This window comes from Danaus plexippus, chromosome 10 (assembly GCF_018135715.1).
Source record: "Danaus plexippus chromosome 10, MEX_DaPlex, whole genome shotgun sequence".
Taxonomy (NCBI): Eukaryota; Metazoa; Arthropoda; class Insecta; order Lepidoptera; family Nymphalidae; genus Danaus; species Danaus plexippus.
Window position 1 is genome coordinate 935960 of NC_083543.1, and position 144179 is coordinate 1080138.

The 144179-nt window shown below is 31.2% G+C and overlaps 1 protein-coding gene and 2 non-coding genes across 4 annotated transcripts; 2 read left to right on the forward strand and 1 right to left on the reverse strand.

Annotated features, from left to right (window-relative positions):
• The first annotated feature begins 1412 nt into the window (after positions 1-1412).
• On the forward strand, positions 1413-114723 carry LOC116766679 (centaurin-gamma-1A). 2 transcript variants are annotated; one of them, XM_032656709.2, is made up of 15 exons: positions 1413-1841; positions 94364-94510; positions 94770-94855; positions 106578-106719; positions 106965-107099; positions 107763-107887; positions 108914-109438; positions 109568-109733; positions 109943-110122; positions 110579-110772; positions 110888-110999; positions 111145-111262; positions 111619-111738; positions 111943-112168; positions 112373-114723. In XM_032656709.2, the coding sequence occupies exons 1-15, from the start codon at positions 1646-1648 to the stop codon at positions 112763-112765; spliced, it is 2865 nt and encodes a 954-aa protein (XP_032512600.1). In that variant the 5' UTR covers positions 1413-1645; the 3' UTR covers positions 112766-114723. The 2 variants fall into 2 exon arrangements, with proteins under 2 accessions (XP_032512600.1, XP_032512601.1); XM_032656710.2 differs by lacking the exon at positions 1413-1841 and adding an exon at positions 78079-78493.
• On the forward strand, positions 13227-13299 carry Trnaa-agc (transfer RNA alanine (anticodon AGC)). The gene has a single exon. It is a non-coding gene; the product is annotated as a tRNA-Ala (tRNA).
• Positions 65229-65300, reverse strand: Trnah-gug (transfer RNA histidin (anticodon GUG)). The gene has a single exon. It is a non-coding gene; the product is annotated as a tRNA-His (tRNA).
• Positions 114724-144179: the final 29456 nt, after the last annotated feature.

The window sequence follows — 144179 nt, forward strand, 5'->3', positions numbered from 1 at the left end:
AAGGCCCCTTATCACTTGAACTGTAAAAGAAACCATATCAGTCAATTTTTTATTAATTAAAAGGAAATATTAAGTGGTTTTTTATGAAGATAATGCTGTCAAAGAAGTTGAGGAATTAATTTTCTTAAACCATAAGAAATATAGCGATATCTTCAAGTAATATTATTTACAATATGTATTTCAAATTTTCAATTATTAAAGTACACAAATCTTTTAAGAGCACAATGTGTTTGGTTTGCACAAAATCAAACACATATATATATATATATTTAAAGATACTACATGTTTCACACTTATATGCATTTATTCTTATTTCTAAATGGAATTCATGTAGTGGTAGAGGATTTAGGATCCATTGCCGCTCTTGTGTTTGTCGGAGTGCTCTTGCTTTGCAAGGGAACCAGCATTGTAACTATCAAGGAATAGGGAATTCCACAACCAGTCCGTGTATTTCAATACAACAACTGAAGCAATAGCTGTAACAATAGAGTCGCTCGGGTAGACCGTTTTTGTATATAAAAGACGCGAGTGAATAACGTGACCTTGAATAATTGTGAGAAATTTATCAAAAATACAAATGAAGATCATAATACGGTTTTGAAATTCTCATATTAGTACAACAGCCTATTAAATCCTTATAGATTTGAGAACTTATTCAAATTTGATTGATTTTATTTTTAATGAAATAGGAATAACGCCTTATTATTTCACACTCCACAAAATACAGATATAATATTATGCGAAACTCTAAAGGCATTTTATATTTAAAATAGTTTTACATATCTGTATGCAAATAATGACTGTAATAGTTTATGAGAACGAGGATTAAATTACCCATGTTTTAAAAAAGGGCGCTCGTGACAATTGTTATTTACATTTTGTCGCTCTATAGATAATAATAACAGAGGGCGTATTTTATTTTCAATAGTTTTGTTATTTTCAATAGCTTATGTCACACTCCTGGTTGACCGAATAATGATACAAGCAGATATTAATTTCAATAGATTTCAAATACTTTTGCACAAATTTTATTTGTTGCCAAGTATTATAATAATTTGGAACCGTCTTTTAATCTATAATAATATTGTGTATATTAAAGATGAAATGTTTTAGCTAACTATAATTTTTTATGCAAGTAAACTTTACTCATAATCTCTTTAATATTTTACCTCCGACAGATACAGTTATAAAATTAAATAGTTGTCGGATGTAATCAAATATCAATATTAAAAAAAGGTAGCTCCAAAATAATTTGTTGTAATATTTGTGAATAGCGTCCTCTTCTATTTTAATCCTAAACCATCATGTGTCACCTAAATGTATTAAGTTAAACTATTACACGGCAGATGGCGCTGTACCTATTACTTGTCAGATCACTCGGGACGCGTTAGGAATGTCACAGTTCGGTAATGGCCGCCGCCGGGGTGGTCTATTTAGGTTGTCGTGTGTGCGTCGTGTGTTGATTGGTTGTTTACATTATTTACATCAACATTCTTATCATAACAAAAGTTTCAGAATCTTATTCCTCTGGTTTTTGTTCCATTTAAAAAGAATTCTATAAAAGTGTTTTTAATCGTGACCGTGCGTATACTTATTGAAATGGGAAAGCATCATATTGTGTAGTGTTGTGTTTGAAGTTAGCCAAATGTTGGGCTACAGAAGCAATATGTGCACCCGGCAGCACACCCAGGCGTGCTTGAACACATCCTTGTCCATACGACAGGAGATACAGCGGTTTGAAAGTGTACATCCATCGATATACGCTTTATACGACCTCGTGGAGCTCGTGCCTGACCCGTTATTGGCCCAGCAGATCCGAGATCACGTCGTCGCTATAGAAGGTTTGTCATCTCTACCTTATTTACCCAGCCAACCCCATGCGTCGTGTTTACGTCGTTTATATCTCCCGTTTCTAAGGAGACGCCGTGTTTTGTATTGATAAGGCAAGCCGATAACCTATGTATGTATCGATTAGAATACGCAGTTTAAACATAATATTAATTTCAAGGATAATCTTTAAACATTGTATCAATTAAATCAATAAAATAAAATCTTATCTCATAAAAATAATGAACGTGGTATGAAGTTGTAATCTTTATATAACAATAAATAAGTGGTATCGCAATACATATACCGACAACTGTTGATTGATGGCACAAGATCACGTTATTTAAACCGCGAAACGAGTAACAATTAATAAGTAACGTTATGATATTTTGTTATAATACAGCGTTATATTCAATTATCCTTGACAAGAGAAAGATCTGTATCGATTACAATAAGTTGTTGAACGTATAGCAGCTTCCTATAATACCAGGTTACCGTCGTGTTTTGAATTAACAGTCACAAATCTTAGAGCAGAATAACATTATTTTTTAAATATTCATTTGTATTCTTACCATTTACGCTGGCATCAAATTATTGTATTCTAGACTTGTGTTCTAATTATAATATCATGCTATTAGCTCGACAGATGTTCCGGAAATACTATACTAAAAAGTTATTAGGGCACAATGATATTATCAATTTACTTCGTGACGAATACTTTTGTATATAGTATATATACGTTATGGTATCAAAAGTTTCTCCTTGTTAGTATCCGTGATAAGAATTGTGAATTACAACTATACTTTCATATAATATATAATAAATAACTCCATACAAATCACGAACTTGACATTAAATTCTCTCTGGGTTCATTGTCTTGCTGCCGAATGGACCGTCAATTGTTGGTTATAAAAACTATTATTGTGCTGTATAGTTCCTTTCTTTCTATGCCTTTTTTATTTTAGATTGCTCTGGAAAGTTTTACAAGCTGTTCCATCACTCGAATATTCAATACTATTTATTTAGAATTTATAAGAACGAATGCTATTGAAGTCATAATTTTGAAATTATTATTGATAACTTGTTTTAAATTTCTTAAGCCTTTAAGTTATCATACGTGTACGCATAATGTTAGAGCTAAATCAGTCAAGCTTTGATGGGATAATTAATACCACAAACATACATTATATTAACCTATTACACGAAAGAATTTAATTTTTTAAACAATGTTATTCAGTTTTAAATCTAAATTTATAAGTGTTATACTTATATCGATCTATTTACAATGCCTTAAAAGCCTCACCGACGTGTACAAAGCCAGGCTGTGTGCCAGTTATACAATATGACGGTACAGCCTCAAAGGGATCTCCGTGGCGTCCTGCTTGTGTTGTGATATTTAAAGTAATTCCTAGTAGTAAACGCAGCACACGTTTAACATTATTACTGCTTAACGAAACAGTCGGCTCCGTTTAATGATCCCTGCTATTTAAGATGTTTTAAAATTACACTATGTCGTGGTGTTGTATTCAAGAGCATTTACTTATACATTCTAAAACCATGTTATCACTTTCTGGATCATTTCGCTCTTTAGAATGTTGTTTTTCGCCTGTAGTTTAGGGATATGGGGGAAAGGTTATTTTTAAGTCAGATATTCACTTATGTAAGTTTATTTAATTTATTTGTTTTGCCATAAATGCTTATATCCGAAACAGAATTCCGTTTGAGACATAGTTTAATTAATTTTTACTCCCAACACGCTTCAACATTACCTAAACAAAATAAAATTGTGTTATGTCTCAGCGTAATATATTTAGAACATTAAAAAAATATATGTTATCTTAAATAAAATATAAAGAGATAAACGGAAAGTTTTCATGATATTTTATTTACTATAATAAAAATTTGAACCAACTGGGCTGTGATCACGCTGAAGTTTGTCGGACTGCATCTTCATAAAAGTTTTTATCCTCAACGTTATTAGGCATGCAATGTTCCTGAAATATATATTTAACTGATGTAATAAACGGATTAAATTTCAAAGGTAATATCTATACGTGAATTTACAACTGAAACTGTTAGCTGTTTGTATTTACGTATTGTGACTATAATTAAAGGACTTAATCAACGTAATTAAATCGTTAAATAATGATGGTCGGTATGTTTGTCTGTTTATGCTTCTTGTTTGCGAATATCAGGAACGGCTAAACCGATTTAAGTGTGGTTTTCACATTCTAATTTGGTGTATTATACGGTTTAAACTAATTGAAAGTAGTAGCAAGTTAAATAACGAGTTATAATATCGAACGAAACGTGTACGAAGTCACGGAACAAGCTAGTCAATAACATTTCTGAATAATTCATATACAGCTCGAAATTATTCCACCACCTACAATAACATTAACCATTAAAATATAATATATACATTGTATGCATAAGATTCGTTGTTTCTGTTTGTTTATGTTGGGAATAAATTTTTCTAAAATTATCACCATAGACCAACTAAGTAAGAAGCTTTTAATTTATATTCAATTATCTTTTAGACCGCCGTTCACTGTTTGTGTTAAACTAACCTCTATATTGGTTAACTGGAAAATCTGATACGCGATATTAATATCTTTGTTAATTAACATTAAATGTTTGACAATAATTTTAACGTAACATTTATAGTATATTATTGTTTATGTTCAATAAGTTCTGATCGCCACAAATTAAACGTAATAACGAAAATTTCCGTACTAAAATATACATTGGTATATTTTTTTGTCATTATGATTTATATTTCCACGAGACGACATTGATAGCTCATGAGAGAATATTTTATAACACGTGGATGTGGGAGTATTACTCATTTGCTACAACAAATGGACGAACCTCTGCATTTCTCGAGGCCCTTGTCATACGAAACTGACACTTATTTCTGTATCATTAAAGGGCGTTTAATTATTAAGCAACCACCAAGGGAGCTGATTACGCCAGTACAGGTTCTGCCCACGTGTATGAAAAACAAGTTTTATTCTGTTTTATGAGTTTATATTATGAAATTTTGTGTTTGAATGCAAAATATAGATATCAGGAAAGTTGTTATATGTACCTATGTTAAACTTGTACTACGCTTTATTTAAAAATATTATTGATTGTACATTCAGGCTTAGAATTCGTATCCTCATGGTTTCTTAGAAAATAAAGCGTTTGTATAAGTCCAATAACAGATCCACTTTGTTACTAGTACATATACCGTGACTTTATCTGGTGTGATGGTATCTTTATCCAATGGTGTACGTCACTAGCGGGCTCTGCTGGAGTGATGGTCACCGTTACCAACGGTACAAAACGATTTCACACTTGGTGGACTATGTAGGTGGCTCTGTAACGTACCTCCACACGTATAGAATATAAATATTAGCCTAATAGTTTTAATAACAATGTTCGTAGACGTATTCCGTGTATAATTTTATAGTACAAATATTTTGTTACTATTATTATAAATAAAACTTATTCTTTGTTGAGTCAAATCTTGTTCATAGTTTCTATTGTCTTGGAATTAAAATTTTCTCCGAACGTTGCTAGAATGCAATTGTATTAAATTATTTTACGTAAAACTTTTGGCAATTGACCACGTTTTAGGGTTCAGCGTAAAATTATATGAAATCCGATGTAATTGAAATGTTACTTGTAGGAACAAATTATTACCATGTTAGAAACCCTGTTCATATCAGCATTAACAGTTAACTTCTACTTTACTTTAATGAGAATATTACTTAGGAGTTTTTATCGTAAAAAACTTTTTAAAATGTAAAACGTGTAGACATATAAAAATTTTGCGTAGCCAGGAAACATTATTTATTTAGACATTTCAATAAAAAAATACCTTTAGCTGAGAAAAAAAATACTTAGTTTTATCAAATTAATGAACCTTTCACATGCCTTTAATATATTTTTTATTTATACGGAACACTGCGCACTGGTGGGTCGAAGAAAATCGTTTTAGTGACTGACCCAATTTCCATTAACGTGAGAACAAAATCACAGCTCGATTGTTAAAAATTAAAACACGTATTGTCTTAATTGGTTAAAACTATAAAAACAATGGGATTATTGTGGAACATTACGAGAATCACGATTTAACTTTTTACATTGAACTTTCCATTATATTATTTTCACTTTACTTTAGTAAGTAGATTGTATTTTTCAGTCATTCCTCCTCTCGTAGGTCGCTCTGAAGAATAGGTATTTTGTTGTATACTAGATACATAGCTATTAAACAATTGCATGTGAAAATTATCTGATTAATGTGAAAGTATTGTATTTTTTTTTTATTTTATATAAATGTTAAAAAGATAGATAAAAAAATGAAATTTTTGCTCTTTTATCTGTATTTTTGTCTTATGAATATAAATATTCTTAATCCGTTATAAATAAAATAACTTTAATGATAAATGAAAATGCAAACTTCGAAATATACTTTTCAAAATTAAAAAAAATCTTTAGAGTTTTCCCCCTTTTTTTAACCACAAAGAAATTGTGTCATGATAAAATTTCGTAAATTCAGTTCGCCAAATTTACTTTCATTCGCATATTTGAATTTTGTAACCGCGGAATGTTAGTACGTTTAACCCCAACGACCAACATTTATTTCAAAAAGAAGAAAATACTCGTTTTATCATCAAATTTAACTTTATATGTTTTTGATTTTTTTATAATCACTCTGAAGAATACTATTACAAAAAATAATATGCAAAACCCCTTGTAAACTGAGCTTCATCTAAATTACTTTTTCCAACGGATACTCATAATTAAAATTTTTAATTTATTATAGTTTTCCTTATAAAGACGTGTAATATATTACCAATAAAGTGATAGTAAAAACGACGCCAAACGTGTACAACGTTTGAACGACGACTAATAGCTTAGCCAATTACGACGTCGTTAATAAACAACTAGCATTCGTAAGAGATAAAACCAATGTACAAGTTAACGGCTCATAACTATGAAATTTAACATAAAATACATATATATAGTGTTTCTAAAAGTTTACCGATTTTAAATTAGGATCTTCCCTATATTGTTCTCCATAAACCGTTTTATACTAAATATAATCTAATATTTTATATCATTAAATTTACATCGAATCTTAATAGTATACAATTTAACTGAAAAAATATTCAAACAATCCTTTTTTTTTATTTCAATTCATTAAGAGAAGAGGAACGAAAAATAAAAGATCCCGCTGGAAACAATGGCACAGCAAAAAACGCTGTCACTTGCCAAATAAAGACGAATGTCGTCTAAATAACACTCATTGTTCCAGAGAATAGATATGACATCATTCGACGCTTAACCCGAAATATTGGTGCTTCAATTACAGGATAATGTACAATGTCAAGTGCTGTTCAACGTTGGAATTTACAATTCGTCTACCCGCGAGCGTAGATTAATAAGGAATTATGAATAGCTGATGCTGTATCTGTAGTGAGACGGATTTAAGTGGATGGTTAAATTTAAATGCAACTAAGCTTTTCGGATCCTACACTTTTTTATACTGTGAAACATCAACTTTCATCTCGTACGCCCGTGAACACGTTTGTTGTAAAGGAACGTAAACGTCGGGATTATTTAGTTATGAAATAATAAAAGACGCGTAGTATCCGAGAAACTTAGTTTCATTTATTTAAATGTGTCCACGCGGAAATCTTAGTTATCATTATAGACGGTTTAATATTTTTGCTTCCATCATTCTAGTATATTATAGTTTTTGGAGTCCGTGAACATTTATTTCTGACAGATAAAATTTTTGGTCCGTAATGTATCATTCGCGTGGACAGCGCTGTCTGAGGATTATTGACGTAAAATTTTAAAATACTCTTGGCACGATATCTTCAAAAGGTATTCACTGAATCGATTTTAATGATTTCTATAACCAAGTACAATAGTAACAATTGTATGTACATTTTCACTTTATACCTTTGATGTCCTTTTGTTTGAAAACATGTACTTCTCATGATATGACATCACATTCGTAATAATATGATAATGTATTGTTTTTGATGTTTTTGTGTTCCACTTTTTATAACCAAAAATAAAACCAGAAAAAGCAAATAAGGGTCTTGTAAAAACGAGCAGTTTACAATGTTGTATATAAAAAAATAGGTTATAAATTAAATGAACAAACCTTTGTATTAAAAGATAGTATACAGTGAATAAAGTATTTGCTATTAGTTTGATCTAGACATATACACACATAGATTTGCGTTTATTTTGGGAAAAAGGATATTGCTAGAATAAAAGAATTACTATAAAATAGTTTTACTATAAAAAAAGATTTTTTTTGTTATTCACACTCTTCAAAATGTATTGAATATTATAAACTACGTTTCTCTAATAAAATCATTATTGCTTGTTACTAAACTTTCTATCAATGACCTATTAAGAATGTTAGATACTTAGCGTGTTGATAAAAATCCATCTTCTACAAATGAATTTAATTTTCAAGTACAAAGTGTAACATCGTAAGGCTAATAGTGATGAACTGGTGTTATCAGTGAAGTGGCTCAAACAGCTCGTTTCATTCTAACAGCTGAGATAGAAGTCTTATCATTTGACGGTTTAACGTTAGGAATTGTTGCAATTAAAAGTTTCAAACGGATCTTCTGTTTCAGTGGCAACATTTTTAACGATCAACTCTTACGTACTGACTTTCCGTTTGTTTTTTTGCGCCGGAATTTATTGACGATATATAGGTTTACATATGGCTTCTTCTGTGAACATGTTGTCGGATGCGGTTTTGCTTGTGTATTATATATTTATATGGGCTACGAGTTCTTCCAAATTATTTATTTCTATATATATTTTTTCTCAGCTGCAGTTTTTTTTAAATCATAGCTTATATATTTTTATATGTAATCCTATCTTGTATCATCCAATGCTAAATGAAAAGATTTCTCGACATTGCGTCTCATTTTGAGGTCAACATTATAGTATACAAGGAAATAAAAAAACTTAACAAATTATATACTAAAACCTTCCTCAAGAATCACGCTATAGAGTGGTGATAACTGTTTGATAATCGGTGCAGAAGATTTTCCGTTTATCGCGAACAGACAGATAGACAGAGGCGGCGAAGGACTTTGTTTTATAATATGTATATATATATTGATTGAGAAGCTCAGTGTTAATTGAAATATTTCTTTTGTTGTAAAACGTTTATATCTGATTATGTGCAGTTAATAATTTAAATAAACAATATTTAAAAAATACTTTTTTTATATCTCAATGTGTTAAAAAGCCTTGCTGATACCAAGTAGGTACTGTAAAATGATTTATATATACAGAAAGAATATGAATAGCAGTAGAGTTGATCTCCGCTCATAAAATGGAGTTCTATAAAACCGAAAGATCGTAGACAATGAGAAATCAAAATATATTTATGTTGTTTTTACTTCAAATAGCAATACAATATTATTTACAACGCTCCGTACGCAAGAGAGTGGTAGAGTATATACTAATGTATCATTTTCTGGTCTGTACGTGGTCACAGCAACACCTGCATCACGGGAACCGTTGATATCGAGAATTCTAAAATACATTCACCTCTCAACACCGTCCTGATACAAAATAACCACTAAAAAATTGAAGCTCTGTAGTCGCACGCTGCGAGTTGCCGTGTAATTTAGAAAAAAAAAATCACTATAGACCTGCCTTTAGAAACGGAATACACTGTTGACTTTAGAATTTCGAATCACTTGTTACTATTGAAACGTATTTATATTTTATGTATATAATAATTATAAACATAAGGCTTTAGGCAATCGTGTATACATAAAGGAAATAAAGACATATTCTAAACCTAATAGCAATATAAAAACTACATTTTATATGAAGTTATCATTAAATGTGTTTTATCCGCGTGGTGATAGCAATGCGAGCTTAATATCCTGTCTGAATAAAAATAAATATTTTATATAGATAACAAGATTCCGTGTTACATTTTCTTATATGAGCTTATTTAGGTTTTGCTATAAGTTATTACTTATTGTATCAATGTACCGTTTTTGCGATGTTACTGTGATAATTTTGGTATTATTTAAGACAGCTAAAGATTTTATGGCAGATTTCAAGTTATAAAGACAGAATATGAAACTGCTCCCGAGTTTAGGCAACACGTTAAAGTAATGTTGGTTAGTTTGTACCTTCAACTGGAATCTCCCAGTATATGCAAGATGTGTTTTATATAAGCCAGGAATATAAATTTGTCATACACTAACCGAATATAAAATTTATAACAATAGGACATAATTCTTTCATATTCTAACCCATGTTACCAAGGCTTAAATCATTCAAACACATTATAAAATTAAGAAAAATAAAATATTCAAATAAAGAACAGTTACACATAGTTTTATTCGATTATGAATGTACCTACCGATATAAAATATATTATAAGACTGCTGCCGAAGACATCAATAACAGTATCGTTTAAAAAGGGCAGTACAAACACATCGATGCTAGTTTTGAGTTAAAAACTCCCGTGAGCAATTCAATTTAGCTGAAATAACATGTATGAAAGGGTTGAAATAATTACAACTGGGAACGGAATGACAAAATTTAATTAAATTTCATATGAAACTGTGGCGTTTTTTTTCTGCTGGAGTATGCGGTTTTAATTCTTGTACTTCAAATATAGACCGGACCTCAAAGAATATTAATATATTAAATTCTTCTGAGCTTTTTCAAGAATTAATTCAACGTTCTTCTAACTATATGAGTTGTGATATCTTATTCATGCTATAAATATTATTAAAACAGAATTATAGGATATTTACGTAAGTAAATAAAAAATTTAAAAGTTGTTGTAAATACATATTAACGTATCTGTGTAGTTTTCTCGTCTATTAGCTTAGATATATCCCCTTTGCAATTTCCGTATCTAAACCCTCCTCTCCACATTGTCCTTGGAGCCGGATGTAAGAAAAGGGAACTCATTACAAAGTACATCACTAACGTATGTTTTCATTGAGCTTGTGTTATCATCAGCTTATACAGACGATTAAATTATTACGTAAATTTGTATGACTAAAAATAAATTTACTTAAGGAAGTCATCTATAATAAATGTTAAATTTCATCGGGTTAAAAATATATATAAGTTTTATGAAATTATTTGAAGAACTCTACTAAATGTAGCTTGTAAGTCTAGCCAGCTAGATCATAAGATATAGATTAACCATGTTCCGTGAAATCTGGAAAGTCAGGTAGCGTTTTGTATAGACTAATATTTTTGGTACATTACAACCCCACAGAGACCTTTGTGGTAAAATGGAAGCGGCTAACTAGAAAATAACTAAGGATTAAAAGCGTCTAGAGGCGACTACCTGATTCCCTTTTAGTCCTCCCTTCGTAAACACAGAGAGGTAATTAGGTTGTTTTATAATGGAACAGTATTAAGAATTACGTTGGAATTATACTACGGAATGTTCAGGCTTCGGGTGAATTGTACCTATTTTATTTATATAAAATTTGCTCTCTTGTTTCTGTCAGGCCTGTTAAATATTAACGGATTTCACTCAGACATAACTTGGACACTATTAATACCCACACATCCATAGCAACACAACACGCACACACGGACATAAATACATACATGCACAGTAAGTCGTATGTGTTTGTAATAACTAATAAACGATTGTTGAATATATGTGTGAGTTTCGAACAAATTATCAATACATAACTAAGGTAAAATTAATTCCTTTGTTCGACTAATTGCATGTTCTAAATCTAGCACATCTGTTACCTACTACGTGATTAGGAACTTAATCTGCATCGAAATGTTACACTCCTTATACTCGTATACTGTTGTATATATGAGACGGGACTCACGTAGGGAAGTAGTAATATGTGCCTTAAATATTATAATTGGTACATATTTGTGTACTGCGTAATCTTAAAACGGTAGTTTATAAGACGATACGTCGCTCCTACATACATAAATCATTGTACTTAACTGTACTGAATAAGATTTATGATTGGGAGTGTTCAAACTGTCATTGTCTAGGTTAGCGCTTGGAGATTGCGAAACTTGTTAGAGGCAGAAAATGAAACTATCGTATTTTAATGTTATATATATAAAAAGCCTAACGATTGAACTTCCTTTACTTATAGGTTATATATATTTAATGATTCTGTTGTAGTAAAATTGTCTGTGGCCGAATATTTCAGGGTTGCTAGATTTATGTAAACCAGGTGTATTTTCAACAATACAAACTATTAAAATCTTGTTTTATTCTCCACTGTACAGATTATGCATTTAAGGATAAGTGTGTAATATTTTCTAGTCTATCACTAAACGCAACACCCTCGCCGAGTGGGTAGATCGTGTGTGAATGACTAACTCAAACACACGTTCATTCATTTGTATGTAATATTCGTTACCTTTATAAAATATTCCATAAATACATTTTCAATAACAAAATGAACAAGCACATTAAGAAAGCCAACAAATTAACTGTAATCTAATCTCGGCGGAGGAGCTGTGATAACTGAAGTATTTTTTCTTCCTTAATAAGCCAGCGCCGGTTGCTGGAACGACGTTTACTTTCCATTTCAATTTACATCACAAGTCTGTTATAAATTATAAGGCAGTAGCATTCGATTTCCTCGGTGGGATGCGCCAGGGGAAGTGTTCCCTGTGAGATTTCTCTAATTCGCTCGAGGGGCGTTCTGTTAATCTTTGAGTTAGCTTCATTCTGTTTGACTGCTACCCATTTATTCCTGTCCGATGTCGATTGAAAGCTTAACTCATTTAATTTGTATTCGAACTAACACTTTACATTTGTAATGTTTTCTTACTATTAACAAGGTATCACTTATGGACAATAATATTTATTTTTCTCTTAAAAATTATCACCTCTAAAATTGTTTTAAAACATATTTACAATATTTTCGACGGTTTCGCAGTACGTTTAAGTATAAAGTGGATGGAATTGAATATATCAGTGCATCCAATGTGTCAGATTTTGTAAAATATTCTGTGAATAAAAGATAAGGACGAAGTAAACGCTTAGGAATATTCTACACTCATGAATAATTCTAGTTTGCTGCTAGAGTATTGTGCATCTAGTGTAAAGAATATCCAATTTATTGTCCTCTGTGTTCAATGTAAGAAATGTTCAGCTTTATACGCTATGCTCGACGCACTGCAGGAGCCGTTACAAAAGGTCATATAGTTTTGATGTTATCTGTAACTCCGTTATACACTATACATAATTATAAAATTGACAGAAAAAAAAATAACAGTATCTAAAGTTCATCTCGGACATATTATAATTCAGACATTTTTAATCATGTATCTGTTTGCATTGACTCAAGTGGAATATAATATACATATATTTCAATATTATTGTCGTAGGGGGCGTAGCTCAGATGGTAGAGCGCTCGCTTAGCATGCGAGAGGTACCGGGATCGATACCCGGCGCCTCCAGGAATTTTTTTTTTGTCATAGATTCTTTTTGCACTATGGAGGGCTATTTAATAGTCTTTTTGTTTAATTTTAAAGTAAATTTGGTTCATATAAAATTTTATTTTTTTATAAAGAAAATTATCCAATATATGATTTTTTTTAATATAAAGTTGATGTATTATTTGTATATACATTAACAAGAAGATGTTTAAAAGCCATTAAAAGTATAAAGTGTATAAATAACCACTAGCACAATTTATACATTTAAGATCATCATGACCCTAAGCTTAGGTACTTTGAAACTCCCCAGAACAAAACTTGCAATTCAGAGACGTTAAGTGAGGAATTGTGAACTATTTGTTGGGGTCCCATCTGAATTAAACAAATTTACCTAGAGATATATTTATAAACTAAACAAGGTTGGACACACGCATACACACACACACACACACACACACACACACACACACACACACACACACACACACACACACACACACACACACACACACACACACACACGCGTAATGAATACTGCGATGTTAGGAAGATCTCGCTAACATAAATTTAAAATTTATTTTTAATTACTACATGTATTTTTTCTTAGCACTATGTTGACTAACATGTTTAAACTTAACCGAAATAATAACCAGAGGCGTTCTTTTAAAGGATTCTCTTTATTATTAACATGTAAATAAAATATAACATGTCCCGGATAACTTCAAAATCTTTCGTCTCTCTTCCGACCAATAATGTTTTGTAAGCTTTTGTAAGGATTATTAAAATACCTAGAAAACTATTCTCGTTTCTAAATTAGTTATCTATTTTAGTACAAAAATTTACGAAGAAATATGAATGGATAACTGAAAACGCTCCGTATAAAGTGGGATTATTCACACTTAAAGTAAGACCTGTACATTGATATGTGCGTACAAAATATAGTAATTTATTTTTAATTTGCTTTACCCATTGATGTTAGAACATTACTAAAAAATCTATTTATTGAACTCATATTTTATTCAAGATATTCCGTGTATATTCGGCTTTAAAAACAATTCCAGTCTTTTCTAGCCTCGACCGAGCTCAATCAAATTGCTTTGTTTTACAAAAACGGTTGCAGATCAGTTATGAAATTGTTACTTACTAACCCTTTTTTCTCTTAAAATATTTTCTATTTGAAATTTATATATATATATTTATTTAATAACGTTTATCTATAACAGCAATTTAAAGAATTCTCTAAATGGTAGAGATTTACATAAAATGAGATAATCGTTTAAAATCTAATTAGAAAAAAATAAAAAATAAAATGTTTACAAATAATATCTAAATTCTAAACCAATATTTAAACATCAAACACGAATAATATTAATTCAAACTTGTATTAAACGGGATAATTTTTCAAGATGCCGCTACCGGTCCATGCAAAAAGGTAGTGAAGTTGACGGAGGTCTCAAAGGTTTTGTACAAAGGTTTATTACGGAAGTTGCTTTTGAATAAACAATATGCGGTTATAATACCTACTCCTCAACTTGGACTAGAGTTTAGTATCCCAAGACACAATAAATCACAAATCAACTATTTACAACGCATACAAACAGCCTGCTATGAAAATCTTTTAATGATTTATATTAAAATATAGATGGCGCTTATATTAAATAATCTTCAACTAGTATTTGTAAAGGCATTTTTCGTCTGCTGTAGTGAAAGTAAAACAAAGCGGAGTTGTCTTATTAAAAATGTAATCAAAACAGGACGGCCGCTCTTCGTTATAACTCGGAAGCTAGATATTTAATATAATAAATTCCTTTGTAAAAAGCTTTTAGATTTTAACAGTGAAAAATAAAACGTGATGAATTTCATATCACATCACGTGGACCAACACTGATAATATTCCGTACGGAATGCTTCCATGTCGTGTCATATCTCGTAGTAATTTTACTGATTTTCAAATGGCAATGTTTGGATTAAATAACTCTAAGGTGAGATATGCAATTATGCTGCAAGCGTAAACTTCGAGCTGCCCCAGCCATAGAGTAAACATCCCGAGGCTAAGCTTAAAACTTAACGTATCGGTTCAACGAGATAAAACAATTGTTAATACAGCCTGGATACACACACTAACATAGAGTCTCTATATGTGTGTGTGCTTATTATGTAACAAAGAGATTCGTAAAGAAATAGAAAGTTAAAGAAAGGCAACATTATGGATAATAGTATAAATAATATTAAATATTATCGCTTGTATATATATATAACTTATGGATACGCCTAAATTAATGAAATCAAAATGAGCAAATTCATGTCTCGTAGTTTATTAACTTTTGCATTTATTGAAAAAACTGTATAATAAGCATGTTTGATGTATTTAAATAATAATAACTAGAAAGAAATAATAAAACTGAGTAAGTATTGTTTCTAAAAGGAAAATTCTCAGACAGCCAAAGGCTTTGTGCCTCCAAAGGTATGCTGTATTAACAGATAACAGAATAAAGATTGTTACATTTATTTAGAAAATATATTCTACTAGACAAAAGGTTGTTTTGGTCCGGTGTAGCGATAGAGAAGCTCTTCTATTTATCTGTACTTTAATTTGAAATTTAAGAAACGTTTCTATTAAAATTATCTATTTTTTTGGAAGGAATTAATTATTAATCTATTAATATTTTAAGTTATGCAATTCGGAAGAAAAGCTAAATTTAATTTAACTTTGATTCGAAGTTTTTACTCAAGATGTTTGCTTCATATGTTTACGGATTATTCGAGCAACAACTTATCAGTCATAATAAAAATCAGTTCTATAACCAACATAAATTTTGTCATCTATATAAGTGTCTGTGCTGAAGTAAAAAAAAATTTTTACTTTCATTACTATCCATACATATTAATACGTATGATATAGCGATAAATTTACAATAACAATTCGATCTCTGCCATGTATTAGACAAAGCAGGTCGGATAGCGAATGCAGATCTAATGGCTATCGATCTAATTCTCGTGGAATTGAAGCAAAACATACAGTAATGGTTTCACATATCTACATATATATACCTATATCATGGTTCCCTCTTGTATGCAAATCGTATCTAAAATTACTTGGTGTTTTAAAATACGATTTCAAAAAATATCTATTTAATTAGAACGTTTTTGCTTTATTTTGAAATTACGTATGTAGTATGTTCATAGCTTTAGACGTGTTCTCCCCGCATTTCAACTCTGTCATCATCCATCTTCGTTTATCCATATTAAAAAAAAAAAAACGACGGAAAAATAGATTTTAAATAGCTATATCTTTGTGATTGATTTGATAAGAAAAATATTTATATGAATTAGCCGTAATGTCTTATAATTTATATCTAAACAAATTATGTTTATTTAATACGCTTATTCAGAACCTATAGCAAAAAAATATTTCTACTCCGCCTTGATATACAATAGATTACTAATTCTTTCTATTGGTATCCCCACTAAGCCTTTATACTGTAAGCCTTACTACAACTTCATATTTGGTTTTGTTTGTGTGAAACGTAAATTATAACGAGATCCGACCGTAATGGTCTTGTGATGGTATAAAAATACTCCTTAGCATAAAAATACCACAACAGTAATTAAACATTTATGTTCCTAACCAATAACTGCTAAACTAAACTCATAAACCTAATGAATAGGCAGATCGTCGTTAAAAAGTTTTTCCATATATTTTATCAACTTTCAGACTGTTTTGTGATAAGAATCTTCCGTAGGTATGCACTTCCTTGAAGTTTGTACAGAATGGAAATTAAACTAAGGCTTTCGGATATTACTATGCGTTTTTATTATTATTTTACAGCTATGTAGTTGTAAAATAACAGGTATACTACGCTTAGAAACCAAAAAGGTTAGTTTCATTATAATGAATATACGCGAAATTCTCAGATATCATTATTTGTAAAATAAAATAGTAATTATTCTATTGTTCACTTTATAAACTATATACCAGTTAATAACTGATTCACAACATTTATTAAGTAAAAGGACTGTATTGATCTTAAAAATGTTTCTAAGTATGAGTGTATATATATATATATATATTTGATCTGTGATTAATGACGAAGTCTTATAGTAAAATAAATATGTTAAGAGCAGTAAAGAGATTCTCGTGAGCAATAACATGGTAAAGAATATTAATCTCTTTGGGTCATGTATGATTAAAATTTTATACATCACCAGTGTCTGTTGCTTGAGGCGAGAGTCACAGGATATTTCAAAGCTATGTTAAATAGCTAGTAAACTGTCAACATAACTATATTGATTGCCCTGAACGAAATATTTATTGAGTACATTTTTTGAGTTCTTGTGATGAACCGTGTTTTTAAGTATGGAATACTATAATTAAATAATTTCTTTAAACATTCGAAAGTAGCTATATTAGACTGTTGTTGAGACTGATGATATGTCTCAGGAGAAAACAGTTCAGCTGTAGTATGATGAACTGAAGATTGAATTAATGGTTGTAATAATTAAAATATCTAAAAAATGTTATTATAGTTTCTGTCAGGCACCAAGCACTCAATCGATTGAATGCAGTCATAAAATACATCATATAAATTTGCTGCGTAACACTCTTGCACTGCTTGATGGATATTAACAAGTTATAACTAAAAACTACCGCAAGAAAACTGACTTTCGTGTGAACAAAAACATCATCGGATTCGGTACATCCGTTTGAAAGCTACGATGTCACAGATATACATAATATTCAACTCAACGTCAAACGTATAACATCTTTCTTTTAGCGTCGGTTGTCAAAAACTGAACTCGATGTCCCTATTTATTACATCATTTAGGTTTTCTGCATGTTTTAACCTCAATATTCATACATAGATTTAATGTGTCACAATATGAATTTTATGAACATTGATTTTAATGTTAAAGAGATCTCATTATAAAGCCCTCATACATCCACAACATAAGCCATTGTCTATATCTCATATTGAATAATTTAAATCCGTCACTCACAAACCACTGAAAACTCAATTGTAATTATAATAATGTCATAACAACACATCTATACAACATTATATTTTAACAATAACTATTTTATAACTGACTAACTAACATCTAGAGTGAATTGTGTCAACAGTTTGTATGTGAGGCTATAATGATATGAAACAGATTGCGAGTGCACCGGAAGTCGCCATATTCGACTGTCGTTTACCGATTGCGGCCATGAATATGAAATACCCAATAGCCATACAGTATTCCATTTTGCGGTTCCATTGAAAATGTATTGTTTTTAAGCGGTTTTGGAAGCGACTGTTTGTTTTTTTTATTGAAATAAATTATTCAGATAATGCAAATGTATGAGGAAAACTAGCTTGGTACAAAACAACGAAATACCTTTTAGTTATTATGTATTATATCTAGGCTATATTTTTCTTGGTTATTTTTAAAACACGTCTGAAAAATAGAAATCAATATAAAATAAATGAAGCAAGCAAAATATCACAAAGTTAAGTTTATTGAAAACTACAGTTATTTGCAACAGTAACACACATTATCTCAGCGGATAATAAAAATACATAGAGATTTTCTACGACTAAGTAGTCAAAGAGACTACTCCCACAATCCCTAAATCAGTTTTAATAGCATCTACGTAAATAAACAGTTATAGGACTCACTATATTTATTACGTATCAAGAAAATCAATGATTGTGTTGAAATCACTATAGAAGTCCTTCATACATAAATATAATTTTTATTACAAACATTTGGCTCTTGTCAAATTGGCTGCCATATTTTCATTTTATTTTACAAGCATTACATTACCGATAATGTGTCCTTTTATTAATGTAACCTTCAAAAACTCTGTCGCCATACCAAGACAACGCAGACAAAGCCGCGGTTATCAGCTAATACATATAATGCTTAATGTCATAATTATTAAGACAAAGTCAAATCATTGAACAATTCAATATCAAATTTGTTTATATATATGTATACTCGTATTATGGAATTGTATATTTATTTGTTTTGCTATACAACCTTTTTGTTATATGACTTGCGCTGAATAAAAAAAATATTAATATATTATGAAAACCCGGGCACCATTTGGTGAATTGAAAATTGAACTTATCTGATAGTCCACCATCTTTACGAAGAGAGTTAAATTTATTGAGTGGATATAATTATATTATTACATATGTTAATGTGACATATATCTCTAATCTTATAAAGATTATTATGTTTCCCTATATACCTAATAAAAATAAAATCCTTTGATCTCTCCATTAAAGGAATACAAAGCGAATTTCCTTGAATACTATGTAGGTATACCAACCGTCATAAATAATGAAAATATAAGTAATAACCGTACCTAAGTAAATTAGATAGAAGCCTATATAATATGCATTAAGTATAAAAAATTTCCTGCATTTGTGTGTCATATGGAACAGAGATTGCTAAGTGGCAATTTCAAATCTCATCTTCATCTCATGCCCGTATGCGTCGCACGTTTCCGGATCCAAAGAAAAGCTCCTGACCGCGTCTTTCTGATTCCTTCTTATCCCCTACAGCATGACTCCATCTCTTGAATCGTCTGTTCACGTTCTAGGAATATCTGCCACAAGATAGATGATGATAACTTAGAAGTAATGAAGCCCGTTGATGAATAAAATCCGTTATTTTTTTTATGTACACCTCATTAACTACATAAATAAGTTCATCATTTAAAATCTGCTTACTATCATTCCATTAATAAGTCCTGTTATTTACCAAAACATTCGAAATCATAAATATCTAAGGTAAATGAGAACGGGGCGCTCTGCAATTTATGAAGCGAAGTTTCAGCCGCTGTTGCCGATATGATTTATAGACGACAAATGCACAACTACAACTTTAATTAATCCGTTAACATTTCTTACTCCATATATTAAATTGTAAAGCATTTTTATTTAACTGATAATTGAATTTGTTCTATGAAAAATATAATTATGCAAAATTCTTTATTTCTCTCATCTCGCGTCTGCTTTATTTAAAGTACAAGCATGGAGTTAAATAATACCGAAGTAATAAGGCTTTATATGAAACACGCTAGACTTTTCATTTAAATGGAAATGTTTTTCAATTCGCTTCGGATAATCTTTTGACTCGCGTTCACATATTGGAGTCCAACATCTCATTATAAGTAGCTTTGGAGTTCTTGTGGCGTTCCATTTAAATCTCCATTCTTAACGCTTTTAATCGCATGTTGTATTTATATATTATTCGCATTTCAGTAACTTTAAGTAAATTAACCTTTTAACAAAAAAAAAAACATACATACCTTTGTCGAAGTTTTTACAGAAAGATACTTTTACACACAGAAAAATGAACGTGAGACTTAAATGTAAGCAAAGCAGTTGAACCAACACCGTTCGGCCATTCCATTTGCTAACACAATATTTGCAAGCCTCCGGCTACATTCTTTTAGAGGCGTAATTAAAAAATACAAATTCAGCCTGATGTTCCCCGCCTGGAGTCTGGACACGGAATATCAAGTAACATTTAATATTTTACATGTGATTTGTGAATTCATTCAAACAATAAGATGCTGCTGTTTGTTGTAGCTCGAAGGTGGAATTAAAAGGTTCAAAGTAATATCTTGGATAGCCTTTAAAAGAACTAAAATTTCTATTTACATACGAAAATTCATTGCTTTAATATAATATGTATTTTATAATTGAAATATAACATCGTCTGTGTTATTTTATCTCGTATTATAATTGTAAACTTTGGTCACCAATTTAATATTGTCAAAACAACTTAATGAATTTCGGGACTAAGTTATTTGCTTGGTCTACAATTTAAATTTAATGCTACTAGCAATAAAACTCTACACTTAATGACTTGCGCTCAGATATGAATAAAACATGACACTTACTAAGTATATCTTTATGTTCTGGAATGTCCATAGAATCAATAATATGGAAATGTCAAACCATAATTGATTATATCCTTAATATGTAAGTCTTAAAAAAATATGATAGACGAAAAGGTTCCAGTATTAACATCAAATAAATAAAAGCCATATATATGCGTGACCATCAAAAACTCCATCAAAATGATGAGGCGTTTTATGGCACACAATGTGGGGCCCAATACATGGAAGGCCGTATACTTTAGTTCACAGTTATTAAACCATGCTTTATAAGATATATATTCTTTCGTTTGTAACACTAAACAACTCTATTAAATTTTTCGAACTGTATTAGATTATGGATTTTTTATTAAATATAAAGTAATCTTTAAATTTACCATCAATCTCCTAGACTAGACATTAAAACCACAACGCGATGAAGCCTGTGTAAGTTCCCAGACATCTTTAAAACTTCAATCAAGACGCAACAAATGCAAACAAAACCCGAACAGTTGGATGTCTTCCAAGGAGCTTGCGTGTGTACGAGTAAATACGTTTGTAAACTATTGGACGGAACATGAGAAATGCAAAATCAACAACTCATAAGTAGTGTTTATCTTTTAATGACTAATGTCGACGATCCAAAAACATTCTGTTTGTAATCCTAAACAAAATATTCGTAACTAATAATTACTACTCGTGTTTTATTCTCGCTAGACAGGGCTTTCTGTAGTTCGAATGAAATCACCCGGTCATGGTCAGTTGATTTTCAATATCTTTATTTTCACAAATTTCCGAACTCGAAATTGATCCGGATAAGACCTTACTTTTCCTTTCAAATAAAACGTCAGCTATGATAAAGAATATACTTTATCGTAACAACGATAAAAGATTGTTTCAATTGGTTAAGCAATATTCCTCTACCTCAGTAAACATAGTATCGGGACGCAAACAAATTGAATATTTCTATCTAAATCTCACTCGATAAAAATTCTGAATTCCCACCACGTCGTTTATACAGCCTACCAATGAATACATCATATCCTACTTATGCAATATGTTAAGGTTTGGTTATTTTTCACAATATTTATTGGTACCCTTTCTTACTACTATATATAAAATGACTATCGATAGCTGATAAATAACTACAGAGGAAGTTTTTGGACATTGGTAAATATATGTGTAGACACAAACTTAACTGACATAGTCTGTGTGTAAGGTTAAGCATGTTACATGTGTGTATTAGAATTAATTTGTATACTTTGTGCTTAAAGTATTTAGCTGGCGGAGTGCCAGGAACAATAACTCATTGGTGCATCGCAGCGGTGCTGTGGCGCTGATGTTCATACCTCTGCCAGTTCATAATCCATATGGATTTACTAGATCCCATAGTGTTCTGCGTCTCATACAGGATGTCTTAATTGCATTTGTGATCCATAAATAAGGATAAGGGTAAAGAGTAAGGAATACATACAATGTAAAAAGTATTAAATTATTCCTACTGACTTTAGAAACACGTGTTTTCTAGATCCTGTCTCTTACATGGTAAGGAAACTTAATTATTGTGTTATTTTAGTTACAGTTGTTTATTTAAATTAATATAAATTAATTTCTTCTATCTTTCAAGAGAGATCTCTTTTTTAATAAGCTGATAGCGAGGAAAATACCTCTCAAAGGCAAAAAAAAAGTTTCCATAACATTTATTAAAACAGATTTCTGAGCACATCTAAAAGTAGACAAATTAAGTAAGTAGTATTTTAATGAAATGTCTCAATGTAAGTCGTTCAAAAGATTTGCAGCGTTGAGTTAATTAAACAAATTAAATGTAAATATTCACTTCATTACTTTAAAGTTTGTGGTGTACTTTAACTCATGTGAGAGACTTACTGGTCCATGGTAGGTGATATTCAATGGAATTCAGCTTTTGTCGCTTCGCAATATTGAAATTTAGGAGAGAAAATAAAGAAATAATAAGATGTCGGTAGAGGCAAGCAACGTCCGGTTCACACCTAGCGAGGGAAATAAATATGACTTATACATACATTGATATTTTAATGGAAAGATTAATATTTGATATCTTCAGAAGCCGACACAGCGTGAAAATACATTTCTATGAAAAATAAATGCGCTGTTTGGAAAATCATTAATATTGTTGGTAGGTATATACATTATACATACGTAAGGGTTAATAGCAGCAATTACATTGGAATATTTCAGTTTTATCAAAATATTATTATTTTTTTTTTTTAGTTTATACTTTTTATCTCCCTAATAATGGGGCCAATATTCTAGTCACACGGGTCAGTGACCAAGTGTTTCAGGAGTGTGAAAAAGTCAGTCAGTACAGTCAGTCAACTCATTATCAGATTCCAAAAACTTTCGTACTCTTCCACAGGTATTCAAAATAGCAGCTTTTTGCATGGCGACGTATGAGAGCGGTGGTAAATCCAGAATTATTATTATTTTTGGAATAACATATAAAAGTTATTCCAAAAATGTAACTGAAGACAGTTTGTGTGTATGCATACATTAGGTCATGGATGTGCTTTATATTTCATAAGACACGTATCTTGTGTGATTTATATAAAGTAACCATAAATAGTCTCATAATGTCTGTACGTCTGTACATACATTAGTGTGGCGTCATTATAATATACTCATCCATTATGCGAAATGTTATTCTCTGCTTGCATTTTCAGCTATTTCGCCGTAGTTCTGAGCACACCATTAATTATTTCGGTTTAGTTACCACCTGCTCTTATTTTAAGCTTGTGTGTACTGGAGAATGAAGCAACTGATAACCGTTCATAGCTGTGTCATAGTTAAAACCCAATATCATAACAGCTTCACGGTATGCCTCCTACCTCGCAACCCCCGACAACCTCCCAGTATCTATTTCGGTTGTAACAGATGGTTCAGTTCCAATGTTTTTATGAAGTCCGGCCAGTTCTAAATAACGGCCTATAAATCTCATCGAGGTGCAACATTTTGCATCGACGCATTTCCAATATTAAATATAGACGTCAGTATTGAATGAAGAGTTACAGGTCCAATGTTGAGGATGTTTCTGTACCGGAAATAAATGTTCTTAATGGAATTTGTTTTTTTTTATGAAACTAATATATTTTCGGATATACTACGCGGATTTTATTATTTTAAACTACATAATCCCGACGTTTCGGTTACTTTTCAGCAACCGTGATCACGAGCAGACACGTGGAATTTATTTTGCTAAATGAATGTAAATTTTACAAAATATTCACAATATGATTTGGGAGAGTATCATACAAGCCACAAATATACGCATACAAAAGCTTTACTTATATAGGTATATTATAAGAGCATTACTTGACCCACGCAATATTGGTATCGATAATTATCTCTGTACGGAATACTCATAAGAAAATATCCTTTAAATAAATCTGTGAAACTCTCAGTCAGGCATTTTCCTAACCGCAACAAACGTATAAGATAATATTTAAGTTGGTCATTATAATTCTGTTGTTAAGTCAACATTGGACATAAGCCTTTTGACGCCAACGTATTTATACTGCTACATATCTCGTATTAAATAAATACACTCGACAGCTTGCATGCATGTACTTGCATGTGAAAATCGCATTAGAGACTTCAAAATTAAAACGAATGAAAAGAATTCCCCGTCCTATAAAATGTTTTTATGTACATTTTTACAATATTTCCATATAATTCTCTGGTAATATAAAAAGCAGTAAACGTGTTATTATAGGCCCCGATAATATTAATCTCAGTTATTATAATAATGGAAATGTTTTTTTTCATCAACGCTCGATTGGCTCGATGTTCGTTGCACGAGGTGTTCGTATCCTCCGACTAATAACTGTTCATTATTGAGGATGTGGAATATTTTTTTCTTTTAATTAACTACGACGGTGTGGAAAGCGTGGAAACATTTAGCGGTGTTTGTTACCGCTTATTGTTTTCACCCTAAATATATTTTTATTGTGTACGACAAACAAATGTACATTGTTATGTAAATATTCTAATTATTATTTTAAACACTTCATTGTATGTTCGTTTTATATACTGTTTACTCAATCCAAGTGATTTAATCTATGTATACTCAACGCTAATTATCACTGGGTTGCCAGTATTCGATTTTTGTCACAATATCATATTAATATATTTTTGTTTATAAAATTATTCAACCCTTTACACTTTATAATTCCAGTGTTCCTTGTTCGAAGTGCTTACGTTCTCATTTTACATACATTAATTGGTTTCTGAATGTCAAACCGTTAGTGTTTTAATAATTCCATAATTCTTCTGAATACTCATAAAGTTTTGTTTACTATTTTTATTAAATTGTTGTATATTTATAATAGTGCATTTTAAAAACTTTGAGTGTGTCCACACGTTTTCTTGATCCTTTTGTTCTCAGAGGGTATAAATAGGAGAAATATACAGATGCCTCTTCATAATACACCCTCAAGTCCTACCCCCGAGTGTTGGTTTGGAACACTCAATACTCCGGGTCGCCTAACTTGCAGTCGAGATTTTAGTGATCATACTAACACATTGGCGGATGTTAGGAGTAGGTACTTCTAGATCCTCGAAACCTCCAGTAATATACCTTCAATAAGATTCTCCATCAGCATAATGTGTTTTGATATCTAAAACTATAGTAGTCCAATGGTTCCGTATTCGGCCTATGGAATCGATACAGTCTTTCTACTATTCTTTCCGTGACCTTTTTACTCCAAAAATTATAATTGTTTATTATTTAACCATGAATATATAGTTTATCATTGGTATTCTTCAATACAATATAATCAAATCTAGGAACTTTTTGGTTGTGGCTAGGGCTCAAGTCCGAGACCAGATAGCGTGGAACCTCCAGATTACCGCCTTGAAAAGTATTTCTCGTCATGAGAAGCTCGGTATAGACCCGTGGACCTAGTCGCCACGTGTCCCATGTCGACCCTATATCAAGTGACCCACAAATAAACACCGCTGAGTCTAGCTGGCATTTAGAATAGTTACGGTTTAAATTTTAAATTATAATTAGTCCTTTTAGTACATAAAGGTCAAATTGTTTAACATGAAATAGAACATTGTGAAAACTAGCAGCATCAGGTAACAATATGTTGTCTATTATATTTTCTAATTTAATAATCTTTGGCTAAAACTGGTGTAATGGCGCTAAAGTGGTAAAAGAGAGTGCGTCTGAGAGCCTCTACGTGACCTCGCATACCCGTGCATAGAATTATATCAATAAAATTTTTTACATTGTCTGTGTCAGGCGATTACAGGAACGTGCTTTTGCTACTATGTATTCGGTATTATCGGTGACTTTTTGTCTAAGGGTGAGTTTACACTGGACGTGTGAGATACCAGTATGCCTTTATTTAATTTAAAGGCAAAAATAGTAGTTTGGAACTTCATGAAAAATTCGTAGTTGTTAGTGGATATTGCAACTTCCAAACTAAGTGAACGTTTAATGTATTTTATACTTATTGTTTTTGGTTTTAGAGCTAGTATTTATATTTTATTTTATAAGCCTTTTCAGCAGTGCGACGTGATGGCTGGCGCATATCTCGTGCTCGTGAACAAATAACAACTTGGTTTTTAGTTGAACTCTGAGTTTTAAACTCGAATAGTTTTATGTTCAACAGCTTAATCTTCTGGCATGCTTTATTTATCCAACCCTTTTTATGAGTCTACCTTTAAAGGAGTATGAACCGAGACTAGTGTCGTATTTATTTTATAGGGTTCTGTTGAAAATTATAAATAATTTGATGTAATTATATGTCTTTTTGTAAAAAATGTAATTTTGCTTGTATTGTATTCCAATTGAGAAACTTAATAAATTATGATGTTATGGATAAGAAAATATACTTTTCGCTTTTGGATTCTCGAGAGTATCACGAATAGAAGCTGATACCCGCGGTTTTTTGTTAATAAAAACTTTCTCTTTAAACAAAGCCGACGTATCCGGCGAGGGTGAAACTTGAAGGACATCTCATTTTCCCCTCTTGTTGCCTGAAAAATCGACATTTTATTAAAATAAATCGATATCTTTGGGATCTGGTCCAATGATTACTTCTCAGCTATTTCACCCTTATGTGACAGATGGACTTTTAAAAAACTCTCTTACATAAATATATATTTTTTAAATAGTTTTTTAGAAACCTTTGAGCTTATATAAATCATTTTTTGTGTTCCATTCTTCTCATTTTTGTTTTAACATTAATTTTAATTAATTAAGCTATAATTTTAACACGTTCTCATATTATATTTCTTAGGATAATGTTTATATTAAATAATATTTTAATTAAATGTCATAATTATTATAATTACTATGAATCACACGGTCTTTTATAAGTCTATATTTCTTCAGTTCTCTCCTTTCATTAGTAATACATATTTTATATATAGATTATATAATATATAAATTTCTATTTATTTAATGGTTTAACTCTCACAGTGAGCGTCCGTGTGTATTCCGTTTTCTGTCTCCGTCGCCCGACACCTGGCCCAAATCTTAAATTAATCATCCGTCAAACCGACTTGTTGATTAATTGTTTTTAGCGACAATTACTTTAAAAGCCTCTCAATAAAAATGATTGATAACTTCCAACGTCTTGATTATAATAATATTTTATATGAGACCTGGTTCCGTCTAAAAAGCTTTTCATGTCATTCTTCTATAGAAACGTTCAAATTAACGACCAGTTAAGTGTGCCTTTACAAACAAATTTCATGTTTGTAAAGGTAAGATAAAAGAGTTTTCCTTCAATGTTCAATTCGCACAGAAAATGCTATTTCATAGTATCTTATTAAAACAAGATGTTTGCGTCGTAGGAGCATTTGTTAAAATGACTGATGGTTAATATCTTAATCGTAACATAATAAATTATATCAGAACAGAATTTTAAATGAATTGGGTTAAGTGTGATAGCTTGTCACACGCTAGTGGAATTCGTTTAGTGTAGTGGTTGTTAAATGGAAAACTGACACGCGGTGAACGTGACATTGAGTGTCACTCGTATAACGATATCACGATGTACAGTGACGTGTTACAAAGCAGGAGGCTATAGGTTCACTTGGGGTTAAACCAAACTATCAGACATACGTTTCATATTATATAATAAATTTGCAAGAGTCGTGGTTGTTATATACAGTTGCGAGATTACATTTCAGCAGATTTGAAGAGTGTAGATGGCCATGAATGTAGACTTTTCTACTTTTATTGTTTCATTTGTTGATTCCTTATAATGAAAGGGCTTATAAAATGAAAAATATGAACTTTTACCTAAACTGCCTCGTTTTTTCGCTCAGCTATCGTATGTCGCGTTACAGCTAGTAGTTGAATAGAGATTAAGTGAAGCTCTTGCCAAAAGTGAGCCATACTGGGCTCTGTTCTCATCTACTGAAGGAGTACCATTGAAGCATTTAAATTCTCACTCATGAGCTCCGCCTTAAATAGATAAATGTTATTCTTGGAACAAAACATATTGAGGCTACTACATCTCTTATCAGTATATTTTCATTTGTCATCATCTTTCTTCGTAGTAACTTATAACAGTGACATTCCAACAAGAAGTGATCATTCTCTTTATAGACCTTGAACCACATTTAAACTAATTTTTATCAATTTAATAACTGATTTAATCGTTTCGATGGAGAATTTTAATCAAATTGAGTAAGTAATGTTTGACTTAGATTCATTTCGTTTTAACACAAAATGCAATATTATGTAGTGCAAAAATTTAATAATATCAATGACTCGGTTAACGAAAATGAAAAGGTTTGACAAAACCCGTAAATTCGTCGATTTCACAGCTTTTATCGGAAGACTATTGATGTATGTCAACGTCGTGTGTAAACTCATTTTATAATCTGTCTTTATTATTTTATATATAGATCTCAATATTGTCTGTGATCGTTACTTAACAATAATTTTATTGATTTGTAATTTGATATTTCATACAACGTAGGACTTGTAGAAACTCATGAAACTGCGACGATTAGGTTAATTAAAGTGTAATGTATGTAAAACTATCGATAGATTTGAATAACGGGTAAACTCTGAAATCTCGGACCAGGGAACCATTCGTAAGTGGCCATTTTCAGCTTTAAACAGGATATCAAATTATTTACATGAATTAAGTTTATTTTGTGCTCGTTATTCTGATTCTCGATATAAATGAGGGGAGCGGTAGTTATTTTTGTGGATGTGTCCTCGATTGAAATTTAGATTTTTGTTTGTCATTGAATATGATTCCTTTGTTAATTGAAACAGACCCGAATATATAGTTTGTTAATCTTTGTTTTGATGAGGCATGTCCTCGAGGCGACGGCAAAATTATATGTTAAGATAATAAAAATAAAGAATAAGTAAATGAAATTTAGTTAATAATTATTTTTCCGTTTATTCCTTTTTTAAATTCATTGTTTGTGTTAGAACGTGAACCATGCCGCAGGTACTAAAATGTTATGAACTTTGTTGCAAAAGTTCCTTGAAAATAGTCAATCTCAATTATCCTGTCTGGATTCAGATATAACAGTTTGTGATCGATTTAAAGAATATTTATATGATGGGAATAAAATAATGATATATTTATATAATCTAAAAGACATCACGATATACATTCATTAATTTGGATGTCGACGTTAGTAATGCTCTGTCATCACAAATAACAAAAAAATTATTATGATACAGTCGTAATGATATTCCATACTATTTTTGTATGAAAACGTTAAATTTAAAGAAATGTTTATGTACCACAAACATTTGGAGCTTTGTTTAATATATACTTAGATTGTTTCAGAGGAATAAAATCCATAAAACTAAATACGACGAAATTACAGCAACAGCACAAAGTAATTATTTTCCATATCAACTATTTTAATCAATATATTTATTCCTATTCTTAATTTTAATAACTACTTAATATAATTCGTTTCCATTACGTTTGTAATTTTTCAGTCTCAGGTGTTGTCTGGAATTCTGTATGGATTCCATAATTTTCTCATTTTCCAATTTGTCATTTTCCTTGAAGTATATTTTCCTTCAGTTACGGTAATTTCGCGTCTGATCCAATTTGAATTACGATGTTACTTTACAGTTAAATATGTTCCAGTGTGCTTTATACCTTTTTGGGGAACCGAAATAAATTAGGTTGGGAAAAAGTTTGTTTAGCCTTTTCCGTGTTTTTTATATCACGTATGTTTTTTTGACGAAGAAATTATAAATAAAATTGTATTACAAGTAATCTAATAAGAAACGAATCTCGGAAATTCTTTAAACCATTCTAACATATTTTTATATATATGCTGGTAAAGAATGTCTGTAAATATTGTTTCAATTTGAATATTTTAAAAATTCTAAAGGAACGTCAACCATGTAAATTTGTCTGCGTCCGTCAATACTTTGATAGACAGGCTCAACTATTTTCCATTTACTTTCCGCTCTAACCTGTTCAAAGCATATTTTGAAATATATATTTTAGCAAAATAACCGTCTCCCACGTTTACTACACAACCACGAAGCTGTAGTCCAATTAAAATATCCGATATCTATTTTGGCGCAAGTATTAGTTGAATTAAATTTCAGATTTAGGCCAATCAGTAATCGGCTCGTGTGTTAATAATGACTTACTTTTTATTTCATTAAAACAAACTGATCCGATACTTTATTCGAAAAAAATCGCATTATAGTAAAGTACATACAGCCTTATCGATTGAAGATTTTGCTGAAGGGATATTTTATGCACAACATGAGATTTTTTAAGGTACAAAATAGTCTACTACTTTGTATTATGTTACTATGTTACTACTATTTAAAACTAATAAAGATTCCGCTTCTGATTTCAACATATTCAATAAACATAAAAATGGTTTTGAAATCTTTCTATGCATAACTTATCTCGTATCTTCTAAGACGTGATCTCAAGAGAATTAATAAATTGACTCGAGCGGCTTCAGATTAAATATTAATGGGACGTTGGAAAAGTAATTCCGATAAATTCCTTAACATAAAAAAAACATCTTTGATATTATAATGACTTAAAAATTTATAATTATCAACGCTATGAATATTCAGTACAATACATTTTATTTTTAGTTTCACATTGTCGTCTTAATTGCCGCACTCGTAATCCTCTTTGGAGCTTATAACTTGTACCACAAAGCATCAGACATTTTCCGAACAATAGTGTACATCTATTGTTGCACAGTAAGGTTTCGACTTAACAGACTTTACTCTAACAAATTATTATTGACTGGTTTAATATATGTTATCTATTAATGACTATGGAGTCTACACTTATTTATTATTTATTTGTTTTTTCTATTTGTGCCACGGTCCCAGGGCGTGACCGAATCCGGAAAGTGGCTCACAACAGTCATTGTTGAATAGAATAGATTCCACCGGTCTATTGGATGGCTCTCTAAACTTTAATCTCTCTCTAACTAAAGTTATTTACTTTAGATTTTGGCAAGCGTTATTTTATATAAAGATGTTTATGTTTTGCTGATTTTATTTTGTTGGTGTCTTCAAATAAATGCACATTTATTTATAAATTTCTTTTTATACAAGTTATTGAGATATAAAAAGATTGAAATATTGAATACTATATTAGAAAACTAATTTTTTTCTTTTACATTTTATATAATTCAGTTTCAACTGTACTTTACTCACGGAAATCGACGAAACCCTAAATGACTGTATACAATTTTAAAATAATCCATCTTAGTAAGAGGTATTTTATTACGACCTAAGTTATAAAAGAGTATAAAAGAAAGTATTTTATTTATGCACAGTGAGTTAACGTACGTTCCTTTACAGAAACGAATCGCAGTAAAGTGTACGCAGCTACTGCGTCTGCATGATTGATAGTATGAAATTGAGACTAGGTCGAGTGTAAAGTCGTTTTGTATATACACAGAGCTGCTAGATGAAATTGCCCATTATTTTAAATGTGACATAGAATTCAAAGCAACTGTTGTTGTATCAGTAATACTTTGTTTTATTGCTGGCCCATTTATTACAAAATGTAACATAAAAAGAAATGTTCTTTAATAAAGTTATATAATTAGTACAAATGTTCTTATTAAACGTCTAATTTATCATCCCGAAGAATAGACAGAGGATTAAGGAGTCAAGAATACAGTGGCGCCATCTTCCTAACACTTCATATAAAAACAGTGTTTTTTAAAACTCTATATACATCTCAAACCTAATAACTTTGAGGATTTTGGGTATGAGCCATTTATTTTATTCACTATGTATGGAGCTTCAGTGAAGCCTCGGAATAGTGAAGAGAATAAACAGAGACAAAAATAGTGAAAAGAATAGTTTGGTATTGTTCTTGTTCAATGAATCTTGAATTTTTAATTTCGTGTCAGATATTATTTCGGATTGTACGATTGAGTTATTTTACGAGACGAGCCATTGAGAGCGAGGTTAATTTAAAGCTTGTGTGTGAGCGAGTACAAATGTTATCTACAAATAGTTAAACCAGTTAATAGGTTTACTTATTTGAGTTGAAGACATAAACAAAGACGCAGGATAAAAATATACATCATGTCTGTAAAAGAATACACTCTTTATAGCGTTACTTCTTTAATTCTAATTATCTGGTTGTACGATTAAATTATACCTACTACTAAGTTTCTTATGTCTAAATAATGTTTCTTTTATATGTCTATACCCTGGCTACAATGCTTGTTTATATTTATTAAGTAACGTGCTGCCCTCGTCCACCGGGGATCAGCTCTGGTGTTAAGCAGGTAACAATCTATTTCATTAGTTAGCCAATCAGAGTTGCGGCACCATCGGCAGGTCCCAAAGCAATCTGTGAAATGGCTCCATACATACAGAGCAATGTATCGTCATCAATTATTAATACAACGAACAATAACGCGCCTCGATGTAATCAGGCCTGGATTGTATACGAGTTGTTTTTATGACGTACCATCCCATTACTTAAAACACTTCTTTAATTTATTTTAACGTAAATTTCTATGTGATTATTACATTTTGATAACACTATTGTTTTATGCCTTTCAGTTGAAATGTTTTATGGTGTTATTGAATCATACTATAACAGAGAAGAGAGATGCTTTTGATACGGAATAAAATCCTGTTTTAAAGTACACAGAGTCCCGGACAGAACTTAGTTTACACAGCCACCTCAACATGAATGTAAAGAATGAATTGTTTGTAATGAACTTCCTAATGAAATTTCAAACTTTTCAATTTTTTTTTTTTATTCTATTTAAGAATAGAAAAACAAATTCGGGCTTTACCATTCTCACAATTAACTATACAAGTTCATTAAATGTTTTAGTCCATACATATGTATTAGTTGATAGACGTACGTGTTTAAAACATTATATGTATTGATTTTAATAAAAAAATAGATATAATTTAAACAAATCTAAATATTTTAGCAGCACCTAAAGAAGCAGTAGTATACACGTACGTATGATTAATTCTCTTAAGCGATATTTTAAATATTTAGTTTAGCCGTCTAGAGTTAGCGCATAAAGGTTCAGGTTTCAGATCTCTGCCTGTATTATTGATGTTCTCCCGAGGGTCAAAAGTTCTCATCCTTTCACTTTAACTGAACAAGAAGGAATTTTAAAACCATCTGAATATAATATATCACCAATTTACAAACATAATACAATTACTGTAATATTTTTTTTTGTTAAAAAAAATCTTCTGAAACCAGTAAATAAGTAGTATAAGGAGTTTGTTACCTTCTTATATATTGTACTTAAATAAATATAAATTGCAAGAAAACCTGATTGATAACAGAAAAAGTTCTACCTATTATCAAAATTTAACTCTTAATTAAATGAGTACATCTAAAACATTATAAATCTCTACTTCAACTTCATTGTCTTAATATAACGTGATATATGTCTAGAGTTCTCCTCCGATTAAGTCAGCAGAACTTTAAGAATCGAGCATTCTTATTATTGGCTCTTATTTAAACTTGAATGTTATGTGGTTCAATTACAATACATAGCTTACGGATTTTACGACTAAAGTTAGCCGACCGGTCGTCATAATTTTATAGGATACTTCGCTGAGACACCGTAAACCCAGTCTCAATATAGACATCCCGGTTATTGTATGGGATTTAAAGAAAATACGAAAAAAATAATATTATTCATTTACATTCATAATATACACTGTGATCGACAAAACCGAATTAGTTTATGTATATAGTTTTAAAATGTTTAAGATCTATTTATTATATGTATATGGGAATCGTTTGGACCACATCACGTCAGGAATATTATTACTTCTTCTTTTATATAAAATCATTTATGTATATGGATTAAGTAAATTGAAGGTGATTGAAATTTTTCACACATTTGAAATTTATTTAACTGAAATCACTTAAACCTATGATCATTTAAATATATATTTATTATATTACAAAGTTAATATTACAAAGAACATTTATTTTTTTCAAACATAAGTCAAATACATTGTTGTGTAACTATTCATTTATAATTCTCTCCGACGTTTAGCAATTTGCTTGTAATTGTGAAAATATTTGGCATACCAACAACCATGAAAAGTTATATAAAAAGCCCGACAGACTGCGCTCACTATAGTTGGCAACCTTTAAGGGCTCACACATACATACGAAGCCCCTTTATGTGCAGCTATTAGAGATAAGGCGGGTCTACATGAAAATGACTCAAATCTTCGTCAAGGGCCGCCTTTACGAGCTTAGCGGAACAAAGGGTGGATGTGTTTTATGTTTTTAAAAGGTAAGCGGCTAATTTTGATATCTGTGGCAGGGTTATTAAAGCTTCTGAATGGACGAATGTCCTCTTATGATACGTCATTCAGGCGTTCAAAAATCTATTCAGTAATATATTACCAAAAAATGTTGTGGGAATAACATTGTATATAAAACCTTATAACAGTGAGGGCGCGGGACTCGAGTTGAATTATTTCATTTCTGTACCAAAATAAGAATCCGATCGCCGTACAGATGTGTTCGTCTCACTGATATTGAATAAGTGAGTGGTTTGTAGGGAAACCAATTAGATTTGTAGATAACAGTTACATTATCATATAAAAATTTATAAAGATATCTATACTAAGAGCGACCTAAAAGGCTACAATTTGTTTTACTCGGTTCAACTAGAATAAGTACACTATTGTACCTTTTAATTTATATCACGATATTTGCAAATGAATATGGTTTACCTTCAGCCTCAGTATATGCAATTATGTTCTTTATTGTTGCTACGCTAATGGTGTGTTTGCGGTAACAGGGGAAATCCGGTCGTCACGGTTAACCTTTATGAAATGCTTTCAAACTAGGATGTTCTGGTTTTGTATGTCACTTCATATATTTATACATAAACACTTTATAACATTAAAATACCAAACGTGACAACACAGCCAGAGAGACTTTGCATGTGGTTATAGACTGTGGGACTTAAAAAATATTATTTTATAGCAATATGCAGACATTGACGGTCTATTTACATATAAAAATTGCTTCCTTTTCAGTGTACCTGGAAAATGCTTTTATAGAAAATAACATAGCTACTAAGAACAAATCCACATACATTTATATGAACATATATCCAGACATGTACGACTATGTCTTCTTAACCAGCACCTTTTATATTAAATATACACGTGTCAAACAAATTTGTGATTGAAACTTTCATTGAATGTATGTAATACGAAAATAGGAATCAACGATGGGCAAATAAACTTTTGCAATGCCATGCAGTGATAAAGCAAACAGAATTAGATTTACTTCACGTTGGTAGCGAAAGAACGAAATTTTTGCACTGCCGTTCTCACTCACTCTAGTTAATGAATATTCAAAGATTTTTATAAATACTGTATACATATATTTAACATAATTATGATTGGCATTAATTCAATATAGTGCTTTGGTAAGTGATAAAACACCTTACCTTTCTCTGTTGCATGTCCCGTTACCAAAGGTCTATCGTGAGAGATGAATTTAAAAATATATATCAGAAATATTAAATGGAAAATATTGTTCTACATTCGTTATATTAGATGGTATGTGGAACTCGTTGACAGAGACATTGTGGAGCCAGTCTATGTGGAAGTAGCATTTACGAAGACGGCTGGCATAAACATTGGCATATCACACAAAGATCTAAAAGCATAAAATAACAATTTTAATATATTAATCAAACTTTTTATTCTTTATATCGTTCAATGAAAGTATTTTTATTGACATTATAAAATCCTATACAGCCGATGCGATGCTTTACTTTGTAAACTAATTAGTCTGTTACAGGGTCTGTTAAAGTTAATTAAAAACATAATTCCCACAAACGACCAATAAACTGGATAAAAGTAAATAGAATTTTGGAGATAACGGACTTTTTTATATTAAAATATAAAATGGAATAAATTAACGAGACACACAAGCGTTTAATAGTACATATTTACATGTGAAAAACAATATTGTATCTTATATGTATCTAGGTGGTTCCAGCGAATGAGTTTTTGTCAGTTTTAAGCTGTCTATCACGACACATTGTGTATATCATTTTAAATGTATAAAGTGATTGTTGTTTCGTTAATTGAACATGCATGTGTTGTTTGTTTCAGGTACTATATAATCTCGATACGAGCTGGATACGTACGGAACAAAGTAGGAATGTATTATTTTTTATATTAGGCACAAATTAAGTTTCTCATATAATATTAATTTAATAAATTAATAACATTGAGAAGAATTAGAATTATTACAGGTAAGACTCACGTTTATAGTATTCTTATTGATAAATAAGGTTATGAATGTTGTTTTTTTTTTTTAAATCATTTGAAAATAAATAGTCATTTTCGAATAGTAATGAAAATATGAGAACCAGAATGAAGGGATGATTGATTGAACAGATTTTTACCAATCTTGTAATAAGGATTTGGTCATATAAATTTAAGAATTTATTTATATTATGTTTAAGTGGTTATTTAAAAATAGCATGACTTTAATAAATCAGATCATAAAAAATATATTAATATTGTCGTTTAATTAGTGTAAATGCAATGTTTCAATTACTGTAATGTAACATGTGTATGTATATTTGCATGGATAAGCCTCGAAGACTGTTCCGTGAGACTTGTCTCTTATAAATCACAACGACATCTCAGTGAGCATCATACGATACACTACTTCGGAATGTAATTCAACAATAAATATTTAGCAACACGTGTATTCAATCGTAACACTGATACGGTCGGTAACATGCAGTTATAGAATTCCTAAAATATTATTTATATGGGATGTAATAAAATACAATATATACTTAAATTATAATTTTTAAAGGAACATGTTCATATTTTACTATTAATTGGCGGATACGTATTGATTTTATTCTCCCCTTAAGCAACATCTACACGAGTCACTGATTTTCCGTAAATTTTCTTGTTATTATTCACTTTCTTCAATGTGGCTGCAGGGGTTAAGGGATTAGAAGTTGGAGATTTAGGGGCTATTAAACAATTCTGTCTTTTGTTCATGCCCTTTTTAAGAGAAAATCATTCAAAATAAACAATTTGATACGTCTGTTTGAGTGAAATTTAATATTAAATATGGTGTTCATCTATAGATCGTCAATCAATCACAAGCTTTGCTAATCAACACTCCACGGATAGACAATTAGTTATTAACGTAAACGTCACCAGCTCATGCAGTCACATGAAACTGATTCAATACACGCTCGCTGAATATCAGATCATTATTTCAAATCACATGATTAAAGTCCGGCTTTGTTAATGTTTTGTTAATGAGCTTAACAGGATGGTTATGCAAAATTCATTAATTTTGATCGCTCAATGCATGAATATTTTATATTTACATGTTACCAAAATTAAAAATTTCAATGAGTTTTCAATTACTCCGCGTCATCAGTCCCATTTATCGAACGTTTTTAAGCCGCTGACTACTTAATATGTCATTAAAAATTACATATTTTTTGTTTTCATTAATCCGATCAAGCTTCTGTAACATGTGCTACTTTTAACGGCACTTTAACTATACGTTATACCGTTGTCCTACTTGCTTAATACACGCATGCTTTTACACGAACAGATTACGAGAGTAGCTATTTTTTATATGTGAAACTAAGCGAGCCAGCAAATTTTAAATCAAATTAAGCAGGACATTTCTCATTGATTACGTTCGCCACCATTTAGATTAAATAACCAATGCTCGGTGACCAGACTAAACAAAAAAAAGTGATATAAGTAGCTGTTTTAACAAAATAAGAGGACCCTCGCCGCGGGGTGCAACACCTAAATGCAATTTTACGCCTCCCGAAACCATCAGAATTCACAGCGTGCTTTCCACATTGAAACCCTCAGATGGGTTAACATTCTATTTGAATATCACTAAGAAAACTCAACTGAAAGGGAAAACCGGGTTGTGTTTGTTGTTAACTAAAGCGTCAGAAAAAATATATAAGTCTCTTATAAAATTAATGTTTATTCAAAAATTGATTCACTTTTTTTAATTATTTAACAACATATGGAAAGACATAACATTAATTATTATATCAAATATTATCAAGTCATTATACGTTTTTACTCATTGTGTAATGGTTATTTTCAATGTTTTATTTAATCAATCAAGCTTCAGAATACGGAAACAAAAATATATCTATCCAAACATAATAGTTTTAATGCATACTGATACTAATATTAAAACGGTTTATGAACCATATTTGCGTGTACCTGTTAAAAGGACTAACACGGTCAATGAATGGAGTATTTTCCACGATCATCGCCCAGTGGGAACTGTTCAATATTCCCACTGTTCTGTTTCAACTCCGTTCTCCCCTTTGTCTGTATTGTACGGAGCTCGCTGTCTCATCGGACGGCGACATCACATCAAATACTATTTCTAATAAGCCTCTTATACCTATTTATATTTCGTTGTACATCCATACTAGAAATGGTTTGTAAGTCATATTCTTTATTTACTTTTTATATAAATTATATTATCCTGATTTTAGTTTTACTATCATTCAAGACTCACGCTATAATATTTGTATTACGCCAAGCAACAGATGTTGTTTCTAACTATTGAATTCTTTATAATTAACTTTACGAGTAAAATGTACAGTAAATTTATTTTATTTTTCATTTATCCAAAAATATCTTGTGTTATGGAATTTGATTATGTTGAATTCATGTATAACAAATGCCCTTGCAGTTGAGGGAAAAGTTCAAAATTGATCTGTTTGTTCACAGACCGCCGCTAGCGAGATACCAGATAAGATAGCTTCGGCTCGCTCCCTCACAATACAAACTAATTATAAATTTCACTACCTACGATAATTCAATACATAAGAGTCAGAATAATGAAAACAACATCACAAATGTGTCCCGAATTAAAATCATTCCTTTGTTTATTAATATAGGCAATTGACAAATAAATCCCAATTGATAACCAACAAACATTATTTACTAAATAACCAAGCCCTTAATGCCACTTTGGTAAGTTTAAAAGATAAAAGATTCCGGTATCCTTAAGGGTGGTTTGAGGTCACTTGATGTTTCAGCGTTAGGTGAAGGTAATTATTACTTTTTAACAATGCCAAAGGAAAAATCGAGACATTTATATCATGTAAATTTTTATTTACACTTTTTTTTTATCGCTGCAATCTTATTTGTTTTTTTTTTACAAATCAAATAAGTGTGGCAAACGAGCAGACGGCCTACTTGGCGGGCAGTAGTCACCGTCGCCCATGAACATCTGCAACATCTCTGTTACGGATGCGTTGCCAACCTTGGTTGTTTAGGAAGGAGGGGTGGGAATAAGGGAATGAAAGGAAAGGCCGGGAATAGGGAAAGGGCAACCGGCTCTCTCACTCATCGGACGAAACGCAGCCACTAAAGGCTACTTCACGCCGATCTTCTGTGAGAGGGTGGTACTTCCCCGGTCGAGCCAGCCCATGTTCGATCTGTAGTTTCTTGACCACAGCTAGGCTCTACCACATATACACCTATTCAATATTGGTAAAAAGTTGTCGGTTGTAATTAATATTTTTAAAAAGATATTAAACAGAATGATAATCACACGTGCAGAAAAATGTTAATTTTGTTCAACTAAATATATAAAAATTATTTCTATAACTGAATCCTGTTTTAGCTGACTATAATGAAAGGTAAATATCAATTTATTTCTCCCACTTAAGTCCGTACCATGAAATACAGCCCCTTCAAATAATCATATAAATCACAAAATTCCTATCCCTATTATCAGAAAGAAGTGTTATTTGCTTAAGCCTATTAAACGTTTTATTACGGGACAGGGCAGTAATTCAAATTGGATCATCAACGGAGAAATTGCCTTAATTTAAGGAAAATATACACTTGAGGGGAGTCTCACAGAACGGTTTCGTTGTCAAGGGTGTGGATGTTATGGGTTTCGTAATTTATAGGAAAAATTTAGTGCAGCTGCTACTGGATTGAAACTTAGCGATTACAGTCCAGTGGATTGTATCCGATAATGTTTTTTGTAAGCTGACGGAAATCGGTGCCGTGTTAATTTAAAAGTTATTAGGTTCCATACAGTTTGTAATTGGAAGACGTGAAAAGAGCAATATGATTAAAATGTTTGAATTACTACAAGAACTCCCTCGTTTTGAATGGACGTTTAAGCCAAAGATATTGAGTTTTATTTTATTATGTAAAAAATAGTGCAGCGATAGAAAAGTATATATCAAAATTTACATCATATTGTCACCATTTTTCCTTTGGTATTGTTGGAAAGATATCATGACCATCACTTAATGCTAACATCAAGTGAACTCAAAGCACCCTTAACTAACCGCTATCTTTAATCTTTTTTATCTTTTAAGCTTATCACAATGGTACTAACGAGTGTTGTGTAGACGCATCACTAAGTACATATATACATCTAAGATCAAGAAGAAATAGTATAAGAGCTAGAAGATTTTAAACTGTTTTTATTTCAACGAGTGATATACAATTTGAAGGAATTTAAAGTAATTACTGTTATAGCAGTGACGTGTACTATACACGGTCTGACTAAGTGGCTGCAAATATAGAATTGTTAGCTGCATCACATAGAAGCACTAAAGAATTTATTAAAATAAAATATATAGAACTTTTGGTGGAAATAAAAAACTGCATAGAGCGGAAGTAGGTATTTTTCACATATTAGTCGATGTATTGTATATCATATACATACACTGATATGTTCTCGCTAGACTCGTTGCGATGACTGGTCGGGGGCTGGGATAAAATTTAAAATTCAAAGACTTGCCAAGTAATAGCATAAGAGGTCCTTATTTATCTGTTTGTGTTTTTGGATCTACCTACGCACCCACTTTAGGATTAACCTACGCGTGCTTGCGTTTCATTATGTTTTGTTGTAGTTCATGAACATTGGGTGTATTTAAATGTATAGTAATAATTTTCTTATATAACTTATTGAAGCTTGTTATTTTAATGGAGGACGAAATTTGCAGTCATTATGAAAAGTTAACCATACTTTAACCCCACGCCGGAGCGAGCTGCGACCGCCTAGTTTTAAATTGCGCTAATGAAACTACTTTGTAAGTTATAGCTGTCCCGTGATTTCAAGTTTTACGAGATATTATTTAAATTATTAATTATGAAGGTTTGTTAACTCACCTTAAACTGAAGCTAGAAAATATTGTATTCGTACGTTCGTTCGCTACTAATGTATAGTGTTGAAAAATATGAAAGCTTAAGTTATTCCAACTAAATGCACATAAATATAAAAACATCCACCATTTTATTACATATTAATGAAAGCGATAATTCTAAAAGGCATGACAAAAGGACTTCGTTAAAATGTAATACTATTAAGGAGAACAAACGGCAAAAAAAGATGGCTTTGTGAATATTATGTTGTTATGGTTCCGTATCTCTGTTACGGGACCCTCGAAACGGAATACCTCAAACAAATATAAATCTTTTGAATGAATTTATCAATGACATCGTAGATGACAATTAATTAATACGAAAGAATTGTTTATTTAATATCAGGTGTTAGATGTCATCACCAAAAATGTACGGAAGTCTATAGAAAATACGTAAAAGCGATAGTATCCATTTCGTCGTTATGGCGTCTTACTAATCGTCAAGAACTCAAAGGCTTTGTAGAGATAAATCTAGTCGCTTCAAACTTCTAAAGTGGTCATTTATATACTTTAAGTATTGCCACTGGTTCAGCCCACTGATACAAATAAGGAACGGACTTTGAATCTTTCTGCAACGTTTCAATGCGGTTTGGTGGGTTCAATACATAATAAATTTTCCTTGTTGCAAAGCTGCCACGCTTCGCAAACCAGATCCTGTTAGGTAGAAATATTTATCCCATATAACAAATCGAACATCGAACCTAAACCATTGCGGATGCCATTTGCCTAAAGATTTAAAACTTTACAGAACCCTAAGAACAATTTGCGAAGAAACCCGGTGAAACAGAATAAGTAACGAGGACAGAGCGTAGCAATATTTTTAATAAAACCGCCAATTTAATAAGAAATATTCCTTTTATTTATATTGTACAATTCTAATTCCACTTTTCCTTATTTTATTAATCTTTTCTTTTATGGATTTAAACAGTGGACGTTGCAGACGCGACACAGAATATTTTTAAATGAATATTCGCAAATCAGATATAGATGAATTTTTAATATTTTTATTTCAATATATTATTTAGACACTGCTTCGAAGTTGAGTAATTAACTAATAGAAATTTTAAAGTAATTAAAGTTTAGGCAATATTACCATAAGCCACATCGGGTTCAGACTTCCGGGTGGTTCTGGATTAGCGGTGACTCGTTCCTCTGTGACTCGTTAGCCCAACATCACCTTTCAGCTTTGTATTTGGCTAATATAAGCAGTACCTCCTCTATATTAACGGAATGGTGGGGTACGTTCCTCAATATTTCATTTCTATTTATTTGAGATTGTAAACCAAATACGTATAGCGCATTAGTGTTATTTATTATATCAACATTTCCACGATAAAATGTTTTTCCTTTTCCTTTTCATTCCTCTGGGAGCAACAGATTTTTGAACATATGATGGATTATAACATTAGCTAGTCATCTTCAGTAATATTTTAAAAGTGAATTTATTTGTTTGTTACAGTTGTTCCCAGTGTGATTCTAATAAATTTTTTGTCAATAATTTTTCAAGGAACAGAAAATGAGAGCTACGTAGAAACAAATATCATATCAAACGGAACTAAAAACAATTGTAATAGAAATGATAACATTACTTACAAGCTATACTAAACAAGCTGCAGTAAAAATAGTGTTTGAATATAAATGAGGACTTAAATAAAAAGGTCATTACCAAAAGTCCGTTTCAAAAGTAAAGTGCTCCGTGAGCTCTGTGAGATTGATTACTGACTCCTAATAGGATTACTATACTGGTGCCGATATAAGCAGATTATACATCGCTGTGTGATGCAACTCGATAAGAGATTAACACATTACATATATTGATCTAACGCCTTATTAAACTAATGTCATTGGTTTTAATAAAATTGAATTTGTTTCATTGATATCATTATGTATTTCTAATTTAATCTTTCTTCCAAACGGCTTTAAAATTTTGCAAAAAAGCTCTGTCAAACTAAATTAGTGAAACCTTAGTTCAAAAAAAAATATTTAAACGTTTAATGTAATGAATCTGCGAAACAAGTTAAACAATACGCTATTAAATAGAGGTAATGGGTATCTGAAGTGTTGGAAAACTGTACTCAAATGGATATTGCACTTGCCGTTCTGTTAACGAATATGCAAATGACACATAAAAGCCTCCTTGACTTGAAGTTTTGCATAATCGAATCTTTAAAATAAGCTCAGAACTGAAGGCTACGTTGTCGATCCGAGTATTCTATTAATTAAAAAAGTTCCCTTACCTCTATACTGCTATGTTTCTATTGAATTTTCTACTATGCCAAAGTATTTATTGTTAATAGACCATAGTTTTCCCAAAATTAAAGTCCCATTTTATAATAAATGGAATATGAACGCAAACAAAACAAAGGATTGGATGTGTTGAAGGTTGAATTATTCAAGCCGAAGAGTCTCTGAGGGAAGGCAAACAGTAACAAAACTTTCATTGATACGTTGGAAAATAAATTAAACTTTATAATTAAGTAAATAATATAAGGGCTTTATTTGAAAAGAAATTTTGTTGCATATAAAGAATATACAGTGAATTTAAACCGACTGTAAGATATATCTACTGGATTAGGAAAACACTATTAGTTGTTAGTTATTCTAATGTTTAGACATTTCTACGATAATCATAAATGTTTTAGGAATGTGACACAGACGGAGACGTGTTTCAAAAACTAGTCTCTTACCGCATTATCCCTCGTCAATTTCCACTCGACTTCCCTTAATTCAGATAAAACAATACCAACAACATTTTGATATGAATCGTTCGTTATGAATAATTTTTAGAGAGTCACTACTGACAATATAAATGGTAGAACATCAGTATCACTTAAAAAAACTTATGTTATAGCATATTCTGTGTTTAAATAGTAATTATAACAAAATCCTTTGTCGTATTAACTGACCCCTGCCTTGTAGCTCATACATTAATATCCGTTGTATCCTATTCTACCGATAAGCATTTAATCAGTGCCCAAACTGCTCTCTATATATTTTTGAAGCATTGTTTTGTATTGTAATACTATCTATATATTGTATCCATCCTATATTTGGCCTGTGCGTGATGTTTATGGAATATATCAATTGGTTTTCGATAACAGCATTAGTGTGACACATCGTCTTATAAACATTACAAAGATGATAAAATCATTGTTTTCGTAGCACGTGAAGTGTCTTATATGAAATTTAGTACGTTATAATTCGTGAACTTTAGTAAGTCTCTGTTAATAATAATAAGCAGATAAGAAAGATCATTAAGAATAAGTAATTAAATATTAAATATTTTGTTTTGAAAACAAGTGTTAGAAAAATATCTTTGTTGAAATCGTATTGAATCTCATTTTGTGTTCTTATATATTATTATGAGTCGTAAATGAACCTGTTTTTAATGCGAGAAAATGTCGAGTAAAATATCACGAACCGAGCTCCTGATAAGGTATTAGTGAAGTTTAACTAGCTTAATTAACAAGGCACTTTGAAGTTTCTTTATGAGATCATAGCAATCAAAAAGTTGTTGGACTGAAGCGATTAATTCATCTGGATAAAAAAAAAAATGTAATCATATCGAATACGTTCGTGAGTAAATACATAGTTAATTGTAGATTACTATTGCAATGATATTAAATAATGGAAAAAATACTCAAGGATCAAACAATATCACCCGCGATAGAGTTCGTCAATTAATGACTGAATGTCTGATATATACAACGAAGCTATCTAGCTGAAGAATGAAGTTGATTTCAGCTATTGTATGAAGTAATGTATTTATATAATTCTTTCTAAATTTTAAAAGTGGATATATGTTTTTTTCCGTCTTGAGCAAGCGTGGTGATTAATGCTCTAACCTTCTCCATGTGAGAAGAGGCCTTTGCTCAGCAGGGGGCTCCGATAGGCTGATGATGATGATGATGATGATATGTTTTTTTCTACCAATATTTGTTATTTATGTATTAAAATAGATTTTTGCAAAACCAAACGAGTGTTTGCTTAGTAGTTGTACGAAAATAAATTAAATGTTCTATAAATATATTCAAGAGGGAATCTTGTATTCAAACACGTCTAGACAAAGGTCTGTAACAATCAAATATGTCAGAGAAAAGGTCCATTCGAAAAGGTCGCTGAAGAATATTTGTCTCAAGACCTCAGCCCGCGACAAATTAAGATGGATCCGAATGTTTTCATTTATCCCTCTGCTGTTTATTTGTCCGACTTTATTTTGATTCGGTACAATAAACCATAATAACAAGTCCATTTATATGATTTACTGGACATCTTTATTACAATAAAAACGTTACATTATATATATATTAGAACAAATCGCTGAAGCATCTTTTGCTTTATTTCATAAGTTTATATTAAATGTAAATTCAAGCGGTGCTCGTTATGTTAAATTTATTTAAGATAATTAAATAGCTACTCCAAGTGTAACTATGCGAGATCACGTCGCGCATCTCTGAGTTCATCACTACCTGTTCAAAAACATGGGAACATAGCTCTACATTCATTTGTATACACCATCTGTTACTTCATTTTAATCATTTAGCTTCGTAAAACATAATAATTCATTGAAATAATTAACTCACTTATATTTTCAGTGTTCAAAATAGAATTTATTTTTTATACTCCATTCAATTTGCAGAGATAAATAGACTTTGGAAGATACTTTATTCATAACTAGCGTTTTGACTTGACGGCCAAGCATGCATAGGTATGCATTGACATATGCTGGCAAGCACGAGTAAGCATATGTACATATGCAAAATTTCAAGCTTTTAGTATGCATTTAAATTTTTACGTATATTAGTAAACATGGCAAAATATTTCTTCTTATTTCATATTACTGCACTCTATGAGGGTGGAGAGACATACAAAGAGGTGACTGTTACATGCAGTGTGGTTTTATTAACGTCGTTACGGGGTCTCGTGGTAAATAACATGGTAAAAAAATTGTCACATAAGTGGCAGGCTAATGTACCAAGTATACTGTACTGCCGAGCTTTTTACTTTTATCATAAAATACGTTAAATATACGGAAGGCTTGTAACATCCGATTATTTCATTTTAAAAGTTAAGAACAGTATCGTGGTTGAAATATAAACTTTTGTTATAAAAGTTTATTGGCTTTCGCTATCTAACTTCGCAAGGTCTATTCACATAACGACTTATGCTAAGAAAATTACATTAAATCTGCAAAATATCTCGTAGCTACAAGATAATTAACAAAGTTAACAGACGCTCCATCAAAAGGTACATTAGCGGTATGTTAACGAGGGTCGCTCATTATGAAATAGTTCTGCACAAGGTATTCAATTGTAAATGAGCTGAGATGTTACGGGATTGTAGATGACAGTAAGCTCTGTTACAAACGGACTACATTGAGGTTGTCTCTTTATTATTTCTTTTGATATCAATTTAACTTGTGATTTTTCGTTTATATAATGTGTATTTTAAACTGCTGTATTTTCAATAACACCAGATTTGACTGTTTCTATAAAGGATAATCTTTATAAACAATAACTGTTATATTTTTTAGGTTTGATTAGACCACAAATTACAGTTCACAAATAGTGAAACAACACCGTCTGTAGTGTGAAGGCTTCTTATGTACGAATAGATAAATATCATTCCTTGTTTAGATAAAGATGTGGACGTGAACCCAAAATTGTCTTAAACTTACTTACTAAATTAGTCTGACCTTTTTGATATCTTAGAATGATTAAAATAAATACGTTATATAATTTCTTTGGTTGTTGTCATTAAGTCGATGTATATTGTATATTACAGAAACATTAAATTATCTAACAACTTTCAACATTTCCTCTGTGTATTGAGTCCCAAAACTAAACATATTAAATATCATTGAAATAAATGTGTCACAGTTTAACATATGTATACATATTGTTAAGTGAATTAAAAAGTGTATAGTGTATATTTATAATTGTTTAATATAAACCTCACCTCAATATCAATTACGTAAAGGTTCCCTATCTCACGACAAAGTCTGCAAAAAAAAATTATAATCCCGGTAATAGTTATTTTCCTTTAACATAACTGGTGTCCAAACACCAAAACGCTCAAAACATCACAATAGTCATTATGGTTCATAACCACCAGCAATAATTTCTAATCAGTAATTAATTCGCATTCCTAATATCATTGAATTTCTATATTTAGATCGACGCAATTCATTTCTATTGTAGCCGGCAGTCTGAATGAACATTAAGAGTCCTCGTATCGAGTGCAGTGGAAGAGTTATTTAGTTGGCGTCAGGCCAATCTTAATCGTCGTGCGAAGAAAATCAATGGCTTTCAATGCTTTACAGAATCAGTAGCAATCTTAAGAAACGAGTTATATATATATGAACAAACTGTACCTAATTCTTATTCACATATTAATTTAAATGAATATGTTTCCTAAAATAGAAGGAAGTGACTATTAAAGCGTATATATAAATACAAACAACATTTCAAACAATGTGATTATAGTAGGGTATATGTCTGATAGGAATGCATCTTATTTTAATTACAGTGAATGTACGCTTATAATTTAACATATAAGAGATGATGAAGGAAGCTGCGAATAAAAAACAGAAGGATTTGAAAAATATGATCGTCTGACGGACAACACTCGCACAAGAAACTATGAGTGTTTTATGAAAGAAAAATGTTTTAGTTGAATTTTCGCATAGTATTAATATATACTGCAGAAATTCTAGAATAATTCCGTCGACATTATTTACGTTACCAGGAATTTGTGCATGATACAATGGAATTCCTTCACCACAATGTTATATTGACCATATAGCAGCTGTGTTATATATAATGGCCCAAATATCACAGAGCAGTTTTATTTTATCCAACATTTGTTCAGCCATTATAATTTCTATATCCTTAAAAATAAGTTATAATTTTCTATACACTTTCCCATCCGGTAAGTGTGTCAGTCAGGTCATATAGTGAAGGGTTATAAAAGGGGAGGGAAATGTACCGTGTAATGGTCAAAGGACGTTGGTTTTGGATCATTACAAATAGCTGGAGGCTGGTTTCGGTGAAAACAGAAGGAGAATTAAATGTAAAGTAAATGAAGAAAAAAAAATTCAAGAATTGCGTCATTTTTTAAAAATTACGTCTTTTATTTTTGGTAAAATGATTTTTTTTATAAATAAAATCTATAATACGAATTATTTTTTTATCAAGAATAGATATTTTTAAAGCGTATTTCTTTGGTCCTGCTTAGAATGTATTATTATTAATATTTGTTACATCAATATTCTTTTAGAATCTCACTAGGAAATAAAATTATAAAAGAAATTACTTTTCATTTAATATGTACCTATAATTAATAGAAACTAAATTTTATAGGGTATTTAAGTACGTTTAAGGTTTTAAAATATGTTTACTAATCTATTTGCTTGTGTAAGTTAATTTTTTTTTTTTTTATTTTGTCCAATAAGAAATTAATAAAGTGATACCTGTTTTGTCTCAGTATAATCATATGAGCAATAAAAGTTTGGTCTAAAAATAAATATGTTTCGGTGAGATTTTAATAAACGTGTCTCAAAGAACATAAATTAATTTTATCGAGCCCCACGTCGGGTGCCATAAAGGGGTTCATCACGCCGATGGAGCTCCTCATGATAACATATTAAATTGTACAAACATGTTTCTTAACTAAAATCTTCTTGTTATATAATTGCAAATAAATTTTAACTGGAAATACGACAAACAGAATCCGATAAACTTATTTCGAACTGTATTATCGAAATTATTTCGTGTCACGTGACCGCAACAAATATGGCCGTCAGTAGCCATACAATGGAGTTGGGAAATAAAATGTTCATATTCCGCGGCGAGCCGCCGTCCTTACCAGACAGATGGTAGCTTGAGTTTTTTAATTACTTTTATAATGGAATCGTAGCTATCGTCATGTTAGTTTTGTTGCAGGACGTTGGAAATGTGATTGAAAAAGTTGCAAACTTTTCACATTCGTTTTCGTGATAAACATAATTTATAATTTATGTGATATTTTTATAAATTTTACAAAATTCCAACATTCCATCACTCACTGAAATTATTAATTTTGGGTCAAATTGGCGAACGTTATTTTACTTATATAAAATTAAAATGTTTTTAGACATTTTATATAAACTGTCTATTGTAGGTACATGTATACATTAATATTGAAAAGTGTATGTATCTTCGTTGGTTACTCTGTGAGAAGGAATGTGGCGTCCTTTTTACTCCGGGTTAAAATAAAATTTGTTTCATTCCTTCTTAGTTTATCTGCAATACTATTATTGCTTAATCTTGTTGATATCTTACTTTACTTGAAGGTAAATAGAAGATCCCTTACAAATGGCCAAAGCCTATAAGCCCTCTTTAATGTCCAGGATACGACGATCATTATCGTGAGACCAAGAGGCAAGACATTCTTCGACAATAATCTTCATATAAACTTGAACACGTACTAATGTAACGTCCATAACAATCACTCCCAGACGGTCTTAAATCCACCACGTGGGGAGTGGTATTCAAATATTTGGTTTCGGCCAAACGGACAGACAATCTATTCGTGTTATGCGTTAATAGCCCCGCAGGGTATCCCATGCCAGCGAATTTTGTAATATGTGTTTAAATTTTACTAAGATTCGGCTAATGTATGTACGAAATAATTTTCCAGTTTGCTAGTTTCGTAAGTTTAATTAAAATAAGGGTCATTTTAAAACGCTTAAAAAATTATATTTATAAAAATGTTGAGTTTAGAATTTTAATTTAAAATTAAAAGTCTGTTTATCTATGAAAACTATCGAAAGGATGAAAAGTGGAGAATGTAGAAATAACTTTTTAAATGTTTAAAAAAGATAACAGAGTAGAAAATTTAATGGTGATTTATTTTTCAGAGGAATAATGACGTTTAATAGTTGAATTTATTTCATTATAATCGACTTTTTAATCTAAGCTGAATAATGTGAAATTGGGATAATAATTAAAATTAGTAATAGAAGTAATATAGAATAATTTTTAATTTAAATAAAATGAAATCTCTATATATAGATGAATGTGTAAAGTTAATTAATCAAATCACGCCATTACAGTGGGACACTTGAAACTAATATGTGATAATATAAATACTACAATTTCAACTGATACGAGCACTCATAAGGGTCTTGGTCGTTTTGATGTAGACCGTTCGGTTTCCCCCACTCGAGATCCGGCTGTAATGCGACATCCAATAAATGGACGCAAAAATTAAAAGCGATATAATACAAGTTTCATTTTATACACTTTTATTAACATTTGAACATACCTCGCTTGTTAAGTGACAAAGTATATTGAATCGAAAATTTTATAGAAATAATTCATCAAGTGAATTTAGAACAGAATTAATAACCCGAAAAATCGGAGACTGCTATATTTGCTGCTTATTACAGTCGCTTACAATAAATCATATCGGTCACAACAATGTGCTAAAAGTTGCTCCATAAATTGAGGGAAATGTTTTATTATTTACTTCATTTGCTATAAATATGTTTGATAAGTTTGCTCATATAAAAACATGACACATTATTGGTATCTAGTTTATGAAAATAGAGACAAAAGTAAATAAAAATATGTCAATACATTAAAAAAAGCATTTTTACTCCATCTTTCGAGAGCCATTCTTCTTGGATTGAATATTTTTACCACAGACATTTATCGTCTTAAGCTGTCCTTTTCTTTGTGTTAAATAGCCATAATTCATAAAATTTAAAACAGCTCAGAACTCATTGTCATAATTCGCAGACACTGCATAGTATAACATGAATGACTATAAAATTTCTTATGTTTGATATTCTACACAGCAAACATTTAAACATTTGGCGAACGAAGTCTCTTCCTGTGAGGTCATCGGGACACAATGGCTATCTCGGAGATCCTTTTTTGGACTACAAATGGTATATGTAGTTCTAAGGAACAAAGAACCAGACCTTAATATGGAATAAGTGATTCCGATGCATTGTTATCTTTTTCAATTGATTTTATTAGATCGATAGCAACAAGACACAGAGATGCAAGACCATGTAGTGTGTAATATATATATATAATCAATCTTATCATCTCTGTATAGTTTATGCTTAAGTTGTTTTCTTTATTTTTACGTGTTTCTTAAACAGGGGATATCTTTTCTTTAATATCTAGTCTGACAATGTGTTATATAATGACGTTGTTATCGTTGTTGTTTAGCCGGACATTATGTCATTAGAACACATCCGATCGGTAAAGGCGTTATTAACTGTCTGATTGAATTGTAATTGAGTTAACATGCATGCCACATGCAGAACAACGGAACTCGCATGCATTCCGACATTAAATCTAAATATAAACTGTTTGCAGAGTAAGTAGCTAATTTTGATAGATAGGAGGGTGGTGTTATCAATTTGCAAGTATAAATAAAAAAGTATACAGAATTTAATGAAGAAAACATAATTAAACAGTTTTAAAGCAACATTTATTTAAGACTAACAAGACTGTCTCTAATAGTCTCATTTTTCTTTACCATATAAAATTTATACTGAGAACGAATAATTCAAGACTTTTGAATAAACAGATTTAAAAAAGAAACCGTCTCCATGATAAAACTTTAGAATGATGAGTTGAGAAAAATAAATAAATAGGAACTCCGTCCTAAAAATATTCAGTTACTTTTAAATTAATGTTAAATAAATTATCATAACAAATAGCTTTTATCCTGACACCTGATCTTTTGATGGGGGGAGGGGGGGGGGCTGTATCTTACTAAGGATGGCCGTGTTCTAAATGCGATCTTTTATAATTTCTTCCAAAGTAAATATGAATAAACATAATGTGGAATAAACATAACGTATTGAACTCAGTCTTATAAAACTTTAATTGCTTCAGTATAAAAATTCCATTAAAACTCCAAGATAGAAAATAGATAGAAGAGTTTTTTTTTTAATACTATTTTTATCGTATTTTAATGTTCGAATCGTGCTCGACACAACTAACCTATAAAACCTTTAAATGCTTTTTCTTGTTTAATCTAACACTCCATTAATTGCTTTATAAATGCTTATGAACTATGCGGGATTAAGTAATCATACAAAATTTATTTGCGAGGCTCTGTTTTATATCAGCAATAGTAAATGTATGTTAATACCTGTGTACTTATAAATTGTTGATGTAACGATTCACATATATGATACAGGTTCTGAACATCCCTCTCCAAGACGAGTTCTCCGTTATCTGAATATTTCATGACTATTCGTTGAGGCATTGTAACTTCGTACTTTCATTTGATACAGAGCAATTTCATATTGAAATTAAATATTAAAATGCACTGTATTGTTTTAGGTAGCGAGTCCCGTTTGTTTTGTTTTAATACTATAATATGACTTAACAAATTGTTTCCCTTTTCAGGTAACGGTGACTTGTAAAAAGAAAAACTTCAATCAATCAAAGACGTGTTGCGATGTATTGTGTGAGTAGCATTAATAGTATACATAGATATACAAATTGTAAACAGTCGGGCTATCTGATGATATTATAATTTTATAATCAAGTGAAATTCAGTGTCTTCTAGCTTCTAGTTATATACAGTTTCAAATTTTAAGTCTAAGTAATTTCTAAGATACAGCGAAGGAATTCAGTGCTAGCCGTCGTCTTCGTAACCCTGTCCAGATGACAGACCGAACCGGAGACAGGGATAGTTAAATGAGATTAAACATTTCACGTACTTATTGAGTTAAGTAGACAGACACGTTGAACCCCGGGGAGTCACATTAACCCTCATGAAATATTAAAGCAAATAACAGCCGATAAAAGGGATCAAGCGACACGTTCAGACCCACTGACTGTATTATTTGTGAAGATTGGATTACTCCTAAGTGTGTTTTTACTTCACTTTTATACATTTCGTACACATTTTGATAGACGCTGGGTTATAAAAAAATTGTATGAATATTCAGATCCCTTTCCGGATTAACTTAAATGGCCTGACTTGTTTTAAAGGTAAATCGCTATTTAAAATTTATATCCCTCGTTTCCCTCGCCGTGTGTGATACATGAAAATAGATTATGATATTATAGAAGCTACATTATGCGACGAACATCGAATAGGTCAAATATAGACCAGCTGAGGTCACTCGGTCAATATTACATATTGAATTACTCAAAGTTCAATTGACTCTGTGTGTCTTAACCGAATACTAGGATAAAATTATTTAAAGCATAAAGGACTGTTAATAAAATGTGTGCATGACACGAATTGTTGTTTCTCAATTCCATATATTAGTAGAGAAAGATAAAAATTTACAAAACGTGTGGATTCTGGTGTAATTTTTTTCTTACCAGACTATTGATTTTAAGGGTAACGTTTATTTTACGAAAATTTAGAATCTTCTTTTATTAGTGGGTATTCTTTGCTATCGCTTGCGCTAGATGTAACTTTAACAATGACATGACCTCTGCATTCACAGATTAGTTAGAACAATTATCCTCAATAGCCTCTAATCTATGAAACCTTCTCTTTACGTTCCTTTTTCTGAACTTTCCAAAATTATTTTTTTTTTTACTAACGTTAATTTTTGTTTTACAGATCAATGTATGCATACATACATAGTCTATATGTTTTGTTGAACATTAGTTTCTAAATACCAAAAAATATAAGAAAATCTTGCTTTTAAATCTAATCCTTCTTCCGAATGGCGGCGGAGGAATAATTGACTATATCAATTAAATCCACTTCCGAAACTTCCTCGTCCAATAGACATAACGCGATTCCATTACACTGCTTCGCCCAACTCCGCTCATACATTGGTTAAAAGTAATAAACCAAGTTCGCAAACAGAGGAAGACGCAGGTTTAGCCGGGAAGTCTTATTAGTTGCAACTTACAAGTAATGTAATGCATACTTGCATAGATAGCGGGAACTTTCGTCGGGCGCTTATATATTCTTCCTAACTTCATCACACTCCTGGGATAACTGTTGTGTTTTTAGCATTATTTTCATTATTTAGTTTTACTTGCAACCAATCCTGAAGCAACATTTCATATATTTACATATTTAATCTTCATTTACTCTCAATATTTCATATAAAATGGATAAAAAATGTAAGTTTTCTAAGTAACAATGAGACAAACAAAATATTTAGTTATAATTAACAAGCTGTGTTGTGTACGATATCATTTCAAAGCCTCTAATTAGCGTACATGCTGTGGCCATTGAGTCGTGCTAAAGGGTTTGCATCTAGGTCATTAGCTCCACATGGCTAGGACAACTCTCGTCCTACATAATTAGAGGAATTGTTCTAACATCAACACACACTTACAAATGTAATTGGCGTTGCACTTACGCTGCATTATTTTATGTTGTGCACTTGGCATGTGTTTGTTGCTGGGGTTGATTGTTTTGCATAGCAATACCCTTTATCAGGTGTTGTCTAAACATCTCATTACTAATACATTTGTTATCTGGATCCTTAAATAGAACTAAGATTTTTGAATACTACGCGTTTTTTCATTATTATATAAAAATATCTGTTCGTTGGGCTCGTTATTTTTTCAAATGAATACTCGCGAAAATCTTAAAACATTATCTTGATCCTGTTTACTTAATAGGCAGAATTTAATATTCATATGGTGCATTTGATACTTTAAAATCATTTGCATATTTCAATTTCTAAATTAAGAAACTTGGAGACCGTGACACAACCTCGTCGCCTCTGAAGTTAATAAGCGATCGCTTACATGAATAATAAAAAATTTTATACACTGTTTTATAAACACGGAATAAAATGTTTGAATGAAAAATAAACAAAACTAAACGCTACAACACATTTCGAGTGTAATAAAATTTTAAATTTGAACAAAGGGCTCACAATTATAACACGCCCCAAACATATTAACTTATCCTTTTGTTCATACTATGTATATATCTCTTGTAATGAATGAACATTATTAAACTTTTTGATTATTATTACATGAACATGCTTCGCGCCTCGTGATCACTTGACAGCTATATGACAGACAGCTCAAACATGGCGTCGCATGTCAGAAGTTGAAAGCGTTCTTTTAATTCATTTATGTAATAAAATAACATTAATTTTTTTATACGACTTTAATTTATAAAAAATATATAGTAAAATCTAAAAGAGTTTAAATATGGATAATGTTTTGATTTTCCTGCCGTTATGTTTTTTTTAATGTTAAGCTAAAATTTAAATATAGAATTAAAAATTCATCGACACGTGTGGGATTCGAACCTCCGACCTCCGGCATATCGGATTAAGCTAGTAGAACTATGTTTTCTAATTTAAATACTGCTTACTTTATTTAAACCCCTCTATACATATCATTTTATTATGTATGTCTTAGGAAGCCTTGATTCTTCCGTCTTAAGTTCACATAATGTTTGTAAATTAACTTTTCACTTTGGAGACATAAATGTGGCTACAAATACATATAATCTGTAAGGTGCGAGACTCCGTATAGCTGAAAGTTAGCTTTTAAACTTTGGCTGTTTTTATATAAAATACTCTTATTCTTAGGAAAATTTGGTAATCATTTCTTAACTTAAGGAAAACAGGTGTTTTTCTCTTGTTTTTATACTTTATTTTGCTACATACTTCAAAACTTTCACTAAATTGATACCGCAAAATATTTTATTAAGTATCGTCGAACGGTTTTATTATATTTGAACCAGGTTACAATAATTTTACACATTATTTGCTAAAAATAGTCTTAATATTAATTATGCTCTTAATAGAATTAAATTCATATAATTAGTACAATAATATTTGTGTCTATCAAAAGACAGTTCCCAATACATCATCAATATGGTTAAATTCCAAGTTTTACAAATTTAGAAAAATTGTTTGAACACAATTTTCGCTTCCAAAGAAAATCCAACAAAGGCAATTTATGTTCTGTTAGACATTATTGCTTCCATATTTTATCATACGCTAAATGTTCATAAGGTTCCTTGTAAACGAAAACATCTTTATAATGTTAGAGAGGTACAGGAATTCTTTGAAACAAGTAACAAGACATTTACCGACGTAACGTCTTTGAGGCTCAGAGTAAAATATTTAATGATGTTTTTATAAAAACATTCGCGGATTACGTTTGGAATTCCTTGTATATATTTTTTCTGCTTACGTTATGTTAAATTCAAATTTGTCAATGAATTCCGGTTTAGAGGCAAATTTCGTGGTTTGTATATGTACATAGCTTTCATTCACTACAAACCAATCAGATTAATAGCTGGAACATTTTCATCGTGAAATGGCTTATGAATATAATTTTATTGAAAGCCTGAATTAAATTTTAACTATATTTGCCTTTAATTTTGTTACAGCAAATCTATTAAAATGAAATGTCTATATATTTTAAAATTAATAACTCAATCAGTGTTTGATTCCAAATAAATTAATAATACGTTTATTCATTTTGTAGCTCAATTCCTGATCGTCAGTTCAGTGAAGTCATTCTACATAATTTTACTGCATCTTGAGGCAGAGTTTAAGGAAACTCGAGAGGGTAGGTCCACAGTCTGACACCCATCAAATTTACAATGTCGTGAGGATATATGACATAATCCTCTGAACGTGATTCGTAACCATGAAGTATGTCCGACAAAAGTATACTCTATTCTATCACAATAAAGTTCGTTTCAGCTGTATAATAATAGAAAAATGCCCAAACCCTTGAAGAACGGACCCCAACGTCTTCTTAAGCACGCTAATGAGAATACCTACTTGCATTTTCACATATTCTGGGTAATAGCGACATAAGATTTTCGAGACTCCACATTACTCTGCACTATTGACGCAAATTATATTACATCAATTTAAATTAATATGCTCACATCATTAGTTATTATGATTAATGTTTATGTATTAATAACATTATGTATTTAATGCTATTAATACATAATGACACAAAGTTTATAATGTATTTATTGTTAGGTAAACCTGTCCAGTTGTCCACCAACATTTAGTTTGTAAGCTATAGAAATATCACTCAGTTTATACTCTCCTAAGTAATAACTGTCGTACTTGAATCGTTTTAAAATCTTTTAGTCAAAGAAATGTGTTTTATGATATGTAAAAGATTCCTTATCTTACCCATTGTGATCACGTTGTACGTGTTTTACAAAAACACAAGTATAATCTGCGTTTCCAATCGCCTCAATATAGGTATTAAAAATATCCTAAACCATGATCTGCACACCAGAATCTATTTCACACAAACTTTAATAATAACTTAATGATCGTAATTTATGAACACTATTACGTTTATATATATATATGTATATAAATTAACAAATATATATAAAGTTCCAATTTTCTTACTACTATAGTTGGTAAACTGCAAGTCAGTTGCAAGAGTTAGCATCAATCAGTAATTGAACAATTTTAATTAACTGGATAGAATTAGGTCAAACTCCGAACAAATCTCTAATTAGTTTCACAATATCCTTCCGACAATTGTTATAAATTTTTCAATTTAGGTGAGCACCAAATTTCTATCCAACTTTATATGTCTATTTCATATCACCAGTGAAGTATTTTATTAATAAAACGAACAATAAATTTATTATTGACTATGTATAACTTTTAAAATGACTTATCGTTGTGACATAATGACAAGACTGTTACTTCGCAGATTGTTATTTAGACACCTTGTAGGAGAATAGCATAATGAGAAGATTTGAAAACTAAACTTCTATATGACTACGTGACGGAGCCAGATAAGTTGGAATGAAGGACGTCGAATTGAGCAATCACTCGAGTTTCAGAACGGCTTTCGACTAAACGTCTCTCTAAATCGATCGGTTGAACCACACGCTGCTAGTAATTCCAGCTTTAGACCCATTTGCAAATGGAAATTAGGTGACGGGAGTGAACTTTGTGTTTCTGTGTGACTTTATATTATGCATGTATGAGCAAATGGAGATTGGCGTTGGTGTTCCACAAGGATCTATTCCAGGTCCGATGAGTGTAATACGGTGTGAATATCGGCCAAGCTTCAACATACCGACGGACATTGGACTTAACCTTATAGCACTAAGACTTAAATACATTTTTTAAGTTGTACTTGAGGAGGGTCTTTGTTTGAAAATTATTTGATTTTTCATGTGAGAGAACTATTTATCAATTTATTTAAATGAAACTAATATTTTTCGGACGTACTACGCGAGCTTTATTTTTGTAAAATTGTGCTTTTTGGTGCTGAAAAGTAACCGAAACGTCGGGAATATGTAGTTTTTTACAAAAATAAAGCACGCGTAGTATACCCGAAAAATATTAGTTTCATTTAAATGAATAAAACTCGCAAAAGTCTTAGATCTCATTATTTGGCAATTTATTAAAATATTCCATTATAAAATCATTTATTTTCCTTGTTCAAATTTAATCCATGAAGACATCGGCCTATCATCTTTGTTGTCCCGGGAGATCTTCGATAAATTATCTGTTATAGTCTACAGTAACAAGTTACAAAAAGAATAGAAAAAAATATTTCGATTATTTTAAATGATACTATTAATATAATCATCAATGTACTTCACAATGTAGGCGAGAAAGTAACTCTCAAACAGTTAGCATTGTGAAAATTACCAACTTTCTTGTTTTCTTTACGTATACTGTATTTTTAAATTTGAGATTATCTATTGGGTATGTGAGTAAGAAATGTAGGAATCAGTTGAAAGCGTTTTAGAACAGCGATATATTCTCGTTTTGCACACAATTATTCTCCTTCCGAACGGCATGGCTTATGTTTCAATGGTCTTTTTAAGTGCCGGTGGCTGTAACTATATTGCATTGTGCGCCGTTCTGAACAGCTATTGTTACTAATGTTGAAATACGCTTGAATTTTATATAAACTCCCATTTACACGATTCCTTAATTTTTCACTTTAACTAATTGTAAACGGAGCGTTAGAGATAGAAAGGAATTGTTAAAAACTTTTAAGTATAAATGCTTTTTGTATCGATAGAAATGTAATGAATTGTAAATTTTTATGAAGTTTGATGGAAAAAATAACGTTTGGAACATTGCATTACCCTGCATTTCCACGGCACAGGAATGGTTGTCTAAATCCACCGCAAATTGGATTGGACCGAAACAGTGAGATTTTAGGCTTATTCTGGATACATTGCTTCTTTTACATAACATACTTGTGATAGTTATCGTTGCTTCTCGGAAAAGTACATCACATTTTTATTATAATTGAAAACGTCCGTGGTATGATAGCTTTCGTGTCACCTTTGTTTTATAGGTCTTTGAAATAGATACAATACTTCAGTTAAATTATATTCTTTATAAATAAGAATATTTATACTATTTGTTCCATTTAGTAATTCGTTATTTTTGTATTGTATATAAAGAAATAATTCGTAATAGATTTTTTTTGAAAATATGTTTGTCACGAGGTATACGTCCTTTTAATTTCTAAATCTTCATTTACTAGTTTGACTTACTTTATCGTTATTAACGTATAATGTACAGATTTTTATTTAATCCATCCAAAGTAATATTAACTGTATAAATAATACATTTAAATAACCTGGCGAGTGAATTCAGTTTCTGGGGCGTCTCATCGCTAACAAGGTTAGTCCATTTCTATTTCAGCAAATAATAGAAATGGGACGTCTATCTAACGACTAACTGCCTCTATCAATGAAAGCTAATTGTTTTCTTTCGCAACTATTCCTATTATTGAAATAAAATCCAAAAAAAATATAAATTTAAATTTAATTCCCTTTAACATTTAATGTTATACATGAATATTAATATTATTTACGATAAGTCAAATTACGTTTGATAAATCAGGTTGTTATTCGAGCTTAAACAATAAGCTTGTGGTTGAAAGCCACGTAAGTCTTGGAGATTTAAGTTAATTTTGCTTTGAAGTATTCATTACAAGGTTTAATTATTAACGGTTATATATATATCTACCTTAAATTTATTTATATACAATAGTACCTATATATAAGGAAATATAATAGTTACGATTAGTAAACTGAATAATAATATTCTTTATACTAAATATAAAAGTAATTTGTTTCACTTTATGACTGATTTAAACGCGTGTCTAACGTTTAGATCTCGTTGGGTTATGCTTTATGTTAAATTATTTCGTATTTATATAAGTTGAATTAAAATGTTAACTAAACCGTAGTTTCAGTTACAGGTGTATGACGTGATCAAACATTGGTACGTCTGATGTTATTTGTTCATAATATATAATAAACGTATCCTGTTGTTTGTTTCTCTCGGAGCCCGCGGCTGCTGTGTTAATAAGTAAATTGTTTTATGCATTTCATTATTTTAAAATGTATTGTCGAGTTACATTTGTTTTATTATATAGGAAATTTTAATTTTCATACATTGATATGTTCCTCTGCGGTTTAATCTATTATGCGTATATTGCTAATGATTTTTTGTAAACCGTTATCCGACAGCTTTTAATGAATTCAGAAAAGTTAGATTTACACGTACTGCACTTAAATAGTAGAGCTTTAAATAATAAAATGTAGAATGCTTTAAAGCGATGGAAATGTCTTTAAAAGATTGTGAGAACAGAATGATCTGAGTCACGGCAGCTGTATTACAAATAGATATATTAACTTTCATTTCATGTCTCTGTACTATTACACGTAAGTGTCGAGTTAATACAAATACTTTGATTATTCCAGAATATTAAATGTTGTGTACATACGTAATGCTATATATATGTACATTTACAAAAACACACGCACTTACACCTACACACTATTTTGGTTATCAAAGAAATAAAAATATTTTAAAGGTATAATTAAAAAAACATATGATTATATTTTAAAATACGAATATAATTTTTATATTAGCAGTCGACAGCGCCATTACCTGTCTGTGTCAAAATCCAATGGGTAAAGTATGTTCGTGAAAAATTTCGTTCAAATCCATCTTGCAGTTTATACGTGAAAGAGTAACACACGTACACACATACATCCATGATCTCTTTTATAAATCAGTGATATTAATATTAACATTTACAATACAAAGCCTACGTTCTCTGTCGTCTTCTCTGATAGGTCTCGACGGCCCGTCAGTCGTCTGTCGAACCTTCAGACGTCGCGGAGGCCGGAGCGTTCCACGAACTTTGTATTTTGAATGTTAAGAAATTCGTCTGAGACAAAGGAAGCGTGACTCTGCGTAGTTTCCCAATTCAATTTTATAGTTGATCGACGCTCTATCGAAATACGTTTAGATTTGTTGGAAACAAATTTACAGTGAACACGATTGCTTGCACGCGTCGGTTGGCATTCGTTTGGAAATAAAAAAAGGAGCAACAACTTAGATAAAGCGCGATGATCGAAAATATTAGACATTATATGTATTGTCCAAATATATGTTTGAATGTTACGATATAGTATATAGTATAGTGCGTAGAAAAGTCTTAAACGGTTTTATGGAGTAATAGGATTACAATAAATATATATATACACTTCATAAAGATGTTCACACTATTTGATATATGTTTTGATGGAATCAAACATAAAGACCAAATTAATCATTAAGCCTCTATTAGACGTCTCATACAGACGTAACCTCCTATATTTAATATATTTTTTACAAACGGAAGGTTAACTAATAGTATTATGTTGAAACAGACAACAAATTGTTATCGAAGTATCTGTAATCCCCATTGAGCAGTTAGTTATGGCTGAATTAGGTTAAATGGGGCTTAGAATTTAGTATAAAGACCTTAACATAGTAATAGGATACAAGTTACTATCTAGAGAGATGTATTTATAATATTTGCATATATTTATTAGTTTGAAATCAAACAATTATAGTCAATTGCCAAATTTTTTTGTCAATCTGTCAAACGATCCATTCATCTTTATAAATTTTAATATATGAGACGAAACCTTATCATTCAATGTATACACCGTGCGGGTGCCGGGCCCATCACGTTGCAGGGAGAGGAGCTTCAGCAGTGCCTTGGACTTGCGACCAAGCTGTAGGTTTAAGGCGCCCCTATCTAACGCGCATTAAACGTTCACCTCCACTGTCCAAACTCCTCTCCCTACCTAACCAAATTTGAAACGAACCTACTAGGGCTGCCTTCGAAGTACATTCCAAGAATGAATTGATATTAGTTCTGGACAGGCCCAAGTCTTTTAGTAGGTTGTAGAGAGATTTAGCCGTTATACCTCTCGCTCCCACTTCTACCGCTTACGAATCCACGACGAACCTATTTCGAGTGAGTTAATAGTTAAGTTAATGGTTTTATTATTAACAAGTTATCGATAAACAGAACTGTTATATATTTTCTCTCGAAAATTTGTAAAAGTATATAAGTTTACTATTTGAATTTTACATTAAAACCAACGTTGTGAGCTTTTTCAAACGTAAACGTGAAATATTAACGTTCGTGTAATTCTCGTAAAGAGGATACAAAGTTCTAGAGGTTTGTATTTACAAGCAGGTTATTTGATAATTTGAATTTTCTTAAGATATTTTTTTATTTATCCGGGTATATTTTTGTATGGGTCAATCCCAATGTTTGCTAGAGGCTCCCGGTGTGGGGGATCGTGGCGCCAACATGAGGATGGTGCTAATATTTTGCGAAGCTGTTTTATTTTACATACGAGCCGAGTTTAAAGTGTCTTTGTTTGTCATCCCTGGGGACACATTCAGCCAACTATGACTCATTTATCAGGGGCTCGGTTCTAAACTGAAAATGTTTTATTTGCATCGCCTTTTTCGATTCCATCAACTAGATATATAATTAAAACGTAGATAGTTTGAAGTCTCAAACATTATTTAATTCCGTTCCTCGACATCCTGTTTTTAAGTCAGCGTTGAGATGATATCATTAAACCGTGAAAGACTCTCTGATTAAAGAAATGCGGCTTGTAAAAAGTTGTAAATAAAAATATTCTTGATGATCGATGTGTGTGTTGTTTTGTCACGACTTTTCTTTTTCTATAAGCTGACCGTCGTCCAAGCGCTGGTCGGACCAATAGCTGTCGGGACGGGTTCTGGAGCAATTACATGACGCTGCATAACTTGGTTCACACCAGCTCGCCATCCGAAAGAAATTGTCAATGACATGTCGAAGGGTCTAAGATTTATTTAACATTTAGGCATAGAAAAATGTTAGGATATCGTTCTTTTAGCTTCGTGCAGCTCTTTTAAGGTATCATTCCAAAAAAAATATATAATACATTTAAAAAAAACTAAGAATATCGTATAATTATATGCCATTAGTTTTTTCAATTTTAAATCATCAGTATGAAAGTATATTAGTATGTTGTTTTTTAATTAATGCTATTATATGGCTTCATTCTCACTGGCATCGTGGAATATTTTGTCAGTGTCAACGTTTTAATTTATTGGACGAATTATAATCTTGAGTACTGTATGGAGATAGTATGTTGAAATTAATAGTATGTGTCTTATAATTTGTTTATTTTTTACGTCAAGTGTCATTGTTTGACCCCTTATATGACATTATAAAGAAAGATCAGAACAAGTAAACATTACGTTACGAGTCGATACAATTGATTTTACTATGGAAATAGCACTCGATACTATAGAAGCTTCTAGAAATAAATACTTTTATTGTAAATGTTCGCGTCAGTTCTATCACACATTATAACATAAATATAAAGTTTAAGAATAAATAAATGTGCAATAACTTGGTAATGAGTTCCCTGCCTGATAGCTATATTTTATTGGTTATAATAAACTTCACACATTTCTCCTAGTACTTAATAAACAAGACTTCCACGTTCATAAATTGCAATAAATGATAGTACTGTAATCAGTTTTTATTAATTTTCGTTTTATTTCATCTGACCTATGCGTTCGTGATTGTTTTATTTACTTATTTATAAGTAAAAGTTTTGTTTGTAAATTATTCCAGCAGTTACTTTTTGAAAGGTGTTGGTGGCGTCATCTATCGCTAGATTTATTCTTATTACGATGCCATCTATTGGTAATTTCGAAATTATCAGCGCCATCTAGTGGTCAGTAGTAGTAAATTGATGTTTGACATTTTGGCTAGATGGCGCCTTACTCATTTGATTATAATTAAAATAACGTTTTGCTATTAACTTTATTGATCTAATAATGAAGCCTTATTAGAATAGAAAATTAATTTTAAATTCCTCGAGTAAAGCTAAATAACTAGTAAACATTTCTGTGTATAATTTTTTAATGTAACAAATTTTTCTAAATAAAAACTGCAACATAAAAGATTAATCTATTAAAATCTAACAGAACATCAATAATAAACTTATCAAAAAAAAATTGTAAGAATTATATAATAATCAAAAAATATGCTCCGCCATGACAGTGCTTATACACTGCCGTGACCAGGATTCGAACCTGGGTTACTACGGCCACAACGTAGGGTCCTAACCACTAGACGATCACGGCTATCGGAGCTACAATACGGCGCGTGAAATAACGGTACCGATAATGCATTAAATATTAGTTACAAAATAGAAAATATAGCAATATTTATATGAATTTAAGCAAATAATACCAAAATATAAATGTCAAATATTATAAACAGATATACATATTTCTTTTTTATTTAATAATGACTCGAATTACCTGACCTGCTTTATAAAATGTTTTTGAAAATGTTATTAGATTTACAGCCAACATGCTCATTGTGTGAATCCAATAAGATTTATTCGATAACACTTCTAAGAACGCAATCAAATGCTTGGTAACACGCCTCTCAATTCAGAGTACAATGTACGTGTTACCGCGACCCTCGCGAACCGTCCGTCGTCCGAGGATTACATGTACCGGTTCTAGGAGCTCCGAGAAAAATGGTGGCACTGACATTGACATTGACACATCGTGCAGATAATATTATAGAGATTATATTTCTAAGTAGAATTAACGTAATAACAATTGGAATTATAATCTAATAAGTAGTTTTAGATGCTGTAAGTAATATGCTATCGTTTTGAATTTTGTTATGGTACTGAACAAGTTTATTAAGAAAATATAGTTTTAATGTTTCAGTAAAATGTGTTCATGTAGATACTGGTTAAATAAATGTCACATACACAGTTCTGTGAGACAGGTCGTTACATCTGTAGCGTGTAACCCCATGTAGTTTATTTCACGCTCTAATCAAATTTCTCATTGAGGTTCTTCAAATGTTCCGTCACGACACAGCCCCTTGTGCTCTTTGTATCATAACATGCGTGCCATCGTCTCATTGTACCTCGCTATTCAAATTAATGTTTGTCTTGTTGTTGGCAGACAACATTTTTATAAATTTAATAATGTAACATCATTCTGGATGGTATTTATCTCGTCCAGAGTGAGTAAATACTTGAAGGGAATATCATTCGACCATTTATTTGTTTCTTATTCACATGTGATGTATTTTTTTATGTAATCGGAAGTCCACGTGAGTATGTGAGTTTGTTTCGTCTTTACTATAAAGGTTAAGGTTTCATTGATTCTATATGTAATAATACAATGGACTTGATCTGACCTTGTCCTTCACGGAAGCTCCCTCTCACAATGGTTACCGCTGTGCAAAAGTCTTTTATGCGTCAAATACGAACGCCTGAAGCTAAATTCAAAAACCTACAGCTATTCGTAATCCCCTTTGTGTGTTACGTAAACAATATATTCTCAAAGCTCTGTATTGTTGATTCATAATTTGTAGAGCCATCTCAGTCGCTGCCGGCTGAATGTAACTCATGTCTACTATAACATATCAAACTAGTCTACAAATCTTAGACTTGAAGTATCGGTTGAATTTGTTGAAGTAATCGTTTAATGAAAACTTCTCGTCTCATTGTGTTAGGACAAGTTAACGCGAACTAAAAAGCATGATCTTCATTGAAGCCAAGCTCCTTGTTGTGACATTTTTTGTCTTTAAAAAATCAGTCTCAAAAAATATACGACCGTACATCGTACAATACAAGAATGGAACTTAACGAATTCGTTCCTTAGTTTTTATTTGTAATTTTCTCGCCATTACTGATTGTAGTAATAAAAGAGTTATCTCTCGCTGGTAGAGATATCATTGTTTGTACTTATACAACTAAAGTCTCATCTCGTTTTAACCTAAAATTTACTTTCTCACATATGTACGCTGCCATAAAAAATTGTAGATATTTTTAAAATATTAATCACTGAACGTAATTTATTATATTTAAACTGTTTGAAAATGTTTTCTATTGTATATAAAATATTTATACGCGAAAGGGATTACATACCTATTTGGCTTTCCTCGTTGACTGAATGATTCCGCGGTTACTACATCCCTTAATCTGTTATAAAAAAAATAATCTATTTCTTACACAATAGATATTTATTTGTCCGATGAGCATTCATCATTTTTTTATATCTCTATGAGCTTTTTATTCCGCGAACAGTTTTATGTGAGATGACAATATTATTTTATGTTTCTACTTACCTTACATGCAACATTTCTATAAACAAAGGGTGTGAAGGTTGAGGAATAATGTCCTTATATGTCCTAAAGGTTTTACCTTAACTTTGAAGAATCTCGAGGGTCTAAGACTTTCGCGAGTTTTATACATTTAAATGAAACTAATATATTTCGGTTACGTTTCAGCAACCGCGATCACGGTTTATGTAGTTTTAACGGGATTATGTAGTTTTAAAATAATAAAAATTCGCGTAGTATATCCGAAATATATTAGTTTCATATAAATGAATCTCGAGGCTCATCGATCGGCCTTCACTCGATCGTGATTCGAGCGGTTCCTATCAGATATCTTTCTGAATTATCAGATACATAATGCTTTATACAATTTATTACCTTCACTAACTGCCGAGGCGAGTCTATAGATCCCAGTGCTAGTGACGTCCCCGTTTCGTGATTCTCTTTACGTGTTTCTCTTACGGACAATAGAAAAAATATATTATATATAATCCATTGTAAAGTGACGGCTACATATTTATATCATATTAGAAGTGCATTTGCAAGTCGGACGTGCGTCAAGATCACAATGAGAATTGTTATCATGACATCTTGAAAGGGTTGCAGCCCTGTGATGCGTTTATTAAAACATTTATCTAATGCATTTGTGCCTTAACTGTATTGTATTAATTGCTTGTATGAGATTAGCGCATCTGATTATATTTAATCTTATTAATAGTTGTACATTGATATTATTTTTCTATAATTTTAAATATCTAGAGGGTTATGATAGACACTAATCACAACTGAACTAGTTGACTCATTTATATATTTTTAGAATAATTTAAATGAAACTAATATTTTTCGGATTATACACGCGTAGCACCTATTATCGGAAACATTTAAATGAAAATATTCATTTAAATGAATACTCGCGAAAGTCTTAGATCTCATTATTTTTAGAATCATTTTCATTCGTGTCAGACAATGTTTCGTAAACATAATGTTCGTTCTTGTTTTATGATGTATATTTTTCAGTTTAATGCTTCCTCGTTAGCAGAAGTCATCCGGAATTCACATTAAGCGATTGTTCGGTAAGAATTAAACAACATTCTAGCAAAATAAAAAACTTCCCAAATATCACAAAAAAGCGAAAAGAAGTAACTTCTCACATAAATTTTGAAAGCACGTTTCTTGTGCAGTTAACAAGGTGGTCATTGTTGGTTACTTTTAAACCGGTTCCAACGCGGAAGATACACGACTCTCACAATTCCAGTTTTCTTAAAAACGTAACAAATGTTTTCAAACATCTGTCAGAGCTGTTATCACTATTACGACGCGATGTATCTCCGCGTCACAGACCCTGCGGAATGATAACTGTCCGTTGCCATGCCTCGGCGGTGTTTGTTTTAGTAATTAACTTATATATTTAATATCATAGATATATACTTTAATGTATATCGATCTCATCCTTTGAGACGTTTTCACTTTTTTGTTATCATCATTTGAATTGCAATTTTTGTGTTGGTCTAAAGATGTACATATATGTACATCTTTAGACTAACAACCGGCTAGCCTCTAATTGTTTACATTCAAATGCAATACAATTAAAATTTGAAACTCTGTATCTTACGAGTAATGATAATATTTAACTTATAGTTATTTCGCCGCACAATTTCCTTGTAATAATTTTCATAATTTCAATCCCATTGTCTCTTTAAGGTTTCAAATCAATCTATATACGCACGTTACACGTAACTCTCGTTGTTTTTTTCTGTTTTGTACGCACGTCTGTTCCAGTTTTCTCAAACGACGCGACCATTGTTAACATGTCAAAATTATATTCTTGATACAGTCTATCCCGAGGGTTGTTTTGTTACTGTTGCCGAAAGTGAGATGTTGGCTGACGAAATAAGAATACGTTAATATTAAATATTATTTTTATATAAAAAAATCTATACATAATTTTGTTTTACATTCACTATAAAATCCAGTATAAAATTGTAACTAAATTATGTTTCACATATTTAAATAAGATTCGTTAGTATGTAGAAGATATGTACAGACATTAAAAGCTAAAAAATGATGTCAAATAAAATTAACTTTATTTAGAGTGAGTTATATAAGTTGATAAGCGATTATGACTAAATAAAAACTATATAGCATGTTTACGGCATTGTACTTGATATTTCTTTAAACCGTCAACGAGACGTAATTTTAAATATCTGTATGACTATGTTTAAGGAGTCTTATTACGACAGTGTATATTTATTTAATTATTTTTATAAACAAAACCGAAAGTATAAGTTTATTAAACCGTAAATTTTAAATTGTTTCCAACATTCTCAAGACTATCTCTACGAGGGTCTCGGAGTTGTAATATATCGTGAATAATTTTAAATAATTTTTAACTTCATTGTGACGGAAAAACACATTCACTTTGTGAAAGTGAACTCGTTTATAACAATTTCCTTGTTATTGTAAAGTTTTTATAATCTGTGTTATTGACATTGCTTTTTTTGTAAATAGACATAGACTTTGTAGATTTAAGACGCGTCTTCTCTTAATTCGATGAGAGTTTTATCTAATTTCGTTCGAAAGGGAGAAAACGTTTTGAATTTCCGTATCTTAATTAAAGACTTTGCCCTTGTTAGAAACTAATTATAGAGTCATTGTTATAGAACTTGTCTTTTTCAGAAAAAACATAATAACAACGTATAAAAAATATACATTAATTCCACTAAGTATTTTGAAGACTGGACAAAAGATTGTTTGACCTGCAATTAAATCATACTTGAAAGATTGAGATGATTACAGTTACAGCTAGGTGTTAGTAACTAGCTTTGGGTTCGGTTTTACGGCACGCGTGAATTAAATTTCGCTTTCAAAGTATGAGGTAATTAACATTTTCCTGTGTACCAAATAACAATAAAATTCGTTCAACAGTTTAGCCGTGAAAGAAGAATAATAGAATGATAGATAAGGAACAGAATCACGTTAAGTAAGTTTGGCATGCTCATGTGAAATGGGACATAGTGTATGCACTGGGAAAATGTGAACGTGGCTCATCGATCGATTGGCAAGAGTCTTAAATATTAAGAGCTGTGTTCGCTGAAACTTCTATTCAAGTATACATATATACATCAGTGTAACCCATCAGGGCTATGGAGTATAATTTGTTTATTTATTTTTTTTAATAAGACATGTATAATGTGAACACAACTACATCTAAGATGACGCCCTTTCAAAATTGGGTGTCACCCTTTGCAATTTTGTCCAATGGCAGTTTAAATCGCAACCTTATCCGCGACCCATGGTTCCCTTCAAGAAACCCATAAAAAATTGAACATCCGAGGGTCGCTTGCCCTTTAATAATTCCTACTGAATTTCTGATTACGTTCCCAAACCCAGTAGAATTGGTTGTGGCATTTTTATTTTTTGCTTTTTGCGGATTTGGGTCGTGTTATTTTGTTGAAATTGCATTTAAATAACAAATACTCTTCGACGTCCCAAATACTATAAGAGATAATAATCTCGTAAAAAATTTACCCTGTTTGGATATTTTATTTATAAATACTGAAATGAAAATATTAACTTCATATCATTCAATGATTTTAGAATTACTGATACGAAGAAATTTAACTTCCTGGAAAACTGTTTTAAATTTATAACATTTTGAATTCGGTAATAAGACTTGTATCATTTTCGTAATTTAAACTTCCCATACATTTCTATTCACAAGTCTAACAAATTGCTCGCCTTGTTTGATCCTGTTCGTTACATTATAAAGGGAGCCGTCAATTTCAGTTAACAAACTTGTGACGGTGAATATCTTGAGGCCTGTCATATTGTTGTACTTACCTCGCGTAACGTTTGGATTATCATACATTATTGCTAATAGATACGATCGTCTGCCCATTTTCTTAAATTATCACGCTCTGACACTTCCAATGCATTGTTCTTTTCTATTCTTTCATCTTAAGAACCGTTTTGAAACGGATTTGCATAGTATTAATGTAACTTTGTTTGCTCTAACTATTAGCTTCGAATATTTTTAAAGGACCTTTTAATTGGACCCCCCCTAGATGTTGTATAAGTTTTTGTCGAAGTTAAACTTGTGGTGTTCGGGTCTCCCATAGTAAATTGGTTAAGACGTTGTTGTTAAAAAAAATATATTCTGATAGTAATATTTTGTCGAATCTCTCTGTTGCGTGCGAATGCTACAAATATCTTTTCGTATTATGGCAGTACTTCGTGTTAACTTTTCAGTAACTTTTAAATATATTAAATATTAACATACAGCAGGTATGAAAGTGTAAATAGTAAAATGTAATTGACAGAAAACGGTTTTTTAAAACCATTATGGCAAGCCTGATGAAACTAAACTATGGCAATGATATGATTTTTGTTATATTTTGATATTTCCTATAACAATGATGCATTCATACGGCAAGCAATACGTCACTCTGAGTATCATTAATCAATATTTCGCGTTTCATAGTAAATAGTAAATAGAGTGACGTAAATGGAGTAAAAATATCTAATGGAGTGTAAAGTGACTACAGACTCGGCGACGGAACATCATTAGTTTAGCTTTCACAATTTTTGGTTATCTTAAGTTTTTGTAAGGATTTTTCTAAAGGATCTTGCTAGGAACAGAAACATTTATTATACACGCTCGGTGGATTCCCGAAGGAGTCATCAAAAAAGTTTATTTGCACGACAATTACAGCGTTTTTTTATTCAACTGATCTTAAACGTTTTCTTGCTATATGTTGCTGTGTACTCCACATGTGACTTTAGAGTAATCTGATATTTACTTTACACATACAATTTTCCCTCTGCTGATCAAAGTCTACACTACTTGAATTACTGTTTCATCTCGTGTCGCACTCCGTCTCTCCCCATCAGAACCAGCCACGTGGTATTTCACACACCGATTATTTTTCCAGGGTCCATCGATTTTTTTCTCCCCTCGTGTGTGTAAATTAAACATATAGTTTGAATCGGCTTCGTTATGTTTTTTTTTTTGTAGTCTTGAGTTGATTTTTTTCTTCATTAGAAATTTAATTACGTCTTTTATGATACTAATCGAAGTATATGTTAGAAGTCATGCTATTTCGACTAAACATGTTTTTATTTTAATTTTTTTTATTTATTAGAATATGGGCAGTACTAAAATTAAGGTAATATTTTGTCGTATAATGTCAATTACAATTAATTATGGAAAAGACTCTTTATTTTTATACGATAAATATTCGTTTAATATATAATAAAATAATCCTGAGATCCATCATATCAGATGACATCAAATTTCCAACTAACGAGGCAAGTCCAATATCGAAATTGAATTGTGATTTTTCTCCCTAGACTTATTCCTAGGGCGTCACGTGCGGAGGGCAATCTATTTTCTTAACTATCTGGGGTCTGTAGTCAGGGTGCATGTAATGATTCCATTAAAATTCTATACATACAGCTTACACAGCCAACTTGGATATTATATCAATTTCTAATTAATATAATGTGATTCTGTTAAAAAAAAAAAAACAATAATTTAACTTTAAAGTGTAGGCCATTAGCATTGAAAAGTAAATAAAATGAATGTAATAAAACCGTTCATATCGATCGATTATAATTTTACATTGAGTTAACTTTTTGTTTGGTCACCGAATAGCGTACATATTTTCACAGTCCAATGCGCCGTATGTCGCACGAACACTGGGTGACTGTTTTATCAAATGAAATAGTCCTTACACATAAATACTATAAGGAATACATTTTAATAGTATAATTTTTTTTTATTTTATTTTGTAGCCAGATGTAGAATTCCGTTTCGGACAAGTAATTCGCTTTGTAACCCCCTTTTCTAGATCTGGAATAATTTTCAGTGTCATTAAATATCGCCCGAGTTCTTTTTGTAAATGCTCTGTTTTTATATTTTGTTTCAAAACTTTTGTTTTAAATAATTACAGACATCTATATTTAAAAAAAATATCAAAGATTATTTCTGGGTTCTCAAAATAAATAAATGTAACTTTTAGATATAACCGAATTTAAGTGATATAAAGCAAATGAATTGTGTTATTTTTATAATGAATGCAGTCGAAAGCTTTTAGCGACTCATACAGTATAATAGCCTCGCTAAAACAATACAACATCATGAAGACAACTTCGTTTCTAGAGCTTAATTTCTCTCTTCACTGGCTCGTTACTAATCATTCAAATGGTACTTCGCTGTCTGACAAAAGTACGGATTTGAGAAAGTTCCTGTCGTAATTGCTTCGCTGATGGAGAGTTTTCATACTGAACCTTCTAGGCTGCAACCTCAGTTCAACCAGTCAACATATTGTGGGACTAAAGTTCAGTGGAACCCAACTAAGTGTAACATGGGTAACGTGTCTCAATAATTATATAAACATTACAGCCTTAATATACTCGTATTATAATTGTTCGTCTGTGATAATAATCATGAATAATCTAAATCATGTCAGTTACTGTTGTTTTGTGAGGCTTGAAGGAAATTAAAAAACATTCAAATGTCTATAGTATAGTATATATAATAGTTTAATTTAACTATTCCATGATTACGAATAAGATGTTCTGATATATTATATTTTTTTGGTTAATCGTGTGGCTATATATTTCCTATCGAAAATAAGCCTTACTCTAAACGTGAGAAGTAAGACCCCATCAACGTTAATAGAATTACAGATCAATAATCGATATAACGCCCGAGCGATTTCTACTACTCATAAATTAAATACAACAGTGTGAAGCGTTCGCTCGTGACTAATACAGCGAAGATGGGTGAAAGATCCTAAATCGGTTTTGGGTCATAAAGAAATCGGGCCCAACAATTGTGTCAAGACTTACGACTGAGTATTTATGGCTGCCGTATTCTGAGCGATAGCCACAATTGCGACTCGTGAGTTTTTTTTTTGCACAGAAAGTATTTTGAATAGCCTAGTTATTTATGACGACGTCTAAAATAACTTATAAAAATTGGGCTTAATTTATTAACGATAAAGGAATTAGTCCAAATTACACACCTACGAACGGAAATATTTTAAAATAATGTCTTGTTTTTTTGGCACATGGAAACAATTACGTATCAAAAATATCTCGCTATTAATTCACTTCACACTATTCCTATTTGCGTTACATCCAAAATAAATTGCGTGAGTGTTGAACTGTTAAATCGCGAGGCCGAAATAGGTCACAGTCTTTAAGCCAAGGTGATTATATATAAACTTTAGTCATTATCACAACGACAACGGCCATTCATAATATCTGAGAAATATGTAATAAATATTAAAAAAAAAATCAATAAAAATATTATGTCTATATTAACATATGTCACACTTTTCACAGGATGTTAAGTGACGTGAAAAAAAGTTGAAATCGTAATACCGGTACTGATATTACAGAAAATGTTTACGATAAAATACGGCTAAGTTTTAAATTAAATTATCGTTTGAAATTTAAATAAACATTACTTTTTATCTCTTGATTTTTATTATTACCTGGTATTCATTTAATCATTTGTCACCTGTAACCGGGTGCATATCGTTAATTTCTTTAAAGAAGCAGACTAATTATTTTAATTATCATAATTAGTACAAAATTCCACTAGTTACTACTGCATAATTGTTGCGTAAAACCTAATTTACATAAACAAAGCTACATTTAATGAAAGAACAATAATATACGTCAATATTAACTTGATGGTTATGACGTGTCAACTGTTTTTTTGGAGCAACAGTTAGACTTGATATATGTAGACGTCATTTAAACAAGTCTATACTCATGTTGGTGACATGTCGTAAAATCTTTCATTGGTCCAACCAGCTATTAGAAGCGGTCTTTTGTGCGAAACGTATCAACTGGCGTTGAGTAATACACTTTGATGAGTCCTCGTACTATTTCTAACTTCTTTTGTCCAGACAGCACTTAACTCATCATTAGTTTACAATTTGTTTAATTACTTTTTATAAGCTACCCCTTTTCTTTGGTATCATTAAGCTTTTATTATTAAAATGTTGTTATCACTGACGCCATAGACGTTTTAGTCTGTTACTTTTCTTTAAAATTAAAACTTTTTAAGTGATGCGATAGTCTGTAATCTGTTAGAACATAAGCTCCGTTGCTCGTAATCCCTAAGTGAGTTTGAAGTGAGCGTTAAGCTTGGAATGATACAAATAAATATGTATATAATCCACCTTCTCGCCCACAGTCCACCCAACTATCAAGTTTAAAGCATTTTAGAAAATAATTTATATAATTGAAACATGTCAGTAAATCCAGCACACAAACAACGTGGTCCGCCCACGAGGCATCCCACAAGGTTGTACTCTAGTTCCTATACTTTAATGTCTATATGTTATTGGCCGAATATAAAAGGGACCATAATAAAATTTAATTTGTCAGTTCCCAGCAGGTAGACTACCTCTAAATGTAGTTATGAATTCAGATAGACAGATTGTGTGTTAATCCAGGTCATGTAGATGTTTGAATTATATACTAAGTGTATCATATTTATATAGATTATACACTCTAATGTTATAACAGGTTAAATTATTTGTACTATGGAATCTACTGCCATATCAATAAATATTGTGGACTGTTATACAATCAGAGGCGGAAAATTGCTATCGCTGACTATTGAAAGGAAGGTTATCACGAGCCACAGCTCATGGTGATATGGTAACCGGTTCGATTCCTTATCCGGATGTGGGAGGACGACATTCTCAAAATCGGGATAAATAATTAGTACCATATTCGTAGAAACCGGCTTAATAAAAATTCTTTGTAGATAATAATGAACTTTCGTATGAACATCTTCAATTTAAGACTGCGATGGTTAGCCGTCGGCAGCGTAATTAATATTTGTTTTTTTAATGTAAAGGAAGTTCGAGAGGTATGTAAATGTACGTACAATTATAATGTTGCATGCAACATTCTGTACCAATTATTTTGTAAGAACAACACGTACTGGACTGCACGAAACTCACGTCTGAAACACATTTAGACAAATCTGCTTCAACAACAATTGCAACACTGTTGAAACAATAGCAGTTTAAATAGCAAATGTGGAAAAGACTTTACTTGGCGAACTCAAAAACTGGAACTAAAGAATATCATATTAAATTAAAGTTACTGGAATGCAGAAGTTTAAAAAGTAGAATCCAAAAAATATATGAAACCTTATATGTATAAAATATAAACAAAAATTACGGTCTAAAAGAAAAGAAATTTTCTTTAACTAAGACTCCATACTATATTCTTCTGAAAAAGACATTGAGAAGTAATAAAAGCAAATTAAATTAACAATAATATCGCTATATATATACATAGCTGATGTTCAGCTTAACCTCAATGTGGGGCTAGCTATGGAAGCGATAAGAATTTGCACGATTCCTCGCTAAGCACCGACATGAGATATATAAATGGCTAGCAAACGCTAGTGCCTCTGACGTATTGACTCTATTATTGATGAGAAAACCGTAATATAATAATCATATTGTTATTAAAAAGGTTCTATAGTTGTATATGCATCGTTTCCAATTCCTGGCAATATTTATATTTTAGCAAAAAAAAAAGTTTGGAAGGTATTTTATGTTAAATAGACTACTTTGTTCTTGTTGCTTTTAATTAAATATTATTATATCTTCTATTAAAAAAAAAACATAAAAACTGTCTAGACGGATTTATGGTTGGACGAAACACATAAAAAATCTAATTTAAACTATTTTAAAAACAAATTTCAGTAAATATTTCAGAGCTGTTTTCTTATAAAATATAACATTTCTATACACTAGACAAGTAAAATGCAAGGAAGCGCAAACGAGCTACATAATTCATGATCCAGGAAGTAGAAAGGCTTCGAAAGCGGTGCATGGAATATTAAAACAGCAATATCATATCCAAAAGGAACCGCTCCAGAGACACGATGACCTGCTTCCAGGTGTCTCTCACAAACATGAATATAAAGCCTCCTTACGCGACTTGACACGAACTCAAAACACTATGGTACATGTTTAACTGTCATTAAGAATATTCCTTATTAATATATAAAATTGACTTTAAACTCTTTTTTTATATAAAATAATAAAAAACTTATAGAATTACGCGTAAGATGCGTAAGTCATGGTAGTTAGTTGAATTATCAATACGTCAGTTATTACGCAACAATATCATTGGCTCTCTATTTATTGTACATAGTCATCCTTTCCCGCATATTAGGTAATTGTCACATTGTTCCTACGTCTACATATTTGCAGGAGTTTTGTTTTTATCTGATAAAATATTTGACTTTCTACCATGACCAAATAAATTTAACGAGAACTAGATTCTAACGTTAAATATTAAACATGATAAGGCAAAACAACTTTAATATTGAAATGTATTGAACATTTCTGGACACGTAATTTAATGGGCAGTCGGATTTTTATAAGGTTATATTTTCTGACGTAAAACATTTTACAAGGAATTAAAGAAGTTATAGTTCAAAAGATAATAATTTTTAGTCAAATCGAAATGAAAATCAAAAATATTTTTTCTATAATCTTATTCAGACGATCTCATACGGAGAGAACAAAGTCACACGTAAATACAAACAGTATTGTGTTTAATTGTAAATTTATCTTGATGTATATAACTGATGCTTTGTTTTCAAATATCAATATTTACCTCGGTAATAACGAAAGTATTAAAATTTTCTGATAAGAGATAATCGTGGCGAGCGTTGTATCGCGAACTCGACTGGCAAGGCTAAAGGCAGTCCGCGTTCGGCCTTCGGAGGGGAGAGACGCGTTGAAATGTATCGCAATAAAGTTTGAGGGCTTGTGGTGTTCCTTATATGGCGACGGGATAATTGTCAAGCCAGTTCCGAAACGTGATGTGATCGTGATGTATTACAATAGACTGTTTGTCGCCGTTTAGGAGTTGTGAAAACGTTTTAAAACCGCGGAAGGAAATACGTTAAGTCATTCAATTGGAAACTGTGTTATTAGCTGTTATATAAGTAATGGATTGATTTTGTTGATAAAAATGTTGGCGGTGAAAAACTTCTTTATGCCCGAGAAGAGGGTCGATTCTCCGAGGTTCTCCAGGATGCCGGAGGCTCTGATGCGATCTATAAGACGGAGATCGCTAAGAGTCAAGCGTACAAAGTCTCTGGTTCTGGTTAACGAGAAAAGGAAATCCGGTGAGTGGTACAGGTTACATAAATATAAATAATGTTACTACATCCTTAAATTAATACGATAGAAATGTCCAACATGTATTTTCATATTATTGCTCGTAAAATTTATGAATTCTGGTGCTGGAGAAATGCCTTGTACCAGCACCTTGACCTGTTTTCATTAAACGTAAATTTTATTTAAAGTTTTAATAAACATTAAAATTGTTAAACTATTATATGTGTATATTTATTATCTGTTATTTCTACAAATATATATAATATATGATGATTTGTTTGTTTGTTAATATCGTCGTGTCGTTAATTAATTACACACACTGGGTACACACTGGGTATAATCATGATGTTAAATTATAATATGATATATAACATTTTTATAATTAATATAACTGTATACTACACATAATTCTGTTTATTTACTATGTATTTTTATTACGTCATCGCTATATAAGTACTGAGATGTAAGTTCTGTAATTTGCGTATATTCAAGGTCAGAACGTGTATCATTTAAAATTGTCCACAATATTATGGAAGACTTACCATGTCTTAAGTTAAATGTAAAATACAATTGCAATATTCTAATAAAGAATATGTAAAGAATATGTAAAAAATATGGTTTGCACAAAGCATTACACACTAAGTGAAGCCTATTACGCGAGTTTCATTAATGTCAGCGGATTCAGAGTTTCTAAGATGTTTTAAGGTTAACAGAAATTCATTCAAATTAAAGTAATTATATTATACGAAATTAACTGGTAGAATAGAATTAGAGGATATTTTTTTTATGAGATCTAAGATTTTCGCGAGTTTAATTCATTTAAAAGAATATTTTTTACCTGTATGTATGTAAAAATATATTTAGACTATTGTGTATACGTGACGACAATAATAATATCAGACAAATGTTTGTCTAGTTGTCAGTTGATTTGATGACGTCATTTCCACTCAAATCATAATTCAGCATCTTCTCATTATGTCAATACTCTACATTTTACTATATTTCCAATATATAATATATTTATTGCAAGCCTCCGTGCTCGTGATTGATTCGCTAAAGCTTTTGCAAGGCACGTTCTTCCAATATTCCTGTCTGCATAGCTTTCAACATTTCAAATACTCTTCTTGTGATAACCCTAAATGTGTCTGTTAAACATTTTTTTAGGTAAATTCTTGCTTGTATTGAATTACTAGTTCGAAGAGTTTTTACAAAGAAAAAGTGTTTTCCAAACGTCTGATTTCGCACAAATGATCGTATTTTAAGATCAATTATTATTTTTCTCTAAATATGGCGTTAATGAGTAAACTGATCTGTATTTCGATTAAGATATTTTTATAAAACCATCTTTCACATTTTGTAATAGTTATCCATATAAATCTTATTTATGTATCAATTCCGCGTAAATAAGAAATAATAAGGTTCCTTTATTCATATCAATTCCACCATTTACAATCGCGCTGATAAAATCACATATTAATATAGTTTTAATGTGCACTAATCGTGGCGGTTACGTGTTGGCTTTCAAACGGTTACCACTTAATTGGATTAAAAAAAATAAAACGTTTCCCTCCAACCTACCACCTACCTCACTACGAAACAACAAGCTCGTAATTAAAAATAGCACCTGCCTAGTTTGATACTGTTTGAAGCTTTATTTAAGGTCTCATATAAGGTGTATGGAATCTACATAAAATTCCCATATACGCTTATATTGAAAAGCCGGAACATATTTAATTTGTACGAGATGTGAATATGTCAGATAAGTATTATATAACATTGATGACTCAATTTATGTAATTTTTTTAATACTATTTGTTTTAGTTTAATTTGTAGAATTAAATTTACTATATCATTGCAATAAACACTCACGTCTCTAAGAAGACGGAAAAATGTCATCCAAACGAATGCTATAAATGCTATCTGTGGTATAACAAGATATTCCTTAAGCGATCATTTTTTAATCGAATAAATCTATTTGAAATTTAATTTTGTGCATAAATTTTATAATTCCATTGTTTCTCGTAGCGAAAGTCATAACAGAAATGTTCATTACTTTATTAAGAGTAATTATACTATTTATGTATTTTCGTATGCATTTCAAAATATATGTTATAGATATTACAAGTCCGTAATAGTGTTATGAAAGCCACCCCCCTAATATTTTTATACGTATGAGGGCTATTTTTTTATCATTTGTAAATTTGTACCATAATAAATTAAACGAATTATATCTATTTAATTTTTTTTTTCATTTATGCTAACAAAAACAACAAATTGTAACATTCATTATCTGTGCAAAATATGCCATTAGATTTATTATCTGTGGCTATAAATCAAGATTGTGACATACATTAATTTAATTTAAATTAATATGTTTCGACGGGTCTCTGGTGCTATCTGAAACTGGGACATATTTCCTTGTCGGGGATAATTTATCAATTTATTTTTCCCTAGGGAAAACCTTAGGGAGATGGTTGGATCTTAATAATATGAAATTTCAATAAAAATATGTTTTGCTATTATTTGTAAACAAATAAATAACAATTTAAACAAACTTATGACGCAATATAATATATATATTTTAGATCTTTAATTATTTTTGCATAACCTTGTTTTTTGTTTGAAGTCAGTAATAAGAGTAAATACGTCTTAAAACACTAATCCTTAAAACAAATTTAACAGTTGTTTGCATCACGTAATCAGACAACTAATTACTTAATTGCGACTGTTAGAGACATTAAAAGTTAACAACTACTTGTAATTCATTAGACGAAAATATATGCTTCCATTATATGAATGTGAGTCAAGACTTTCTGGTTCTTTACTTACAATGAAATACATTAAAACAATATAAAAAGTCTTATTTAATAAGAACTGGTTAAACAATTGCTTATCAAACGAATTAATTTCAATTGTTGTCGCTACAGACGGCCGAACTCCGCCGATATTGTAGTCTTTGATAAAAACATTCATATTTAAAAATAGAACGCGTCATCGCCGCCATTTTTGCAAATATTCTCACGTGAACGCAATTTAATATTTCAAGATTATTCAGAACGCGTTCTGTAAATGAAATGAATGAAATACTTATCGTCAAAAAATTGATATAATATTTATATTAGATGTTATATTTGGCTGTCCGCCCGCGCCGGTCCCTCTACCTAAGAATGGTGTGTTGGATAAAATCCAAAATCTCTCGACACGAATGTGCATATCGCTTCTTATATTTGTTACCTAATTTATAATTTGGCATAACTTGTATTTTTAAGTTGCATTTTCTTAAGTATTTTAGTATAAATATTTTGCTGTGTATTGTATACAACAGTGCCTTTATAACATATACGTTCTAAAACGTTGAATGACTTTCAGAGTACACAGTGCAACGAACTCGCCAATCAATAATTACTCTCCTATTCTTTGTCTGAGTGATAAAAGTTACGATTCAGCTTATAAATATTTTAGTTTTATGATTCTAAAATTTAATATTCGTTATAAGGTATTTCATTATTCAATATAAAATTGACCAATGTACGTCGTGTAGAAAATCAGCTCAAATAATTGCTTATTATTAAATTACTGGTACTTTTATTCTGAACTCAACAGATTCTTTTTATGTCCCAATACTTTGGCTGTAACGTGAAATGTATGTCGAATCTGTGTGTTCCAATTATCTTATGATTGCATCTGAATATTGGACGAGATGGCACGCTGAACGTTCAATTCAGACAAATGGAATTCAGCCGATCGTGTCATCGTTGTGTCCTTGGTGCTGAACACACGTGCACTGCTTTAACTACACAAACGATTCGTTTGTCATTAATACTATAAATAAAATCACTTCCAATTAAATAATGAAAAGAAAAATTATAAAAATTTACCACAGTGACATAAATATACAAGGGTTGTTATAGAGAAGTACGCAGAGAAAAAGATGAAGGCTCAGTTGGTAAACGATGTAGTTCAGGCTAATGTAGTTCTCAGACAACATTATTATAGCTAACCCTAGCTATAAACGACATAATTTAAGCTACCAATTGTTTCCTGTCACGCCTATTATTTAAAGGTTATATCGAAAGTTGCGAAAGTTACACGTTCCGTATAAATTCCTTTAACGCCAGGTTAAAGGAAAACGTTGCAAGACACTCGTTTGAGCTGTAATATATGATTTAAAGGCATATTACTGTTTTATATACCGTTGCTTATTTTTTTACGTAGTACATGTCTAAATACCTCTTATAAGTATCATTAAATGTGTTTGTCACGTAATTTAAATGTAAATCATATTATAAACATCTGTATAGCATTAAATCAGAAGATTGTATATATATTTTTATAGCTTAGAACGTATTATTCTGAAAATGGTACTAAAATTAAGGATTCATTTAAAAGCCATATTTTGAATAATTTTGCGATTTATAAAATACGTTAAATTTGTTGTATTAAATCATTTTTTGGTATATTTTCAACATATCTGGTTCAAGTGTACCCAAAGTTGGCAGACTCGAAACTAGGTGAACTCGACAGGCTCTTCGACGTAACGAGATCCCGCCGCTTCGGATTTCCACAATTTAAAGACAAGGAGCTGTTATTGAAAAGGTTCTACACGTATTAAGGCCAGGGGATTCAATTTGAGCTCAATTAAGAGCGACAGAGCATCCATTTTGGATGGATATTTTATCCCCCAATGGTCTATGCCATGTTTTTTTAATAGTAATAAAATTATTTTTAAGTATGTCTTTGTTACCATCAAAACATTAATATCTTTATAGTATGTCTATATAAACTATTCCATTAGGAGGTATTTATAGTGTTTCTCTAGAGCCAGCCTTTGGCTCTGTGTTTCAAAGGAGTTTAAATTTTAACATCAACTTCCAGTTTCTACGAGGCAACATTTTACCGTTCGTAGAAAACTTACTCCCACAAGAAATATACTTTAATTAGATGAAAGTTCACTGAGATGAGAGTTTGACGGAAGTGGAGTTAGCTGATCAATTCTTAGAATAACTATAAGATAGTATAAACTAATTCAATGATCGTCATAATAGTTGTTTCGTGAAATATTTCTATATAGACTCTTTCATATACCAATAAAATATATTTGAAATAATAGCAACAAAACTCATACAAAACTCTTCATCTGCGGTCTCGTTCTTCTTGGACTTATCGTCTTCAATAAACTGTGGCTTGATAACTATCACATGCTCTCATTCTCAGGTATTTGAAAGATAACAGCGAGATCAATGATCATTGGAGTGTCAAACTGATAACTTATCAGATGTTATTCTAGGTATTGCAACGATGAAGATTAATTTGGGTTCAATTGTTTCTGACTTTACGATAATTAATTTATGAATTATTGAACTTTGATTCAGCACGAGCGATATTTGTTAGGGAAAATATTATATAACTTTGTAGTCTAGGAGTAAGTATGATCAGTGAGTACGGACAACGTTTATGTACTTGAGAATTAACAGAACAGTGAAACCACACCCTTTCTGATGTAATGTGTTCAGTAACGGTATCAAAGCTACGATATCTTGAATGCTGACTCACTCATCACTACTCATATAATCTTAACCGATTAGACTATTTATTTCATTTCATTATTTATTCCAAGTTATTTTCATTTACATATCAAGCTACTTTGTATAATTAAAAATTTTATTCTGCAATTCTAATTTCAACGACGCCGTATTGAAAAAAAAAAAAAAAGCCGCGATCGTTCCAATTTTCTGGATCTAAATCCAGATACGGTCTGTGAAATGGAACGGTTGGTAATCAAGAGGCTGTACCGCGCCGGAGGAGGTCGCTGAGGTGACCCACATACAAACTACAATGTGATCCCGAGAAATAGAACGGAACATATTGGAATCCATACGAATATTTGGAGCGAGTTATGCTCGGTCGCTCGTATACTCGCCGTACATAAAGCGCAGGCGAATACCAATACATTTTTTATCATATAATCGTTTACGTAAACGACATTGTATATTTTTTGCGTGTTTCCATCGAAGTAGAGGACGTCCGTCATTACCTTTTTTAGGACTTCACCCGAGATGAATATACCTTAAGTGAATTTTACGATTGAATTATAATTTAAAAAATTCAAAAAAAGGTGAAGGTTCTTCGTCTGTGCTAAATGAATATTTTACGTTCACGCGGAGTTTCAATATTAATGACACGATTTTAAACTCTCTTTTTAAAGACATCTTCAATGTTAACAGAATTATCTTAATACATTATTATTTAAAGTCAATATAATTTAATGTATTTACTCAGTATTTTTCAGTTTCGAGGAATAGAACTACTTCTATATAAGATTCAAGCCTGTAGTATTCAAACCATAGTTATAAAGCAAAGTTTTGTGACAAAAAACGTAAATGTTGGTACTTTTATAATTTATACACTGTCGCAAATAGTGTTGTAGTGTCACATATAAAGATTGTTTTGAGCTTTATAGTTATGAAACGCGTATGAATCATGTATCCGAGCGGATGGTGTCTCGAGTCCAGAAAGAGGAAGTAGGGTCGCCTGGGAAACACGTACATATATATAAACATTAAATAAAAATTATTTCAACTATCTATTTATATAAGAGTTCAGTTTCTAAATATGAATTCTTCTTTTCTTTGAACTATTTTATGAAAACATATGAGCTTTCATTTTACGGAGTTAGTTTGAATTTTTTTTCAACTACAAGTGAACCGTACAAGCAATGCACGCTGACTACAGAGTGGATCGAACCTATTTACTACAGCGGACATTAGATTACACTCCCCAGTGATGTGACTACGACATATATTTAAATATAAATATTTTTTATATAAAATCAATTACTTCATACATAATAAACATAAGAGTATATTGTAATTTATTGAAGTTCTTACGTTTACTTGTTAATATAAAAACTTGATACATTTGTGTGAATTAAGATACAACTAATACGGGTGTGATTTATATATCTATATTTTAATTATCTATCCATCAATCGATATCGGTCTCCTTTCTGTCCCATCCCTATTCCCGTTCAATACATACCTACTTCAATCTGTGATAGTTTATTCAGAGCGTTGCTCGCTTTTTAATGTTAATTTATCATTCGTCAAACGACACGTCTGGTACCTCGCCTTTTATAGCACTCTCCAGAGACTCGGCCGTAAATACTTAGCGTATAATTATATATATAACGACATATATTTTCTAAAGCTTTCTATATTTTTCTATTGACATTTCTCTTTTCTTGCAATTAAATTAATCACGTAAGGTTATATTACAATTATTTGTCCGCTTGTGTTCTTCAATAATTAATTGTCTTTGAACAGTATTGCCAATTTAATAAAATAGTTATTAACATTTGGTCTGGCTTTCTGTTTGTTCAGATTAATTACTATTGTTCTAATTCTTATTAATCTTCGTAACCGCTAAAAAGATTTGTCTGGTAAAATACGAATGACGTTGTGACACAGAAATTCGTAACATCTTAATGATTGAACTAAAAAATAAAGACATTGAATTTTTCCACTCAATTTACAATTATATAATAACTAATAACGTGTTCCAGTGAGGAAATTTATTATAGGAATAATAAAAATACAATATGTGACGTAATACATTAGTTTGATGAGAATATTCCTCTTATCCGATTAACTCCTTCTTAGAAAAGTATATTACTACATAATATTTTATAAAGATCCTCCTGATGTAATATTATTTTCTCTTATAATCCGGATACTAAGAAAACCATATATATATTGCGATTGTATTTTAGATTTATTGAGATGCAATATGTATTTTTATTACTACGATCAATTGTTACCTTCCTTACAACTATTCAAGTTTAATGTCTAGTATATAGGTGAATCATGACCTGGATGGATGAAGTTTTATTAATATATAGTTGTGTTGTGTACAATATTGATGGTGAGCACGTGGCGGGACGGAAACGGACATCGTTTGTAACGCGCCGCCCGCACCGAACGAACCGCCTTCACAGAAGCTCTTGTGAGGACTGTTATTAAATATTATAATATAGTTGTACAGATATAGCTGTGCAGATAGTTATTTAAAAGAATTTTCTGTACATCAAAATAAGCTATTATACCAAAAAAAAAGTTTTTATAAAGAAAGTTCGAATGGTATGGATTCATATATTAAAAATAAAATAAATTCTATTAAATATTTATGATGCAAGGAAATGGGCGGCGCCGTCAAATGTTATCTTAAGTGGTTGGACTCAGTGGAGAGACGCGCAAAAAGACTTCGTGACGACCACAACTGGATTAAATTTTGTCTGTTCAGCCTTCAGCACAGGTGAAAAGTACACCAATCTCTCGCTATAATACTCTCGAGAGTGTATACGCTTTAATTCTTGCATTTCCTTTCTATCACCGAACTACACGACGCACGGTGGAATCCATCCTTTCGTTGTAGACCTTTCCCGCATCCAGTCAAAGCGATACGATTACTCGATCCTCAGACTCACATTAGAGGATTGGAAAAGTTGCCTGCGTCTGTGTTTCCTTCGAGTTATAATTTGGACGTCTTCAAGAGAAGGGTGGTTAGACTGTTACTGATATAGTGGTTTCAGAATCAACGACTTCATTTTAACCTTCCCACAGGTGGAATCACAGTCAACCGCTATCCAGTCGAAATTAAAAAATATATATTAATGATAATAATATTGAATTTGTTATGGGGTCATCAAATAATATTATGCATATATTTTTGTTGTAATGTAAACTTCGTGGGAAGTAGTATTCCTATGAGCGCATTCCTCCGTCAACCGTTGTCTGTTTTGCCCTTTAGCTACAGATGTTCGTAACTGACTTGACTCTGACATTTATACTTGCGGTACTTTAACCACAGCTTAGGTATTGGAACTAGTCAGGGGCCTGTGTACACTGTGAACATTTTATAGGACTGTAGTATTCTTAGTATAGACATGTAAAAAATGCCCTATTTTTTGAGCTATACGATCGTTATATTCAGATCAAACCACAGGCCAATGGAAAGTCTGTGAGGGCTTCAAACATTTGTTATGCTAATGACACAACAAAGAACTCCTTTGAGATTCCGTAGAGCGAAACCGAAGCCAATTATTCAACTAAGATTCCATCCGTCAAAATTAAAAATCAATTGCTTCTCGTGTCACCACAAAAGCTTGCAGAGTGGGCCGGGCTCGATTTATTTCTTATTCAAAATAAACAAACCATCAGAACATATGATTACGAGCGTGCGAAAAGCACCCCGTTGGTTTTGAGAAAAAATATTGTGGGCGTCACCATGGCAACCGATAAACGACTTAATGATCGCATTCAGATGAAAAACATGTAATTATATACACTCCCGTGAGGTCGAGTACAAGGGAGAGGTAAAGAGATGGGAATTCAATCGATAAAATATGAATCAACTACCTGGCTAACATTATATATGTATGTTTCAATATGATTTTTTGAATATTAAAAGTTATATTAATTTTTATTATACTTACTTTCGCTTCTCACTATAAAAACGGTGTTAGTTTTTAATTTGTAAACTAAGACAGACAAACAAATGTAATTATTCCCTTACTTATCTAACATGAAAAATAAAAAAAATATTCTCTCATTTGACTATCACATTCAATCAGAATAAAAATAATCGTAAAGCATGTATCGAGATTCTGTTTGTTCGACCTAAAGTATCGATATATAATAAAGTCACAGCACTGCCATGTTAAGGACTTCGTAACATCCTAAAGATGTAATCTATTCGCAAGGGATCGCACAATAAGATGGCAGATGTACCAGCTACCAACAGGCAACAGGCAACAGGTAAATCGGAGCAGATGTCTGTCTGTATAGTGTATTGTTCGTTTTAATTAAATTACTGCGATACATTCCATTACTCACACAATCACTGAGCGCTTCTTGAACTATTCCATCGAGAGATGCCTAATACTAAGGTGTATATTTAAATAAAACAATATTTTAATATATATTTTGTATAATCTTTACGATTCACTCAATTTAGGTAAGATTTTAAAGTTGTATTGACTTTAAACACAGCTGTTCCAAAAATTATTATATTGTAGTAGATATTTCTATAGAATGTGTATTTATATTAATGTAAAGTCAGAAATGTACTCAGTAAATTAGTACTCAGTCACTGAGTCATAACTGAGCTTTGATTTCATTATTTTAATACGAAAATGTTTACTCTCGATATGACCTTCAGTGACATTTCGTTTGTTATGAAAGTTAATTAATTTTGCATCAATGAATAGTTTTAATTATCTTTTCAATTTTATATTAAAATTTGTAACAAATAATGTTAACTATATATTTTTTATCCTATCAAAGAAAGGGTTGAGAAAAAATCTGTATCGAGCGAGCGGTGAAGCGTTAAATAAAAGTCCAAGGGTTGGCAGCTCGGTTTTCCATTAAAATGCTAATGTAATTATCAATAAAAGTCGCCTTAGAAGGTTTAATATACATTATTTTTACGTGATACAAGTTTCATTTTTATTTAAAGCTCTTAAAAGATAGTATGTCGATATTTTTATGTGATGTTGTCAACCCTGAACGCTGTCGAACTGTAACCAGCTAGTTTCGGAAAACGGCTTCTTAGATTTTGTTCGCAAAAAATAACCCGCAACCGTTACTCCATGAAGGTTTCTCTTAAACGATGTCGCGAGAATTCACTTGTTTCAACTAATATTTAGATACAGTATATTTTAAAATAATCGTACCCCCATATAACTACAGTTCGAAATACTTATATAATATTACTGTAAATTAACTTACAAATTACTTACTGTAAATATTAAAAAATATACCTAATTTTTTCTTAACTAGAAGACCTTCATCTGATCTTTTTATTTACCATAAAAGTAAATAATCAGATCTTAAAGAAATGCGCGTTAGCATAATTCGCTTCTAAATTGTCAGCAAAAATATGAATTTTACACAAAAAAGTTCATAAATTATTAAATTAATATACATATGAACTAAATAACAGCAGTTTCTATAAATAACATTGTAAGTATTGTAACAGTAATTAAATGTTATACTAATGTAAATGGTTTTAATGGCGCCAGCAGCATTTCACAAGTCACGTAACGACAGTGACACATACCATCATATACGGCATTATTTTATTTTTATTTTCAAGTGATTCATCGTTATATTTAAAACGTTAATATAGAAAATACTGTTTACTGCTTGTATGGTAATGGATTGGACTTAATAAAAATGAAAGCGAGAAATTTTATAATCTTATTGAAAAATATTTAATAGTTGTTTCACAAATATTTTTCACTAAAGACAACGTTCTTACAATGTTTATTACATATTTTAAATTATAAACATTACGTAATTGATTAAAATTGTTACTAACATGCTTACGTGTTCAAGATGTTTTCTGCCGTAGTTTCTGTTACCTTGTATAGTATCGTTAGACATATATTTATTTAGGAGAAAAATATAATTTTTCTCTTATTTATTCAACTTCCATTAAACAAATATTATCGTGAATACGTCTCAAGCTGAATGTTAAATATGTCTAACTGTCTGTCGTTTATTTAAACTTCGGACCTTGAATGCAGGATGTGTTGGACAAATGATACAATTGAAGGGAATAAATCCGTGAAAACTTTAACGTTTGATGCTCGCCGTGACTTGAATGGTTTCTCTATATGGAGCAAAATACATCTGCCTCCTATTTTATAAGAAATAGACCACCTCACCACGTACAATAGACTAAACACGACGCACGATTGTAAAACTTATCTCTCCTTTCATAAAGACTGTATTTCCATACCATATATAATTCGCGGTAACAAACACTGATACCAGTCTTGAAGTGGTCGCCCGCTGTGATCTCTTTACAAAAATAACACAATGAATAATTTAAGATTTATATACGTTAATTTATTTGAAGTGTGCGTAATGCAGCCCGGGACTGTTAGCGTACGGCGTTAATGAAGACTAATTATTTGATCAGCTGTTTATATTCAAACGTTTTATTGAACGAATTGAATTTTATGAAGGAACTCCTATCTTATGTTGTTTTAGATAAATTTAATACAAAGCTAGTAGGTAGTAGGCAAATACAAGTGCACTCACGAAATTATGCCATGTTAAAATTATTTTTTATGACGAATGACTCCAAATGACTTCAACACGATTTAAAATAACCGAAATTATGTGTGTACAGACTCTTTTTATATGTACATATATATAGCTATGTTAAATGTGTATATTTTTAATTATTTTAACGTGATATCTATATCAAAACACTCACGTTAATTTCAAGAATATCTGGACTTAAGGAAAATTTAACAAGACTTTATAATCAAAAGTAATGGCTTCCAATATGTGTTGTTTTACCTATTATTTTAACATGGTTCACTGTAAGTAGATCTCCCATTATGTTTCGTATAAAGAAATATTTCAACCAGGTATTCACGAATATTAAAGTTCGATTTAACCCCAGAAGCCTTACAATACCGGATTAGGCTGGTTAGGGATTAAACCAGCCTTACACGACTTTCACTCGGACCGGAAGGGCTGCTTGCTTTGTTTCCTTATTACGTAGATTTTCTTAACAGTATATTTACAACAGTTTCGCATTATTGAACTCGATACGCATAGTGTCCAGTTTCGTTCGAAAACCTACGTTAGTCGTATCACGTGCGAAGATCTATTAGTTAAAAGTGAAACTTTCTGTATGTAGTTCAACGATGCGAACTTGTCTTAAGTTATTTTGTTAATGTTCAAAAGACCTTTAATAGTCCGTTACATCTTATTACATTACAGATCTTATCATCTCGATCTAGATGCTAGACCACGAACCGGTCGCTGGGTCCAGTCACGAATCTTAAAAACATCCCCCAAATAGTATTTTCAAAGATCTTTATCTTACATGCTAAAAGCTTTTCCTTTTCTCAGCCGGTAATTCTATCCTTAGCTCTTTATGAACGTCTCGACAATCCATAGATCGCATTATGGAAATGATTTAATAATGTTACGCCTTTTAGATTTGATTCAAATGTATAATGGTTGGATTCTCTTTGTATCGGAGATCTCACAACAATTAAGAGGTGCAAAATGGTGCATTTATTTTAAACAATTCTCTTTTCATTTAATGCTCTCTAAGATTTTAGCGTGTACCTACACATTTGAATTGAATTAAGCTTTTCGGAAACTATGCGATTTTTGTTGTTTTATACATGACCTCGAGGTGTCATGGAGATATTTTCATTTCGTCTGCCCGTTATCACAGTTTCTGTAAAGGAGCCCAATCATGGATTATGTAGTGCTAAAATAATAAAGAACGCGCAGTATCTGATAAACTTAGTTACATTTTTCATTGTTTCGTTCTGTGAAAGGTCGAATTTTGTTTTTTTTTTTTTACAATCATATATATATTTGTACTCCACCTAGACCAAACAAATTGTTGCTTATAAAACAATACATGACCTCAGCGCTGTTCAGAGCGACCGTGACTCGCCCGAACAAAGCGTTTCAATGGCAGAAGGTCGAAGCGCCAAAGCTTTGATTTTATGTCTAACGATAATTTTATATCGATTAAAGTCTACATTCATCGGTTCGATTCACATTTACCGATTTCTATTTAGCAATTATTACGGTTCCCTCTGATATTTAACATCGATTTTTATATGAAAATTGCTGAATGCTATTACCATTTTATGTATTACTTGTGATGGGAATGTTCATGACCTATTGATCCGTACAACTCTTCTCCATCAATTTATCTAAGGATGAAACTATGGCTGGGATTTGTAATAGTTATAGCAATCATTAAATTTATTATAAATAATTTCTATTTACGTTTTAATCGTGGATGTTATAAGAGATCTTGTGCTGGCGCCTTATTAGATAAGTGCGTGCTTTACTCCGGCTATAAATGTAATGGTTAGCAAATGCACTAATGAGTAATTTCGCGCTCGGTCGACTGTTAGAATAGAATTTGTCTTAAATAAGGCAGATGATACATTCGCGACTTTCTTAAGGTCGTGTATATAATAAACTTATAATTAATACGTGTAGATTATTTTGTTTTAGTTTTGAACAAGTTTATACCGCATCGATCCGGTTAAATCCGGTATCGCCTGTTACTTTTATATGATGAGCAAACTCGTTACACAAAATTCACTGTATACCTACAACAATACAGAAGTCACAAACACGTGGTTACACCAATTAACATACATCATTAGCTATTATATGAAATATATTCCCGCAGTAAATTAATTTTATTGCCATCTAATAAATCAGAGTGTGAAGGACCCCTGGCCGGGGGTCGTTAAGCATTCATGAGCCGATCCATCCCGCCCCTTACTCCGCGGCCGACGGGTCCGCGTGACGTTGTTAGCTTTCGAACTACTATTTAATCGTTCCATACAGTCAATAAATTTGTTTAAATATTTATACAATACGCGTTTCATTCGAAATTATTTACACTTTATACGTTGTTAATGATTCTCATCTGTTTGTAGTTGGTTTGTGGTTTATTGTCTGTATAAGTTAAGTGATGAATGTCTGCAATTATGATTTGAAGGCACGGATTTCAGTGGAATTCCCTTAGTCTATTCCCTCACACGATTGGCCAGTCACTAAAGAAATATTGTTATGTTTTCTTTCATATAAAATTATATAATTTTTTATAATAAACAACCACTTAAGTAATGTAATAAACAATGCGGACGAGGACGCGGCTATCAGCTAGTATTAAACATTTTATTCGGCTAAACTAAAATGCTTTTTAAAACAGGGTTGAGATTGCTCGAATTTTGAAAGGGATGCGAAATTTATTTTTTCAGGAATGTCCAACATCCAATATCTAGTTTTTTGAAACAAAAATAATATTTCATATTAATTTTATTAAGAGGAAAAGTTAAAAATACATATGAGTTGATATTTTTGGTTCGATATTCATTCAACAATAATATTATGAAATAACTCGAAACTGTAATTTAAATATTATTTATTTGCTCTTAACGTATATAGAATAATATAAATGTCATAGTAACATATTTTTTGTCTACCAATTACAAAAGTAACGAATAATTTTTCATAACTATTCGTTACTTTAGTAACAACTATTCGTTATCTTTGTAACTAATACATTCCCATAGTATTTCTCGTCCGATTATCTCCGGTAACTCTCTAACGTCCTAAACTTCGCGACCGATTCGAACCGGCCATGTTAATGTAATATTTTTGATATGGATATGAAATAATTGAAAGTTACAGGTTTTATTACGTGTTTGCGTGTTTATTGTATACGTGCGATGGCTCGTTCATGCCTTAACATTTATTTTTCTTTCAAGCGAACCATTCCTTTCATGGAATGTGATCATTTTCCATTATATACTTCTTGATCATTGAATCAAGAAGCAAGCTTGACAAATGACACTTGCGTAATGTGCGGACGCGTTAAATTTTTTGTCTCGTAGAAAGTAGAAATCTTATATATTATTCGATCTTGATGTCTTTTATGATTTTCTCGTTTGCAACTTGTGAACGACTCTGTCAAATGATTTTGATTATTTATCTCAAACATTTGAATTTATTACGTCATTAACAATGTTTGAACGTAAAACTTCGTGTAAGCCAATTCCCATCTCTCGTTTCAAACACATTAGCGTCCGAATAGTAAGTAATCGCAAAGCAATTACTATTAATTGAATGGAATTATTTCGTGAATGGACGAGCAGATACCATTATACTAACAAGTACTTCTATCGCTCCCATAAGTGAGATCATTTCGCACGACATATTATAACAAGAATTATATTTATAATATTAATATCTGGAATACTGAATAAGACTTTGAAAATTACATATTTAATAACCATATTATATCTGTTCCAGATTCCTTCGTTAACAGCCAGGAATGGACGTCATCTCGTGGTGTGACGGAGTTAAGGGTGGGTGTGCTTGGATCACCTGACAGCGGCAAGTCGGCGCTGGTGCATCGATATCTCACGGGGGCCTACATGCAGGAAGAAAGTCCAGAAGGTACTATACGACTTTGAGTAATTTGAGTAAAGCGCCCTCTATACGAAGTATAGTATACTATTGTAGACACAATGCCATCTAGTAACGAGTAGATAATACCGTCCCTAGCTTATAAAAAAAAATTAAAATACATTTCAACAGATGGCGCTTTTCACCGTTTTTGTATCATGCTATATAAATAGCCTTATTAAAAAATAATCGGTTTTCACTTACAACAATTATTTTATTGAGTTTAATATAAATTGAAAAATCGTTTTAGGGGGTCGTTTCAAAAAGGAGGTCATCATAGACGGCCACAGTTACCTTCTGCTTATCAGGGATGAAGGCGGCCCGCCCGAGATGCAGGTGAGTGAACTTTTACCCTTTAGCGCCCTTTAAATATGAATGCATTATGTGTTTAGGAGTACACGAGATAGTAATTAATGAAGACTTTGCCCGTCTGTAAGGTGAGTCGGCGACCTCTCGATGATACGATACAATTCTATTTATTTACGAACTATTATCAAAATTATTTTTGTTATTTATTTAAATATTTATTCTAAAATAATATATCTTTAATGTAAATTGTACTACAAATTATGATTTCAAATCAAATGACACTAAAATATTCCATTGATCTTGTTGGAGACACTGTTTTCCGACGTTTCTCATACATCGCTTATGAATACTTCAGAGAACAATTAATTTACGTTAGTAATGCACTCTAGTTGGAGCGGAATTGTTCAAACATTTAGCGGACTCGAGGAGAATATTGTACTCATGTCTCCTACCACGAGTTTTCATCATTAAACTTAACATTTGGTATCAAATTTTTATCCTCATACCGAAAGTTATAACTATCGTGTTAGTCGATTCGGAAATGGATTTATTTTAAAAGTGCAAACTCGTGGTAGTTGCACGTAGTTGCGCCCGGACTGCTGACCTACTCTTAACAACGATTCGTTAATGATTAATCCGTGGGATACTTACATAGGGATGTTTTTATTTGATATACTTAAAAACATGACTAATGAACATTATTCTAGGTCTTACTTTGATAACAAGAATTTAGTGCTAATCAAAAGTTTGGCAAAAATTAACTACATTAAAAATATTATAATTAAAATATTTTTTAATATCATAATCAAATAGTACATATTTTTTCATAATAAAAAAATGTGTTGATTTAATTTGATAATTACTTGTGTGTGTTAAATACAACTTTAATAACTTTAGGCAACGTAAAATTATTTATCAACTTCACTTTACACATTATGAAAAGCTATTCTAAATCTCATTCAAAAATAAATATAGTTTTTATATGGAAGTTTGGTTATTTTTTATTTTTTTTTTGTAAAGTCCGTGTAATATAGTGCAGGGGAAACAGTTCCCCGGGAAGTCGCTATCGATTCCCGCTATAAAGGAGCGCTGAGTTGATGTCTGTTTTATATAACATACGTTACCACAACGTCCTCACCCTTATAATCTACTTTTCCATCTATAATCTACGAGCCCTTAGCCTTTTACGGCTGCTTCTGTAATGTACGGAACTCTGTTACGGTGAACGTTTATATATGTACTTTAACGGCGGAGATAAAATGGAATATTTTACTGTGTTTGAATTATAAATAAACATTATAGTTTAATTTTCGAGATAAACCTCAATCTTAATAGTGGATTTAAAAGTATGCGAACTGTTCCAATGATTGATAAGTCAAGAAAAAAATATTAGTTATATTAATTTTTAAATACTTGTGTAAATATATTTATATTAAAGTTTTTTTTTTTTTTTCAAAATAAAATATACATATATGCAATTTATTTGATTCATGTAATATTATTCTAAATACGATAGTATTCATACATACAGATACAAGTTATCTAACTTATATCAACAATATGGAGGTCACTCATCATTTGTAAGCACAAAAAAAAATGTTACTCCGTCGATCGGATCTCTAACAAGGATAACATATTGCAACTATATTTTAATAGAACGTCGGGATGTAAGCGACATCTGGTTGGCAGCTTAATTATGTATGAATACTGTGTAAAGATTGTTTTCAGATGAGACTTATTTTTATATACACTGCCCTCAAAATACGTGTGGAATAAACATTATCCGTTCCAATATGAATTTATTTTTAGTATGATGAACCGGCAGTGTCTCCTCGTGGTATATTCAATAATGTTAAAATAAGTTGCCATTACACAATATTAATTAATTAGTTTTAACATTGCCAATGACGTGCCATGAGAGTGTTTGTCGCGTACCCGCTTAGACTTTTACTAACTAATACTGATAGTACTATTTTTGTTATTATTACATGTGATAATTTATTTTATATATTCCGTGCTGCTCGTGTGTGAGCGTGGGTCTTGATACGTTCGTCCAGGATGTCCGTGTTAGTTTGACCCAAATTCTTATGTTTTGTTAAGTGCTATTAATTGTAACATTTTAAAGACCTAACTCGGCTGATGTCACTTTTGTCGCATTACCTATTCACTGACCTTCTGAATTTACACGTTCAGATTATGAATGTGTAACGATTGCATCGATTAAAATATTGATTATTGAAAATGTTAAGAATTTCTGTTACAAATAAAATTTTATGACCCATTAGATTTAGCAGATACAGTTCAGAAAACATAATTTTAAGGTTAATTTTACACTTGATGAATTTTATCTTTAGATTTCTATACGAAATATATGCTCGAAGATGTTGGAACGGTTTTAATTCCTCCATCGGGCTTACACTGAGGTGGGATCACACAAAACATGGATATAATAACTATTTCGTATCAGAGAATTCTTAAAACGGGTAAGAAAAATTTTCTTATCAACCAAGAAACGCAGCAGAAAGTAAAAGCCTTATGCACATCCGGTGATTTAGTTAAACTGAACCGAATACTACTTTAAACAAAATTTCAGTTCTTTAAATGATTTTAATGTCAATTAAATCTTAATAATTTTTCGATATTTCAATGAAGACATTTTATTTAATTCCGAAAGGTTTCGACAGTGTGTGAATTAAACTGTATGTAATTTGCCAAACAGCAGCTTGCCAAAACTCAACAATCGTCATTGAGTATTGTGATGTAGGTCAAAGATTTATTAAATATAAAAAAAATTACAGCACCATAGATTAATTTTAAATTTTTACAGATTCAGTTTGTAAATAAAATAATTATCGTTAAATGAAACTAATTTTTAGACTTGGATTGACGGATTATTACAATTAGAAAGATGTTTTAAAAATAACACATAGAAGTTGCTTATTACATTTAATTTACGCATCAAAAGTAATATATTTGTAAAGAAATTATGAAGAAAGACAGGAATACGTAAATATTATTCATAAACCATATTGAAAGAGCTTTAGAACTTGTTATTATTAATTTATAAAAGACCAATATTGAAAAGAAAATTACGTTTCAAGGTTGTCAAAACAGATATAATGTGATCGGAGTTCGTAAGCTGCCTTTGGTTTCCGTAAGATCATTTTCATCGTAATAGACGGCCCTGCATGAATGGGGTTTAAATGGGCCAGGTCCGAGGCCTGAGGTGGGATCCTCTGTAGACTGCTCCGTATTATCTGCCTGCGGTAATTGCGGCCTACTTCTCATCACACACCTCATAGACTGAATCATACCTGTTATTTTTACTCTAACAAAATACACATATAATGTGATCGTCATTTTCAATAATGTTTCCATTGAAATTATACATTATCTTTGCTCGCAGATTTCGTTCAAATGTGTTTTGTTTCAATTACGTGTCAGATAAAAGGTTTTAAATATTGAAATCATTCTTTTTTTCATATTAAACTGTATATCTTATATTATAACTTACTTATATGAAGATTTGTATATTTAATATAACCTTTGTATGCAACTGTAACGTCGCTGCAAGCGTGATAGCGGTTGAACATGTAGATTTATTTTTATAATGAAATTCATACGTAACGTCCTATAGAGAATTGAATGTAATATATAAAAAATGAAATTTAAAGATATCTATCAGATAAGGAGTAATCTTTGTGTTATTAGAGCAATACAAAGATAAATCTTCATCCAAATTGACTAACAATTATTGAACAAACACACACATACACAAACGCACACACATATATTATAGTAACATTATCTTATATACGACCTTTTTGTGACAAGAGTCTTGTTTGATAAAGTAAACTGTCGCCTTTATATCGATTTTAACGTGAATAATTAAGAAGCTGCTTCCATCCAATCATTATTATATACTGTGTGTTATTGGTTAAAAAATTTACACTATGTACAAACATACATATAAGTAATAGGCACACAAGGACAAAGGCAGAAGGTGTAATCTAAATGATTTTTATTCTTTATAAATCGTAATGTTATTATTCGAAACTGACAAAAAAATATATATTAAATGCTAAAATAAGTTTTCTATATTATATACGTTAGTGTAATCAGTTTGTCAGACGCCATTTCGTCGACCGTTACAGAGGAGCTTAATAAGGAATGTGTAATACATGGAATTAAAGAACGGTCGAGGGTTTAAATCAAAGGGAAAATGTACAGCTTACAAAATAATTTACAAGGGCTGGTAAAATATCAAAGAATTGTTCCGTTTGAGCAACAAAAATATTGTTTTACCCTTAATATTGAAAATAATATTTTGAGTACCAAGAAAAGTGTTCTTTTTTTATATCTCAATTTTTTTTACGTTCATTTATCTAATTATTTTAATCGTTTATATAACAAAAAGTATACATATTTTAATTTTTCTAAATACCTTTGATACAAAACCCTCATAATATTCATTGATTCCAAATTACAAATCGATAATGACGGAAAGCTTTAATGCTCTGCCTCTATATCGTTGTCCAAATGTGTTGCTACCCCAATAATTACCCCGTATTAATGGTAATTACTTTCAGGGTTGATGTTCGATATCTGGTAATCGTCGCATTTTAAATGATATTGTTTTTTTTTTTCAATAACTGTAGAAATGAACTACAGCAATGAAAAACTTGAAGTAAAAATCATATGTTAAAAGTTTTCATTAATTTGTAGTGTTATATTTTTTGTTGTTATTGGAAGGCGGGAATCAAGGCAAATTCAATTACCATCTCAACCTTTATAATTTATCGATCACGTGCCGTTCATACTATTTTAATCCTTAAAATCATAAAGATAAGGTCTACATCGTTATTTAAATTAGCTGACCCTTCGTATGTCACGCACGGCGTCAGTTCGGCGCCAAAAAAGCGAAGTTTTGTTTGTTTTAAAATTGATCGATGGCGGGTAAATCGTAGACAACATCTACGTCAAGTGGTTTAGGGTAAATGACAGATGTAACACAGTCCCTTTACAGGTACAGTCCGTGGTACTTAAGAGTTAATTATCACAGTTTTATTTGTACATTTCTATACAAAGCTACATAGTATCGATTGATGAAGAGTACTGATTACAATTCTAATAAAATAGTTTTAATTATAAGTTGCGAGTGAATATATTCTGTGAGAATAATTTGTATGTTAAACCGTATGCTGGGTGCTTGGTTTGTATGTAATTACAATCTATATTAAAATCTCACTAATATTACAAACTAAACAATTTGTTGCTCTTTCAAAAGATGAGTAGTGAATGGATTTTAATGTGACTTTCCAATTATTTAACTCTTTCATCGAAATAACATACGGGTTTTATATATTCAAAAATATACAGTGCCAACCTAAAAACTATATAAATATGTTCTATGAAGTGACGCGACATAGACGATATGGCTCTGTCGTTTGGTCACCATATATGTAAATTAATCTTTAACAGAGATCGTTGTTCCTCTTTCACTAGATTCTTAAATGGATAAAGACGAAGTAGCGTGGAAAAGTTAGTGTGTACTCTATGATAATAATAAATAATATCAAGCAACAATCGTTAGTATGTAATGTTACTGTCTTGTTTAAATAAAAAGAATTCATTCAATGTAAATCTACAGTAATAAAACAATATGGCTTTATCTTGTCATATAAATTTGATAATCACAGATTTAGAACGTTTATAGTAGGTAGGTACTCATAAAACGGAATTATTCCTATGAAATTGCGTTTCTTCTACATAGGAAGGAATGCGTCTATACTATATTAACGCAAATAAATAATTTATATTAAAATAAGCTTAAATATTATACATTTGAAATCGTCTCATTAACATGTAGACATCTGTTTTAGATATTTTCACAAATACACAATAAAATGCTGAGCTTAGCTAGCTCTGTTATTCTCAAGTCAACGCTACATATAATTATTCATAAATTCTTCCCAAGAACCTGTTGTCTTTGTCACCTCTTACATCGGAAAGTTAGAATATTTAGACATAGTACGTATTTATAGTGTACAAAGTGTGTGACTATAGAATGTGTTGTTTTAAAAGGCTTCGTTATTCATCACAGCTGATTGTGACAAGATAGCTATCATTATGAAAGTAATAATATGTGTTATTTAATAAAATAGTTCTTAATTCATGACTCAACAAAGTTTAAGTCGTGAAATTTTAAAAAGTTCGACTCAGCAGTCAACAGGTCTTTGTAAATTTTATATGAGTTTTCATGGATCCGCTCTCAGCGCTCAGGATACAGTATTCAAAGTTGTAAGTGAGTGTAACTTAAGTTGAGTATGATATAAGTTAAAAAACAACTTAACCAGTTTTGAGATAAGTTTAGGTATAAACGAAATATGTGCCCGAAATACAATATATCTATTTAATTACATGCGCCATTTATTTTAAGCATAAAGACATTTTCTTGCTGGGTTCAAGCAAGTAATATTAAGACTTCATGCAATTGTTAAATTTGTTTTAAAATTTTACGCCATTCTTTTAATTATAAAAGTAATAAACGTGTTAAAATTGTTTTAGTATCTGAAATAATAATCGTTTGTTACTTATAATAAACGAATTTTAATTTTAAAATGTCCAAACATAATTACAAAGATTTTTTATTTGATTTATCGTGAAAATAATATTGCTGAATAAAAATAAATGTTTAAAAAAATATCGCATAACTAAAATAATACTTTAGTTCGTACAAAATTTTATTAACTCCAATAAAATGAACACTCGCGAACTATTTGAATGAAACTAATATTTTTCGGATATACTGCCCGTGCTTTATTTTTGGTTAAAACTACATACTCCCGACGTTTCGGTTACTTTTCAGCGACCGTGATCACGGTTGAAAAATATTAGTTTCATTTAAATGAATAAAAGTTGCGAAAGCCTTAGATCTCATCGCTCGCGAACTATTCACTGGAGATCAAATATTTGTTAGTGTAATGGAAGATTCTGGAACGTTCGAGTTTGTCTCTCTACGTGATCGGGAATGTAATGCTCACTAAATGTCATCGTTGACTTAGGTCTTAGATTTACTTATGTTACATCAATTTAAATATCACACAATTATGTAGGTAATAACAGTTAAATATTGCCATGTAGCATTCTACTATATATATAGTTTAATTTTGTAACAAAATTTTCGTGATGGCAACACTGATAAACACGTATTATTATTTAAATATTTTTTCCAGAACGTGTAACAATAAGTAATACGTTTCCATTTCAAAACAGAATAATTAATAGAAAAATCAATAGGGCAATTCCTTTTAAGTGATTAGTTTACTGGTGTTTTATAAAATTAATATTAAATACATATATATAAAGTATGCAATCGATTTTTATATAAAAGTAAGTGATGTGTGTGATGTGACAAACCTTATATATGTTTTGTGTAAAACAATATTATAAATTCCTTTCACGTCGTACAATGTTTACGTTACAAGAACGTGGCTTTAGGAACTCAATAGAACGGGGAATTCCTATTTTTTCAACCCTAACTATGTAGTTTTAATTTACGGTTATTTTTGTTAACTTGGGTTTTTCAATGAAAGGTATTGATATTTAAATATATCCTAAATTATGAAAAGTTTTATAAAATTTTGTTATAAAGAACGCTCGCAGGACTTGTCGCTCGTCATACAGAATCGGAATCTTGGCATTTGTATTTGCAATTGATACAACAAATCAATTCACGTATAGCAACAACAGTACAATGTAAACACTGCCTTTTAAAGTGCCATTATGTTTTATTTATGAGATTCGTTTTAAAATCGTAGATAAATTTCACGTTTCTACTTTCTTGTATTCGGTTGGAATGTGATGAAAACTTTTATTTTATTATAGGCATAATAGATTTGGGTTTTATTGAACTTTGACTGCTATAAATCATTCGTTCATTTATTTTTTATAGTGTTGCCATTAAATACATTACCGCGATAATTGGTTAAATAACAAAAAAATATTAATTAATATTTGCTTATCTTAAAAACACTAAAGAATTTTTTAAGTAACTTCACCTGTTGTTTGGGTAGCAGATGATTGCATGTAATTAATTAATTAATTGGTACGTAATTTCCATTTTCGTTGTGTATTCCACGCCCCCGCGGTCTTAGTTACTGTTAGTGTGGAACTTCATTTTTACTAGGCGCATTTCTTCGTCCGTGTCTTAATACCTAATTGCTTGTAATTTTCGACACGTGCTCGAGCACTGTTGCGTGAAGTGTCTTTAGTCTAAAAATAATTCGTTTGTAATTTGTATTTAGTTCTTTTTCGATTTGTTGGTCTTTTGTTTTAGACGGAAATGTTTATTTATTTATAATAATCAAGTCGACATTTCAATTAATAATGTTGGGTATGAATCGGAAGTAGTTGACCACAAGTCGTCTACGTTATAACAGAGTTTACAAGCGAGTTATCGCAGGTGAACACCGCAAAGGTGCCTCAGTATCGTGTTACTCGCCCGCATTATTCTTGATTTTATTCAGACTTTAAAAAAATCAACTCAACTTGTATTGTAAGGATCTTTTGTTAGATCTCCTCCCAGCTTCGCTTGACGCTTGAAAAACCTGTTCCCGATAACTCGTAACGTGATTACAAAAGACGCGCTGCGACGCTTTGTTTTACAAGAATTTACTATGAAAAGAAAAAGATTAAGTCATAAAAAGTTTGTATAACTATCCTATTATTATGAGTGTAAGGTATTGTTTGGAATATAAATAAATACTTATGTAAACTACGGCGTGTGTTACTTTAAACTAAAATGTTGATATAATTTTGAAATTTGACGTGTGATACGTTATTGATTTAAGTCTCTATTACAAATGAAGTGTTTACGTCCAACGTGAATTATTCATAGGAGCGGATAATATTTATCTCCGCTTATTCTTTAACATTAATAGTTTGAATAAGAGCGGCTTAAACGAGAAAAAACACTATATTCAAGATCTTTCATGACGTCATCATGACTTTTGATTTTTTTTTAAATGAAAATACAATTTTTAAAAGAATGCATACTACAAATATATACTATAAATATATATAGTAGGTATTAACGAATTGAGCCGCTGGTAACACTAGCTGGGTAACTTATATAATATTAAGTATTAATTTTATCCCGCGGCTTTGCTCGCATTACTGGAGCTAATATGTTTTATTTTGGAGTAGGTATATATTACTAGTACCATGCGCGTTATTCAAGCACGGTAGCCAACATAATAAAAAAAAAAATATAAATCTCTATGCTTATTTGATGTTAAGAAACAAACAGTATAATGTTACATATTTTTCGTTGAGATATAAGTAGGTCTCTGATAATTATTCACTTTATTAAAGATAAATATCTCCATCAATCAACACGAATACAAAGGATTATATTGATAGCATTATACAATTTAATAATTATGTCACGTTTTAACTTTAATATATTATAAAGATAGATAAATAAATTTTATATTTGATATTGATTTATAATATTCCAGTGCACTCCTCAAACACGTATAGCTGTATCAGTGTTCTATGTGAAGTTAGGATGTATTTAGCATTCAGTTATTAATCGGCCAAAGATTTATCGTAAAGTACCAAATCTCACACAAACATTTACATACTTTATTGATTGTATTTGAAATTAGAAGAGTTGTACCAAGTATTATCCTTATTCATTGATGTAGGCACTTTATATAGATACATATAATTTAATCTTTTGAACAACAATATCTATAAGTTATCCTATATTTTATATTTAGCTATGCGCCGTTAAGGCTGATTTATTTGAATGGCCAGCACTTTTATCTTATTCAATATAAAATATCAGTCTGATGCGATATTATGATAATGTTATATCTCAATGAACGCGGCAGTAAGTACATTTTATCGCCAACAAAACATCCCGGAGTGATTGTCTATAGTACTTGATAAGCCGTTACATACAAGAACCTAAAATACACATATAATATATTTATATGGGAATAGTGCAAGGTTCAGGAGCGATGCACTCGGTGTTTCTATCTCTATCTGAAATGGATTTTCAGTGTGTTAGAAAGGGAAGGAGAAGGGTAAAGGCTTCGCAACGGGCTCCCAATCCGCCCGCCCGCCCAGTCGACTTCGGTTTTCTGCCCTGTTCGCAAGCCACTGACAGCTTCCTAATATAATTTATACTATGACAGTATTTTGAATAAAACTAATATTAAAAATTAATAATATTTAACTATTGCTTGAGTTTGAAGTGCAAAATTATATATATTCATATGTACCGGTAAGAATTTTAATTATATATTATATTAACCTGCCTTACAGTAATAAATAATCTTTAAAATTATTTAATATTAAATAATTATTGCAAAACTCAACGCTTCATTCGATATTATTTTCAAAACCTCCGAGTAAATACAGCATGTAACATATATCTAATAATAGTTATAGATCGATGAAGTAAGTGACTTTTCAAAAGATGGGGAATTTAGGGTTTATGTCACAAAATATTATACTTATATAATATTAATATTAAATTAATTATAATAATTTTAATTGATACTACTTCAATACTTAGGAATATTATACACAAAAATTAGTGATATATGTCTTTGAGTATTTCTTTTTATTGTCTAATTCACGACTCTCCCTTTCAAAGCCTATTATTAAGAAATGCTGCGAGCTATTTAGTAAAGTATGTCTTAAGGGACGGATGGAATATTCAGGTTTGAAGAACTGTTTGATGATAAAGAGGTTTTCATTCAGGATTCGAGTTCTGTTGTATCCGAGCAAGGGTTGCCACCCTCCTACGCACGTATCACCATTCAAGTGGAAGTCTACTTGTTCAAACATTCCGCTGTTAGCGTTCACTTACGCAAACAATATGTTTATATTTTAAATAATAACACGATCTATAGCACACTATATTTAGACTTATCCACTAATTTTATAAGACCAATGATAAAATCATTTAATACTCTGTTATCATATAATTCAATTTCAGTCTGAGCAACTTCGTATAACTTTTTTTTTTTTATAATATCTGTACTAAATCATTCGTTATTCGTCTGAATTGATAAAAGACGTGTACTATTAAATATTAATCATTAATAATAATACTAATTCTATCTGTCGCTTCATTGTCAACATTCTTCTGTTTAACGATCTATTTTTTCTGTCACCGTCTAAAAACACACATATTCAAGAAATTTCATTTCCTTTAACAGATAATATATATTTTAAACTTTGGGAACAATAACTCCATGGTGTATGAAATATATTTACCGTTTTTTAATCTGTGAATACTTTTACGAAAAATATCAAGCTGCACACGAATTTCTGTTTAAAAAAGTATTGATTTTATGCTTATATTTTCAAAAGTGCTTATTTTCTTTGCTATATTGCCAGAGTTATTTTTTATGGTAATTGGATATTATGGAATAACGTTTTTTATTTCCTTGTTTTCGCCGATGTTTGTAAACCCGAATGAGACAATATCTTTAACAACGTAATGTTCCTCCGTCTTTGTGTCGGCATGTCGATAACAATAATTACTATAGTGCCACAACCCTTACATCTGTATGGCATAACCCCTCGTAATTACGATGGTTTAAAAACCTAGGGTGGATTTTTTTTATATTTACGAACAGCATAGTTGTTTTATTTTGCACGATATCGATTTTGGCGTCGAGTTATTAATTTTTTCATTTAAGTAAATTAGTTATTCTCATTGTTACAGTTCACAGCGTGGGTAGATGCTGTGATTTTTGTGTTCAGTCTCGAAAACGAGACGAGCTACAACACGGTGTCGACTTACTTCAATAAGATGTCTCACTATCGGAATTCCGCTGAAATTCCAATTATTTTAGTTGGAACTCAAGGTATGTTAGAATATATTTATAAATTATTATTACATCTGTTTAGTTCAGTTCAAATTCGAAGAGTAGTCATTTAGTTGTTACACTATAATTTGTTAAGCCATCGTATTCTTTTAGAAAGTCCTTAGAGAAACAAAGCATACAAAGATACATTTCTTAGTATGCCTAATTAGCATGATAATAAAAATGCGTCTTAACAGTCTAAATCTTAGCTATTATTTCCTCCTCATAATCGGTTATTCTTCCAGATGCCATAAGTGAAAGCAGTCCGCGCGTCGTTGACGACAACCGCGCTCGTAAACTATCCAATGAACTAAGGAGGTGCTCTTACTACGAGACTTGTGCGACTTACGGTTTGAACGTCGAACGAGTGTTTCAAGATGGTTAGTTTTTAAACATATGATCAGATAAAACAGCATATACTTAAAAATATCAGTATTGCAATTTAAAAGTCAATTGCAGTAAAGAAGAATAATTAATTTATTCCTTATTGTAGTTATATCTGTTTTATCTGTGCATTCATATTTCAATTGCATAATATATGTTTCTATACGCATATACGTTTCGCGTGCGTCTATCTACAATTTGCGTGATGATATCGGATAGTGGATGTAGTTTTTGCGTGGGGAGTTTGTTACGCGCAGTGGTAACACCGGTCGCAAGCTGAGCGGTCGTATCGCTCGGATGGAGTAATTTTCATTCGTTCCGCATTGTTTACATTTTTTTGTCATTCTTCAATAAACGCTTTGCCGGTAAATTGTCAGTGTGTGGTTTTTTGTGATAAGTGTCGTGTTCTGATGGAGAAATGGATAAAACGCTTATATTCAAATCGAATATGTCACCAATATCGAGTTTAAGGCGTCGGAGTTCATGCTACAATATACAAAGAGCTGAGGAACGCGACCGACGAAAATCGGCTAAATTTGAATGTGCGTGGATGTTAACCGTTTAAAGTGTATTGTTTTCGTGCATCAATTAAAATTGATTTAGAATTTGTAGCTCTGTTATTTTTGTCTTGTGTTGTGACGAGCGTGTTATTTTTCCAGCGTGCCAGAAGATCGTAGGAACGAGACTATCAGCATCATCGCAATGCCTCTCGGGTTCGAGACCGGTGACTCCACAGCCTCTGGCCAATTCTCCAAGCCACAATCATTCCACATTTCTATACAAGGTAAATCCTATAGCTAAATTTCATGGTTCACTAAATTCAGTAAACAAGTTTAAATTTGTTCTGTCATAGGCAATTTAATGTCAAGGTCTTTGTAGCACCAAAACTAAATTCAAACTTATAAATACGCTATTATACTTTTTATGCTATGCCTGCTTCGTATAAAATAAGCGTTGAGTGTTTATATATTTTTAGGTTCAAGCAATTTTGACCGACGATCGCTTTTGTTATGTTTATACTATTAATTTTAGCTCAAAGATAACTTTATCAATAATTGAAAATTAAATATGAATATCTCCACTAACTCATCATATCATGGGATATTAAAATGATTTTATTACTTTTTATTATTTGTAAAATATTCAACATGATATAAAAATCAAGATATGTCTTTACTTTATTGCTGATAACTTTTTAGAGATTGTGTGATATATTTTTATATAACTGTTATTTAACAGTACATATATATATATATATAAGACTATTGTTCATGTTTAAGTGGTATTTTGAAAACAAAATGTAGGATTTGCATAAAATTATATTTATTTTCAGCAGCAGTAATGTTGATCTGATGCCAATTCAAAATTAGTTTTCTCACATGTCTCAGTGTAATGCTCTGTCAAGGTTACACTTTCCATTATTACAGATAATGGTTAATTGTAATGTTTAACGACCCATATCTCTATAAACCAATCTAGATTTAAGTCTAGATTTAGTTGGACATATTTGAGTTTATTTTTGTATAAACATATGTGATTTTAGGTTGTTAAGTGGCTTTTATACTTGAATTTTTTTTTATCCTGCAGTTGAAATTCCTATTAGTTTATTAATGAAGAAAAGTATGACTAAAATTTCATAGATATGAGTGTGTCAGTGAAAGCTATTAGTTATAACTTGGGTGACCTATACTCGTTAGTACTGTAACTAAGACAAAAATACTTAAAACATAATATGGAAGTACTATAATTGAAATAAAGTGTAAAAAGTAACTTTTGGGTCTCGATAGCTCATATTGTATCTCTACTTCAGGACTCCCTGCCTCGTCATCACACACTGTCAGCATCTTCGCATCACCTCCACCGAGGTGGTTCATCGTTTGACGCTTCATCAAACAGCAGCGGCATATCATCAACGCATGTCGTAGAAATACACAGCACAAACGGCTCGGACACATCGTCTAGATGGGGGAATTCGCTCGGCAGCCACGGCTCATCATCAGGACTGGTTTCCATAGCAACGGAGAATAACAACGTTAAATTCACCGCACCCCACTGTCTAGATAATCTACAACCAGCAAAGGATATCAAAGATTTGCCAACCCCATCATCCACACCGACCACATCTAGGAAGTCTAGACGAAGATCGAACCTCTTCACACCATCGAAGAAAGGTGATGATCGTTTGAAGAACGGTGAATTGGGTTCAGGGAGAGCTATACCATTGAAACAGGGTTACTTGTATAAGAAAAGCAGCAAGGCTCTTAACAAGGAGTGGAAGAAGAAGTATGTCACGCTGTGTGACGATGGCCGGTTGACATACCATCCTAGTCTACATGTGAGTACAGTACAATCAATAATCTGTTTTGCAAAACAATAAAATTAATATGTCATTTGGTTTATTAATGCCTCATGTGACGGACTACATGACTTGACTTAATATATCAAAGCTGTGTGAATGTTTCAGGATTATATGGAGGATGTCAACGGCAAGGAAATATCGTTACAATATGTAACGGTGAAGGTTCCTGGACAGAAGCCGCGAGGATCCAAGTCCATCATCACAACCGTGCCGGGCTATAACGGATATACCAGTGTTGATATACATGACAGCATTGGGGGACTATCGTTAGGTAAAGGGAATTATTTTACCTTTAATATAAATGTTATTGCTGAACATATACTAATTAGGTATGTGTGTTTACTACAATAGATATTTTTTTGTAAAAACTTTTATTACTCTGAATGTTAATGAACATCTTTCATTGAAGTTTTATGATATCATATTTTTGGAAGTTTATTTAGTTACAAGTATCTAAATTTATAGTATATATGTTCACAGGCTACAAAGACAAGCCGACCCGAGCTACGGACAAGGCTTTAATGTCAGCGTTCGATACTATGAAGGAGCCGGCGTCCGGGAGGCAGTCCGCCGATGACGTCACTGACAAAGATACACCGCACGTCAAGAAACGACACAGGCGGATGAAGAGCAGCGGGCTCAAGAAGGATGGGGACGAAGGTGGGATGGATTAAAATATTACGTAGTAGTCACCGCTGGGTATGAGACGCCCGGACCACTTCCAGTCCGGTGATATGCTAAGTTCGGCGTTAAAAGTAACTCGACGCTGAGTTTTTTAATGACTAGAATATTAGCTGCAACGAATTTTCACCCTTTTTGTTTCTTTTAACTGTTTGTTCCTATGTACACGCCCGCTGTGCCTAAGCCTGTATAACCATGGCTCTCATTTCTTACTTTCTTAAAGAAGGTTATGAGAATTCCATCCTTAGACGAATTAGACACGAAATTATTGTAAACAATCTAACCATGCGACTCTCACTCAGACAGATATCACCTGTGTCATCCGTTTGTTGTATTTACTACATGAATTAACCGTCACTATCGAGTTAAAAGTGACTTTGATAGTAAAACATGACATGATGAAGTCTCTACTAAATCATACTATTGTTATTGCAGAAGTCGACCCGGCTACGTCGTGCGAGTTCACGATAGTGTCCTTGGACGGTAAGCGGTGGCGGTGGGAGGCGGGCGCGGGGGCTGCGGGCGGCGGAGGGGGCGCGGGGGGCGCAGGCTCACCCGCCGCCGCCGCCGAGAGGGACGCCTGGGTCGCCGCAGTGGAAGCTCAGATACTAGCCTCGCTACAGGGACGGGTGAGTTATACCCGGTTTCAATGTGTGATAAATTCGATGAACGAAATTATATATCGTATATATACATTTGTAACCGCAACGGAATATTAATTATGTATTAATATATTCTTTAAAGACGTCTCGTCAGCCGGCTCCCACCGGGGCTAACTCAACGGGCGACGTTCGAGCGACCCACTACATACGACGTGTGAAGGGAAATGACAAGTGTTGTGACTGCGGAGCGCCAGGTACACTATAATACTGTTGTATACTAATATTCTATACAGTACAAATTCTATAACTACACATATATATATATATATATATATATATATATATATATATAATATTTGTCTAAATGTTTAATAAATGATTTTATAATTACTAACTCAGATCCGGACTGGGCGAGTCTCAACCTGGGCGTGGTGATTTGTATCGAGTGTTCAGGAGTCCACAGGAACCTCGGCTCGCACGTGTCCCGGGTCAGGTCGCTCGACCTGGACGAATGGCCGTCAGTATATAATTACATATATAACACTAGCTCCTACTCGTGACTTTGTCCGCGTCGACTTAATTATTAAATTCAGTGACAAATAAATATGACAACTACACTATCTACTTATTGTCTGTGTTACGTGAAGTATATTCTATTCTCGGGTTCGATTCCCAGCTGATAAAATATTTGTATTTTTAAACTTTTATAACAACTTATTTAGACGATACCGTGTAGGTAAAAGCCTTTCTATACTAATTATCTTGTATTTACATTTTCTATGACATAAACATATAAGTATGTTATGTGCTTAAAGTATATATTATAGAGTGAGTACATGTATATAAGATGATAATTATGAATGTTTCGAACAGTCTGGGTCATGTGAGCGTGATGGTGGCCATGGGGAATGCGTTGGCGAATTCCATATGGGAAGCTGATCTGAGAGGACATATTAAACCCATAGCTACCTCCTCCAGGGAGGATAAGGAAAGGTACGTTGCGATTCATTTACATTAGTACATTAGTACAATAGTATCTTGAAGAATCTACATATGAATAAAATGATCACTAGCTTATTTGGATAGGAAAATAATTTTGGATGAAATGTATAAGATGTGCTTGATATTCATGTTTCACTTGGCGTAATCCGATCTGCTTCGTGACACTAATTGTATTATTTGTTTTTAATTTTCCAGGTGGATCCGTATGAAGTACGAGCGTCGTTCGTTCCTGTCGTGTGAGTCTGTCCGCGGCAGTGTGGGCGAGGCGTTGCGGACTTACGCGGCTCGCGGCGCGGTCGGCTCACTGGCTGCTCTGCTGGCAGCGCAGCCAGCGCGCTCGCCTCACAACAACGACAGGAACCTGGCGCTCAGGGCGGCCGCCGCGGCTGGACATCTACCCGCAGCACAACTGCTGATATGGGTGAGTCAAGGAGACAGATATGATGATCATGCAGTTGGTTACATAATGTTTATTTAATGGTTCAAAGTAAGGATAATAGACTTCAACAGAGTAAAGAATTGCTTATTGTATTTGTATATTGTTAATTTGTAACCGTTTTTGTCGATTAAATAGTGTAGTAATAATTGAAACAAAGATTATTAACTAAAATACATAAATTTCCAGCACAACGGCAACCCGAACTTCCCTGACGCGGACGGACACACGTGCGTGTTCTACGCCCGGGCCGCAGCCAATCACCTCTCCGGCATACCGACGCAGTACCCGAAGAACCTCCAGATAACGTGTCCGCTGCACCCCAACCCACCCACCAGCGGCACTAACTCCACCAGCTCCAGCTCGAGCGCCAAAAGCTCAAAGAACGCTGAACCGGAATGCAATTGCATTATATTTGAATTGCTGAACGCTCAGAGCGCTTCGAACGCGCTGGTCGAGATACTGATCGGCCTCCAGAACAATCAGTACATGAGCAACGGGTTCGATTCCTTCACACAGACCCTGGGCCGGCCTCTGGGCAGCCTGTCGCTGACCAACGGCAAGTGCGGCAGTATAGTGTAATGGACATTTGATAATTTTAATCTATAAGTTTCATAGTTACCGTCGCATAAGATGTACCCACAGTCTCGGACAGCCTACCGACCCGACAGCTATCGATGTAACATTAATTATGTTGTCAACAATCATGGCCGCTGTTTTGTTATGTTCACAAATTTTTTATTATAATTACTTGTAATTTTTTTTAATTTTTGTAAGTATTTCGTCTCTGATTCGTGTATTTAACGCTGCGTCGGCCGGGACGCCTCTGGTACTATTCTTGTCTATTCCATACATTAAGTCGTAGTTATGTGTGAAGTGCTGTAAGTCTGTACATTGTTAAGAGGTGCTTTGTTTAAATTACTCAGTCTCTTGGTGCTGTTAATTTATTTTCGGTTTCGGTCGCTATATTACTTATTTAATTTCTCTTACATATAAAATGTTAATTTAATAGCAAAACGTGAGCCATATGATAAATAAAAATTAATGTATTCTATGTATGTAATATTGTTTAATATTTGGTTCCAGAGTTTAAAAAAAAATCTTTTTGGTTTTATTTAATGAAGAAACAAAGCACTGTGAGTGAAAATTAAAAATATTCTTATAATCCTTTGTAATGTTGAGGATTTTTCATATAACTATATAATTATCTCCACTTCATTCCAGTCCATAGATAACTAATTTGTAAAACATACATTTTATATGTAGTGTAAATTTATTTTATTGTATAGATAATTAATTCTTTAGCAAATTTCATGTGAAATGAGGTTTAACTCTTAGTCGAATGATACAAACGTACTGAACTTTATAAAGGTCACACACTGCGGGGACAGTGTGTACGAGCCTTTATTGATAATAAAGCGGTTTTACACTATGGAGAGCACGCTACATCGGGTAGAGCACTGTATGGACACATTTGAATTATCAAATACTTATATAAATATTATCACGTCGTATGCACATTTCAGTTTTTGTTGTCATCACAAATGATACACAATTTCAAGAGTTATCTCCGTATTTGTTATTTTGTTTGTTTTATTTGAACTTTTTCTATGAGCGCTGTATGCTTCATGACGGCGTCGCTCGTAGCTTATAGAACACACCTAGACGTAATTTATTGAATTAGTGTACAAGATCTCAGCTCAACGCTATTTGTAGGGTAAATTAGAGTGAATATTTAGGATTAATTATTGTTCGCTTTCCCCCAACCTCCCTTGAGCTTGGATACATTCGCCTTGGCCGCGGGTCATGTATAGCTGGTCTTCGGACAAATGTGACTCGTTTCAATACATTCCAATAACGTTGTCCAATCTCAAGGGACTCTAGTGGATGTGATACTCCTAAGGTTTCCCGTAATAAGCCAAATGTACTGAACCCTTCTGTGCCTACTTTACGTAGTCTACGCTTTATACTAATGATTGCAGTCCACGCGATTTATAATCTGTGCGGACTGTGACGTTGTTATTGTATTATACTTATAACTAATGTACACACGCGGCGAGTACAGGACGGTGACGGGCGCGCGTTCAGTTGTAACGACACATGCGACCACGTCGTAATGTCAACCTTATTGCTAGCATCACAACGGCGGTTTTCGATTGCTTCGTATATTAATTTATTTAACAATTTTTATTTCTTCAACAGATTTTATTCGTTTTTAAAAATGGAATTTGTAATTATTATTATTCTTTTTAGTTTATAATAAAGCCGATGTCAGTATTGGATTATATTATATAACTGTAATGTTTTTGAAATATTATAGATGATTTTTTTTTTTAAATTCGTTACAAGGACATTTGATTTTGCGAGTTTATTACTTTGTTTGTTAGATATATTATTTTTTTGTATATTTTGTGTAGAGGCCAAAGAGCTTAACTTGTAAATACGGCGCGGCCGCCTTCAGCCGCACTGACTTCGTTACTGTAATTACTAAGACATTGTTGATGTTCTTGATATTGTGGAAATAAAGTGGAAACTGAAAATTCGCTCCTTTATTTTATACCCTCTGTCATAGTTTATGAGCATTAAGAATAATGAAGAGAAATTAAATGTTATGTGTTTATTACATCTTTCGATATTTCTCTAGTATTTAATGGAACATCCATTTTTCTCTTCAGACGGTAATGTATAAATTTAATACGTTATTTATATAAAACAGTTCTTTAATAACATATATTAAAAATTAATTCAAAAGTCCGTCCGGTCCTTATTTAAAAGGTGATTTAAAACTCTATAAAGGATTGGATACGTTATATAGCTCTTAATATTAATTTCATCGCAAGTGGTAATAACGTCCCGTTTTTTGTTAGATGTCTTATAACGTTAATACTGACGGTATTGTAGTAAAACAAAATTTTAATTATCCGGTTAGAGATATTTCGTGTAACAATTCATAAAAATTTTAACTTTCCTCCATCTTTATATATAATAAGTTTAATATTGGTAATATTATTCCATTTCGGACCGAGAGAAAACATCTTAAGTTGTTTTGTGTATTGCAGTGACGAACGGACAAAAACATATATATTTTTTCTTTTATGATAATAGCTTGTAGACCCAGGATAATGTTTGTTAAACATCTCCGACAACCTACTGTCTTATTGTGACTTAATATATGTCGGACTAGTGTCCAAACCGTCCTTTTTAAAAAGAATGACGTCAGTATAACTGAGGTCACCAACGCCTGTATTCTTGAATGTCGTCAGGATCTCAGACTCTTGAAGGTAACCTCGTAGACGGTTTGACAAACCCCTTACTTCTAAAAAGTCCGATCCCTACAATGGCTCGAGTGAGACTCACCGTAATCTGTACCATCGCCTCTATTTATATCAACGCAGGTGGTTATGCGGGTGACATCTGGTAATTTCAACTACCCTCAACTATTGATTATTCAAATAAAATTAATTGCTCCGATATATATAATGCAGAATTTGCTATATTTTTGAAACAGTGATTGGGATTGGAATTTTGAAAAAAGGTTTAAGTGTGATTAAGTGTGTGTAATACTAAGTTTAACGTAAGTACGAAAACTTCGATAAATCAGTGTGCTTACAAGGTTATATCGTCACATTTCATCCTCGGCGTTTCAGCCACAAATTTTCGAGCCTTGGTATGTATGAACTTATTGTTTAATTATGAATGAATGTTGAACACTAAATACGAAACGAAAACGCTTCGTATTTAGGTTGTCGAAATAATTTTGTGGTAAGCTTATTGTCAAAGTAAATACAAACTGTTTTGCATTTCTTCCGATCAACATACCATGCACACTCGGGCTAACGGTATTGATTCGCGTTTGAGCGCTCATTGCGAACAAAAATCTCTGATAGGTAAGAGATGTCCCAAAGACGTACTTTAAGGTTCTGACAATAATATTACGCCTGCCAATAGAGATATGAATGCCACTTGTCATCATAGTACTGCACGCATACGCTTTCGCCGACAAAGACGAGGTCCCGTTTCGTATACGTCACTCCAGTGAGAGGACATCATGTCCCCCAACGCCACCGTCCCGTTAACGACTTCCTGAAACGTTTGGGCAACTCAACATGTTTGGGCTTTTAGTGGAGCGTTGGTCGAGCGTACCTCCCGGGGCCTACAGGACCCTATTTCAAGGATAGGTCCCATCGGACCACCCACCGTCCGCGGTGACGCTGTCAAATCCAAACAGTCTAGTTCAAAAAAATAATACAGACAAAAAAAAGACTATTATTTTATAAAATGTAGAGAATTACTGTTATACATATTTGATAATGAACTCATCAAAAATAGAAAACCAAATTTATCTTTAAATAATACCTAATGCAATGTTCTTAATAAAAATCTAATATATTTTCTGTAGGACTTAAAAAAATATCATCTCTTGTTAAGTAATAAATCAAACTACCAAAAGTTACCGATCTGTGGCATCGAATCCTAAAGGCTCCAGAGGTAGCGACGCAATTTCGGTAAAACATTACAAATGACCTGAGCTTAGATAAGCATTTACTGAATAGTCTTTGATCAATCGTCGCATAATAATGGAATTGGAGGATAATATATTTTTGCTGAAACAATGTTCGATTTTTGACTTTACTTACTGATTTTTCATGAAGTAATTTTTTAATTCATAATACTTCGTATCTACTCATTACTAAAATTGTGTTTGAAACATCTTCAAATAGATTTAGATCTATTTATAAGTGTATATTGAACAAATAGACAATTTATATGAAGGTATGTATGTTACATAATATTTATAGGTAGGTATGTATTTTTCTGGCAAATTCATATAATAACGATAAAATCATAAAACAATCCATTCAGTCGCGATTTATTTGTAGATCTGAATATTAAGTTTTAATTTAAATTCAAATAGATTTTTTTCTGATTTACGTAAGTAATTATTATTCGACGTCCCTTAACCGTCCCGTAAGTTGTATTTCTTATTTCTAACTAATATTTTTCCATCTTAATTACAATGGTAATGCAATAAACGTCTATTTATCTTTTATTATGTTTCATATTAATTTTGCTGCTAAGAAATCGCTCTGTAATAATACTAAAAAAATTTCGCAATGGTTTCTTTGTAATTTTATCGTTACGGTAATAAAAATGGGTGTGCAATAAAAGTATATTATTATTGTTACAGCTTGTTATAATGGTGTTATCTTTTATATTGTTACGTCGTGGTTAACACTGGAACTAACTACTGGATGTGAAACAGTTTTTCATGGACTATTTTCCAATGTGAAATCTTAATCGTATTTTCGGTTAACCACACTAGGCTTTTGTTGGAGTTTTATTTTTAGGGCTTGTTCAGTTTTCCTGGCATTTTTTTTTAAAACGACAAGAGAATTTTAACAGCTTGGATTAATCAGATCCATTTAGCTGGTTGAGGTTTTTAATGTAATATTATCGCGTTGTTGATAACCTATGAATTGAATCCACTGGCGGCCCATTTTTCTGTGGACGGTTTAGGTTATACTTTTTATGGAGGGTTTCTTGCCGACAAATGATTAAGGCCCAAATGCTCAGGCCCAAAATTGCAAAAAAATAATCCTTATAGCACTAGAAAATAAGCTTAAGAAAAAATCAAACGAAGTTATTTAAATTTTATATGCCATAAAACACTTCCATATTAATATTGTCTTTAATTTGAAACACCTCAGTCTATCCGATATATAAGATTACGACATTGTTTTCATATCTGATTTTTTATAATACACACTTAATACTTAGGCCTGCCCGCAAATGTAGATAAATTCTTCGTAACAGTAAACATCGCTTTTTATTATATTTATCTTAATAAATTTCAAAGCCACATTTAAAATTTGCTTAAAGTCATATTTAAAAGCAAAAAAATACACTAAATGCCTCTTTCAACTCGCCTTTACATTATTGTGATTACTGTTATATAGTAGAAACGTCGCGAAATAAGTGAATATTTTGGATTTTTAGGGGTTTTTTAAGGCCCCTTAAACCTACACCTGGGTCGCAAGTCCCAGGCACTGTTGAAGCTCCTCTCCCTGCAACGCGATGAACCCGGCACCCGCATGGTGAATCCATTAAATGCTGACAAGTTTCGTCTCGTGACATTGGGTGACGACGTTACGGGACCAAAAATTTTAAATGACTATCCTAACTGTGACACGTAGCGAAGGTAGTAGTTTTCTAAAATCTGAATTAAACAAGTGAAATTATAGAACATGCATCTTTGTTTATACAATTGACACCTTCATTATGCTTTATATTTCTTAGTATAATTTTAATTATGTGTTATTCTGTTTATTTATTTATTTATTACATCATAAATTATATTACATTATGACAGGTTTCATAAAGCACTATCATGAAATCTTTGGCCCAACTTGTCAAAGTATCGAATGACTGAGTTTATTTAGGAAGTGCCAAATGGGTCCCCTAAGGTACTTGTTAATTGGTGTCATATTTGATATCCTTGCAGTTTGTTAAAGTCAAAACATTCCTTACTTAGGTGGGTACGTCAGGTTTATTGGAACACTTACAAATCGTTCAGATTAAGAATTAGGTTCAATTATTCTGATTAACTTAAATTTATTTTATTTCACCTGCAAAAAAATATTAGTTGAATTCAGAAAAAGTCATATCTTGTACAAATATAGATAAACGAATATGGCAAATATCCCTTCTACACACCGGATATAGGTTGATTGGATATAAGTAAGAGGATGTCTGACATTTGACTAATAATATTAAAAACGAAAGAGAGCGATTTATCAGCGGATATTAACAAATTTTTGTAAATACGTATATGATTGAAAAAGTTTTAAGAAACAAAACAGAAATACACGTCGCACAATACCTTCCATAATTATTTCTACAATAAATTAATTTACATAAAAAATCCAATGAAAAAAAAAAAGTTTTAAACCGTTATTACGTTGCCGATTAATTCTCTAGCTTTCAATTTGTTTCTCAATTTACAGTTTTATATTGGACGCCGATAAACTGACTCATCTCTGTGATTTAACAAGCCACGCTATTTTCACTCCACTCCGGACAGTAATCAGACTTCACGAGGTGCTCGTTTTGCAACTCAATATAATTGAACAGAGCCTTTGATTTGTTACCAATTAGCAAAGTTGAAACCTTACGAAGCAGCGATGAAAGTTAAGTGGAAAATTATAATAAATGTTATAAACTAAGTTTTCTACTGATGTAGATAGATACCTGCATATTTTTTTTATTATATTTACCTAGATATATCTCTTTGACGTTCGCTATTATAACACATAGTCGTATGTTTAATTTCTGAAATTATTTTATTTATGACAAAAGCAATACTATAAATCCGAATAATACTAGTTTTATTTAAATGAATACTGGCGAAAATCTTAGATCTCAAAAGCAATACATTATACAATGATCATAATTAGAAAACAGGAAAAAGATGTTATACCTATCGAGAACAATATATGAAGTGCTTTTAAAACAGATCTTGCTTTGTATTATATAAAACTTAAACATGTTTATTTTTATTTATTATATACATAATGCAGTGGAATAGAAACGCTAGTTATTGTTTTTAAAGATTTTAACTTGTTTTATTGCTGGTTATATTAAATATTATTTAGTGTACTACCTCAAAGTAAGACAGACACAATAAAAAATATGTTTGCAAGGAGCGGTCTTATAGATAAAAAGCGATCTCTGATAGACAACTACAAATAACAAGAAACGTTTTAAATTTAAAGACGAGGAAGAGATGTATTACTGACATACGTGATACGACACGTAAATATACGATGCCAAATAGTAATTACAAGTTTATAATGATATAATCGTAAAGAAAAGTACAAAGTTTGGAAAAAATATATTAAGCAGAAGCCGAAAGGACGAGAAATTTAAGTTTTTTAAGAAGAGGATTTGCATTGAGCCAGATAAGACGGATGGAAAGAGGTAAAGAATTCCAGAGCCAAGAGAATTGAGCAGTTAAAGAGAAGACTTAAAAAGATGAGCGTTGGGGGGGGGGGGAAGAAAGTTTTTAGAACAATGAAGAGAACGGTCATTGAAGACCTTAAGAAACTCAAACGTCTCCATCCATCCAATTCCTGTCCATCTTCAGACAGACGATCTATAGATATTAAGATCTTGCTTTGCTTTTCAATTATTTTCTACTCGTAATTAATTCACTAAAATAATTTATAGAAGGTCAATAAATGTAATATGTCAGTGTATTTTCAATTTATCAAAATTTTTCTCGGTTTGTGTTTTACACAACACATTAATTTGTTTATAATTATGTTGTATTTTAGCGAAATAATAGTAAATTATCTCTACAAGGAACCCAACAACCGCGTTATGACATTTATTAAGAAAAATAGCGTCTAAATAACGGTTTATAAAAGTTTAAGTGACGGTAATGAGACAGATCGGCTGCGTTGTGAGCTTTATAGCTTTTTCAATTACAAACATAAAATTACACTCGTCTTAAAGGCGTTAAAGACAATTTATTTTAACTTATTGCTTTATTTTATAAAAAAAAAAAATATAAAAAAAGTAATTCCTTTTTGTGAAATATAAATTTATTTTGTGAACGGTAGATATATACTATTTAATAGTATATAAATATATTTTTACTTAACTGACGTTTGTACTTAAGATGACTTCTTATCACTCACGTTCTCTTATTGTGTAATATAAGTATTTATCATAAGAGGGCGACGCGACGTCCAAGTTAATATGTAAAATAAAATAAATTTTATATTGCGAAGAGACTATTAATTTTGTGTTCAAATAGACTATGTCGATGTAAAAAGGACTATTGTATATATACATACAGTCCATCCTTGTATGCAGTCATGTATAAAATATACCTGCTGGTAGAGGTTTCTGAGTATCGAAAAAATAACTGACTTAAGTATCGATAATTTCTTTACGCGCCATTGTCATGAAATGACTTTGTAAATAAAGAACATAGCATTATTAAATTTAAGCCTTAACAAATAACACATTGAAAAACTATAAATATACATTTAAAATGATTGATTATGTCAGATTACCTTATCCGATGATATTAAATTTCCTTTTCACTGAAATTTGTTAAACCTTTATTTGTTAAAATAAACAAACTTAATTAATTACTAACCTTGATATGTTAATTTTATTCATTAAACATTAAAATTCATTCGAATTTGTAACGAGTCTTGATAAATGTGAAAATTTATAGGCTTTGTTTGGGTCAAAAGTAAAGGGTATAGAGTGAATACATCGGTATGTTAAATTTTGATATACATATTACCTGTCTATTTTTAATAAATATTACATAAATTTAATATTCAGATAAAAAACATTTTCAAACAATCGAACAGAAAAATCTTTATCTAGAATGTTGATTCGAGTATTATGTTGAAATTGTTATAATATTACTACGAAGCCATGGAAATCAATTGAAATAGCAAGCAACAATTGATTTTCCGTTCACTGAATTGTACGTAAGAAATGGTCCAGGATATCAGTAATAAAAAAATCCTTTTCCAATTTCACTGCTTTGCTTATTAAAAAATATACAATGTTTACTGCATGTAAATGTTATGTTGACTACCTTTTTCTGATCCATGCTATCTTGTTGCTAGATAACTGTAAAGATAAAGATCTGTTAATTATTAATGATTAATGTCAGCTCGTTTTGGAAAACTGAAAGTTTCAGCGAGCTACATGTCCGAGAGATCATCGCTCGTTTTATCTTATACTTTAGGAGAGCACGCAGTTTATTAGCTGTGCTAGGCATTTGAACGATAGAACTAATCCCATAGTAATGTGACGGCTTACATTAGTTCACTACTTAGAATTGTTTTTAATGTCTTCTTACTAAATACATGTTTTAAAAAACTTAAATATACGAAAAAGTGTTCATTAATATTGATGATTAATTATAATGAATTAATTGTTATAGATTGAAACGAGAATAGAAAAACGTCTTACTTCAAACTGATCATCTTTAAACTTTACCATACTTGAAGTCATTTTATTTTCAAACGTCGGAAAAGTATATTCTTTGAAAATCTTTAATACTATAAAACATGTTTTATCATGTTATTTTCTTTTACAATAAAAATCTTATATTTTAAATATTGAATGTAAATTGTTATTAATAATAGAAAATATTTAACGTTCTTAAAAACAGGTTTCGCATCTGTCGTTGTATATTTTGGTTTACTTAAAAGTTCTACATGTCATTTAAGTAAACAAGTGTCATTTGGTCACTCAACTGGGTGTATGATTTATAAAATACTTCCCATTTATTACCATACAAAGTGATCCATTATCAGATATATAATATTGGATTTATATCAAAGGCTTATTTCACACTGGTACTAAAGTAAAGTAAGATAAAGTAATGTATTTAAACTTTTGATCGTAATTATTTTGAACCACATATACTTTTAACGACTGATACAAATGAAAGACGTAATCTAATTAAACAGTCAAGTCAATAAAGCAAAATTGGAAGGAGTTGTAATGTGTTTGTTAATTTTATCTACTGATGTAGACTACAGAGTGTAGACTATAGTCTGTGCATTGCAATAAAGTCTTTATGTAAACGAAAGTTACACAAGTTTTCTGTATGAATATATCTGATTTATTTCGGTGCTTCTTATTACTTGTAATTTCTGTTATCTTCCAAATATATTTAGTTATACGAATTCGTTCTTGAGAAATCAATTTATAAGAGACATGATGTCGAGGAGGAGAAGTGCTGTAACCTGAGAACTATTGAAAGTAAAAGTGGTGTAATTTGTAAAGCCTTAGATAGGAATTACCTTCCTATAGTTTGAATATATTTCTTAGGCGATTGCTACATATTAATGTTTTAGTTAGACTCTGTGGGTTTTGTTTAAATAATTAACTAATAATATCAAACTATTTATTATATGCTTTTTTTATACAAAAAATACATATCCTGTAGTAATTAATTTTATCATTAATTTTTTTCATTATTCTTAAGTAAGATTAGATTTCTAAATTCACTATCAGTAGCTTTATTATTAAATTAAAATACCGTGTTTTTTTGTTAAGTTGGAGAATAGATTGGTATTCTTAATATTTGTATGGGCGAATTACCACAGGGTGCAGCACAAAGTTGTCTTATAAAGTCAAAAGTTTTAAGTAGCCTTTTGATATTACTGATTATTTTTTTTACAGTTTAGCAATATTTAGCTAAACCTACTTGAATTCAAATCATTTAAAATGAAATAATGTTTAATGTTATGGACACGATAGGCACGCTATCGATTTTCGTGTGACGCTATCATGGCTTTGCACGAGAGGCTGAATTGAAAAAGTAAAATTATTTAACTTAAAATTTAAATATTAAAAAAGGAAAATTTATTTTATATTAGAACCAAGTTATTCGGTTCATTATTATAGTGTAAGCACTCCTTGTAGCGAAACAAATCATGTCATTATTTTTTAAGATATGTATAGCTCATAATTTTGTATTTGTAAAACATGTATTAAATTAGTAATAAATAAACAAACATAAACAGAATATTTCAATATATATTATAAGTCTCATGATGACTCCAGTTTCCATAAATACAATTATTTTCAAAGTAAACCAGACAGCCTCAGTCTCGTGCTTAAGGCATTAGACAGACTTAGATATAAAGATTATTTATTAAATTACTAAACACTTACAAATACAGTTAAAAATGTAAGAAGTGTTTCTTACAACATATATTTATAATAATTTTAATAAAATCCGTATGTTTGTGTGATATATATTTTATAAAGAAAATATTTTATTTGAAGTAGTCATTATATTTGTTAAAAGTATCAACATTTTTGGACACTGGCTTATAAACTCATATAGGTTATTGTTCCCTTTATAAGAAGCCTTAACTGGAATACACTCAACTCTCAGACTTGACTCCAATTGAAGTAAGGATGGCTATACCATTAATGATGCAATAATTCAATACTTCTATGTATTTTATACGGACGAGAATATATATTTTTTTAGTATATTTTATTCCACTTTTTGTGAATGAGTGTGAAGATCTTTCTTGTTTCCTGACCAGTCTTAATTTATTAAGAAGCCACATGAAGTAGAAATCAATATAAATATACAGAAATAAAAGAATTTAAAACTTAATGGTCAGCAAATTTCTGCACTTTCACTTAAAATTATTTTCTTATGCTCGCATTCGGTAATAGCTTTATTTACTACTAATAAATTTCCGCTTCAATTTAATTTAGTATTTAGGAATTTAATTTCAGGATATTTTCTATACATATTTTATCACGAAATCTAAGTATGTATTTATAATACCCAGAAAGGCTCCGTGAGATAAAGATTAAGGAATTTTTTGTATAAATTATAAATTAAATATAGAGCTTTTCCGGTAACACGAGAGACGGGTATGAGGAAATGAGAAAAAAATTGATATCCCATATATCTTAATTTTTCCTTTATCCGCTTTTTTATTTTTTGTTCAATTTATTTAAAAAAAAATCGTCTAAAATATCTGCCGTATGAAATGAGTTTTTAACGATTGCATTGTTCTTGTGTTTTAGTTTTATTAATATTTCATATTATGGTATCGATAAAAATTGATTTCAATAGATTGCTTCAGAGTATACACGAGAGGGATTATGACATGTGTTACAAATTAATAATAAGAATTAAAGTAACGAACATGATCGTTTCATACAAAGAATTCAGCCACTTCCTAATCTTGTTACTAAGGAAGTTATTTATTACATTGAAAAAATGTATTTTGTAACTATGAGACGAAACCTCTCAGTATTCCATGGATTCACCTTGCGGGTGCCGGGTCCATCGCGTTCCAGGGAGCGGAGGAGCTTCAACAGTGCCTGGGACTTGCGATCCAGGTATAGGCTTAAGGGGCCCCTATCTAACGCGCGTTAAACGCTCGCCTCCACTGTCCAAGCTCCTCTATATATTTTATCTATGACCCTAAATATTTTGCATTTATTTGCTGCTAAAAAGAAAACAATCGAAATAATATTATTTCATTAAATTTGATTCAACTTATATATTTCGAGGGTAGTGTAAATTAATTATGATTTAAAATATTATTGCTTCAAACAAGCCAGCTTCAAACAAATATATATGTACATACATATATATGTATAAAATTTCATTTAAATATTATTTTCGGAACATTATTGTATTAAAGTATCTTTATTATGTGGACAATATTTCAGTTATAAACTTTCGACGAATCCCAAATCTACTCCAATTGGGAATTTGTTAACCTTTCTAAAAGTTTATATAGAACATTTCTATTTTTATAAGAATAAAATCTAACAAAGTTGTTAAAGGAGAGTAAATATATGTGGCTGATAAAGTTTTGTGTTCAAATGTTGTTTTTAAATTACAAATAATAACATACTTAACATTTTACAGTGTTTAAGAACTTGTAAACATTGAAAACTTTAAGGTATATTGCGATATAAAATGGTCTATTCTTAACATAGACTAATGACGCATATAATATGCAGTAATTATAAAATGAAACGTTTAAAGGTTAATTTACTTAATTCTGATGTTAAAAGACAGCCAACAGATAGGTTGGTGAGGGGCAGCCAACGGATGTCTTCCGTAGAAACCTGTAGATAAGTCCAGACGTTTTACACCCCACGATCTCTTTATATTATAATATAGTCATGAGTTAATAAAGACTATTTATTTCAAAGATAGTAAAATATTCCTCATTGAAGTCAATGCCGTGGAAGCTCGTCTGAAAGGCGCGATAACTTCTTAATTTGCCTATCAAGTAACACTTAGCTTATGTGAAATTATTACTAGCTCAACTTAACTTCTGTGATACATCGATCAAGTAAGTTTGTGAATTTAAAACACGTTTTAGAAAGAAACCGATGAAACGAAGATGCAACTCGATAAGTATGATGCCCGAACTAATACAAAATTATAATAGTTTTAAAGTATTACAGAAATATTTTTGTATGCCCAGAGTATTTTAGTTTTAGAGCTCTCAATTCTATAGATTTATAAATGTTATCGAGGGAATCGTAAACAAATGATTTTCAAGAAAGATAAACGGCAGAAACAGCATCAAATAACTTTGAGTAAATTATGATAATTTGATTTGGGTAAAATATTTCTTTGAAACTGGCTCGTTATCTATATTTTATAGATATTGTATATTTTATTATATTACCGCTGTTATGTAGAAATACATCAATGTTTTAATAATGAATTATTCATATAGTTGTGGCGACAACTATTAAGATCCGAAACGTGTCGCGCGTGTCTCTAATATCGAGGAAGATTGACATAAAATTTCACATTTAAGATATAAAGTCTTTTAGGAACTAAGGTAAGAAACATTAAGACACGTGTATCAGAGAATTGAATAGGTCTTTTAAGAGAGTGTTTAAGACTTAAAATTACATTATATGTACTGAAACCCTATACTCGCATATTTATATAATAATAATAGTTACTTTACGGTGTATTGATTTCCTCTTTCCGTGATGACTGGATAGTGCTTATTTATTTGTTATTATTTTTTTTCTAAAAGTGAATGGATTGGTATGAAAGAGAGAAGTGGAACGAATTACTCTAATCTTGTATACATTTTGGCTAATATTTTGTGGTTGAAAATCCCATTATTTGGACCCATTCCTGACCGCGATAGATCAGCGAAGCACCCGTCTTCAGATCACTCTATCCTCTGTGAAGTAACCAACATAACATTAAATCTTGGCGTATCGTAGTCGGCTCAAATAACAAGCAATTGTTTAAACAAAATCGCCATACCAGTTCAGAAAGCATACCAGAACTCAACGAATTTGTTGTTGGTATGTTTACTGTCTTATACATGGTAACTATGCCGGGGATGATGCTATGGACTCCTCGCAAGCAAATTGTTTGTGATGTAAATTTCTTCATATAAATTTCTATACCATAAATAATGAAGCAAGCGTTGGTTCGTGATTCTTATTGAAACATAAACATCGTAACTGTACAATCTTTTCAATATATATATAGTATACATAATGTATATATCATGTATGTATGTATAGTAGTAAATGCCAAGATTATCTTCCTGTCAGTACCATACAGAGACAGTTTCGATGTTTTAAATTTATTATTTCTGAGCGATATTAATAATACATTGACAAATCTTTGTAGGATTACAAATTTATCAAGTTTTAGTTGTCATTTAACAAACGCCTTTATCTTTTTCTTATTAAGGTTTTTTTTACAACAGTCAGACTCATAACGAATACGACTACCTTGTGATTTTGAATGTCACATTCAACACCAGTTAATAATTGTAAAAGAGTCGCTCATTAAGCAACTTTGTTGACACAATCTTAGGAAATTGTTGCAGAATAGAAATAGTTGATTTTAATTAAGTGAGAGGTGAAATGAGAAAATGATAGTGATTGGAAGATAATAGAATTTTTATTTAGAATATTTTATGCAGACTAAAAGAAGTTTTTATATTTATTATTGAGCTGTGATAAACTATCTAACAGTCCTTTCGTTCTTTACAGTCTCAGAGTGTAATTAATATAAATATAAATTAATTTTAATTGAAACTGCTCATCTAAATAGCAAATTTAAAAATTACATTGAGAATTAAACGTAAAATATGTGTTTGGTAATAACTGTTTTTATAGAACCAGCGAAAATATTCTATAACTTTAAATTTCTGTACTTACTTATTATATTTTTTTCCCGTATTTAGTTGTCACTTTTGTAAATTTGTGCATATTCATTCTGAAAATTAAATGCCAGTTAATTTCTATTGCTATAGCTGCTGGCTGCATTATCCGAGTCATTGACATTGACATGTAATCCGTATGTGCTTTTAGAGATCCGGATTGTATAATTGAGTAGGTTTAAGAATTATTGAATTTATTTACAAAAATATTTGATTAAATTGAAAACAGTTTAACGTTTTAAAACAAACATGTCGATAGGGTTTCGCAGATATGTTTTAATAAAATTTCAGGAAATTCGGCATTGGTGCTCTGTGATTGACATCAATATTGTGCACACAAACTAAGTACCACATTTAGATGTGATTTTTGATCGCATTCTACTATCGTCTGAGAAACAGTTTATCGTTCATGTTTCTGATGCCGAAGAATAATGTAAAAAAAATATCAGTAACAGACACTTTTGTACCTTTATTTATCATTTAGTCGATAATATAAATGTTTTTTTCTTATTTTATCACAACAGATTTTGTAGAGTACTAAATTATATATGTAATTAATTTTTTTTTAGGCACCTTCTCTATATACCTCGTGTTTCCTCTGGAGAGAAAAACACTGATAAAAATGTGATTTAAAAATAGAACACTAAAGTGAACAAACTAAACTTGTGCTTAGTTTTAATGTGCTTCAAATCCCTTGGGCTGCATGAAGCTGGTTTCTATTACAAACTCCGCAGTTGCGTTACTTAAATAACGATATTAACTTCACTTATATTACTTAGTTGCTCGGTTTTATTTATTTCTATTTCATCATAACGCAATGTTTTAAAAATAGACAATTATAATCAATCTATATATATATATATATATAAATAAAAATTTATCTTGCTAAAGGCATAACTTGTAATTTGCTCGAACAATTGGAATAATTTTATTTTTGTATGTTCCCTAAGGTCCAGAGAAGATTTCTATAAAAAATGTATACATTTAAAAAAAATCGTGAGGACGATTTCCACTGCGGTTTGAATGACCATAAGTAAATAACAGGGTCATTCCTTAAGTGTTTGCGAAATTAATCTGGAAAATCCATGTTTGTCTCGTGGACAGTTGTATGTTGATGCTCCCGCGGGGTTAAAGTATTAGCAAAACTCACCAAATAACCAAACACAAGATATTGTATACCTTAAAGCATTACAATGAGTATCTTCAAGTTTATGAGGTTTTGTTTACGGTTAGGATATAAATAAATTATATTTCTGTATATAATTAAGCTTCTGATAACCTTGAAATTTTGGATATATATGTGTTTTTGAAAATGAGTCGAGAATGTCATTTCAAAAGCAATAATTTAGTAGCCTCTCGCTATCATCGGCTATCAAACAAGCCTCATATCATACATTTAAAAGAGAAAATGAAAATTCACTTAATAAAAAGTGGCTAAACAGTCCCTGGACATTACTTTTTCTTCATATTTATCGCTGATTAGATCTGTTTTGAGCGATATTAGCAAAATTTGTTTAAAACTAAAAAAAAAACAATTTAGTCTCCTTCCCGCTCTTTGAGTTGCAGTTTAATAAATTATGGTCATAACTTAAGAAACAAATACATCGTATTGGTCAAAATATTTAAGTTCGATATCAAATTTCAGACAATATCTTAGAAGTTTGTTTCAAGCTTTTGTATTATAATAGTTAAAAAAATACTAATTCAATGAACTATAATAAAATTTTCCAGATACCAATCACCTTTGAAACGTATTTTTTCCCTATGGCGACACTATCTAACTAAATCTTTACAAATTATATCACACAACTTGTTTGCGGTTTCTGGTTAATTTCTTAGTTTTCTCAAAGCCCTGTATTTAATTCATTACTGAAATAATATGTAATCGTTAAAATAAAAAGTATATGAAATCAAATACATTTCATACATAAATGTTCAAAAATCTACTTATTATCTAAAAAAAAAAAATTGTGTTTAACTAATTTATGTGGAAAGTTTTGATGTAACGTATAAAGAAAATCTTATAAATATTAATCCAATAAATAATACATAAAAATGTTAATTATTTACATCCTTGAATATAAAATTATGAAGCGCCTCTCTTAGGTCTGAAAACAGAAACGAAATCTCAGAACAACAAATAATTATCGCTTTGTAGACAATAATACTGATTACATATAATACTGATTTAAATTCGATGGCAGAAAAAAAAAATGGTTTTTAAATGTTTACTCTTTAATTAATTAATTCCTTTAATATATTTATAATATATTTGGATATTGTAATTTTTGTTTTATTTAATATAACCGACAAATTAAAAATAACCGTTGTAGAGGAGGGGAGGGATGGAGGCTTGATTTCATAGGACAAAGAAGATTGACTGACTAAAGAATGGATGGATTATGTGAGAGACGTTGTTCAGATATGACGGCAGGTAAAGGGGAGCGAAGTAAATAGGTTGTAAATAGGACAGCCGCACGGAGATTCTGATATTTTCTTATTCATATTTACTCTATGTGTAAGTGGCATCAAGAAGAATAAAGACACAATGAACTCAAAAACTCCTGTACCTATGACGGACCTAAAACTATTGCTTTTTCTGAAAATCCCATAGGAATGGGAACTACATAAACTACCCAGACATGCCAGCCAGATCCATGTTATTATGGTCACCAATTGAGAAACCTCCTTCTTTTTTTAATTCGATTCAAAAGAGACTTACTTTTTAAAATAATATCATTATCAAAAACAATCATTTGACTAAAACATAAAGTACTCCTAATGAGTTTTAAGACTTTCGGCAGTTATATTCATTTAAATGAAATTAATATTTTTCGAATATACTATGCGTTAGTTTTGTAAAAAACTACATATTCCCGACGTTTCAGTTACTTTTCAGCAACCGACGAGATTTCACCTCGTCTGCCCGTGATCACGGTTGCTGCAAAGTAACCGAAACGTCGGGATTATGTAGTTTTTAAATAATAAAATCCGCGTAGTAAATCCGAATAATACTAGTTTCATTTAAATGAATACTCGCGAAAATCTTAGATCTCATCACGAGTATGTAGTTTTTTACAAAAATAAAGCACGCGTAGTAAATCTTAAAAATATTAGTTTCATTTAAATAAAACATAAAGTCTTCGATTTAAAAATAGTTCAAATTATTGTCTTGTAATAAAAAGTCATATTACAAAAATATATAGTTATAAAACCAGAACATATGATAATATACGTCTTCCTGTTTCAACGAGATGCATGCGATGCTTGGTAAACATCATAACACATTCTGCAGAGCAAAATATATAAGTGTGCCTTTTTTGTCAGTAAAACGCTCTCTTTTAACGTATAAAACTATATTAGACTTTATGTCCGTAAAACATTTTATCAAAATGAGATGTTTATATACATCATTCCATAGACAAGCTTCAAGAAAATTTTGCCAATATCTATTACAGTCTAGGTTATTAAACAAAAGGCTTTGTTATTAACTTTTCTTTGAAAATGGAAGACTTGTAATGATAGGATACCAATAACAATACAAAATGAAATTTCGTAAGACTGTCTTTCTATTTCATTACATTGACAACTGTCAATTTATATTTATATTATTTTCTCAGTTATATGGGAATATGGAATTGTAATGAGACGAAACCTCTCAGCACGCCATGGATTCACCGTGCGGGTGCCGGGTCCATCGCGTTGCAGGGAGATGTAATTCCTGTTAGGCAGCTGATTAAATGCCAGTTAGTTTCTTTGTATTGACAACAAACTATAATATAATTAGGTTATATTTGGATTTTATGAGATCAAACACTGTTTATATAAAAAGGTTATACGACTAATAAATTTTATTAAAATCAGTGAAAAAGTAAATAAAAAATTGGTTTGTATACTTTGGTGTTTGTAATCAACCTAGACACTTTTACTCATTGTTTCCCACGCATTGATTAAATACTATCAGATAATATAGAAATAAAGAGTAAGTTTTTGATTATAGCCAAAAGGCTGTCTACAATTATAGCTTCACCTGGCTGTCTTCAGTATTCAGTAGAAGTTCCTTACCATGTATGACATTATGTCAATAAATAATAATTATGATAGCACCCTAATTATAATAAACCATAACGGAGGCTGCCAAAAAATCTGGGCACGACATCTTAAAGGCATAATTATGGTCGAGTTCCTTAACTTCTATTCTGTTCTTACTTATTCAATGTTTAACAATAATTCAGATCCTTTTCAATAAACACTAATTACGTTATGAGAGATATGATATTAAAAATATAATATTATAATAAACCTACGCTTAATTTATATAATTCTCATCCATCATCAACAATTTCAGTAGTATCTATATTTCATGTGTTAGATTATTTCTCGTTTGGTAACATGACTATCGTTCGTCACAAGGTATATTAATTCAATCCACCTGTCCATCATCACACGTGAGGTTTACGAATTATGTTGGTTGATGTTAGTGTACGTCTACGTTACAAGAAGTATATAAAATTTTAATAAAATGATGATATAATTTTTAATATTCCATAATATGTACTTACAAATTTATTCTGATTAATGACATTGAAACTGAAGATTTTAGTTGCTTCAACGTGATTTGTGCTCATTTTCCATTTTAGGACAATTTTATTACACTGAATTTATTAAACCGATCATTTTTATAAGTATTTCTGTTCTATATTAGCTGAGGGACTGTGACTGTCTATATTCATGATTAGCACTATTATTAGTTTTACCATATGAAGAGAAAACTACTAAGAATTTACTGTAAATTAAAGATAATTCGTAGTAAAGCTTGTTTTATTTTATTTCTGTTGTTTTATTTCTGGTTGACATCGTGATTTTTATGAGCTATTTGAAAATTGTGTTCTTGAAACCTTTTTTTAAATCAATACATTTTCTAGAAATGGGCAACAAGAGACAGGGTGTCAAGAATGACAAGAAAAAGCGCCAACTCTTTAATCATTAAGAAAAAAGCAGTTTGATGTATAAAGATTTACACAATAAGTAAATTTGTGTAGGGAACAAGGTATTATTATATGACTCAAGTGACTGTGACTCAAGATATAGGATAAAAAAAAATATTTAAATATCACCATGCTTAATAATATATTCATTTTATGAGAATAGAAAAGTTTAATGTATTAAAAGGTTAAAATCAAAAGGAGAACTAACTCTATTTGTCTTTTTAATTTCGCAAATATAGCATGTCTTATTTACCTATAACTACTTTGTACCTTAAATTTGCTCGATGCAATATTAAAGGAATGGAGGATCTTATTACGGTAAGGAAGTCATACAAGAGCGTTTCTAGTGTACTTATTTAATTTTAGTCGTAGTCTTTCTAGGTCGATGTGTCGAGCTTCACTAGCAATCCCTACTCCATAATGTTCTGGACTTTCGATAGGGCTTGACAGCTTCGTCAGTTAGACTGTCTTCGATTTAATAAAATCCTAAATCTAACTAAATCGGTAATCGGAAATTCTACTGACTGCTCCAATTATGTTTGGTGGCAGCGAAGGATGCAAGAAAAATCAGTTTTACTTACAAAACTACATTCAATTCACAATATCTAATTATTTGCTTAAGGGCCTCCCCTTTACGTGAACTATTGACTCTAAACTGAATATATGTTGAAACCCATTTCCCATTCCCACTGACGGTGCAAGGCGTGCTTCTTTGCCCTCACTTTCCCATTCCCAGCGATGGGTCAGCGTCAGCATTTGCTACTTGACACCATTCTTGTACTATAAACTTATTCCCTGGTTACGCTTGCGTAACAAACTTACAATTCATAAAAGCTTACAATTTGTAAACAATGAAACTCTGGTGAGAAAACTTTGTTGGTATTTTGTTCTTAAATTTGTTATTGCTTATCGCATCTAATGTATCACTTATTAACAGTTATCATCGCGGTTAATGGTATGTGGTTCAAAGGGCGCAGATTTAGTCCTTTTACCCAAAATCTCTCAGTCGGAAGCAATATGGTTTTAGAACCAGGAGTTAAGGTAAAAACGTAAATAAATCTTACATTTAACTTAAAGTGATGTTTCAGTGTGACCTTCATATGAGGAATGTTGGGATACTGATTGATGGTCGGAGCTATTGTACACTGCTTTTGAATGAGTCCTGTGAGTTAATCCTAAAGGGAAGGGAGTACAATTTATTACGGTATTTGAGTTTTAGGGGTTAATAAAACCCAAATAAAGGACCAATTTAATATAACCTCTTAAAATATGTAACAATTGAAATCACAATATTTATTGGAGGAACACTCAAGTATTAAGTTTTTGATATATTTAAATACAATGACGGTTTGAGACGTACAGAGGCAGTATTTGTTGAGGTACACTTACGTAGTTCAGTATATGTGGTTTTCTCACACGAGACGTTAATTAGTGATTATATTACATAACTTTTTTTTTATATATAAATGAGAAAAATAAACAAAACAAAAAAAAAATCATTTAGCTCTCTAACGATATGTGCGTTTTAGTCCGTCTTTAAACTTTGGAGGTAAATTTCAAGAGTAACCTGAATAAGATGAAAGTTGCTATCTGAAATAAAATATGATTACTTAGTTGCACTTTCAACTGAAGAAAATTGAAGTTTTAACTTTGAAGAGACTAATATCCAATTGGCAATATTCTATATAAATTTACAGTGAAAACTTTAAATGGATTTTGTTGCAAAGATTTCAAATAGTCTAGGATTTGAACTAGTTTATTAGGTAATAAAGTAAGTTGACATGGTTCTTTGAGATTTAAAAATTATTGTAAGATACTTAAGTATTTAATACAATAACCTGAATAAAATACGCTGTATTAATAGATCTTTTAATCTACTAATAGAGACTACTCGTTTCGGGTCTACATTCAATGATATAAAAAAAAGAAAATAATCCGTAACAAACAGTTGACAATCATATTCTCTCTTTTTTTTCCTTTTAAAGTATATTAGATTCACTTAATTCTAACGTTGTTAAGAGATGACTCCGGAGATACCAAAGCACCTAAAGTTTAATGATATCTTGTTTAAGAAGCGTAACTGCGGAGTTTGCTATAGAAACTAACTTCATGCAACCCAAGAGACTTGGGATATACTGAAAGTTAGTAGGAATTTAGTTTGTTCATTGAAGTGGATTTACTTTTTTTTTTAATAAAGTGTTACGTAAATGAAAACGATAATTAATAATTATATTATATAGATTTAGAAGGTTGCTTTTTTTATTTATCGCCTGATAACTTAACCTACCCTCGAGTGAATTAATTGTCAGTTGGCTCTTTAAGACGCTAAAAGATCAGTCGAAGTTATTTAAATTTCAATAGTTGATCAGACTGGTTGTTCTGAAGTAGAGTATTATTGTACTGTATTATATTAAGTGAAATTAAGTGAAGTTATTGTGATTAGGTATGTAGAGATTAATACGGAGAAAGCGTTTGATTCTACGTGATAATACAAGAAACACGAAGTGAAGGACAACCCACTATGTAATAAAAAAAGTCTAAAATGTTCTAATCTGTCAAGAAAGTCATAAGTGGTGTTTATAAGTGTTTAATATATTCATAAATAGTGCCAGAATCCTGCGTAAGAAACTTCATCTGTCTCAGACAACTGAAGCATGAAGGTAAGAATAATATATGTATATGTGGAAAGTGTAAAGGTATAGTTTGTATTAGAAAACAGGTTATCCCTAATATTAATATATCTTGTGAAGGAAAAGCGTACCAATTGCGAGTAAAGTGATACTTTTTGGCAGGGTTCTTGATTCGAGACTAAGTGGTTCAGGTGACACTATAAACATTTTTTTTATAAGACTTTCGCGAGTATTCATTTAAATGAAATTAATAGTTTTCGGATTACTACGCGTATTTTATTTTAAAATCCACATACTCCCGACGTTTCGGTTACTTTGCAGCAACCGTGATCATGTGAATGTCACATCTCGTTGTATAGGGATGACGGAATGATTAAAAATACTGTAAGAAGATGTAAGTTAAACAGAACCTGTCATAATTTGGTTCTTTATAAACATTCTTAATCAAAATTAAATTCGTTCAATAAAATTGTTATATATTTTTGAAAACAAAATATTACATGTCACTTATCCCCAGTTAACACTTAATTGTGTGATCTGTATCTTAATAATTAAATGATGTTATTGGTAACTAGCTAACTTACTAACTTAGTAACTAGCCTACACTAAAAAGTTTGATAATGCGCAATAAATTTAGAAAAAAAAATATTTATAAAAATAGCATTAACTTTTGAGTTTTTGTAAATTCGAATTAGAGTTTCGATACTGTGCACATTTTTGATCCCCTTAAAATTTAAAAATGTATGATTAAAAACATTGCAGGATATAAAAATATTCTTTTGTTATCATATGATTTAATTTTTAAGGCGAAACTTACATCACAAAAATGTTATATATTATTTATATAATTCATTGGTGTATTGGTTGTTTTAATTTTATAAAATTATATATTAAATTTTATAAAATTTTTGTTTACACGCTCTAACCTCACATAATATCCTTTAAACATTGGTTTTAGAGACTTGTTATATAGGTAGCACAAGGAAAAGGTATTGATATAGTTTGCTAATGTAATCTTCATCCAATTTCGTTAAGTTTTTGATGTAATTTGTTCAGTTTTATAGGATTCTACCTCGGTAATAGTCTCACGCGCGGCACGTCTTGGGTCTATGCGGTAAATAGTTACCGAAACTTCGATATGAATAATTCAATGGTAATCATTCATGTATTTGTGCATGCAAGCCAAAAGTTACTATATAACTATTTATTTAGGGTTGTTTACGTCATTGCAAGAAAATAAAGAAATACCTTTAAAAAACATATTTCATAAAATATAAATATAAAACAAACGAAAATAAGGATTCCATAAAGTCAGTAATACTGTATGTTAATAATCACGCTGAAAATTTTACGCCCGAGATTATCAACGTTAAGACTTAATTACAATAATCGATAATAAGGTTTTTTAAACATAAAACTCCAAATAAATTGAAAGGACAAACTAACTGTATCATACCATCATGGAGATGTGAGTTAATATTAATTTCACTGAGCTTAGTGCTCTTCTAGAGTTAAGTATAAAAGTTATCTCACTCTCCAGACAGTGAACCAAATCAGCTCCAATGAGTAACATTTCTCGGGTCTTAGTATGAGTTAACTTGTTTATAAACGAGTGAGTATTAAATATCACCGTACATCTAACACATGCGATTCCGAGACTGGTTTATTTATCAAGATGGAAGTATCATATCAAAACTTTGAACATTTTTACAGAGGTCACAATTGGCACTTATTTCTTATTTGGTACAGCTTTATGTCATCTGTCTACTGATGATAATAACTATTTTCATTAAATTTTTATTTAAAACAATATGGTTTTACTTCAATCAATGAATGTTTATATCAAGACATAATTATTTTCTCTTGAATTTCTCTAAAGAATTTTAATTTTTAAAATATTATAGACTAATTTAATAGGTCTATAACATACAAGTGATGTGAATCATGACAATATAAAAATTACTCTCATTTATAATTATGTCACAATTTTTGAATTCATAAATTTTCTCAAATAATAAATCATTGAACAGAAAATACGAAAATTAACATTTCTACGTTAAATTATGCAACATAAGTTTCGCTTAAGATCTTGTTTGCTTTAACGAGCTGCTATAAAAATCGTGTGTTCAAGAATTCTAAATCCATAAACTTATAAAATAAAAAATAAAAAAAAACACCTTGTTATAAAACAGTATCAAATAATCTTCTCGTGGTTAACTGTTATTGATTCGCGCAGTTAAATAGGCTTTTGTGACATATACATGTTTTTCATTAAGAGTAAATATAGCCAATTTCAACATTTTAAAGACTTAGCTTTTGAGAGGTGAGTTTTTGACAATCATGATTACTTCAGGATAGTTTGAATGAAATATAATTTCTTTTTAAGGAATAACTTCAATAAAAAGCTTTATAACAAGGAAATAAGAGACTGCATGACATCTTATGATCAAGCGGATGAATTCTTTACTCCTAACTATTGTAGGGTATCAATTTCTTAATATCCCTTCTGAGTTAAATTACGATTCAAGCATCAAAGTAATATTGACTAATACTGAAAACAAAATTTAAATTAAAACGAAGAATTCATCGACATGAGCAGGAATCGAACCTGTATATTGCTCCATATCGCGTCACAACTGCTTTTCCAATTAACCTAGCGTCCTCTGGCGCGAGTCGGGCCATCAAGTATTTTATCTATTTAACTGCATTATCGGGATGGAGATGGAATCCATTAAATTTTCTAACGTAAATTCTGAACAATGTTTTTTTATATCTTTTCGGCACTATTTTATAAAACACAAACCAAAAAACACGGTTGAAAACAAATAGCTCTAATCTCCTGTACCTTCGAATACATGAGAGGTAAACGGTGAAATCAAGATGATATATTTAAAAATTTCCCATTTCCTAAAAGCCATCCTTCTGTCATGTCTATCAAAAAGCGCTTTGCTTGATTTACAGGTTATGAAAAGTAATATCCTTAATCTTTTTCTTTCAAATATTTTCTCAGTATCATTATAAATTCTTAGAAGAATGTACAAAATATTCTAGAATTTTAATTTACTCTAGACCAAATTGAGCTGTAACGGAAAGTCAATTTAGTCTATTATTTGTTTTTGACAAATGAACCTCTAAACGTTAAGTAATCTAGTAACTAATTTTGATATTTTAGTCAGTCTAACAGACTTAAGCACGAGATTAACTCACTCAGTGGTTTACTTAGAAGCTAATTACAATAACTGGAACTCGATTGACTTTGTAATGGAAACTCAATATTTGGATTAAAATAACAGATTGAATATTAATGTATTATATATTGTTTTATTTATTTTCGCTTACTGTTATATAAACATAATTTCGAATACTAATGACTTCACACTTTTTGTAATGTTATTAATAATTTGAGCTGTAGAATTTTTACTTTTAAATTAAATGAAATATTATAAATTCAAAAGAGGTTATACTTTCAAGTCTTTTCAAAACTCTTAGTCTATATATAAAGCAATAAACAGAATTTTGTAAATAGCACCTCTTTTCAGCGTTGCGGTTACCGTATATAGAAAATTAATGTACCGAATTCTCAAAAGCCACGATATTTTAGTACGCAAATCTTGTGACGGATTTGATTTTATTATATCTTTATAGAAAACGTAAGAAGGCCACTATGAAACATCAGACTAGTAAGTGTACGATATCTATTTTGAGAATTTTAAAACGAATATTAGAGGAGACGAAATTTCTTAGCATTCAATGGATTCACCGTGCGGGTGACGGGTCCATCGCGTTGCAGGGAGAGGAGCTTCAACAATGTATGGGACTTGCGATCCAGGTGTAGGTTTAAGGGGCCCCTATCTAACGCTCGTTAAACGCTTACCTCCACTGTCCAAGCTCTTCTCCCTACCTACTCTTTGAAAAGAACCTACTAAGGCTGCCTTCGAAATACGTTCCAAGAATGAATTGATGTGAGTTCTGGATAGGCCCAAGTCTTTTAGTAGGTTGTAGAGAGATTTAGCCGTTATAACTCTCGCTCCGACTTCTACCGCATATAAATCTACGACGAACCTATTTCGAGTAAGTTCGTTAGTGAGCTCGTAATATTTGTTGACTTTGATGGCATGTCGGTTTCACAAGGAAAGCAATTGCCTGTGAAGCATAACCGTTCATAAATAAATTAGTTCTATTTAAAGCTCTATAAATAAAACCTAGTTTTAAGTATATAGATTACACACCATTCATTACTTCTCTTATCATACTTCCTATCGCTTAATATTTGTCAATAACAAGTTTCTTATTACTTATTAGTTATTTGATCATGATATTTCATATGTGAAGTTTGTGAGGAGTCACACTAGCTTTTTTTGATATACTCATTTCATATAACATATAAAAATATAAATGTCTATAAAAAATATCCCTCTAGCACTCGGTTAACATTAATACGCAATATGAATTTTACAAGGTACAATTCATGTAATGAGATCTAAGATTTCCGCGAATTTTATTCATTTAAATGAAACTAATATTTTTCGGATTTACTACGCGTGCTTTATTTTTGTTAAAAACTACATACTCGTGATCACGGACAGACGAGATGAAATCTCGTCGGTTGCTGAAAAGTAACCGAAACGTCGGGAGTATGTAGTTTTTTTACAAAAATAAATCTCGCGTAGTTTATCCCATAAATATTAGTTTCATTTACAATTCATATTTTGAATATACCGCCAACACTACCTTGCTTTTTATATGATAGGATATAATTATATTACAGCCTTGTTAGTCTACTTCTTAATTGAAACTTTCCACGTTAACGCAGTATAAATGAATTTACGAAGTTCAATTACCGTGAAATTAAATTAAGTGCTATTCAATTTGCATTAAATTTGTATGTGTCCACAATTCACAGCGTTGTATAAATCAACCATACATACTTATAGCGTCATACATATATACATATATAACGTTAATAGCATTTTTTTTATTAAAAGTATGTTTCTATTTTTAAGCTGATAGCAAAACCTTTTTGAAAGTTAAACCAAAATTATTTCTCTAAGATGTCGTGAACAGAAATGATGTGTTTGTGGTGATGTTATAACAGGCTTTGGGAGGCTCCTTTGTATATAATAATTACTACGCCATTATAATTAAATGTCAAAATTTAAGAGTGGCAAGGTGATAGTACGATATATGAATGAAAAAATATAGTCAACGTCTCGTTAATTACATATATAGATATGCAATGAATTGAGAAAAGCTTTGTCGATTTAACTTGCAAAAAATTACCTCCTTTTTATTTAATATTCTTACTCTATAAAAAATATAACATTTTACTTATCACTTACCATCTTATTTTCGATCCAACCAAAATAAGATTCTGTTATTGAGATTGATATTAAGCAATGACATATACAATGTATATTCTCTTAGCTAACCGCGTGTTAAGTACTTGTATATTGTCTAACAATTCTCTTTCAGATGTTCAATAAGAACATTTAAAAAAAATTGATTACATTATTTCCTTGAACTTTCATATTTGAAGTATCATTCACAAAGAAATTCTCTTCATTCAAAAGGAGCCAGCTTTACCCAGCTCCCGGTTATTTTGTCTGTCTGCTAGTTTTTAATTTATATTTTTCCATAAATATTTACCAATTTTACTCTACCTTAACAATAATTGTAAACTGAATTTAAATTAAAATTTGCTTTAAAACCACTGAGACGGATATTAAAATAATAGTTTATGGTCCTGAGATTTAAAGTTTAAATTTATATAATCATCTATAATATTTTGGCAGTAAAAAAAATATTTAAAGGATAACAGGATGACAAATTATGTATTAATGTGTTAAGTTGCACATTTTGCGTACTGTCTTCTTGTTAAAAACAATGGGTACATAGAATGACTTATAAGACATTTACGATAACGTCCGAAATATTAACATTCGTGTTAAATATAACAATAAATTGACACATATATTAAAATTAACATTTGATTTCAATGTTTTATCTACAACAAGATTTGTTAATTATATCTTTAATTAGATCGTGTGTTTGTGTTATTAGCAAAATATTTTTTCTACTTACTTATCAGTGGTTTAATGATTCCAAGGTAAAATATTTGATCAAGTTATTGATTTCATTCGTGAAATAAATTATATTTGATGTTCATAAATTATTTAATTCGCATTCGCATAAAAAAATATATATCGGCGCCAGCAGCTTCAATGACGGATGCAACATGGAAATAACTGGCATCAATTATTATAACACCTTATTGGTCGTCGTTACTATTGTTAAAAGTAAAACGAAATCAAAGAGAATAGAACTATGTTTGAATTCTGGTTTAAATATGACGTCTGGACGCACGACAGGGGACTGCAGAGTTCAGCGAGTGCGGAGCATAAAGAATGTGATTATGAAGAACCTTCGAGAAATACAAGAACATTTAGAAGAATTGAAGTTTCATTTTAAAATATCTGGAACGTACAGAAACAAGTGACATTAGTGACGTCTGCGAGGCTGGCGTCCTGTCTATAAAATAATGAATTTATAATAAAATCCGATATATACAATTTTGTTATGCGAATGGTGGCAAACGAGCAGACAGCCTACTTGATGGGCAGTCACCGTCACCCATGGACAACTGCAACATCGCTGTTGCGGATGCGCTGGGAGGGGTGGGAATAAGGAAATGGTAGGAAAAGGTGGGAACAGGGAAAGGTCAACTGGCTCTCTCACTCATCGGACGAAACGCAGCCACTAAAGGCTACTTCACGCCGATCTTCTGTGAGAGCGTGGTAGTTCCCCGGTCGAGCCAGCTCATATTCGACCTGCATTGACTTGGCGACAGCTAGGCTCTACCACCTTTATAACTTAATTCTATATTTTATATAAATATAATATGAAATGTATTTCAATGAATATATATTTGAATAATAATAATTAACCATATAGTAAAGGATTTTATAATTAATTTGTTACTTTTTTTTATTTAGAGCTATAACATTTTGAACAAAAAAAATAAATAATAAGCAGTTTAAAGTTCTGACATTTTCTTGTCACATCACGAAACCAATACTTTGTATAAAATCTTTGAGGACAGTTAACGTTAACATGTGCAAATCTGGAACAAATTTGGCATCTGACAAAACTAGTGGAACTGTGGAATACCAGAATTGGAGTAATCGGTGTGCGATATGACTTTGTTTAATGGATGGTTACTATGCCGGCGACCGATGTTATGGCCTTTCAAAGAGAAAAATCAAATACCAAATTGAAACCACCTATCAAATTCTTTGACCCAAACCACGTTGTTGACATTAGTTCTTCCGTTGAGTGTTAAGACTTACATATATACGGAAAATTGTTCAGACGTTCATATATACGGAAAATTGTTGAGACGTACATATATACGGAAAATTAATTAGTAATATTACAAATTTAGTTTTTACAAAAAGTAGTTTTTTTGACGTCTAGGATGTTTTAGAGCCGAAATATTAAAGTAAACATGATATCATACTTATATTTTACTGTTGTTGCTATGTTCAAATATTTTATGTAAAATCGACAAATTCGCTAAGTGAACTATGTTTACAGTATGGAACTACGAAACTTTTCTGTTAAAACTTACATTTAAAGTTAGATAAGCATCATTGGATGTTTATTCTAAAAGTATATAAACACAAATACATGTAAGACTAAAACACCGACAACATCAGATTGAAATATAATAAAATAGACCTTAAATATCTAAACAAACATTAAAGAAGGAATTTCATTACATATTTAATGTCATATATTACTCCGACAGCGAGCGGATTACCAACGAGTGAGTGACTTATCATAAAGTACTTCGGCTTGGAGCCTTATCTTCCAAAATTCTGATGAGAATTGGAAGTTGCCAGAATGAATCGGATCGTATATATTAATAGTTGAATTATTTAGTATGAGTATGTATATACAGAGTATATAGTTGCTGTGTTAATCGCAGTAATTAAAATCTATGTCTATTACTAATGTGAGGCCTTATTCTCCATACAAAATAATTGGAAGTAACGCTGAAAAGTAACAGAGGAATTAGAATCATTATGATTTTTTGCGTTTTATATAAACTTTTTGCATATTAACTTTAAAACACAATCATGAAAAAAAATATATATAAAATCTTAAAAAACGTAAGAAAATAATAATAAAAAAGTAGTCTAATTAAAACAGTGACTTAATACTGTTTTAATGTTATGCATGATACTTATATGGAAACTCGACAATTATTTTAATTGGAATTATTTATAGCTTTATCACAATCATAATAAAATAAAATATTAAATTGAAATGTATAATTACATATAACTGAAATAATATGGGAAAACATAGTCGGTTTTTGTGATTTCGTTATAAATAGCCCTTTCAACCGCCAGAACGCTCATTAAAGGTAACTCATTCAATATCATTTAATTATATTATATGTATTGATTATTTCGGAGGATTTATCATTATAAAAAATCGACTGATGATCCAAAGTAAAAAATAAATAATTCCAGATCTTATGCACGTACAAGTTCTTGGATAACGCAAGGTCAAGTTGAGTCCTAATAAGTTGGAAGCGTAATTTACATTAATAACTGCTTTTATTGTTTAT

What these genes read in the sequence shown, in the direction of transcription:
- LOC116766679 (XM_032656709.2), top strand. Translation starts at nt 1,646, where the DNA reads ATGTTGGGCTACAGAAGCAATATGTGCACCCGGCAGCACACCCAGGCG. An exon ending in TATTTTAGTTGGAACTCAAG is followed by an intron (nt 106,720 to 106,964) that starts GTATGTTAGAAT and finishes TTATTCTTCCAG; the next exon opens with ATGCCATAAGTGAAAGCAGT. An exon ending in TTGTGACTGCGGAGCGCCAG is followed by an intron (nt 111,000 to 111,144) that starts GTACACTATAAT and finishes TTACTAACTCAG; the next exon opens with ATCCGGACTGGGCGAGTCTC.